The 123,913-nt window shown below is 56.7% G+C and overlaps 1 protein-coding gene and 1 long non-coding RNA gene across 2 annotated transcripts; one reads left to right on the top strand and one right to left on the bottom strand.

Moving 5' to 3' along the window:
• The first annotated feature begins 22,349 nt into the window (after nt 1–22,349).
• Nucleotides 22,350–116,277, top strand: ITPKB (inositol-trisphosphate 3-kinase B). Its single transcript, XM_080651272.1, has 7 exons — nt 22,350–24,365; nt 102,780–102,879; nt 103,997–104,210; nt 108,176–108,380; nt 109,727–109,828; nt 111,683–111,754; nt 113,423–116,277. Exons 1-7 carry the CDS (start codon nt 22,488–22,490, stop codon nt 113,642–113,644), a joined length of 2,793 nt encoding a protein of 930 aa, XP_080507398.1. The 5' UTR covers nt 22,350–22,487; the 3' UTR covers nt 113,645–116,277.
• LOC308238801 lies at nt 63,903–65,490 on the bottom strand. Its single transcript, XR_013959621.1, has 3 exons — nt 65,122–65,490; nt 64,583–64,737; nt 63,903–64,097 (listed from the first exon to the last, which is right to left on the bottom strand). It is a non-coding gene; the product is annotated as an uncharacterized lncRNA (long non-coding RNA).
• Nucleotides 116,278–123,913: the final 7,636 nt, after the last annotated feature.

Consider the following 123,913-nt stretch of genomic DNA (forward strand, 5'->3'; position numbering starts at 1 on the left):
TCCTTCTTGCTCTGAGGAACACTCAACAGCATCGCAGCATGGGGAAGGGACACGTGATTACAGTGCGAGCTGAACCAAGAGGGCAGAGTGCCACCTGTTCCCCCGGCTGGGCTATGTGCACGAGGCGACTCTGTGTATGTCCCCAAAGGACCAAAAAATGCTGCGAGTATTGATTTGGGGGTTACAATTAGATCTCACCGAGTAGGTGAGTTCGTAAAAACAGAATTTGTGAACAAAGAGGTCAACTGTATTTAATATCTTACTTCATACAAGTTTCATCTAGATTACTGTATGTAATCTAGATGAAACTTGTATGAAGTAAGATATTAAATTTTTATATTACATTAACTAGTTGGGCACAGAATGCTAAAATAAAGTTTTATTTTTATAAAAAGATGTAGTAAGATTTCATTAAATTTTTCAAAAAGTAAATGAGAAAGTTTATCTTTAAAGAATTTTGATTAAAATATTTATATTCATTAATTATAATTTATAATCTGGCTTTTAATTTTAATAGGTAAATTTAAGTTTTTTTAAAAAAATAACTTTAAAAAACCATTTTATTTTTTACATTTTCTTTGTACTGTTATGAAAATATATTAAAATTTGGCTTTGGATTGAATTGCCTTCTTATTACTTACTTTTTAGATAATTACTGTTATGGAAAACAAATTATGTGGCCATCTTTATTACAATAACATAATTCACAATGTGGCTAAAATGAAGACAAGAAAAATTAATTATATGGCATAAATACCGTGATAATATGTGAATTATACATAGCTTTATTTTGTTACACATCTAGATATTGTCATCCCATCAACCAGACATATCCTGCAATAATAAAATTTATATAACTTTGATATTTTGTTGACTTGTAGTCACATACTAGTAAAAATCATAACTTCACACATATTTTAAAAATTTGTTGTTAGAAAGATAAATTTATCAAGATAGGAGGGTGGATGTGTTTTATTTAACAGTTTATTGGTTTGACTTATTGCTTCTTACCATTTAGACATCTGGCCTGTGCTCTTGGCCTGGGCCCACGCACAATTAGGGTGGGCCTGTTACTATGGAGACTGAGGGTGTTGGGGGGTTTTGGAGTCTGTATCCAAGAGAAGCAGCAGACCAGCCTAGAGATATTCTGACATTCTGATCGGGTCTAGCCCCAAATCTCAGAACAAAAGATGGTGACAGCCTGGAATCAAGCCAGAAACCCCCCTACAATAGGTCTAACGTGGGCCCAAGGTTGGAGAGGGCCGCCCTGCGGGCTGGTAGCTGGGCGTGGAGAGGCCCGAAAGGGCCTGGTGGCCGTGGGGCCATGGCGGGGGGAGGGTCCTCGGGAAGCTGGTAGGGTCAGAGGGCCATTTGTTCTGATCAGAACCTGAGATCAAAGCACGTGGCCATCCCCTTTGGGGACATGCTGTGGACCCTCCAGGGGGACGGCATCCGGTCCCAGGTGAGATGCTCTCCGTGAGCGGGGAAGGTCCAGGTGAGAGAACTGTGCGCCTGGAGCTCCCGCTCTGAGCAGCCTCAGACCAGGCCTCCTCCAGAGCGTGTTTACCAAAACCAAGACAAAGCGTGGAGGCCACCTGGCCGGGTGATATCGCCTCTGAGTATTGAAGTTGGGGCTGTGAATCTGCGGAGACAGTCAGCGTGTGTAAGACCTCAGGGCACACAGAAAGTGACCCCAATTCTATGTCCAGTTCTAGCTGCGCGACCTTGGATCATTTCTTTTACCTCTACAGGCCTGCTTCCTCATCTTGAAAACAAAACCACGGTCTTGCTTGAGATGCCATGATTTATCTTCCAGAAGGATTCCTTCTGTGTGTCTTGGACTCTATCCAGTTCCAGGATTACTTATTCCAAAAAGCAATTATTCTTTTGTTTGCTGGCTTCAGGGGGAACCCAGATACTTTATGATGTAATGATGGAGCCAGGACGGCAGGTGCCCTTTGCCTCTGAGCCAGCATCTTTGGCGTTGGCCCAGTCTCTTTGGCTGAGGTCATCCCACCCTTGTTATGTGCTCAGACACGCTACCTTCAGGGAAGTACCCACAAGACAATGGGTCTCTTTGACAGCACCAAGTCCCTTCAGCTGTGATAGGCAGCCCTTGGGCTCTATAACGGGGTTCAGTTTGTAACTTCCTTAAACCATGACTTAGTAACTTATTCAAGAAATATTTCAACGGGGGGTAATAGTACTTTCCTGATGGTATGGCTGTGAAGAGTAAACAAGTTCCTGTAGAACTTTGGACAGTGTCTAACAATAATAAATTCCAATAAACATTAGCAATGGAGTCTTGCTCCCCTGAGGTGATTGGCTTTTTCTGTCAAGATGCTTGAAGAAATTTTCTTTATCACCCAAGGTCACTAACTTAATTAGAACATATTTTGGTATTTAACATTCTGCATCCTGTTTTCTTGGAATAGACTTTGTTCTGTTTAGTTGTATATTCAGCCCTTCCTTTCATGCAAATTAACTTGGTTATATATTTAAATACATCTTCTGTCCCATATGTTGGGCTCTTTACTTCAGAGCCATCAGTTATACATATATTTAATGTTTTTCTCTCTTCCATATCTATTTCTTTCTCTTTCTCATTTATATTCACTGTGATTATCTTAAGCCTTTCCTGTACATCAGCATTCAAATTCAGCAGCATCTATTCAGTTTCTTCATACTTATAATTTACTAGAGGCCCTGTGCAGGAAATTCATGCAGAGGCTCGGCCCTTGCAGCCCTGGCCCTCACAGCCCCGGCTTCATCTGGAAGGTTGTCTGGACGGTTGTTCTGCTGTTCAGTCTAATTAGCATATTAGCTCTTTATTATATAGGACTAGAGGCCCAGTGCACGAAATTCATGCATGGGGGGGTCCCCTCAGTCCGGCCTGCACCCTCTCCAATCCGGGACCCCTTGGGTGATTTCTGACTGCTGGGACTGCTGGCTCCTAACCGCTCATCTGCCTGCCTGCCTGCCTGATCGCCCCTAACCACCTCTGCCTGCTGGCCTGATGCCCCTAACTGCCCTCCCCTGCCAGCCTCACTGCCCCTAACTGCCCTCCCCTGCCAGCCTGATCACCCCTAACTGCCTCTGCCTCAGCCCCTGACACTGTGGCTTTGTCCAGAAGGACCTCTGGAAGATGTCCGGTCTAATTAGCATATTACCCTTTTATTAGTATAAATAGTTTAATGTTGTTCGTTGTTTGTTTTATTAAATCTGAAATCTCCCTTTTCAGCTCATTTCTCTTGTCTTACCATCTTGTCTGTGAGTCTGTGTTTCACTGGGTGCATGAAAAAAATTGGGAGAAATTTCCTTCTGTTGCGTGAGGTATGACTTCTTCTCACTTGGGTTGCTGGTCATTTGCATGCCCTGGTTCCCCCACCTCTGTGGTATGGTTTTAGTGTTGTCATGCTTTTTCTTTTCGTTTTGCTAATGCTTAGGGAACTTCGCCCATTGGCTTTATTTGTTCTGATAGAGTGTGGGTGACTTCTGGATTCTCTTCCTCATGTCATGAGATCTCTGTTTTTCTCTCTCAGCTTCATTGTTGAGGTTGTGGAAACTGGGTGGGCTGTGGGCAGAGGGCTGGAGATTTGAATCTGGACTCTGCTCTACCTGCTGTGATACCAGAGATGTGTCAGGATCTGGTGCTGAGGGCTGGGTCGTGTACACTGCTCCCTGAGGTAGAACCTTAGGATTGAATTATTGCCCCCATTCAGGTTATTACTCAGACGTCTTCCCTTTGGTCAGACCAGCCCCTTTGCTCACTCCCCCGTGATAGCCATTTCTTCCTCAGCCACTGCTACCACTTTTCAGTCAATGGAGGAAATGGATACAGATACTCACATGCCTGGATTCTCTCAGCTTTGTGGGTATTCGTGAGAATCGCAGGATGTGGCGGATTCTCCACTGTAGCTTCCAGGGAAGTAGGTAACCAGTTAGCAGCCAAGCCCTGAGAGGTTTCTCGGCCCCACCCAGGAATCTTGTTTCTTTTTTTGGTTAACCGTTTTTGAAGTTTATTGTACTAAGTATGCCTCTTTCCTTATTTGATTGCTGTTGGTGAATTTCTTTCAATTATTAATACTTCTTTATTCTCTTGTCAATTTTTTAGGTATTGGTGGAACAAAACTCCATGAGAAAGTTTCAATCTGCCATCCAGAGCCCTTTACTTGTTGTATGTCACCTGACTACCCTACTACAATGGAAATCCCATGGGGCCAGAGTAGCCCTTACTCCAGGGCAGAAGTATCTCTGATTATCTTCCTACTGCCCCGTACACACCAACAGAGACAGCACACACACACACACACACACACACACGAAATTCCATAAGGACAGGGATCTTGTTTGGTTTATCCGTGTGTCCCCAGATCCTAAGACAGTGCTTGGCATAGAGTTGGTGCTCAATAAATATGTAAGATGGATGGATGGATGGATGGATAGATGGATGGATGGATGGATGGATGGATGGATGGATGGGTGGGTGGATGGATGATGGATGGGTGGATGAGTGGATGGATGGATGGATGATGGATGGGTGGATGGGTGGATGGATGTATGGATGGGTGGATGGGCGGGTGTATGTATGTATGTATGTATGGATGGATGGATGGATGGATGGGTGGATGGATGGGTGGATGGATGGATGGATGGATGGGTGTATGGGTGTATGGGTGGATGGGTGGATAGGTGGATGGATGGATGGATGGATGGATGGATGGATGGGTGGGTGGATGGATGATGGATGGGTGGATGAGTGGATGGATGGATGGATGATGGATGGGTGGATGGGTGGATGGATGTGTGGATGGGTGGATGGGCGGGTGTATGTATGTATGGATGGATGGATGGATGGATGGGTGGATGGATGGGTGGATGGATGGATGGATGGATGGGTGTATGGGTGGATGGGTGGATGGGTGGATAGGTGGATGGGTGGATGGATGGGTGGATGATGGATGGATGGATGGGTGGATGGGTGGGTGGATGATGGATGGATGGATGGGTGGAAGAATGGGTGGATGGAATCAGTCAGGAGGCTATCACCATAGTTTCATGCAGGGATGGTGTGAGCCTGAGCACTGGAGGAAGAAATGGAAGGGAAAGGGTAGATCTGAGACACATTGAAAGGTGGAGTAGAACCGAGTTCGATAACTCAAGTGGGCGAGGAGCTGTGAATGAGAAGCAAAGTCTATCCCTTAAGGTAAATGGAAGACGAGGGTTTTTAATTGAATGAACGGGTGTTGGCATTAGGTTCTTAATTGAGAGAGAGAACACAGAAAGAGCAGAAGATACTGTGTTCAATTTGGACTCGCTGGGTTTGATATCACAGAGCTGCCTTAGACACAGAGTGGTATTCAGGAAAGAACAGAACTGGACAGAGTCTAGGGTGTCATCAGCAAAGGTGGAGGTGGAGGCAATGATGTTAGATAAGAGAATGGGGCATAGGAGTGAACCACTTATCTGCATTTAAGATGGGGGAGGGATCAGAAGCAAAAAAACCCTAAAAACCAAAACACCCAAACACAAACCAATTCCATTAAGCTCCAGGTCCCCGAAAATGTCTCTAGAAATAGAAAAGAAATGATTATGCAGATATATTCACATTTGTGCCCAGTCTGACTTCCTCCAAGCTCTGCCCTCTTCCCTATTCTGCCCTACATCCTTCACCCCCTCATCAAGTGTTTCCACAAAACTCAAAGAAAATGCAGATTTACATAATCTCAAAAATGTGAAACCACTGCCTCAGCAGCAGGAATGGTTTGCATTCACTAAAGCGCACGGTATGAGTCATCTGAGGTTCTGAAATTCAGCAGGAACTCGGCATTTTAATGCCCTGATCAGTGGGACGAGGGGGTGGGTGTAGACAAGCACCAGCCGGAAACGCTGAGTGTCAGACAGGGAAGATCCCGGAAGGTTTACCTTCAGCGGCAACTCAGAGTCTGGAAACAATGATGTCAGCACAAGTCATGGCAGGGAGATGGAGGGTTTGCTGGGAGCAGAGACCCAGGGCTGGGGACACGTCCCCTGACCCCCCAGCCTTCCCCGTCCCCTGCCTGCACCCCCTCTATCCTATAGCCTTAGACTTAATGTAGGGCTGGGATGATGATTTCATCCTGAGTTTCCGGGTCCCACCTCTGTGAGCTGCACCCGAGGTCACACTGACCCGTGTGAGCCCTGGGCATCATCACAGGAACTGAACGCTGGGAATTGGGGTGGAAGTGGAGTTGTCTTGGGGCTTTAGTTACTGAATTTCCACGTGCAGAGCTGAGCCGAAAGTCCTGCCCCGTCAGGCAGGTGGGAGCTTCTGTGACGTATTTTCACCCAGTCAACTCCCCAGTCAACTAGCTGAGGGCTTCAGCATAGGCTTTATTGCCCATGGTCACGAACACCACATTATAATCATCTATACTAATAAAAGGGTAATATGCTAATCAGACCAGGAGACCTTCTGGGAGACCTTCCGGACGTCCTTCTGGACAAAGCCATGGTGGCAGGGCCGAGGCAGAGGTGGTTAGAGGCGATCAGGCCAGGAGGGGAGGGCAGTTGGGGGTGAGCAGGCTGGCAGTGGGGGGCAGTGGGGGGCAATTGGGGGTGATCATGTCGATGGGGAGGGGCAGTTAGGGGCGAGCAGGCCAGTAAGGGAGGCAGTTGGGGTCAATCAGGCCAGCAGGAGGGGCAGTTGGGGGTGAGCAGGCCAGCAGGGGGGGCAGTTGGGGGCGAGCAGGCCAGCAGGCAGAGTGGTTAGGCGTGATCAGGCAGGCAGGCAGGTGAGTGGTTAGGAGCCAGCAGTCCCAGATTGTGAGAGGGATGTCTGAAACCGGCAGTCGGACATCCCCAAGGGGTCCCAGATTGGAGAGGGTACAGCTGGGTTGAGGGACACCTCCCCCCCGTGCACAAATTTTATTCACCGGGCCACTATTTAATAACATAAATGGCTAATTATTGCTAAATTCTTCTCCAGGAAATTGCCTTGGCCAAATGGGACCTGGGCTATGGGACCCACAGCCCATAGCCAATGGCTCACTGACGCATGAGGTACGAAAAGGTGACCGCCTCCTTGTCTTAAGGTGGGACAAACTCTGGTGTAATTTTTGTTCTAGAGCTCCCCGTGGGAGTAGGCTGAAGAAACCAGTCTCCGGTTAAGACTACACCCTTCCCCTCACATCCTTCCCCAGGCCTCGCCCTTTCTCTTTCAAACACTTCATACATCAACAGCGGGCACCGAACCCGTCTCAGGCTCTGCTTCTAGTGACAATGGGGCAGTGGGCAGACCTGCATTCAAATGCATCTGTGTGCTGTGTGATCTTGAGCAAGTCAATTAACCCCTCTGTGTCCTATTGTCCTCATCAGTTTCTGAAAGAACGTTACTAATTTAATCTTCATTCCTTTTTTTTTCTTCTCATTAAGCTTTCACATTAGTCTGTGGGTTGGGGATATAGAGACTAAAAGGCATAGTTTGGCCCCCAGAGGTACAGTGTTTCTCTAGGTGAAGGATTGGAATCTCTCATTAGAGGTTAGTGGAATCAGCCTCAGTGGATCTGACCTGCATTTTGAGAAAAATGAAACAGAATAAATGAAGAGAAGTTATCAGGGTGCAACAGACTTAATAAGAGCAAGGTCAAGGAAGCCTTTATTATTCTATCTATATAACATATCTATTTCCCCATAGATAGCTGACAGTAGACCTGAGTGAGGGTATGCTGGATGATGATATAAAATGCATTCCTTGCTAGCCATCAGCTCTTGTCTGCGGGAATAGGAGAGAGCAGTGGTGGAGGGAGCATTTCATTTCAACATTCAACTTGACGTTGTAGTTCTCTAAGATGTGTAATAATAAGGAGCTGATGCAGACTCTCATGTTAGTACACATCTAAGTGACTGTATCCAAAAAGAATCTGCCAGTCCTGAGAGGTGCTTGAGAGCATTTTCCCTTAAAGGGATAACGAATTGATGAGTCATGTGTTCTAGTCATAAAATTACTCTCCTAAACATTTTTAAACCACTTTATTGAGAAATAACTCATACAGAAAGCTGTGCAGATTTAATGTATACACCTTAAGTTTAGAGTTAAGTATTCTTGAACACTTCCTTTCTTTCAGAACATTATTCAGCAAATTAAGACACGGGGTAACATATGGATATGTAGGTTAGACTCTGACTTGTTAAATGTGCATATTTATGCATATATGTGCAGAGAGAAAGTGCTGCCCAGCTGTATGATGACAGTAAGTGTTATCTCTGGGTGGTGGGGTCATTAGTGCTTTTGATGTTCTCCTTGCTTTGCTTTTTAAGCGTTAAGCCATATATTACAGTTTTCTGCAACATTAAGAGAGGATTAAAGGATAATGAATGCTTTCTATATGCTAACCCTTTACATATCACCTCATTTAATCATTGCAACAATTCCATGCCATAGGTACTACTATTCTCCTTATGTTTAGATGTGGGGAAACTGAGGCTTTAAGAGATTAAGCAGACTGTCCAATGCCACAGAGCTGGGATATAAAGTAACCAGCACCCAAAACCATGGAAGCTTGCCTTTACTAACCTGTCCCCAAGTCCACTTACCCTGACTTATTGCCTTTCTCTTGGATGCATGGGTGGATGGATGGATGGATGGATGGATGATGGATGATGGATGGATGGACGGATGAATGGATGATGGATGGATGGATGGATGATGGATGGATGGATGATGGATGATGGATGGATGAATGGATGATGGATGGATGGATGATGGATGGATGGATAATGGATGATGGATGGATGATGGATGGATGACGGATGGATGATGGATGGATGGATGGATGGATGATGGATGATGGATGGATGGATGGATGATGGATGATGGATGGATGGATGGATGGATGGATGATGGATGGATGATGGATGGATGGATGGATGGATGGATAATGAATGGATGGATGCATGCATGATGGATGGATGGATGATGGATGATGGATGGATGGATGGATGGATGGATGGATGGATGGATGATGGATGGATGATGGATGATAGATGGATGGATGATGGATGATGGATGGATGATGGATGGTGGATAGATGATGGATGGATGATAGATGGATGGATGATGGATGATGAATGGATAATGGATGATGGATGGATGAATGGATGATGGATGGATGATGGATGGATGAATGGATGATGGATGGATGATGGATGGATGGATGATGGATGGATGGATGGGTTGATTAATGGTTTGGGTGCCACAAATAGCTCTTGCTTGAACTATAACACTCTTTGGTGACTTGCACTCATGTTGGGGAATATTTGGCTCTGTAAATGAAAGAGTACAGTATTTCTAAATAAAGGAACACAATTATCCATACAATAAGATAAATATTTCATGAAGTCAAGTTATTCTTTAAAATAATCTTCAACTGCTCATTATAGGCATTGAGGAAACATGAATTAATGATTTCATCTTTATAATGCAAGGGAGGCAAACGGACACTGTTTTCTTGGCGAGCACTAGCGGGTTCACAGGTAGTCACAGCTGGAGGACTTGAGCAATCATCCCTTCTACACCTCATTCCGCAACGAGTAATGAAGCGGAAGCGAGGAATGTGTTTAGTGGTTATTTAATTATTACTCCATCTTTCACTACAGACAAACTTCGTTTCTCTCTAAGTGGCTCTTATCTAACTTATTAAGTGCTTCTGTAACTCTGTTTCATTGCCTTTAAAATGGAATGATAATATCACCCACCTGTGGCGCGGCTGTGCTAATGCAATGATTGATGCCTGTAAATGGCGGCCGTAAGGAGCTCGGGACAGGGCCTGCACCCAGTAAGCACTCAAGCATCTTAAATATCATTATGGTTATTACTCCCTAGAGGCAGGAACTGGGAGCTGCGCTAACCAATTCTTAGCCCAATAACTGAACTAACCACTTTTTCCTTTGTTATCTGTATTTACTTTACTATGCAATGTTAACCTTGGAACAGAACGCTGGTTAGAATAAGATTTTCTTGTTTTGCCTAAATACACACGCACATACACATGCACGTACACACACACACATACACAAACACATAAATGTATATATGCATATGTGTGTATATATGTATGTGTGTATATATGTATGTATACACACACACACACACACATGAGATTGAGAAAGAGAGAAAGTATAAAACATCCAATCCATCAAATCCTGAAGACTCTACTTTCAAAATGCATCTAGAATCTGCCTCCTTCATACCACTGCCACCGTCCCACGGGGCCCCACCTCCGCTCTCCTGCCTGGTCGCTCGGGGCCCCTGACATGCGCCCCCGGCCTGCATGCTCCCTTCTGGCCTCTCCACGGCCTGTTCTCCACCAGCAGCCAGCGGCTCCTTCTAAAACAGGAGTCAGAGAATCTCACTTCTCTTCTCCGAGCCTCCCATCAGGCCCTGGCCTGTGCCGAGTAAACCCCTCCTCTCTCCCTGCCCTCAGTTCCTCCAAGTCTCCCTCACTCACTCTGCCCAGCGCAGGCTGTGCTGTTCCCGGCCCGGTGATCCCTGCCTCCGGCCTTTGCTCCAGCTCTCTCCCCCGTCCAGGGAGCCCCACAGCGCCTGCCCACCCTGCCTTCTCCGCTCACAGCCTACCTGAGCGGGAGGTCTTTCCTGATCCCCTCTATAAATTTCACCTCCTCGCTCCCCGTGCCCCCTGACCCTGATTGTTCTGCACAGCACTCATCACCACACACACACACGTGCACACACACACGCAGACACATACACACGCGTGCTTGTTACTCCCTGTCTCCCACGACTGTGTAATCTCTCAAGGCCAGAGACTGTGTTTTGCTCACTGCTCTGTCTAGTAGATGGCCGGACACATAGCTGCTCAGTAACGCTTTGGGAATGAACTTGTCTTCTTCCCTTTTTACTTGTAATTGCTTTTAATTTTTCAAAGAGAGAAGGCCCCGTGCGACCTGGATCTAAGCTCCAAGGCTCCATGGACACTGCCAGCCTCTGAGCCCCCAGTGCCCACTCCCCAGCCCCCCTTGCGGTGGGCACAGGTACATGGCTGGGCTCAGCCTCCGAGACAGCCAGGGAGCAGGGGCGGAGAAGCCACCTCGGGGTGGTGGCGGCCACAGCCAGGCTCCAGGGGCCAGTCCCAGCTGTGCTGACAATGTCCTGCGTGGCACTGAGCTAGTTCAGGCGCATGATTTGGGCTCGGGAACCTCCCTCTTTCCTGACCCCTACCAGGTCTGATTTTCTGTCATTTTGGGTGATTTTATAAGCTCAGCAATATCCTTTGTTACGAATGTATCTTCTGCTCAGAGATGTGAAACTCAGCTTCTGTTGCTTGCCAGTAAGAACATGGCCAACCCAGGACTCTGCTCTGTGACGCCCCATCACAGCAGCACCAGCAGCAGCCGGAGGCAGGGGCGGGGGGACCTCGTATAGGCCTTCCTAACCTCTCACAGTCTGCCTGACATCGATTCTAGCAATTTCCTTTGCATTTCACAATTTGAAGTCATTTATCTTTAAAAAAAGATACACGTATTTTTATTGATTTGAGAGAGGAAGGGAGAGGGAGAGAGAAATAGAAACATCAATGATGAGAGAGAATCATTGATTGGCTGCCTCCTGCACTGCCCCCCCCCCCCTCACTGGAGATGGAGCCCGCAACCCGGGCATGTGAGCCCCCAGTGCCCACTTGACCGGAATCGAACCCAGGACCCTTCAGTCCACAGGCCGAAGCTGGTCCACTGAGCCAAATCGGCCAGGGCTGAGCCATTTATCTTGGAGCTTTGCACAGTGCTGTGCTCTTTGGAGATGGAGAGTTTGGAAGGTATTGTGCACCTGGGCATCAGGAGTCCTCAGATGGACTTCCTCCATGTGACATGAGCGATCAGGTGGCGGCTGGTCGCCACAGGAGACAGCATTTGGAGGGGAAGTCTTCCACCCGAACACCTGTCCTCCAGGGCTCCGCGGGGGATAACCCGGCAGAGCTGCATTTCCAGCTATTTGAGTAGAATCTTGGAATAACAACCACTGGAGTTGTACTCAGGAGACCAGACGGAGGAGGGGGGGCCCAGCCGATCCCCAGCTCCATCTTCTGAGCTCTGCCTCGTGGACAGAAAAGCAAAGCCCCAGCCTGAGAAAGGCTCCTCCCCCAGCCCTCCCCCCCCGCCATGTACCCCAGCCGTTCATCGATGGAGCATAAGTAAAGGAGCCAGGCCGGCATGGCTCAGTGGTTGAGTGTCAACTTATGAACCAGGAGGTCATGGTTCAATTCCCAGTCAGGGCACATGCCCAGGTTGCAGGCTTAATCCCCAGTGGAGGTCGTGCAGGAGGCAGCCGATCCATGATTCTCTCTCATCATGGATGTTTCTCTTGCTCTCTCCCTCTGCCTTCCTCTCTGAAATCAATAAAAAAAGAAAGCAAATAAAGGAAACGTCATTTAATTTGGGGTCTGGCAGTCCTGAGGGAAGCTCTCACGCATGGCCACCCAGACCTGAACGGGAGGACATTCCACAGCAGGGGGAGGAGACGAGACGTCTCCTTGCCCAGCAAAGCGCGTCCACTGTCCACCATGGGCACTTTTCGCCTGAACTTTAGCTGGCTGCCTTCAGGATTGGGGTCCTGGTTACAGCCCAGCCAATGACAAACGGCCACACTCAGCCAATGAGAAGCTGTGACCACACTGAATTCTTCAAAACAGCCCCTCCCAACTTCCTCTTTTCGCCTATAAATGCAAGGCCCTCTCCTCTGTTCTTCAGATTGGCCTGGGTTCACAGTAGCCTGCTTGCAATCCCTCTGCTATTTCAAATAAACGCATTTTGCTGGTAAAAACAACAGCACCTGGCTCTTTTATTTCTTAAGGTCAGCGCATCCTTAATCATGTGTTTTCATTTAGCACAGGGCGAGGCACATAATAAATTTCAAAGTAATCCAAGCAAGGCCTTCTCTTCGGCGGGGCTGTGGACCGCAGGTAAGAGTAGACGGAGTTTGAATAAATAATGGAGTAAGTATGACGGAGAGTACGGAAGTCACGTCTGATGTCAGAGGCTGTGGAGTCCGGGGCCTGGGATGGGGCCGTAGGAGCTCATCTGTCCTTGTGTTACATAAGATCGTCCGGAGAAGGGTGGGATGACCCGGAAGGACTTGGGTCTCTAAGTCCACTGTGTTGGACTTGCCGATGTCATCCACGTTGAACAGGTCTCATAGGTGCCCATTGGGTGTTCCAGGCCATTGGATGGGTGCTGGAGCCACAGGGGCCCGACAGGGAGGAGGGAACCCGCCTGTTTCAGGGCCCTGCAGCGTTCTGCAGAGGAGGACATGGCCCTGGAGCCCGGCCTCGGAGGCGGTCAGTGAGTATTTACCAAATGTAGCAGGTGACCACCAAGTGAATGGAGTGTTCACACCATGGGGGTGCCAGGGTCTCTGACCACACCACTGAGGCGGTCCGGATGCTGGTGTGTCTGTGAGTCTTGGTCGCAGATGCTCAGGAGAAGCCTGGATGCAGGCTCTGTCTCAGCCAGCGCTTGCTGTGAGTGTGACCTTGAACAAGCCCTTCCATCCATCTGGGTCGGCACCACTGGCCTTAGTTAGGAGGTGGCCTTGGTTCCTGGGCAAGCTCGGGGGTGGCAGGGCCCATGCGAGGCATTTTTACATAAGCATCTCACGCAGTTCCCAAGACCCCGTGGGGTAGGCAGCAGTGCTCCCATTCTGCAGATGAGGAAACTGATGCTCAGAGGGGCTCCCTGACTTCCCAAGCCACACGGCTGCAAATGGCAGAGCTGGGATTCAGGCTTGAGTCCACCACAGGCTGTTACACTAAGGACCCTATGGCTAATAAGAACAGAATGATGAATAGAAAAAGTGCAGGCATTTGGCATCTCATGGGACCAGAGCAACCACCTCCTCATCGAACCCCTGAGGAAGCATTGCTTTATTGCTGGGTTGGTCCATTTGACCTCTCTTGGATCTCACAGCCCGTGGAGAATACCCCACCTTATTTCCCCCGATTTATTCAGAGTAGTTTAAGACAGACTCTAAAATGGTCCCAAACTAATCCTGCCCACAGGTGTTTATACCCCTGTGTATTCCCCGCCTCTCAAGTGTGGGTGGGACCTGGGACTTGCTTCTCAGCATAGATGATGGACTGTCACTTCTGTGATATGTTATATAAGATTACAACTTCAACCCTGGCTGGTTTGGCTCAGTGGACAGAGCGTTGGCCTGCAGACTAAGGGGTTCTAGATTTGATTCTGGTCAGGGACACATGCTGGGGTTGTGGGCTCAGCCCTAGTGGGGAGTGTGCGGGAGGCAGCCGATCAATGATTCTCTCTCATCATTGATGTTTCTATCTCTCCCTCTCTCTCCTCTCTGAAATCAATCAATCTATCAATCAAAAATAATTTTTTTAAAAAAGAGCAGGTGTGGTTTAAAAAAATAAGATTGTAACTTGGGTCTTGTGCGCACACCCTCTCCACTGCTTTTGTAGGGGGCATGTTTTCATGAAAGCTCATGGTCATGCCAAGGAGGTCCACAGGGAGAAGAACAGAGGGCAGCCCTTGGCCCAAGCCAGCCACCTGTGAGCTCGGGAGCAGCTACTTCCCCAGTCGACCCTCAGATGAAACCCTAACCCTGGCCGGCACCTTGACTGTGGCCCGAGGCAGAGGACGCAGCCAAGCCACACTGCATCTCAGGTAAACTGAGACAATCAAGATGTGTTGTTTTAAGCCTCTACCGTTTGGGTGTCCTCACAGCAGCAGAGACTTAATACTCTCCATTGGTTGCAGCTCCTGGAAGGCAGGGATGGTGTCTACTCGTCTTTGGAGTCCTAGTGCCAGCACAGGGCTCTAGAAATCTCTGTGGCTTCCCTGAGCAGGTCTCCCCCCCTTCCACCTCCCAACATATCCTCCACATTGCCTCAGAGAGATTGCTCTAAATGCTAAGTTAATTGTGTCACTCTCTGTTTCAAACTCCTTGGTGACTCCTATCATTTTTAATAAAAATCTGAACTATTTAGCACAGCAATCAAGGAACTTCATCACATATCCCCAGACTGCTACCTCAGGCTCTTCTCCCCACTGCTCACCTGCTCCCACCGCTTGCTCCAACCACACCACCTGCCCACTCACTCCTCCCGCTGCTCCCCCAGGGGTCAGAGCACTTGCCCGTGCGGTGTCCCTGCCTGGGAGTCTTTCTTCTTTGCCCAGTGAACTCCTACTTGTACTTTAAGAACCAGCTCAAACATCACCCTCTCCTGAAGTCTTCCCACCTCCTCCCCTAGCCCAAGGCAGCCACCCGTGCCTCCGGGTACTCCATGTGCTATTATACCATGTATGGTGCTGTTGTCATTCTTTTAACCTGGGCTCCCCTCTAGTCTGTGAGTTCTCTGCAGACTTCTGTGTCTCTCTCCTATCCTTTTTTTAATATTCCTCTTCAGGTCCTTCTCTTTTCCCTCTCTTTGCCTAAAAAACCCGGATGGGTTAATGAGTAAGTGAATGGCATTCATAACAACACCCACGGCTGAAGCAAGTGCTCATGGGCCAAACCAGAGCTAAGTAGGCTGTGCTGGTGGACACACAGGACAAGCTCTGCAGACACCTGAAATGCTGCTGAGTGTGGTGTGCAAACACTAGAGATAAAAATCTCATGTTGCTAACACTGTCCCTCATTGTAAGGGACAGGAGCAATGGAGGCCGAGGCACTTCCTCTTTCTGCTGGAGACAGCAGTCTATTTGTGTTAGAGCATCGCAGGCTGACCTTTCCTGAGGCTTTGTCCTTAAAGACCCGGATGGAAACGTTACACTTCCTCTATGTTCTTAAAATATCCAACGACGGGGCAGGTTTGACTCAACGGCCCTCTCGGCTCTCCTCAACTTGCTGATGGAGACTACCCAAACCCAAGGCTGGCTACATCAAAACCTCAAAGAACATGTCCGTAAACTTCATGCAACTTACATGTCCTTGGTGCTCTTCCTCACTACTTCCTTTTGCCCCAGGGGGAGCACAGATATCAGCCAGTCTATGTCCCCAGAGAAGGGGACCCGGGAAGGGTGTGGACCTGAGGCTGCTCCTCACCGCTTCACCCGCTAAGCTTCACCACAAGAGCTCCCCTTTGTCACCAACAGGCCCTGCACACAGGAGGAGACAGCTCCCTGGGGAAGGGATGGCTGTGCTCCCAATCCAAAGAGCCAACACCTCAAACTGATGACTCGGTTGAAATGGAAACCAAGTCTTGACCCCACATTTCAACGTGAGTGTGTAAGTTGGCTAAGTTCATGTTTAACATGAAAAGCAGGATGGCATCCTTTCAGTCCCTCTCTTATCAGCTCATGGCTGTTTCCAGACCATGAAAAATATAGGCTATATAAACAGCTCTGGCTCAGATAATGGCCGAGCCACAGCTTTCAGGCCTTTGCGCGCGAGTCCGGTTTGCAATAGAGCCAATCCAACTGTGCAGGACAGCTGAAAAGCCTGTTTGAAACCAGATCATTGTCTCAGTGTCCACGTGTGACTAGAACCCTACCTTGAGTGTCTTATGCTTTGTTGCAGGAATATTTGCAATCAGATCAGTGTGTTTTCCCTTCCCCCCATCCCTGTGCCCCCCCGCCCCCACTTACCCTCTGGATTTAGTAGAGAGAAAATTCTGCTGGTTGCCCTTGCCTGAGTTGGAGTCATTGATCATTCAACAAACATTTGTCAAGTACCTTCTCCACAGCAGGCCCTGCAGGTGCCAGCAGGAAGAAGGCATGAGCATTCTCTGCCTCAGTGAGAAAGAAGCAAGAGGAAGCAGATTACAGCAGAGAGGAGGAGAGTGTTTGGAAACATTTGCCAAGCGGGTGAATACATTCACGTCTATTATAACAGGAAGCCCCAATCCCATGCGCTGTGTCCGGGAAGACATTAGCTAGGACAGGGGGGTCAAAATGGACGTTTTCTTCTTCATCTCAATCTGGAATCATAACATTTGCTATTTGCATTTTGCTCTGCCAGATTCTGTCCCTTATTTATTAGTAGTGGCAGAGGGAAGCAAGACTCTGTGTGTGTAAAATAAATAAGGCTATCTCTTTTTTAAAATAGTGTTTTTAGCCCTAGCCGGTTTGGCTCAGTGGATAGCATCAGCCTGCAGACAGAAGGGTCCTGGTTTGATTCTGGTCAAACATGCCTGGGTTTCGGGTCCATCCCCAGTAGGAGGCGTGCAGGAGGCAGCCGATCAATGCTTCTCTCTCATCATTGATGTTTCTCTCTCTCTACTTCTCCCTTCCTCTCTGAAATCAATAAAAAATATATTTAAAAAACAGTGTTTTTAGAAGATTAAGGAATTAATTATGAATATTACGTGTGGCTGGGGCGGTGGGGTTGTTCATAGAAATGCCACAGTTGCTCACGTGATCCAAGGGCAGACACAGGACCAGCCGGCCTCCTGGGAATGGGCTCTGGCAGCCACCAGCCAGCCAGGGGAGCCGCTGCCTTCCTCTCTCCATGGCCTGCACCAGGCGCTGTGGCTTTTGTTGTCTAGGCAGGCCCGTTCCTCACCACCCCTCTACTCACTCGGACGTCCTTCGAGCGTTACTGGGTCCTCCTTCCCAGCGCTCACCCTGCTGCATGACCCCAGGTTCACCACGTGGCCTTTCTGCTCAGTTCTTGTGACAAGGGCTCCTCGCGTTTCCATGCAGGTCCTTCCCCAGCCTGTGGGTAGCTCTGGGCCCTTGTCTGCCTGGTCTAGTTAGCTGCGGGTCCCGATTGGTCCTCTGATTCCCAGCATTTCTAAAGGGAACTGGGCAGAGATTCGCTTGCAGGGGCAGGTGGCTGCGAGCAGGCATCCCTATGTAGTTTTATGGATGTGGGCATAGCCATCTCGATGGCATTAGATTTCAGAGTTTCAAAGACAGACTGCTCAGTAGGACCCCAGGCCCCGTCCCCAGGAGACCAGCACAGCAGGGGGAGAAGGGGTCTCTGGGCTCTAAAGCAGCTCACTCTAGAAGCAGCTATTCAGTGAGTCCCTGCTGTGTGTAAGGCAGAGTCTTAGATCCATTAACTCGTGGATCTTTTTTGGTATGAGATGCTAGGGTGTGAGAGCCTACTTTTTAAAAATGTTTATTTTTTTGGAGTGCTTAGGGCATTAATTAACAGGTCTTCATTAAGAACACGATGGAGCCGTAGCTGATTTGGCTCAATGAATAGAGTATCGGCTGTGGACCCAAGGGTCCCAGGTTCGATTCCAGTCAAGGGCATGTACTTCAGGCTCCTGCCTGGCTCCGGCCCTGGTCAGAGCACGTGCAGGAGGCAATGAATCGATGTGCTTCTCTCACATAGATATTTCTCTCTGTCTTTCCCTCTCTCTTCCCCTCTCTCTAAAAATCAATGCAAAAATATCCTTGGGTGAGGATTTAAAAAAAAACAACTATGGAGGCTGTATTATAATGATTGCCATTAAGAGCTCAAAACTGAGGCAGGGAGATTTTCAGTTGCCTGTTATCGCTTTTCCTTGTTGAGTTGCCCTGACTAGGATGCCCAGTGCATTGCTGAACAGAAGTGGCAGCAACAGATATTCTTACCTTGTTCCTGCTCATAGGGGGCCAGTGTTCAGCCCTTCACCATTAAGTCATATGTGAGCTGTTGGTTTCTTCATGGATGTCCTTTATCAAGTTGAGGAAGTTACTGTCTGCGCTTAGTTTCATAGCTCTGGTTTTAAAAATTCCATTTTAAAAGTGGGAAAGTGAAAACCCTGAAGAGTTAGGCAAACTTTCCCTACAGTTGTAGTAACTAGAATAGAATAAGGAGACCCAGTGACAAGCTTAGATTCTGGCCTCATACTTCCCAGGTTCAGATCCCAGCCTTGCCCCTCACCTGCTGGGGGTTCCTCAGCGTTTTGTGCTTTCACTTCCCAGCTGTAAAATGGGGGTAACAATAGTATCTGTCTCAGCAGGCTGTTGTGAGGATTGACATGTATAAATATTTATAATATGCTTAGAACAGTGCCTGGATAATAATAAGTGTTATATAATTTTTTTCTTATGTTCACTTAAAATTCATGAAAGACAACTAGATTCTGCTTCAGGAGGCCAAACCTGCCATTCTTGGTGGCACGGTTAGAGTTTCAGGCTGGCAGAATCACCACCTAGCTCTACCTCCAGCCCAGCCGAGGCAGGAATCCCGTGTGTGTGACGCCTGACAGGCTGCTGGCTGCCTTGTGAGTAGGAGTGCTTCAGGCTGACTGCACATGCAGGAAGCCCGGATTTCTGTTCTGGGGAAGGCGGGTGATGTCTGCTGGGTGACAGGTTTCCCAGGCCTGGAAGCTAAGTCTCTGTGTTCACTATATGCACGGATAGGCCCTCCAGTTGCTTAAACCACGACAGCTGACATGGCGTTTGCATCTTCTAGAATAGTCAGGAATAAACTCCGGCGTTTCCAGAGGACGGCAGCTCCTCTTTCTTGCCACTAGGGAACTGATTTAGGGACAGGCATAGGGTTGGCTTTTCTGCTTGACAGCTACCCAGATCCCGAGTCAACACCTGAATATACACTGGGCTCTTTTTGTCTCAGCCCTGGGGGGTGAGAGAGGACTTAGGCTCAGTCCTTTCAGGGCCTGTTAAAGGTCTGCACTGTGTCCGATTCCCAGGAATTCTTAGCTGGGAGATCTCTTGGTTTTAGATGGAACGTGCGTCTTTTCCTGACTGAGCAGCAGGTTACTCTGCTCAGGTAAACAGTATTGTTACATACACAAGCAAGAGAGGAGATTGCTACCAGCAAAGTTAAATTTTCCATTTAAATTCTAGCTCCTGGGAATATCAAGACTGATTCAGCCTTTAGATTTTTTAATCTCCTGAGCCTGGCAACTCTGTTTTCCCTTTTCACTAAATGCTATACTTTAGGACTTAAGAGAATTATGCAAAACACACTTGCAGTACCAGAGTTTAAATGGGGTAGGATCCCCAGTAGTATGGGCTGATGCACCTTTATTCCCCCCCCCTTTTTTTTTTTGCTGATTGGGGTTGGGGGTGGGGGATCTTGAAAATGAGCTACAGGATCTTGAGCAAAGGGTCTCAGGCTTTCTTTGTCCCAGAACTATCTTTTTCAAAAAAATCATTTTGAGAATTACGTGCAAAAATATGCCAAGATCGCATTTGCTGTGTGCATTTAGTAACAGATAAATGTGCAAGGTAAAAGCCTGTTTATGCCACTAGCAACTGCACTGCAAAACCATCAACAGCTCACAGCCCACCCAGTCTTCCAAAATGTTAGTGTGGTGCATTTAAAATGTGCAACTGTGCAACGAGGTGCCCGCAGTCTCTTCTTTGATTTGCATATTTGTGTACAAGAACACAAACCGTTTACATGGGATTTTAGCCCGTTTCAAATGCTAAAAAAAGGTCCCCATGATTTGCTTTGCTTAAAATGCACACTCAAAACTTTATTAAAAACATGTCAAAAAGAGTTTCATAAAGCTAGACCCCAGCAAGGCTTTACAGAGAGGTGGAAAATGGATCGTATATCTTTAACCCCCAGAAGTTAAAAGGCTTTTTTTTTTTTTTGTTAGCTAACAATGGAAACTTTTTTTTTTAAGTGTTTCCCTCCCTCGGTCTTGCCAAGCAATAGAAAAAAAAAAAAAAAAAAAAAAAGAAAGAAAAACTTGTTCCGCTGAGTTCAACCCCAGACAGGCTCACAACTTCCTTCCTGCTTTCCTCCCCCAACCCCCGCCTTTCACCCTCCTCCCTCCTCCACCGCACCCCCCGCCCCAAGTTTCTTTTTTTTTTTTTAATCTCACATTGAACAAACACTGAAGTAGCCGGGAGCAGACACAGACGGGGCACTCTCTCCTCCGCCGGGAAGGGCGCGCAGGGCCGGCCGCGTCGCCGCCTCCGGGATCGCCGGCCCCGGGCCAGGAGCGTTTCTCCGCCGCCCTGTCCTCTTTTGTCTTCGCAGCTCGGGGAGGAGATTATTTCTGAGCTTTTTAACTTTTCAAGCCATCTTGTGCCTGGGCCATGTAGTCTGCACAGGACCCGGGGATCTGAGAAACTGTAGGTAAGTTTGGCGGCTTTTTATCGTTCCCGCTTCGGAACCCCTTTCCCCTCCCTCCCGGCTCCGGGGCAAACGCGAGCGTCCCGGGTTCTGGAAAAGCGCAGAGAGATGGGCTGGGGAGGCCGGAAGGGGGGTGCATTGCATTTGGGAGGCTGGCGCGGAGTCTGGGTGCGGGGAGAGCGGGGAGAGAGCTGTCGGCGTTTCCCCTGCTCGCCTCCCAGGCCGCGGGCTCCGCGCCGCCTCCCCAGCGGCCAGGCGTCCCCCGCTCGGGCGGCCGGCGGCTCCGTGGGCCACGGCGAGGCTGCCTGGGTTGCGGAGAAGCCTTGCACTTGGCCGCGCTGCCCGGGGGTTTCGACCTCGGGCTCCGGGAGGTTTGCAGAGCCGGGGTCCCGCGCGGCTGCAGCCACGCACGCCCTGGGTTCCTCCGGGTGAGCGCGGGTCCCAGAGCCTCAGAGAGCCGCGTCCTCCCCCACGGGGCGCGCGGAGGCCGACCCGCTGTCGGCGCGCGGGCACAGCGGCCCCTCCGCAGGGGGCGGCGGCGGCGGCGGCGGCGGCGGGGGGTGGGGGGGCGGCGAGCATTGGTTCCGGGACCGGGGACGAGCCGCTCTTCGCCCCCGACGCGCGCAGGCGCGCCCACACCCACAAAACACACTTGTTTGGGGACGGGACAAAGCGGGTGCTGAAAAATGCCTCGGCTGCGGCCCCGCCGCGCGCCCAGACCTTCGTGGGCCGAGGGACACAGCCCGAAGGCCAGGTCAGGAAGGTTAACGGCCGGCAGGCAGGGTCCTCCCGGACCTGAGCGCAGACGGCGGCGAGAGGAGGCAGGTCCGGCTCAGGGGCTCAGGGTCGCTCTGGGTCGGTCCCGGATGACCAGAGAGGGTGGAGCTGGGAGGTCCTGAAGTCCAGGGGCGGAGAGGCCCCGTTTTGCCCGATGTAACCTGTGTTCGCTCAGGCGGAAGCCCGGAGAGGGTGGATGTGCACTCGCTCAGAGGTGCCCACAGCACCCTGCCCATCCGCGGGGCGCCGGGGACGAGTCTTAATTTGGAATTGAAGACCCCTCCAAAGCAATAACAAACCAGGGGGAAGGGTGGGAGCGCCTCGAAAAAGGCACACCCCCACCGTGCTGGCCACCGACACCCCCTGGGCTGTCCTCGCGCAGTCTCAGTGAGAGGTCCAGGGGCACCCTATCCCCGACAGGTTGGGGTTCCGCGGTTCAAGGCGTCCCCTCCCCGTCCCCACACCCTCCCTGTGGGGTCCTGACTTTTCTCCTTGTGTCTCCACAGGGCGCTGCCGTTTATGGAGCTTTGGGCGGGGGCTGAGCCCGCGGTCTTGCCCCTCGCGCGCCGCCCAGGCCATGCCACTCCATCTGCGCGCCGAGCCGCGGCCGCCGGGTCTCCAGGGCTGAGCCGGGAGCCGCGGGAGGCGGCGGCGCGGGCGGCGGAGCCGGAGCGGGAGCCGCGGCGGCGGCGCGGGCGCGGGACCCAGTACTATGGCTGTGTACTGCTATGCACTCAACAGCCTGGTGATCATGAATAGCGCCAACCAGGTGCGGAGCGGCGCCCCCCGGCCCGGCAGCAGCGAGACTCCCCCGCCGCCGGGGAGCGCCACCTTGAGCCCCGGCAGCGTGTTCAGCCCCGGGAGAGACGCCTCTTTCCTCTTCCCCCCGACCGAGTCGTCGTCACCCGAGGAGCCGGGGAGCCCCAGGGGCTGGCGGAGCGGCCGGCGCCGGCTGAACAGCAGCAGCGGCGGCAGCGGCAGCAGCGGCGTGAGCAGCCCGAGTTGGGCGGGTCGCCTGAGAGGGGAGGGGCAGCAGGGAGCGGCCGCTGGCCCCCTCTGCCCCCCAGGGCCGGAGGAGGCCCAGAGGAAGCTGCGCATCCTGCAGCGCGAGTTGCAGAACGTGCAGGTGAACCAGAAAGTGGGCATGTTCGAGGCGCACATCCAGGCGCAGAGCTCCGCCATGCCAGCGCCCCGCAGCCCGCGCCTGGGCAGGGCGCGCTCGCCCTCCCCGAGCCCCTTCCGCAGCAGCAGTCAGCCCCCGGGAAGGGCCCTGGCTCAGAGCGAGGAACGGAGGACCAAGTCCTGGGGGGAGCAATGTCCAGAGACCTCGGAGGCCGACTCCGCGGGAGGCGCAGGGGCGCCCAGCCCCAGCCTCTCCAAGAACAAGGAGGGAGTGGCACCTTTTCCCTGCCCGGCCTCGCCGTCGGGCTCAGGGGCTCAGGGCCCAGCCCCTTCGGTGAGAATTGAGAAGGGGGCCCCTGCCCGACCCCACTGTGGCTCACCCGCAGCTATGGAAATTGACAAGAGGGTCTCTCCTCTGGAAACTCGGAGCTGCCCAGCTCCCGCGTTGGGCTTGGTCGGAGCGAACTCCGTGATAGCTACAGAAGTGGCGGCGAGAGCTGCGCCCACTGGGCCACACCACCCGCAGGACCGTGCCCTCACGGCGCTGCCGGAGAGGCCCCGGGGTGTGCATCCCCCGTCACACCCCGCCGCCCCGGTGGAGGGTAAGGGGCTGGCTCTGGGGAGTGAGATGAGCCCATCCCCCGAGAGGGGCGGGCCCCGCAGCGGAGAGCCCCCTGGAAAGGCGGGGGAAAGAAGTCTGCCCTGTGGCAAGCCGGGCTCCTGGGATCCCGAAGCGGGCGACAGGCCCGAGGAGAGGACTGTGGACGCGCAAAGCGCAGGGGACGTGAGCTTGGCAGGGCCCGGGGTGACCCAGAGTGGGGCCCCAGCGACCCGGGAGCCTCAGCAATGCTCCAACCGAGTGGACGAAGGGTCTCCGACGCTGGGCTTGCGTGGGGGCAGCCGCTCTGCACAGCCAGGCGCGGGGGAGGAGGAGGCGGGAATTCCCACTGCCAGAATGCTGGAACCTTTGCCCTGTTGGGAAGCAGCAAAAGATGTGAAAGAACCTCAGTGCCTCCCTGAGGACGGGGTGGGCGTGCAGCCTGGGAGCTCCAGGGCTTGGCTGGGCCCCATGGAAGAAGCCCGCTTGGCCTGGACGTGCGGCCCGGGGGTACCAGCCCAGGGGACTTGGGGAAGCCCCCCGAAAGACAGAGCCGCCCACTCCAGCCCAGAGCTGCTCTCCCCAGAGCAGAAGGACAAGCCTTTGCCGAGGGAGGCCTGCAGCCCCAGCAATATCCCTGCGGTCATCATTACAGACATGGGTGCCCAGGAGGATGGGGTCTTGGAGGAGGCACAGGGCAGCCCGCTGGGCATCCTGCCCCTGAGGAAACTGTCCTCTTCCTCTGCCTCCTCCGCCGGCTTCTCCTCCTCCTATGAGGACTCGGAGGAGGACATCTCCAGCGACCCTGAGCGCTGCCTGGACCCCAGCGCTGCCTTCCTGCACACCCTGGACCAGCAGAAGCCCAGAGTGGTAAGTCTTGCCCTGAGATTTTTCTAGAACTTGAGTTGCTTGTGTGCCCCCTGCTTTTTCTGACTTTCTACTGAGTCATGGAGACTGGCTCGGGCCTGGGGCAGTCACAAAGTATTATTCTCTCCGGGTGTTTGCTGGGCAGGTGCTGGCGCACTGACCGTGCATTTTGTTGCTATTCCCATGAACATCTTAAAAAACAGTTTTTATGTAGGTCGCCAGTCACTTCTTAGGAAGATGGTACTCATGAATTTTACCAAAATCTTCCGGAATAATGCTCAGAGAGAGTGTGAGCAGAGCTGCCAAGGGTAGCTGCTGTCTGATCAGGTGAACCACTTAATGCTGCGATTCTTTTAGGCAGCGGAAAACTGACAGGGACGCCATGGAATTGACTCGGCCTCTGTGCTAAGAGGCCAGGAAAATGGGTGATGCGATTCTGTGACAGGACCTGAGACACAGAGGTGTGGTGGTGGCGGCCTATTGGGCGAAGAACCCCACTCGGTCTCAGTGAGTTAAGTCAGGACATTGCAATATTCATGGGGCCTGGTAACTAAGATACCGTTTTGACGTATCAATTAAAGTGAAAACTGTGCTTTGCGTCTCTTTAATCACAGAATGTTACGGACGTCAGGTCAGGTTGCCTGCTCGGGCGGGGCCTGGGTGATATCTCTAGGTAGACACCACCTGATGGATATGCTTGTTGACTGGCACAGGCACATGTGCAAGTGCATCTGTCTTGGTCCATCGCCCTGACATCTTGTTTATTTCTGTTGTGGTTAATCTCAGTCCGCGGCTGTTTTCACTCTTAGGATGATCAGAGTGTCTTGTGGAAGACAAGAGTTGAAGGCAGCGCTTCTGAAAGGGTCTGGACTTTCTCTCAGCGTTCCCAGCGTCTGGGGAATTTCCCAGCGCGGCCTGCGAGGGCTGCTGGTGCTACCTGGGGAAAGTCTGCATGTTCGTGTCGTAGGTAGCCTTCCGATTTCACCTTGAATATCCAACACTGCTGGCTGTACCTCTGTGACTTGGCCCACGGCAACCGAGAACTTTCTATTTCTACTCTACATCCTTGTCTGAGGTGTTTGGACCTCAAACCACGTTTGTCCCTCGTTCCCACTTCGAAGTCGCAGTCTGGATTTGGGAAGCCAGGGCATTTCTTTTCAGGAAACTGCGCGTTCTGTTCATGATCGGGAGGCAAAATGTGGCCCCGGTCAGCCTGGCATTCCGTGGCCGGGACGGGGTGTCAGGCCTGGCACACACCTCAGAGGAGGGCTGGCCACCTGGGAGGGGAGGCGGTACAGGACCGGTGAAAAGGGCTTCTCACTGAAGGTGGCTGGCTTTCTCTGCCTCTTGCCCACAGTTACAGGCAAGAAGGACATGGCCCTCTGTCACGCCTCCCATTTGCGTTTTAAACCCCGAGGCAGCAGCCCAGGTGCTTTAACTTGTTCTCCAACTTTCCATTCGCCCTTGCTAGCGGCGGATCCACAGCTCCTATTGGCTGGTTCTCTAAACAGTTAGTGCGTCTCATGTTTGAAAAGGGCTCTCGCCTGGGAGAGAGGGAAGGGGAGAGAAATAATGACAGGTGATCCTTGTGTGTGTGTGTGCTTTTGTCAGGTGCCCGAGGGACGCTGACTGAAACCGGAGGGTGGAGGGGCGTTTTCAAAGCAGCTGCCAGGTGCAGAGGTAGCAGTGAGGCCTGCCTCTGTCCACCGCCTTCCCACCTTAAACAGGGGTCCAGACACCCACAGAGCAGGGCCAGGAAGAGTCTCCTGCCGCCCTGCTCGCTGACTCACACGAGGCTGATGGGGAGTGTGTGTTGGGTGGGGAGGTGGGTAACCAACTGGAAATGATGGGATCCTAGGGACGTCAGAGCTCTTGGCTGAGTGTTTGCATGATGAGCGAAGTTTTCTGTCTCTTGTACAGATGGTTACGGTGGACCGTCCTGTGACACCGTAACAGCTGCCCGTTGGCTCAGAACCCCTTGCTTGCCAGGCTCTGCTGTTCTGTCTGCAGAAGCCAGACATCTTGATGGGCTGGGCTTCTCGGTGTTCTACAGATAAACCCTGGGCCACCCTGTCTGAGGCGCTGCGACACCAGCACCCCTTCCTTCTCTGGCTTTGCTGCTTGTTTTTATACTGCACTCCAGGTGCTCACACCCTCACACGTGCTCACACTCACGCACCCTCACACGTGCTCACACTCACGCACCCTCACACGTGCTCACACTCACGCACCCTCACACGTGCTCACACTCACGCACCCTCACACGTGCTCACACTCACGCACCCTCACACGTGCTCACACTCACGCACCCTCACACGTGCTCACACTCACGCACCCTCACATGTGCTCACACTCACCCTCACGTGCTCACACACACTTGCACACTGTCACACACTCAAACACCCTCACCACCACACTCACCCTCACACATGCTCATACACACTCACACACCCTCACCCTCACACATGCTCACACACACACACTCATACACACAGGTTTGAAATTGCATGTTCAGGCCTCCCCCGCTGGCCCTGGGGTTGAGCTGCTCTGCCCTCCTCTGAGAGACAGGCTGGGGGAATGACTGGGGTTGAGCTGCTCTGCCCTCCTCTGAGAGACAGGCTGGGGGAATGACTGGGGTTGAGCTGCTCTGCCCTCCTCTGAGAGACAGGCTGCGGAGTGACTGAGGCTGTGCAGGCGGAGGGGCGGCCCCCAGAGGCCTGAAGCTGGCTGCTTTGTGGGCTCCCTGCTGCCTGGCCTCCCACTGCTGGGAGTCCCAGGGCCGGTGCACCGGGAACAGGGAATGCAGAGGACCTCCCTGTAGTTAACAACACTATAAGGCCTTGAAAAGCAAGGCCTTTGGAAATGCACCCTGAAAATTACTTCTCCATTTAGATTATGCAAATTAGCAGAGGCCTTTTCACTGGAAGGGAATGCGGTGAGAAGGCCACTCTCCTCATTTGCCCCCATGGGAAGGAGCTAGAGAGGGCCCCGGGGAACACGCACGGCGCTTTAGGCCTTTTTCCCGAGTCTCCTGAGGAACCTGACAGATGCATCTGTCCCTGAAGTAGAACGTTCCGAGTTTTTGCACCTGATGTCTGTTTATAAAAGATCGGACTTGAAATTTGTTCACAAGAAATTGTATTACGTGCCTTGTGTTCAGTGGCTTAAATTTGGGCATTTATTCTTCACTGGGATCTGAATAGAAGCGAATTTCTCTGAGCAAGGAAGATGTTCTCTCTTTTGTTCTTTAAAATAACTCAAAATTAACCAGCAGTTCTTTACTTTCCTCTATTTTTCCATTCAGTAGTATCTGAGCCATTGAAACACCAGGCTTAAAATATGTGTGCATATTACTTAAAAAAAGTAGATTTTATTGATTTGCTCCAATATTGTACTATTAATTATGGGTACAAAAAAACAACACACACACGCGCTAACCGGTTTGGCTTAGTGGATAGAACGTCGGCCTGCGGACTCAAGGGTCCCAGGTTCGGTGCCGGTCAAGGGCATGTACCTTGGTTGCGGGCACATCCCCAGTGGGAGGTGTGCAGGAGGCAGCTGATCAATGTTTCTAACTCTCTATCCCTCCCCCTTCCTCTCTGTAAAAAAATCAATAAAATATATTAAAACACACACACACACATACACACACATAATGTTGGCTTGGCTATCTGTGGGGTGGGGATCAGAGGGATATATAAAGAAGTATAGTACAAAATTTTTTGGATTCATGTGCTTACTACTTGTTAAGGGCTATTGGAGTTTTGTTTCTTTTGCTTTTTTTGGTATTGACTAGTTTTGTTGTGCTGTTTTTTCCCAATTACAGTTGACATACAGTATTACAGTATTTTTAGGGGTGCAGCATGGCGATTAGACATTTATGTAACTTAGGAAGTGATCACCCTGATAATCTAGTGCCCATCGTTGTTGTCTTGTTTGTGAAAAACTAACTCACACATGTACTAAAAAAATCAGTTTATAAGGGTTCTATGTGGTTTTGAAAAGTATAAAGTTTTTATTTGTGGGCAAACGAAATTAAAATTTAAAGGCCTTAGAGGATTACTTAAAAAAAAAAAAAGAATGTAGTGGTAAGTACTTTTAAGTAGAAAATTCTTTTCTGGATGAGAATGTTAAAGGCCCCGATCTGGCGGGGGAGAGGGGGAAATCGGAGTCAGGTTGAATATGCAGTTTTCTTGAGATGGGCCTCCTCCTTCTTTGTCTGGTATGTGGATAGGATCTTTCTGGCGAGGCCTCCGCACCTTTCAGGTCTGGGAGGACCCTGAGTCATTCATGTGAGGTTCTGAGTGTTACTCTGATCTGTTTGGGGACAAAGAAACCCAGACTCGGTGAGACAAAGGGCCCCAAGAACACACTCATGGGCTCCACTCTCTGGCTCAGTTTCCTCCTTTTGAAATGTGTCTGTTGCAGGAGGATGACGTCATGGGGGTCTGTCTAGTTCTCACTGTCTGTGACTACGTAATTCTAGACATTGGACTTAAAACTTGGTGTAGGTGACACTTCAGGGTGTCTGGAAGTGTGACAAGATTCCTTTGGTGTAGACCTTGGCCACAGAGGACAAAAACTGGGCACTTTTAATTTTGTGCTTTTACTTAAGACCCATTAATTGATCTGTCTGTCATCTCTCTCTTCACTGGAAGACTGGTTCTTTGTAATTTCATGTTGAAAAAAGCATCAAAATAAATCACCAGTAGGATCCCAAGATTCTCATTAGTAATTAGACTGGTATTAGAAGCTGTCCTGGTAGGATGCCAACACATGAACTGAAAAGTGAAAAATGCTGATAGTTGAGGGCTTTGGCCTCCTCAGATATTTCTGTTTGGAAGGTGAGGCTTTGCCTGCATACAGCCAAAACATCACCTCAAAAGCCTTTTGTTTTTTAACAAAGATAAAAGTAGTTCAGCCAGCTGAAAATTCTTTCAAGTAAAGGCGGAGAGTATAGAGAAAAAGAGAGACTGATGTGTAGGCATTGCAAAAACACAGCTCAGGATTCACCCAGTCTTTAGGTTCTATAAGAAAAGCATATGAAACCAGTCAGTTGCTGCTTCGAGAAAAACGTATTTCAGGTGTAAAAGAAATCACTTTCAGAACTTTTGTTTTTAAGTGCTGAATTGCTATGGAGTCACGTTTGTGATTTTGTTGGCACACACCTGTTACATGCAGTTACTGATAAGATTAGTTTATTTACATTCCTAGGAGCATGGATAACATTGTTTAGGCTTATTTTTATTTTGTCAGGTTTGATTTTGTTATCTAAAGATAGAATTTAAAAATATTGAATGGAGAGAATTTTATATCTGGATAGAAAAAACTTTGTAGATTTTAGGTAATTGGCAGGAACCTGAATGAATTCAGAAACGCTTCTAGGTCCTGTTGTGGTTATGCATTCGATGTGGAAGGTTCTATGAGTTTTGATAGGAGAGGAGACCTCGATGTAGGTAATACACGTTGTGCCCTGAAATCCGTGACCAGCATGCCTTGCAAAGATTGTTTTCCTGACGAGGTAGAATTGGCACAGATGTAATTTTCACGAATCAGGGAGCTCACTGTTTATGAAATCACACCAAGCCCAACTGTCCTTCCAGACACCGGGTCACTCGTTTTTCCAGGGGTGGAGTGTTACTTGAAAGACAGTTGAAGTCTCCTTGGCTGAAAGATGCCCTAAACGTGTATGACTTTGTTAGGCAGTGAGGCCTCTGTTTTTGCTATTAAAAACAACCAGATATTTTCTCTAGCTTATATAATTAACATAATGTAAATTTGGGTTTAGGAAAGGCTTGAGAGCTCGTTTCTTCCAATAGCCCCATTTTACAGGTGAGGAAAGCAAGTCCAGAAAGTATTCAGTATAGTTAAGGACCCACGTTTGCATTCTCCTTTTCACTTACAAAACTTCACTCGTGGATAAACGCCTTACTCACCTTGGGAGAAATACCTTGGCTTTAAAGGCAGTACATTTTTAAAAAACATTGTTACAGGAATGGGTGAATGAATGAAGCAATAGATGGGAGACAATATCTCATTATCTGTCCATAAAAGAAATGTTAAACCATCTGGAAGATGAAGAACAAAGAAAGGCGGACAAGAACAATTAAGGCAAGCTCATTGCTTATTCCTGTGACCTGGACCCATAGGAGTAAGGGTGACAGACTGGGGTTTAAGAGACTTGGGGTGAAACCTCAGTCTGCAAGCCCTCGGAAACATGGGGAGAGTGGGCGTGACCTCCTGGGGTCAGAGGTCAGTGATGCAGTGTTTATATAAGTACCTGGCAAGCACCTGGCACATAATAGAGGCTCCAGAAATGCTGGTCGAGGTGGAGTTGGGGGACATCTTGAGTGCTGGCGAGGCAGTGTCTGTCTGAGAATGCCTTGGGCCCTTCGGAAGAGGCGCTCTGCAGCATTTCCAGGGGTTTGTTTAGGTCCTGCTCCTCCCGTACAACCCTGGGAAGTGATTCTGCCTCCGCCAAAACGTCTGGGATGAAATTAAGTTTCTCAGAGACTGGTACACACAGGCTGGTGTGGAACCACACAGTCCCGTGAAGTGTCTTTCACGGAGTGCTGGGGACAAGGCTGGCTTACCTTCCAGAAGTCTTGGCTGTTTCCTGGTGTCGTTTCCTTTTGCTCAGTTGCCGGGTTGGGGATATTTTAAGGCTGGAAATGAAGGAGACATATGGGCTGCAGCAGAAGTGCACACTGCACAGGCCTCGAGGAGCAAGGTCAACGAGGACTCCTTTTTGCAGAGTTTTTACAGGGAAGACCACTCCCATGTTTCCTACTCTAAGGCAGGGCCTTCCAAGCGTTCTCTGATGGGAAATGACTTGTAATCACCATCACCATCACCATTATCACCACCATCACCATCGTCACCATCTTCATCATCACCATCATCATCATCATCATCACCATCACCATCATCACCATCACCATCACCACCACCACCACCATCATCATCACCACCATCACCATCATCACCCCCATCATCATCATCATCACCATCATCATCATCATCATCATTTTGCTGGTAAGCAACACGCAGGCTGTAGACCAACTTGTCTGGTGTGTTGTTCAGCAATTTCATTAAGAAGTCACTATTGCCCTAGCCGGTTTGGCTCAGTGGATAGAGCATCGGCTTGCGGACTGAAAGGTCCCAGGTTCGATTCCTGTCAAGGGCATGTACCTTGGTTGCGGGCACATCCCCAGTAGGAGGTGTGCAGAAGGCAGCTGATCGATGTTTCTCTCTCATCGATGTTTCTAACTCTCTATCCCTCTCCCTTCCTCTCTGTAAAAAAGCAATAAAATATATTAAAAAAAAAAAAGAAGTCACTATTGCCCTAGCCGGTTTGGCTCAGTGGATAGAGCCTCAGCCTGTGGACTGAAGGGTCCTGGTTTGATTCCAGTCAAGGGTACATGCCCGGGTTGCGGGCTCGATCCCCTTTAGGGGTTGTGCAGGAGGCAGCTGATCAGTGGTTCTCTCTCATCATTGATGTTTCTATCTCTCTCTTCCTCTCCCTTTCTCTCTGAAATCAATAAAAATATGTATTTTTTAAAAGTCACAATTAGAAAAGCTGATCTTTCCCCTTCACTGAGCTGTATTTTATTGACTGGATATCACTTAATGGAAATACATTCAACAGAAGGCTACTAGTCAATATGTACTACATTTTTTTATTTCCTGAAGTTTTTACTTCTGTTTTGCTCTCACCCAGCTCATAATCTTCACAAGTAACCAAAAAGCAGGAGCCGCAGACAGTAAGCAGAAGAACGAACCCCTACAATTCGTTTTTATGTACTAAGTTCTAGTTCGGGGGGAGGCATGGTTTTATTGCCCCGTCTCAGATCATGTAAAAGAAATTGGCTCTCAGCCAGGGGTGGTGATGGTTAATTTTAGACTGAAGTGAAGCTCACTGTTACCCTGTTAATCGAGCACTTTACTTTTGTGGTAAGATTCTGGGTGGAAAGGGAAAATCAAGTGTTACAGCATCTCAAACGAAGACATTGAGATTATTTCCGTTGACCTGGTGGCTAAGATTAGGGTCTGCCTGACCCAGCAATGATCCTCTGCATTAGCGATGCAGGGTGTGGTCCCATCCTGGCCAAGGAGAACTCTTCCCAAAGGGAGGGCCGTTTGCTCACGTTCATAAAGTTGGTCTTCATGCATCAGAGGGCCAAAGTGAGGTACTTTTGCCTTTGGATTGTGGGGCATTGGCAATGTTTTTTTCTTTGCCCTTCTTATGGGATTCTCTGCATTCTGCACCCCCCCCCCCAATCCATTTAACCAGAGTGAATAAACTGATTGTACTGTTCCCCAAGAAGAGGTTGTAATACATTTTATGTTACCGGCACTTGATATTTCCAGATGCTCTGGGGTATTCAGCCTGCCACAGGGCGGAGGGATTTGGTTCCCTGTGACTGGCCTTCCACCAGCCCCATCGGCAGTCTCTCTTGGATGCCGGGTGGGTAGACCTGGGCAGTGACACGAGAGGTCCCTGTACCCCCAGGCAGTCCCCAGCAAGTGTTTTTCCAGTTTCTCTGACATTCTTTCCAGGCTCAGCTCCATTTGTTTTTTCCTTCTCTATGGCAATTGATGACTGAGTCGTAGAGTTAATCCGCAGGATCTCCTGTTAAGTGCTGCTTCCACGGTGGCTAGGAGCTGGCGTGTGCCCCATCCTCTGCCCTGCATGGCTGTGCGCGGCTTTCTCTGCCAGTTCGCTCTCTGAAGAGTCGATTTAATAACATACGCCTCAGAGCTGTGCAGAAAGGAGCTGGGCTGGGGGTATGGAGAGCAACTCGGGAGTACCACCTCTGTAACCCTCATCTAACCGGAATCTATTAGCGGAAACGAGAAGGGCCTGTGTCTGATAGTGAGATAAACAGTTTAATCTCCCAACAATGTCAAGTGGAAAATCCGACCGCAGCCAATAGCTTAAGAAGTAAATGGCTGGGAGGTCTTGTTGGGACAGCAAATCCTGAGACCCAGATTGCTGAGACCTGGGAGGTTAGGAAGACGGTGTTCAGGTTTGAGAAACTCCCGAAAAATCCTCACCAGTAACAAAATTGGCTGAAGGAGGGGACGTTTTGAACGCGTTATAATTGATGGTTTAGGCTGTGTGAGACCACTGAGATCTTCCCCTCCTCTTTGCCGCCATCATTGTGGCCATCAGAGTGGTAGGCACCCCTGGGTGTTGAGCCTCTGAGTAATCCCGGTAATTTCGGAGACTCGGGGCCTCCGCCGAGAGCTTGGCTGGGCGTACCGAGGAGTGCGGTGAGCTGGGAAGACCAGGATCTCAGACTGGGCCTCGGTGGCCTTTGGCTCCTCCTCTGTAAAACGGGAATAGTGCCCAGGTCTCCTTCTTCATGTGGTCGTTGTGAGCCTCAAAGGAGACAAGTCTTTGTAGAGTCACTTTGAGAGAGTGTGTTCTTTCCTGCCCAAGTTAGTTTTAATGATGAGCCCTCTGACGTTTCCAAAGGAGACAGACAAGAACAAGCACCACCCTCAAGCAGGGTAGTCCCTCCCTCCCCCCCCCGCCGCGTTGTGGAAAGAGAACTTGGGAAGAACTGTGTCCAAACCATCTTGAAGTGCACAGCAGGGCGCGTCCTGACAGGGACGTGGCAGTGGGTGGGAAGCAGGGGTGAGCAGGCAGACATTCTGGATCCCATCCTGGTTCCGCTTCCGCTGCTGGCCTCGCCGCCTCCTGCCTGAGTGACCACCTTAACCGATGGGGACTGTGGCGGAAGCTTCCTGCCCCTGCGGTTTGCTGACCTGTAGGTGGGACTGCAGATGATGGACCAGAGGGAAGAGGGGAGTGAGCGAGGAGGGCGTCGCCAGGCAGGAGTCGGATGTTTCTGGAACGGGGCTCTCAGCTCCTGGGTAAGGGAGAGGACTCTGCACCCCTGAGCTCGAGGCCACCTGATGGGAGCCTGGAGTTTTCCAGCACCAGGTGGTGTTTTTCTCGCCTGTGTCCTGCGAAGTGAAAGATTGGAATCCAGCAAAGTCTTGAGCTTTTAAAGCAAACATGAGCTCTGGCCGGTTTGGGTCAGTGGATAGAGCATCGGCCTATGGACTGAAGGGTCTCGGGTTCGATTCTGGTCAAGGGCATGTACCTCGGGGGCATATGTGGGAGGCAACCAATGTGTCTCTCTCACCTAGATGTTTCTCTCTCTGTCTCTCCCCCCTCCCTTCCACTCTCTAAAAATCAACGGAAAAAAGATAACAAAACCAATAAATAAGTAAAGCAGACAAGACAGTCAGCAAATATATACGGGCACCTTCTAAGTATGACGGGTGCCGGGCTAGATCCGGAAACCTCTGGGCAGAGCTGGGCCTCCATTCTGGTGGCCGCCGTGTGGCAGCATGGACCTGCACCGGGTGGCTGCCCCGACAGCGGGCGTCTCCTACCACCTCTGTCGGCAGGTACCAGCGCCGAAGAGAAGGCTTCTCGATGCTGTCCGTCCCTGGCCTTGGGACCCGCCCTCTAAGCAGAGCTGATGCCAACAGACATGTTTGAGATGGGCACAACCCAGAACAAGATGGATAGCCATTGAGCACGCACTTCCGTTAACTGCGAGCTGTAAACAGTGGGCTGGTGTAGGCCCGTGGCACGCAGGGACCTTGGTGCATGTCGTGGGACAGGGAAGAGGAGTTAAATTTGGGCACCAGCCACTGGGGAAGGAGTCTGGGTAAAGGCTGGAGGGTCTGCTGTCTGTTAGAAGTGGCCAAGCCACGGGATTGTTCTGGATCCAAAGGCTCTGGGAGGTTGCGTCGAACTCCACACAGATGGACGCTGAGCTGACAAAAGGTTCAGTGCGTGGGCAGCTGCACTGTCACATGGAGACCGCCACCCCCACCCCAACTGACCAGAGCGACGCGGTCAGGAGAACCGGACAGGAACTAGTGCTCGGTGCGTGTTCACTGAGCGTGCACCCGTGGAGGGGAGGTGGGGGGTGGGTAGAGAGCCCTGGTGTGGAGTCAGGACAGTCCTGGGTTTGAGTCCAAACTCCACCCCCTCCTGACTGTGAGCCTAGAGAAATGTCTTACCTTCCCGCCCCTCAGTTTCAACATCTGTAAAATGGAACCGATAACACCTGTCCTCAAGGGAGGTAATGTGTGGGGTGCCTAGCACGGTGTCTGGACATCCTAAACGCTCAACGAACAGGAACTAAACGATGTGGACTTCAGAGGCAGCCATGCCATCAGCAGGCTGGAGAGCCCACGATTTCCACCTTTCTCCCTGTTCCCGTGGCAGTGAGGGCGATCGCTGAGGAGTGGGGACGTCGCTGCTTCCCAGCCAGGAACAAGCGGGGCTCCTCGGCGCTGAGGCCTGGAGGGGTTGGTGCCGAAGGAGGATCGTTCTGATGTGCAGAGGGAGACGGTCTGCCTGCGGTGGGAGGGGGGGCGGGGCGGCCAGACCTGAATCCACGGCCTCCCTGGGTCCCGGGCCGGACGGGATTCGCCTCTCTGGGCTGCGTTTCCTTGGCTCTGACTGAAGATGAGGACCCTCTCTCATGGGCCGCTGTGAGCATGAAGTGAGATCAGGCGGCACACAGACCTGGCACAGGCCGGTGGGAAGGAGGGAGCCTCCCGGCGGGAACACGCACTGGCCTGCGCTGAGTCCTCGCCCGCGGCTCCTCCCCGTCCCTCAGACGGTGACAGCAGCGGGTTTACTTCCAGGAAGGGCTCTCAGTCGCAGGAGAGGCCTCACTGGTTACCAGGGCTCAGAACTTGAGGTTAGAAACAATGGGCTGCATTCAGCTGGGGAGGGGTGTCAGGTTACCCCCCCCCCCCCAGCCTCTGTTCTTTTTGGAGGTGGAAACTGGTTGAGGTCATCCAGGCACAGAGTCCCAGCTTTGGGGGCCATGCACGGCCCCACCCCTCCTCTCCCTCCCCTGATTCCTCGGCTTTCTTTCTTTTTGGTTAATCCTCACCCCAGGATATTTGTCAGTTGATTTTTAGAGAGAGTGGAAGGGAAGGGGAGAGACAGAGAGAGAGAGAGAAACATCAATGTGAGAGAGAGACATCGATTAGTTGCCTCCTGCACGCCAGGGTCGGGGATCGAGCCTGGAACTGAGGTACGTGCCCTTGAGCAGAATCGAACCCGGGACCTTCAGTCTATGGGTGGATGTTCTGTCCACGGAGCCACACTGGCGAGGGCTCCCTGCTTCCTTGGCACCTCTCTTAGAGCCCCGTGGCTCATAAGGGAGAGGCGGAACACACATGTACCCCACCGCTTGGCACGCTGTGGCTCTGCCAGCGGGCTCTGAGCATGTGTGACCGAACGGCCTGCGTCGCTTCCAATCTGTGTCGGGTGCCAGCGGGCACGTGTTTATTAAAACGGGCTCTTTCTCAGGTTAAAGCGATGCTTCCCTTCCCTGTGGCCTGGAGGGCCGGGCTGGGGCGGGGCCTCGGGGCCCACTTTGCCCACCCCACCTCCTCTCTCAGGTGAGCAGAGGAGAGCCTGCCCAGCACGCCCGCGTCACAAAGCCGCTCTTCGCCATCGTCCTGGTGAGCTGCAGGGACCCAGGCGACTTGGCCTTCTGGACTGCTCCTCAGGGCGGGTGGTGGGCGGTGGAGTGGAGGGACAAGCCGGCCGGGTGGCTGGGCCCAGCGGGATGGACCCCGATCATAACGGCTCACTTTGGAGTCCCAGCAAGGCCTGGGGGCCCTGCAGTATGACAGGAGGTGGGGCTGGGTGGTGACAGACATCACCCCAGCCTTGGCACCCGCCCCCGACACAGGCTTTGCAGGGCATTCGATGTGTGACGCGGAAATCCTCTTTCCCTGGCCGTAACTCGGGCGGGCGGGCGGGCGGGCGGCAGTGTTAACGCTTGGGGTTTGCATCTTTCCTGCCTGCCTTGCCTTCCAGTGCCCCAGGGTGGCCGGTAGGAGGCCAGGCACTGAGCAAAGGGCTCCTTCGCAGGCCGGTTTGGGGCCCGGCGCCCTCCTGGAGCTCGGGGTCTCGGGCCTGGCCTGCGCCGACGTCTCCCCTGGCGTCGGCCTCCCCCGGCCTTAGCGAGGATGGAGGGGCTGACCTCTGGGAAGAGGAAACCACCGCAGGAACTTGTCAGCATGTGGCGGCCTTGACCTCAGGTGGCGAACGGGGGCTCCGGGGTCAGTAACTCCCTCATTGCCCAGCCGGAGACACACCCGGACCTGACGAGTTGTTTCCGTCACTGGTTTCGATCGGGCTAAAGCCATAGGGAGCTGCGCAGGTTCACCTCGCGGGGTCACACGGTTCCGTAAACCTGCTCGCTCCCCCCGCCCGCCTCGCTGCAGGCCGCTGGGTCGCAGGAGAAGCCGAGCGTCCCGCAGGCCCAGGGCTTCTTCCCGCATCCTGTCCTTGGCCTTCGGACTGGCCTAGGTTTCCTGCCTGTCCCCACGGGCCTCAAACACCACATCCCCAGGGGAAGGCCGGAGAGGCTCCCTGGGAGCGGCGGGCCCTCGGGTGGATGTGGGCCAGCCGGGAGGAAGGGCCTCAGAGTCCCAGGTGGCCCGTGGCTGGGGATTATGGCCTGGCGCTGACGGGTTTGCGGACATGTGAACTGACTGTGGAAAGGCGGCTTCGGGAACTTCAGGAAATAGTTCAGTGTGACCCCGGGACCAGGCTTTGTAGAAGAGAAGGGAGTCCTGAATCGAGGTTTAAAAGTTCCGTTGCCCACAGGACAGGGAGGAGGGCCTGGCTCATCCGTGTTTCTTAGGACGCTGCCGGGGAGCTGCGCCGTCACCAGAAATGCAGGGTGCACAGCGGCGGGGCAGCTGTTACAAAGGCCCAGCGTCTCAGGCTGCACGAGTAATAACACAACAGCAGTGTGGTTTCTGAAGTGTCTGGGATGTGCCAGGCATGTGCCAGGCATGTGCCATAAATGACTTGGTTTCGTGTCTACAAGGTGTATCTTAACTTTTCCTCCTTTTACACCGAGCAGATGAGGGTGCCAGGCCCAGGGCACAGCTGCTCAATGGCCAGGCTGGACTCCTGCCCCTTCCTCTCTGCCACCATCACCTGTCACCTGGGAGCTCAGTGCTCTCTGCCTGCTGAGACCCGGCCCGTGGGCAGCTCTGGGCTCCTGCTGGAGGAGGATGGGGGCTCGTTGTATCAAAGGGAGAGGAAGATGGGGGCTGACCATGGCCGTGGGGTGGTTGAGGGAGTTAGGGGGCCTGCTGCCTTGGACATAGAGTAAAGGGGATTGTCTTTACGTGGTTGCCCTGGAGTAAGTAGCGTTTTGGTCAAGATCAGTTTTCTATTTGCAGAACGAAGAGAGGATTCTTTGCTCCTGAATGAATGGGCCTTTGTACAGAGACGTGAGCCCCTGGGGCTGCCTGGCGGCCCCGGGCCTGCTGGAGAGGAAAACCGAGAGCTCCTAACCCAGAGGGCAGTGACTTAAAGCTCCTCAGGGCTCCCTGACCGTGGAGAGCAGGGATCCAGCCATCTGTCCCGCAGGCCAGGCCCTGGGAACTCTGCCTCGTCCTGCAGGGAGGGAGGGGCGCTCAGAGCTGCCGGCGGGCCGGGCCTCAGCAGGCGGAGAGCGCTGTCTGGACCTGTCCGGTGTCCTCAGGCCGCGCAGAGCAGCTCATGTCTTGGGGCTCGCTGGACAGGTTATTTTGCGCAGCCCTGAGGCATTCTGGACCCCCGTGAATGGCAGGTGAAAGCCTGCGGTGGGTTTCCGTGTCAAACGTAACATCAGCACCCGCGCTGGAGTCAGTGCATCCAATTGCCCCGCCGGCCTCCGACTTGCGTAACTTAGAGACGCTGAATGAGCAAAGGCAGCGCGGTTATTCCAGGGCCGGTGGGCGGGCCGGCTTCCCATAGAGGGTTGTCTCGGGCTCGTTCCCGACAAGCTCAGAGCTTTGCTGGGCAGAGCTGAGCCTGAGTGTGTGAGCGCTGGGAATGCCCTGGTGCCTCTCGCCGGGCGCACAGCAGGTCACCACCGAGGTCCCCCGGGGAGTGCCATGGACGTGCCACAGGACAGTGAGCCGCCCACCGCGGGCCAGACCCGTCGCCGGCGGAGTGACCGCCGCAGTCTCGGGTTCCCTGCCTTGGAGTTGGGTTCCTCAGCCTTGGCCTTGTCATGAGGTTCTGACTAAGCTGTCGCTTGGAGGAGGGGTATCTGTGCTGCTGGCAGAGTTCGGCTGTTCGCGTCCGGCTCTCATTTCCGCTGCTGATTGGCCGGGAGTGCAGTTGCTGGGTCCCGTGGCCGCGGCGTAGTTTGTTTTATTAAGAAGCCGTGTCTACAGTGCGGCCCGTGTGCATCCCTGGGCAGTGCCGGGCGATGGGCTTCTCTGCGCCCGCCCGCGGGTGCCTTACTACTTATCCAGCCACGCTGCGAGTTACGGGGCGTCTCGTTGTGGTTTCAGTGTGTCTCCCCCTAATGGTGTCGGACATCTTATTGTGTGCTCATTCGCCATCTTCAATGAAACACCCACTTCAATGAAATGATTGGCTTCAAGAACAATCCCACAGAGGTGCTGTGGCAACACGGCTGTGGGAACACGGCTGAGAGAACACGGCTGAGGGAACACGGCTGAGAGAACATGGCTGAAGGAACACGGCTGAGAACATGGCTGAGGGAACACGGCTGAGGGAACACGGAGGCAACAAACCCTTGAGCGTGAACCCCACCCTCCCCCCACCTCTCAAGGCTTCAGGTGAGGGCGCTGGTCGTCTCCAGGTCCCTTCCTGCCCCACCCCCCCTGACTCCTTAATAGTCGTGACCCAGAGCAGCCCCCCCCCGCCCCCGGGGTGGGCTCCCCCACACATCACCCACCGCCCCCAGCTCTGTCTCCACAGGATCCCACCAAAGCTGACTGACCCCCAGGGCTGTCCTGAGGAAAGTTGTCTATGGATTGTTGGGCCTGGACATGAACAGAAAAACAAAGGAACAAATGTAGAGTGTCTTCCTCCCCCCCCCCCCCCCCCCCCCCCGGCCTCCCTGGCCTCCCTCTGGACCTCCCTCAAAGGCTGTGGCTGGGACCAGCCCCCTCCCCTCTCTGTGCAGCCCCTTCCCCCCTCCCCCCGCCCCCCCCCCCCCGCCGTGTCTCTAGTTGGGCCTGTGCTTCGGCTTTAGTTGGCAACATGGGCACATTTGAAGGCCCCAGAAATACTTCTCTTCTTCTGCTGACAACCATAAAATAAAGGGAAGGTGTGTGTATAACTTACAGCTGTTAGGAGCAGTGTGGACTGAAGTGGTTTTTCTCTTTAAAACTGAATCGCACCCTTCCACCCTAGACTGCTTGGCAGTGTTGTTGGTTTTTAATTTTTGCCTCTTGCCTGCTGGGGTTGCTCGAGTCTCGGGGTCCCCCGGGAAGCAGGGTCACCTGCTTAAGCGTGTATGCGTTTTTGTTCTTCTGCCTGGTCACGTGCATGGACTTCACCGAGTGTGAAATAAGCATCCTTGGTCTTCAGTTCAGTGAGTCATCAGAAGTGAAGAGGCTTGCTTGTTTCTGCCTTGGTATAATGAAGTATAACATTTGCGAAATCTCCTTGGGTGCATTTGTGCAGACAATCTACACAAAGAAGGAATTGTTTTCTGTGTGGGTTTGGAAAACGGGCAGAGGAGTTTTACATGGGCCCCTGAGCCCGGGTAGCCGAGAGATGGCCACAGGCTTTCCACATAGTCCCTGTGGGCCGTTAGAATGTTCCAGGACATTTAATGGCCCTTTGAGTGGGCCCAAGACCGAAGATGTAGCTGAATCACAGGATGGGTTGGTTCAGAAGAGTTTCCTGCTTTGGTAACTTTCTGAAAACCTAGGTTTGGTTCTGGTTTGAACTTGTCCTTAGAGTTAAAAGAAAGAAAGAAAAAAACACTTCTTGTTACATTCCTGGTTCCCGTTAAAATGTCACTCTGTGCTTGGTCTGAGGTTGAATAAATAAAACGTACTAGGGCTGTTGGTGAGCAGTTCGTTTTGATTCAGGTCACTTCTCCAGGTGGCATCACTGTTATGAACGTATTTCCCAAGAACTGGCGTTCTCCCAGGGTGGTGTGTGTCGTTCTTTCTTACACGTAAACGTTCTGGCTGACGAAGAGTTGCTACACTGGTGTTTGCGATGACTGGGAAGCAACACGTGACGAAAACTAGCAGAGGTTCTGCTCAACGCACAGCCTGGGTCTCTCGGGACCAGGAGGACTTTACCTCCTGTTTGTAAGTGGCCAGCTTTCGGGGGAGGTAGCTCCTTTCTCCTGCTGTCCACAGACTGTCACCGGTGCTGCTGCATCCAAGTCAGGCTGGGAGGTGGGCATCTGAAGATAAGTAAAGCTTTGTCCTCACCTTCTAGGAATTTTCACTTCATAGAGGAGTGAAGTATACATGTTTACTGTGTGATGGGCATTGAATGGGGAGGCAGGTGAGTGAAATATACTCATTTACTGTGTGGTAGGCATTGAATGGGGAGGCAGGTGAGTGAAATAGAGGAGTGAAGTATACATGTTTACTGTGTGGTGGGCATTGAATGGGGAGGCAGGTGAGTGAAATAGAGGAGTGAAGTATACATGTTTACTGTGTGGTGGGCATTGAATGAGGAGGCAGGTGAGTGAAATATACTCATTTACTGTGTGGTGGGCATTGAATGAGGAGGCAGGTGAGTGAAATAGAGGAGTGAAGTATACATGTTTACTGTGTGGTGGGCATTGAATGAGGAGGCAGGTGAGTGAAATATACTCATTTACTGTGTGGTGGGCATTGAATGAGGAGGCAGGTGAGTGAAATAGAGGAGTGAAGTATACATGTTTACTGTGTGGTGGGCATTGAATGGGGAGGCAGGTGAGTGAGGTATACATGTTTACTGTGTGGTGGGCATTGAATGAGGAGGCAGGTGAGTGAGGTATACATGTTTACTGTGTGGTGGGCATTGAATGAGGAGGCAGGTGAGTGAAATATACTCATTTACTGTGTGGTGGGCATTGAATGAGGAGGCAGGTGACAGGCCTGAAATACCAGCAATAGCAGACTCGGGATGTGAACCCAGGCATTCTTGTTTGTCCTCACTGGAGGGTATTTTTTGAAGACTGTAGGGGGGTTGGGGGTGAGGGGGGGTGGGCCAGTGGTCAGGGGAGAGAAGGAGGGAAACATCGATGTGAGAGAGCCACATCAATTGGTTGCCTCTCGCCAGGGCGGGGAACCTGCAACCCAGGGACGTGTCCTTGACCCCAAGACCCCAAGAATTGAACCCAAGACCCTTTGGTTCACAGGCCAACGCTGTAACCACCGAGCCACTGGCCAGGGCAAATCCAGGCATTCTTATTCTAGAACAGCGAGCGTTTCTCAGTGTGGGCACTCTTGGCACTTTGGACTAACTTATTTGGTTGGGGTGGGTGGGGGGGCTGTCCTGTACACTATAGTATAGTTGGCAGCATCCCTGACCATTGCACCTCCCCATGGTTGTAACCAGCAAATGAGAACCAACAGTGTCTGCAGACGTGGCCAAACGTCCCCTGAGGGCAAGGCGCCCTGGTTGAAAACCACCGCGTCTGGAGCAGGTCCCATGACCACTGCGCACCCTGGCTTCCCAGGGGGTCAGTGTGTAGCACACACCTGTGCTAGGATGGCGAGAACTGGAACGGTTTGGGGGACCACACCAATGTCTCCCACAGACGTCACAGGCCCCTGCCTGGGACATGCACGCGTGGGCACTTGCCATCTCTTGGAGGGCCTCCTAGGTTGGCCTTAAAGAATGGCCTTCTGCCAAACTCAGCGAGAACTTTGGCAAAAAGAGAAAAATGAGACTGTCAATGTTTTTAAATTTTTGAATTCTCTGAGTAAGTCCTAGAGGTCCTTGTTTGTGAGGACCAGGTCACAGGCCCTCGTTTTCAGAGTTAGGACGTGGGAATGGGAGGGGGAGACCCCGATTACGCGAGGCCACGTGGCCTGGGTGCGGTGGCCGGTTTCAGCCGCTGAGGGGAGCTGTCCGGGGCAGGGCAGTGCTCTGAACACCAGGTGCTTTCTCTGGCCATTTCTGCAGTAAGCAGCCAGCTTGCGAGCAGAGCCAGGTCTCCTGCAGTAAGACGTGCCCTCTGTGACCCGTGCCGTCATGGGGCCGTGACGTGCCCTCTGTGACCCGTGCCGTCATGGGGCCGTGCTGAGGTAGAAGGAAGTGCGAGGTGCGAGCAGAAGCCCCAGGAACATTCGAGGTGGTTTTAGGACGTCTAAACAGATGCCTTACGGACTCGTTTAGACCGCAGCCCTGTCCCAGGCCCTGGGGCGAGGAGATAGAGACGGAGCCTGGTTGCCGTGGGTCTAAAACGGGATAAAACCGGAAACCTGTGGGGAGGATGCAGTCCTTGTCACCCCTTGACAGAGGGGACACAGAGGTCTTAGGAAAATAGAAATAAAAATAGCAATCACTGGCCACTTCCCTCCCCAACAAAGGGCTCTTTCCAGATCTGGTTTCCACTGTATTTCTGACGGTTTCTCACCACGATGTGTGAGAGCTAGGGCAACGAGGTAGACAGAAATGGCGGGACAGAAATGGGGTGGGGGTGGGGGGAGTTGGTAGGGCACAGGCATCGACTCAAAGGGAGACAGAATTAGTAAGTCTGGGGACTTGGAGGTCGGGCATGAACTGATGAGCAGAACCTGCAGCAGCTGCCAGCTCCACACCTCGCCTCCGGGTCTTGCTGGAACACGTGTGCATAAGCACGTATGTGTGCCCTCGCACGTGTGTACACATGTGGGTGTAGGGGTACGTGTGCATGCCTGTGCCCCCGAAGGGAGGCTTCTGTGGAAGGCTGTGCAGATGGGCGGGCGCGACGGACCATCCTGGGGTTTGCTGATAGCTGCCTGGACGGGGCTGTTTCCGCCCTCTGTCCAGCACTCCAGGGCGCTCCGCGGTGCACCCCACTCCCGCCTGTGCTCCTCCTTTCTGAGGGAAGCTTCAGCAGGCCATGCGGAACCAGCTAATGTGAGGATGGAGTAGGCCTGAGGGCTCATGGGCCTGCACGGACAGAGTTGGTCGGTGAGCTCAAGGTTCCAGGCTGCCGAGTGCAGGGCCAGGGCCAGGGCCAGGCCAGCTCCCCTTGCTCCCAGTCGGGTGCTCCCTCCACCCTGGCCCCTGCTCCTTCCACACCTTGGTTTTCACAGCTGGGAAATGGGCCTGCTGTGTTGAGCTGACAGGAAGTGTCTGCAGCGGCACCGGCGCTGGGAAGCTGTTTCGGACACGGAGGCCTGCCCCTCGCTCCTTTCAGTTACGCACGCCGTGAGGAGAGGCTGTGGTCGCTCGCCTCCCCTGTTCTTCCCCTGGGATTGGGATGGTGCCCACGGTGCCCAGGAGGGCAGGGCACCAGACTGCGTGCCCCTCACAAGGGCCCCAGTCCCCAGCAAGAGGCTCCGTCCACTGGGGACAGGCAGGGAGGTGGCAGGGCTGGAGAAAGGCTCTTTCCCAGCGGCCAGGCCCCCGGGGGGAGGAAGGAGGCTAAACCCGCTCCTGCCCGTGCTTTGAGGTCTCTGGAAGACACAGGTGCTGCATAAACCAGGACTATTATCGCGCTCTTGCTAAGTCTCCACCCCGTGGCTTACTGTACCCCGCCGTGGAGATTTCCGGAAGCCCTTCTCCAGACCAGGCGGCCAGGCCGGGGACACTTTCTGAGAAACGGAACGTGCCCCCCAGGAAGACATGTTGCAGGGCTGCTTGGGAAGAGGGAGGGAACGCGCAGCCAGAGCCGTGGGGCGGTAAACAGCAAAGAAGCCACGCCACACCAGCCCGGAGGCGCTGCAGGCGAAGGAAGCGCTGCCTGTTCACACCTTCCACGGCCCTTTCCTGCTGTTTGAACAGAGGTGTGCGCCTTCGCTTTGCACCGGGCCCTGCTCACCTCATTCTTACCTGCAGTTCCCAGGTTTCCTCCCCGTTTCCAGAAGGAAAGAAAGAACTAATTCCGAGGAATGACTGTCAAGTTAGGAGGTCCCCGTGTCTTCTCCCCTTGAAAGCCACGGTCAGCAGCCGCTCCTCCCCACAGGTCTTCCTGCCGAGCCGCTGGGAGGCAGCACCAGGGGACCGAGAGACGGGAAGGGCATGTCGCTGGGAGCTGACTGCAGTTTTCGGCCACTCAGGGCTGCCTCTTCTTAGTCAGGAGCTGCTTCCTCGCAGGCACCTGCTCGGTGCCTGTCCAGGGGTCCAGGCAGGACCCGGCCCGCGAGGTTCCAGGAAAGGAGGCCCCACTCCCAGGCCGTTGTCACTAAGGGGTTGTGTGTGAGCAGGTCGATAGCGCCACACAGGGCGAATCAGACACCTGTCCTTGGCCCGGGCACTGGAGGACATGCCTGCTGGGGAAAGACCGTCAGCCAGGGTGACCACAGACAGGGAGCCCACAGGCAGTGGACAGGCCAGGGCCCGCCTGCTGCCACTCCGCCGTTGGTGGGCAAAGTCGTGAAAGCCATATTGAAATGAGGCAGGCCAGGACGCATCGTCTCTTCGGCTTCAGCTGAGAAGTTCTTGTGGGGGAACTGGCTGTGCTCCCCCTCCCAGCTCCTCCCACCTGGCTGTGCTCCCCCTCCCAGCTCCTCCCACCTGGCTGTGCTCCCCCTCCCCGCTCCTCCCACCTGGCTGTGCTCCCCCTCCCCGCTCCTCCCACCGTCTGCGCATAGTTTCCAGCCTCGCAGGGCTGCAGGCACGCCCGCCCCGCCCCTGCACTCTAGTGTCCGCCACCTCTTGTCCGTTACTGTAAAAGACACACCAGACCTTCCTAGACTCATCGGAGACACTGGCCACCCTCCTCCTCTGGACCAGACACATCGGGGAGCCTAGCTGACACAGGAAGGGGGAGGGGGGAGCGGGGGACAGGGAGACCGCCTCCGTTCCCAGCGTGGCTGCAGGGAGGCCCATGTTGTCTGGTGCCTGGCAGAGAGGGGAGGCAGCTGGGGTGGGGCTCGGGCCTCACGCAGGGGACGCACTTACACTAAAAAGCACTTGTTGTTCATCTGGAATTCAAGCCCTCTTCCCAGCAGCCCTGCTCCAGAGGGCGGCTCTGCCTCAGCTTGCGAGTGTGTGAGCCCAGAAATGGAGGCCTCTGCTGCCCGTGCTGTCACCTACCTGCTGTGCCACCTGAGTTGTCCTTAGGCCTGAGAGGGCTCTTCTGTACATGGAGATGGAACTGCCGGTCCCTTTCTTAAAAAAAATAATACACACACACACACACACACACACACACACACAGATTTCAGAGAGGAAGGGAGACGGAGAGAGACAGAAACATCAATGATGAGAGAGAATCATGGATCGGCTGCCTCCTGCACGCCCCACACTGGGGATCGAGCTCGCAACCCGGGCCTGTGCCATAACCAGGTTTGGAATCGTGACCTCCTGCTTCATAGGGTGACCCCAACCACTGAGCCACACGGGCTGGCTCAGATCCTGTTCTTCCACTTCCCCTCGCTGTCTCCCAGGGTGGCTGTGAGGAGGAGCCCTGCTGAGTCACAAGCCCCAGGGCTCGCCAGGCTCCATCGGAAGCTGCTCGGGCTCCTTCCTCGTTAGTTAAGATGCCCTCAGCCGCAAGAAACAGAACATTGCCACGGCAGTGGCTTGAACCGGGAAGATGCATTTCGTCGTCATTAGCCCCAGAAGAGGCAGCTTCCGTGTGGGTGGGTCATGAGTGCAGCAGCGTCGCTCCAGGGCCTGTCTTTTGCATCAACCTGCCCCGTCCCCACAGCGTGTGGACTCGTCTCTTCTCAGGGGCACAGGACGGCAGGTCCAGGTGTCCTGTGTGGACACAGTGGTGTCCCGTGGAGGAAAAGGAGGGACGGGTCTTCTCGTGTCTAAGGCATCTTTCTCTGAAGACACCCAGCAGACACCCCCTCATTGATTAGAATGTGTCACATGCTCGTGCCTCGGTCAGCCTCTGGCGTGAGAGAGATAAAACAATAGTACTTTCTCCTGGAATAGCTCTAACGAGGCACGCATTTTGCTGCGTTCCTTCAGAGGCAACGTAGACGCCCACACAAAGTCAGGTCCCCGCTCTGTTCCAGACCTCGTCCTAGTAAGGAGCTGAGGCAGTGCTGATTTTCATTTGTTCTCCTGGCTTTTTCACGTGCCCTTAAACGTTACAGAGAAGGAACCTAAGGAGAACCAGGGCTCCCTCCTAGAGTGCTTCAGTCTTGGATAAGCTGCCTCACGTTGTTTTACACAATGGTAATCTGACGATGCTCATGTTCTCTTTTGATCTGATCGTTTTAATGTCAGCTCACTCATTTTCATGCATTGACAGGTCATCCGCTTGTCATTTTAAGTGAATGTATAATAGTAATAGCACCTAATTTTTATCAAGTACTTATCATGGACCAGGCACTGTTCTCAGAGTTTTGCATGCATTTTTTAAAAAATTCCTTGTTTCAAGTATTACATAGAGTATTACATATGTCTCCTTTTTCCCCCATTGACCTCTCCCCAGCCACCCCCACGCCCTATGCATGGATTACTTTACTTATATTGTCATAGCACTCCATTTTCGGAGGAGGAAACCGAGGCACGGAGGATGTAGGAGCTGACGGCCGTCTGATTGCTGAGCCTGTGCTCCGGACCACAGCCCCGTTTTCATTGGTGCGCTTTCACGGTAGTTGCAGTCGTCACCATATGCAGCAGCGAGCGTTTTCTAAGGATCACCCTGTCCTCTCCCTTCAGCAATGGCCTTGGGAAGTGCTCCTCAGGGGTGCTGTCCTCAGAGCCCAGGAACGCACCGCTGTTGTCTCGCCGCCTACTCACGGGAAGACACCCGACGACAGCGACATCCGTCTAAACGCTCCTGCTTCCCCACCGCCACTGGCTTTCCTTGTCGTTTGGTCTTGCCTTCTCGTCCCGTAAAGTTTAAGTTTGTCACCCTTTAATTTCCAAGAGGCATTCCGCATGTTTCCTGTGTAAACTGCCTGCTTATCCCTGCGGAGCGACCATGGAATTGAATGTAATGACAGTACCTGTTGGTAGCATTTTTACATAGTAAGCGATCCATTGTTACTTACAAGCATTTTTCTTTCTGTGGCTTTCTCTTCAAATGGTACTTTATTTTGCAACGATGTACTCCCTCCAACTTACTAACAGATCCTTTTTATTTCTCTGATGAAATTGTTCTGAACTGCCCTGGCCTGAAATTAGGGACCGTAAGGCACTTCAGGGCAATGGTTCTGACTAGTGTTTCTTAGTGCAGCCGACTCTCAGGCGAGGACGGAACTGTGCCTCCCCTGTGAAGACTGGGCTTTTTCAAACCCCTGAGTGCCCAGGAAGCAGTTTGGCTCCGGGCTGGTGCCTGGGTGCTCACTAGCTGGCCCCTGGCCATAGAGGCCAGTCCCAGCCCCTGGCCATCTGTACACCTTGACAGCAGAGTGCTGACCAACACCCCAGGCCCAGAAAGCCAGACAGAGTGGCGGCTGGGACTTCACGGAACCCTTATAATTAGACGGGAAAAGGCCTGCTGCTCATGTGGTCCTCCTACGGGCCCCAAGCAGCTGTAAAAGGTGACATATAATTTGCTCTGTCACCTGACGTCCTCATTGAGTTTTCTGGGGCTTCTGTGCAAAACCCAGGAGCCGGGCCAGGGCAGTGGTTTTTAACCCCTTTGCGGCCTTGTGCCATCTGCTGGGGAAATGCCCTTTCACACACGGGTTTGAGTGCCCTGTCAGGACAGGTATGGCTAGAAGCCCATCTCGACTCCAGTCTAGAGTCTACAGGGTTTAGAACCCAACAACTTGCTGATCTCCGAGGTCCCTTTCAGCCCCGAAAGCCCCAGTTCTAGAGAGTTTCCGGTCAAGGAACCTAGGGATGCGGTGGGGGAAGCAGCTGTCAGGTATTTTTGGTTTTTATTTTATTTTTCAGGGTTGAGTTCAGCCTTGGGCTACCATGTTCTTTCCCTTCATCTTATTCTTGAAAACCGTTGTGCTGCCTCTGACTGAAACGAGTAAAATCTTTCTGGCTTTGAGGGGATTGGGGGGCCGATGGGTTCTGGTTGTTTTTGACCTTCACGTCACAACTGCCAAGCAGCTACCAGCCTGTGCCTGCTGACCCCTTCGCCTTTAGCAGCTTGGGACGAGAGAACGGGCTGGTGGAGTTGATGTTTTTGTGAGCAAATGGGTGCTGGGGAGCCGGGAGAGAGGAAAACGTCTCCCGGTTGCCCAGAGTGCTTTCCCTGCACCCCAGGCTTACTCGGGGAGAGGCTTTGCTCCAGTTCCCGGGGACTTTCCTAATTCCTCAAATGACCTGCCCGAGAGGGAGGTGGCAGGAGTGACTCTTGGACCTCAAACATCCATTCTCCGGGGTCAAGGAAAAGTCCCCAGTGTCATATGACTTTAGCTGAGGGGAGATGCCCACAGCCTTCTGGTGGTGGGGGCTGGCGCTGACTCCCCAAGGGGGCGGAGGCAGTCACAGATACAAGTCTTCCCGTGGGATGTTGAAGGTATGTGTGCGCATCTATGTTCACAGGCGCTTCTGAGTCTTTGGTTTGACCCAGAAAGTTGACGTGGCTGGAGCAGGAGGGGGAGACCAGAATCATCACCCCCAATGTTACGTTCCTGGGATCTTTCCCCTCCCTCTGGTCACCAGAATGTCGAGAAAGTGATAAAGGAGTTAGCTCCTAACGTTTTGCGGAATTTTAGGGTGATTTTGCTGTGTGGGAGAACGGCCTGGCTCTACCCCAGGTACAGGTGCTGTTCCTGTTTCCTTCCTATTCTGGAACTCATCTCTGAACGTTTAACACTTTTGACCAAGCAAGAGCTGTCCTTTTTAAAAGCACACGACACAATTTTGCCAGTAGTTCTCTCTTCCAGCCCTAATTTTTATGAGGAGTTTGTTTCATAATGCAAAGGGAGCTACCACTTTAAGAAAGTTCATTCTGGTTCAAGATTTCAAATGAAGTGGAGACTGTGTGAAGTCACAGGTTTCCCATCTGAGCTGTGGAGGCGAAAGCCTCTTACTGCTGGACCAGGCCCTGCCGTGTGGACCGCCCATCACTGGTTTAAGTAGCTAGTGATCTCTGAAAAAAGCCTGGCTGTACAGTTGCCAAAACGATGCCGTTTTGTTTCAAGCCACTGTACCAGGTAAAGGGTCCTTCCCCACGTCATTTCCATCTCACGTCTTTCCGCTTGTTCGCAGGGGTCCTCAAACTTTTTAAACGGGGGGCCAGTTCACTGTCCCTCAGACCGTTGGAGGGCCGGACTATAGTTTAAAAAAAAAACTATGAACAAATTCCTGTGCGCACTGCGGGCCCAGGACGAGTTGGCTGCTAAGCAGGACAGGCAGCGGCACCCGGCGGGCCGGATAAACGTCCTCGGCGGGCCGCATGTGGCCCGCGGGCCGTAGTTTGAGGACCCCTGCTCCAGAGTGAGGGAGTGTGGCATTCCCGTCTCCCAGAAAGACAGTGCTCCTTGTTGCCGGAACCCAGGAAAGAAACGGGCTGTGTTTCCCCCAGCCTCATAGGTCTTCATCAGCACACACAAGAAGTTTTGTACAGGAAATGTGACCAGTGATGGTGGGTGTTGTGGCGTGGCTAGTCTAGATCACATAATAATTTTTAAAAGGGTAAGTTGTGGTATTACTTTCTTGGTCATGTATAATTAAATTGGGTGTAATGTCCTAAGAATTAATAATGTGTGATTGATGTTTTACGACGTGCTTGTCCTGTTTTTTTTTTTAAGAAATGCTTGCCCTGTTAATGTGTGTGTGCTCATTGGTGCAAAGCAGGTTGGAGTCAGCCCAAGGCTGAATGATCAGTTCTCTGGGTCTGAGCAGATGGTGTTCGAGCCTGGCCCTCTCGGTCTGAGGTCTAAGTAAATACAAGCTGAATTCTGACGGTCCGGACAGACAGCGCCCTTCCCAGCCTCCACGGCCTTGGGCACAGTGTTGGCTGAGAAAAGAAATGAAGTCTGTTTGGGGGGCTGGGAGGGGGGGGGGCGCATCAGTCCTTGCACAAAGTGAACTCAAGTTGGGACCGGAAGTGTTAGTTCCTCGCGCGGCAGGGATGGGGACACCTCGGGGCTGATCCCTGCGGTCCTTCCATCGGGCTGATGAGCGTGAGAAGGGGCTGCTGGGCCAGTCAGTACGAACACCGATGTGCAAGCACCTTAGGGATCCGCTCGGCACGCCTGGAGTCCCAGCGACCAGCCACTGCTGTCCGAGCAAGCGAGGTCAGCAGGCCCAGGCCGCCCCTTTTCAGGTCCACAACCCCCCAAAGAGCAGTTCCCCCGCTTCACACGTGTCTGTATTCTACCCCGTTTACAAGAGGAAGCCGAGGTCAGATCCGTCCCCCGGGCCGCGGGGCTGGCGAGCAGCCGGAATCCTTTGCAGTGAGAGGCTGCGGGGTCCCCACTGTCGGGCGCGAGCCGGCGCCTCCTCCTGCAGCCTCCGCCCCCGCCCCGCCCCGTCACGTGGCCGCGCGGGGCATGCCGGGAGGCGGCGCCCCACCCCGCCGCGGGCTTTCGCGCGTGGGCGGCGGGCGCGGGAGGCCTCGCTGGGCCCGGCCGGGGAGGAGCCGCTTGGAGGAAGGGCCCCCTCCCGGGGCTGCTCCCCCGACCCCCGGGGCCCCGCCCGGCCGGCCATCTCGCCCCGGAGCCGCGGGCTGAGGGCGGGGCGGAAGGACGCCCTGGTCTTGGCTTGTAAACAACTCCGCGGCCCCCGGGTCCCCGCCTGGCCGAGCAGGGCGAGGCTCAGCCCTTCGCCCTGGGGTGCTTTGGGGTGCTCGCCCCCGTGGTTCTCCTGCTCAGGCGGCGGGGCCAGGGTGCAGTCCTCTCCTCTAGCCCCACCCGCGCCGCTGCCCCTGCCCTGCCGGGCGCGCCCCACGACCGCTGTCCCCCCCTGGCCCTGCGCGGCCGGGGGTCTCGGCCTGTGGGACCTCAATGTGCAGTTGCGAACGCGCCGGGCATGTTTGTTGGAGATGCTTTCTGTTGTGGAAATAAACCTGCAGTCACACCAGCTCACTGTTCCTCGACAGGGTCCCTGTGCATGACCTGCTGGAGGGAAGATGTTTACTTAGAAAGGAGCGAAATGGTTCCAACTCCCGTTCCTTAAGTGGGGAAGCTGGGCCAAGGGTACCTGCCGATGGGGTTCAGGGACCACAGGGGCCCCGAAGCCGCTGTTGGAACGCGGTATCCCTTGGCTCCTGGGGGTCGGCTTTTCTTGTTCTCAGCACACCCAGCTCTTCCCCCTCCAGTCCTGGAGGGTTCTAGACTGGCGAGGTTGGGAGGGCACCCTGTTCCTTGATCTTCATCCCACCTGCCCTGTGAAGGGACAGAGGAGCTGTGCTTAGTGGGTGTCTCGGCGCCCGATGACTGGTGGAAGCTATGCGCTCGCTGTGCATGTGTGGGTAACCCAGCTCCTGTCTCTGGCCACAGGGCCAGTTGCTTCCTGCCTTTTTGACCGAGTGCGGCCCTAAGAACATGGGCAGCCCAGCAGAAGGCAGTTCTTCCTGGAACCTCACCACGAAGAAAGGGGGAGCCGCCAAGTGGATCTGGGGAGACAATTGTCCTCAGCACGTTTCTGATGTCCTTTTCTTGTCTCTTTCTGTTCCCTGGGGTTTTCTCTGGTCTCAGGCAAGCGTTGCCTGCCTTTTCTGGCCCTCACTGTGTGTGCATGGGTGTTCCAGGAGGAAGGAGGACAATTTCTGATAAAGGACCCATTGGGGAGCAGGAAATGGCTTTGGGACTTGTGCTGCAGAGTTAGGGGGTGTTGACCGCGCTCTTGCTGTGAGGTCAGTTGGGAGGAGTCAGTTGGTCGTGACATTGAGCCCTGTCATCACCAGGAGGAGGTTCCTGGGTGCCCGTCAGCAGCGGGCGTGGAGAAGACCCCACTCCTACTCCTGCCTCGCTGGCAGCTTCCTGAGTAGGTCTCTGTGTCCCCGTGCAGCTTAAGACCTGAGGTCCTTGGAGAAGACGGGGAAAGTCAAGTTTTTGACATAGGGCTGTTGTTAGCAGATGGTGAAATCGCTGAGTGTTGTGGGAATACCTTTGGGGCTGTGCTTTCCGTTCCATAGCAGGGACACTGCTTCCGGAAGCAGGAGCGCTGGCTTCTCAGCAGGGAGTCTCGCCTGCGACACACACAGACCCTGCATGGCTGGCTTCTGGTCACAACGCCAAGAGCATTTGAAGTTCGTGCAGGCGTGTTCCCGTGAAGAATTGCAGGTGCTGCGTGCTGCCATGCACTGCGCTGTGTAATCTAAAATCCAGAGACACAGGGAAAGCTGCAGATGATGACAAACCTAGAGCGAGGAAATGAGGCTCTACAAGCCAGTGAACATCGCCTGCGTCCCCAGCATCTCTTCTTGGTTCTGTCCCTCTGTCACCTGGCATCTGTCCAGGCTCCTGTCCCTCTGGCTCTGCACCGGGTCGATGATGTCCAGCGGTCGGGCAGTGTAACCCATGGAAGAAGGTTGGCTCTGGAGTCAGAGGTGGGGGTTCCGTCCCACTTTGGCCAGTTACTGACACCATTTTAGGCAATGACACTCTTTATCTTCGCTGAAAACCCTTCCCGCACTGTGTTAGGAGCGCACGAGGCCAAAAGTGGTAAGGGATTATAAATTAATTAGGTCATCTGGAGACCAGATGGGCTCAGCCCCTAAATGGCGCCAGCACCCAGGGGTGGGGAGGCAGGTTTTCAAGGACTCCAGGCGGGCTTTTCGGTGGAGAGCTCTCTGGGCGGGTCCAGATCCTGGGAAAGTCAGGAGGGGAAAGATAAAGGTCTGAGCGATGGAATGTGGTCTAAGCGAAAGGGAGTGTGGGTGGTGAAGTGGTCTAAGGGTCAGTTCCCAGGGGAGGGGTATGGATTTCATGATTGGGTCAGACCTAACGCACTGGGTTTGCATGGGGATGGGTTGATGGGGGTCCAGTGGTTTGCCTGCGTGGTCAGTGGTACTAATGTTTTTGCTTTTAAGGTAACGAGGCCATGCTGTCCTGGGCGCTATGGAGAGTGTCTGCGGCGGGACGGCTCACTGGGGAGGCTTACTCTGCGCCAGGCAGTGCTCCTCACACTGGTATTTTGGCTTATTGACTCCTCGTCGCTGGCCTGGGAGTGCGTGCCTTAGCATGTCTGCTGTGCGATGAGGGCACTGAGACACAGGTCAATTAGGTTCTCAAGGTCAGAGAAGATTCCAGGATGTGAGCTGGGAACACAGCGGCTGGTCTGGAGTCTCGGCTCTTCGCTGCTCTGGCGACCCTGCCCCTCAGTGCCAGCGCTTAGGTCAGGGAGTCGGCGCTGTCAGCAGCCTGGGGTGGCGGTGTGGGGGAGGCTGCTGAGACCTGGGAGGCAGCCTGGGGTCCTGCCCCCGCCCCGTGGCTCACTCTGTCACAGCGCCACTGCGGCCAGAAGGCTCTGCATTCTGCTTTCCTCTGGAACAAACGGCCCTCTGAGTACTTTCCCTTTGGCTGAGACCTTTCCCGCCCTCTCGGCCTGATAGGCCCTTATTATCAACACGTTAGAAAGCCAAGGCTGTTCTTCGGGGGAGATGGTGGGGGTGCGAGGAGGCCGAAGGGCCATGGAGAGGTCAAGGAGCTGGAGGAAAACTCAAGGCATTGTTCTTGCCCAGCAGCTCGGCCCTGGGTCCTTCCCAGATGACACTGGGGTGACACTGGCTCCAGCTCTTCGCAGGCCTCTTCAACTCTAAGCATATGAGTGCAGCGGGTGGGAGAGGGCCCGGCCGGAGATCTGAGCAGAGCGCGGAGCGGACGCTCGCTGGAGCCCTTCAGCCCATGTGTGAGTACTCAGTCACCGGGCGGGGGAGAGGCCAGCCAGGGACCGCTTGCCCAGGGACTGCTCGCTCAGGGACCGGCCGGGAGGGTTGCCCAGCCCGAAGCAGCTTTCTGTCCCTCCTGCGGATGCCGCCTCTCCTCTTCCTCCTCGCACCTGGACCTTGGTCAGCAGCAACCTGGCTTTGGGATTGGCCACCGGAGGAGGGTCTTTTCTGTCCTCCTCCAGCTTCCGGGGAGTTAGCTGGGACCCACTCACATGTGGGTGCACAGTGCCTGTGCCCTGGGCCCCTGCCTTCTCCGAGCAGTTTAGTTGGGCCCTGCTCCGAGCCTGCGGAGACACAGGATGAAATGGAAACACACATGCTTCCCACCTGTGATCCTGGGAGGTCACTGCTCCTCCTGTAATTGGCTCAGAGCCCCCACACTCATTTTAGAGAGGTTTCTGGTCACCCTGGCACTAGCCCCCCCCCCCCCCCCGGCCCTGCCCCTCGGTCCTGAGGGCAGCTGTGTCCGGTGCAGACCTGAGCGGTAACTGCCCTTTAGGGGCATCCAGGAGTCTGAGGCCTTTCTCACCTTCGGCAGAGATTTCCTGAGCGTTTAGGCTGTGCCAGGCCTCGTGCTAGGTGCCCGCAGGGAACTGCTCGGTGCGGTGAGTCCCTCGGCCCCTTGGCAGTTACAGCCATGACATTTAGAGACAGAAAACAAGATGTGACCGGTCGGGCAGAGAAAGCCAAGCTGCCTTTCCGCGGCCGCGCTGGTCTGCCTGGGGCAGGAGCCGCTGTCTCCCGCGCAGCGCAGGGTGCCCTGCCTCTGGGTCTGGGCTGAGCCCCGGGCTGCCCCGGAGGCTCTGGGCTCCTCTCTGGACCCCTTGGGTCTCGATGGGAAGGCGGCTGTTCTCGCTCAGCCGGCGGGACCCTCCCCAGGGATGACCTCACGGCCGCTTTGGCTCTCGGGGGCCGGAACGGCACTTGGGGAACAGTGTAGCCGGGACGGGCTGCACTGCCAGATCCTGCCTTCCCTTCGGCGTTCGGCTTTGGCAGTTACGTTCCCCTGAGCGCTCGGCTCGGGGAGGCCCGGAGCCTGTGGCCCTCTGTCCTAAGCCTCGGACCTGCACCCACCCTGGGGAGGCCTCCCAGGAGACACCAACCAACCCTAGCTGAATGCCTGGCATGGGGTCCGAGGTGCCAGGCCGGGCCAGCGAACCATGGCAGTCCTGGGGCGCCTGTCCCTAGGACAGCTCTGGGTTCTGTGCCGAGGAACCTGGAGCGCGCGCTCTCTCCGTCTCTCCCTCGCTCTCCCCTCCACCCCCACCCCGACCCCAACACTGCCCTAAGCAGGTCCTCAGCATCTTCAGGCACAGAGCCCTCCGGCCTGCCTCCCAGGCAGGGGGCTGACCGGAAGAGGGAAGATCCCCACGCTGGGGCTGTGCCTGCTTTGCAAGCGCTCACTGGCCAAAGGGGGAAACCCTGTTTCTCATGTTTTCTGCACCGTGTATTTGTGGGTTTTCAGATTTGCTTATCGGTGGAGGAGAGGGAAAGACACTTAACATTTGTTGAGTGTTCGCCAAACATGGCCCATGCCCCCAGCGCATCCCGCCGCGATCACGCCTCATGACGGTTCCTTCCATCACCTTTCCGACGAGGAAGCAGATGAGAAAGGTTAACCAAGTTGCAACAGGCATGAAGCCTGAATCGGTGGGTTTCTTCCTGGACTCGGCAACTGTTAGTCAGTGTTTGCCGTCGTTTTCTGGGTCAGTGAATTGTAGTCCAGTACTCACATCACAGCACCTCCACGTCCAAGGGAGCCCGTTGGTTTGGGTGTGCTTTGCTCCCCGAGGCCTGGGTGAGTGAACTTCAGGTTGTGTCCTCTTCCTCATGAGGGACACTGTATCGTCCTTCCTGTGGGCAGCTGGCATCGTGGAGTGTGACCCATGCTGGGATGCTTTCTGGTTGTGGGGACAGGTTATGGGAACGTCCCCGGCCCCCAGGAGGCTTGGCCAGTCCCCTCTGCAGCGGCTCAGCTCTGAGCTGCTGTGACCTGAGTGCGTGTGATAAACCCGGGAACCGCGCACAGCCCTCGCCGCGCGCTCAGGGACCATAGCGTTGCTGTTCCTCATTGTCCACGCCAGCAGCGACATCTCCAGCGAAAGGCAGGCATCTCAGTGGTCACTTGGTCTCCACAGGGACCTGAGTAATAGGAGCAGCTCGTGCTCCCACGAGGAAATGTGTCCCCGGGAACGGGGACGTCAGGGCCCGGCCTGCGCGTGTCCTCCAGGCCGTGGCCGTGCGGCGGGGAGCTGCCTCTCTGGTGCGCAGAAGGCGGTTACTCTGCATGCCGGCGTCGTCTCACAGCTCATGCTAGCTGCCGACGAGCACACTGCACGTGCCGGTCTGGTTCTCATTAGATCCCACAGCGAAGCTATGAGGTGGATGTTACCCCATTTCATAGATACGGACACCGAGGCTGAGAGAGTTTGAATAATTGGCCCAGATCGCACAGCTCGTAGCTGGCAAAGCCAGGATTTCAGCCAAGTATATTGAATTCCAAGGACTCCATGTGGGCAGCAATGGGTGCGTAATGCGCTAAGCTGGGTGCCTGGAGTGAGAAACAGGATGGGGAAGAAGAATTAAGGGGGGATCTCAGGGGCTGTGGAGGCGGCCTGGGGCCAGTGCCTTTTCCCCGGCTCTGCCCTTTTCTCTCCTCTTCCTGGTGCAGGTCCTAGGTCCCTTTCCTCCCTCCTCCTCTCTTCACCCTCCTCCTGCTGTGCTCCTGGCATTTTGTGGGTAGAGGCCAGGGAGGCTGTTAAACATCCCTCACAGGGAAGCAGAGTGTCAGCGTGGCCGAGGTTGGGAAACCCTGATGGCCGAGCCTGGGTTGCAACTCAGAATGAGTGTAATGATGCCTGGCTCCCTGCTTGGGAGGCTCAAATGAGAGAAGATGTGAAAATACTCGATGCGACTGTGAAGTGTTGTTTGGCACCCAGTTCCTCATTCATCGGGGACGGTTGTGAGCACTCCATGCCAGTAAGCAGTGTGGCTGTTCCCGAGGTAGCGAGGTCCTTGATGACAAGGTAGCCTGGGATGGACTTGGGCAGGAACTCGCGGGGTCCCAATAGGAGCGTTCCCCCAGGTGTTACGGGTCCGTTACCAGCAGCCTCGGTGTTCAGACAACTTGGGAAGTATTCAGCCACACTCTGAGCAGACTTCTGTCCTCTGTCACTTCAGGCCACGTGGAGAGACCTACCCACGCTCTCCATGGCACTCGCCCTGGTTCTGAGCCGCCTCGGAAGAAGGAACGAGAGTGGTTTGTTGAGACTCTCTTGGTGAGCCCATTTCAGTTGTTAGCGATTGGGGCTTTTCCCTGTAAATGTTCCCAGATCACTTGTTCTGTAACCCAGCGCTATGTTTGCCAGTCAGAAGCTTCCAGAATCCAGTTTGGCAAAACACAGAGCAAATATTTGCCCATCTTCAGTCCTCTGACCGTTCGCGTATGCCCTGTGCTGTCTTAAAGGTTACTAGCACTGGTTTTTGAACGCATAGTTGAGTTCTTTTATGGCTGCCTTGAAGGCCAGGGTTGGCAAGGTGTGCTGTGAGAACCCGCTGTGCCTGGGCCATCAGATAATTTGAATTCTCTAAAAAGCACCAGTGTGGGACTTTATGGGTAAACTTGAGTTACCCAGGAAAGAGGAATAAGATACAAATCAACTAATTTATACCTTCTGTCTGACCCATGAAGTCAGCCGTGGACTGACTCATGAACCACTATAGCGCATGACCCTCCAATGGGGTTAGTTCAGGTGGTCACGAGCAGCACGTTAATGAAATAGAATAGAATTCCCCAGAATAGGAATATTAGAGTGCATGGCAGAAGGCGGTAGCAAGTACTGTTTTGTGAAACGGCTGTCTCAGTTCTGTGTGCGTATTTGAGAAAATATTAGGGCATGCTGGCAGTCAGATTGCTTACAGTGAGTCACAGTTAAAAAGGTGGGGAGAGCAACAGGTGGTGGTCTCCGCAGACCGACATGGAAGTGGCTCTGAAGTCTGGGTGTTACAATCTAAAGCAGTGGCTCTTAGGGGTTCCCTGGTGTCTGTGAGAAAGAGGCTCTCGGCCTCCCTTGCCTGTCCAGTGTAGACCATCCAGGAAAAGGCGGGGGTGGGGGGGGGCATGATGGAGAAGCCCCCGGCAGTCTTAGCGACGCGCCTCCCACACTCTGTCTTTTGGCTCCTGGCCTCCCCGTTCCCATCGGTAACTGTAGTCCGGCTTCTGGGAAAGCAGGGCTCTGTGCTGTCTGCCTGCAGTGTTGTCCAGAAGGGGCTGTTGTGACTGCCGCCTTGAGGCTCCCTCGGACCAAAGGTGCTTTGTTCCCGACCAGCCAGCTCTCTGACAGCAGGCCTGAGGCAGCTGGTCAGGGATTTCAGCTCAGGAAAGAGCCCCCTGGGTCCAGAAGACAAGCCGTGGACGTGGGAGCCAGATGTTGAGATTTTGTTGTCTGCTCGATGTTGGTGCTTGTCAGGAAAAGTGGAAGAGGAGAAATGAGAGTGTTTACACAGAGCAGAGTTGTCTCTTTAAAACTTTTTTTAAAAAATATATTTTTATTGATTTCAGAAAAGCAGGGAGGAGAGAAAGAGATAGAGACATCAGTGATGAGAGAGAATCATTGATTGGCTGCCTCCTGCACGCCCCCTACTGGGGATCAAGCCCACAACCCGGGCATGTGCCCTGACCAGGAATCTAACCGTGACCTCTGGTTCATAGGTCGATGTTCAACCACTGAGCCATACTGGCTGGGCTAAAATTTTTCTTTATTGATTTGAGAGAGAGAGGAACTTGGATGTGTTGTTCCACTTATTTATGCATGTGCTGGTTGACCCTTGTACGTGCCCGCAACCTTGAACCTGCAGCCTTGGTGTTTCAGGATGATGCGCCCACCAACTGAACTCCCAGGTCAGGGCAAAGCATGTTGTTTCATGAAGAGTTTTTCTTTCCTTCCCTCTTACCTTTGTCTTCCTTCCTTCCTTTGTCTTCCTTTTCTTTCTTTTTCTCCCCTCCCTCCCTCCCTTCCTCCCTTCCAGGTTGGCATGTTTCTCGAACCTGGATATTGATATATTTTGGGCAATTCTACATTAAAGCTCTTGAACTTGAACGACAGGCTCCCTCCAGCCAGTGGTTGCCTGTGATGGCTGGCTCAGAAATAGCCAGCACGCTTATTGCCCAGACCCCTGCTCTGGAGGAGGAGGTAGGGTTTGGAGGCCAAGTTGAGCTCAGCAGCTCTGTGGCTGGTGGGGGGAGGCCAGGGCTGGTGGATGTTGAGGATCCCAGGGCTGCAGGACGGGAGTGCTTTCTTTAGAAGCTTACCCCTTGAAAAATGATTTCCACTTTCCAATTTATTTAAAGAGGCTTTTGAAGTTATGTTTATGAAATACTTTCCCGCCGTTTCATGTGACGTGGGACATAGCAGCTGGGATGATGTTCTTTTTACCCAAATGGAAAGTTGGGCTGGGTGGGGGCCTTGGGAAAACTTGAAGAAGTTAAAAAGCCAGCAGGCAAGCAGGGTTTTCAGTTTTAAGTCATCCTGAGAGGCAGCCCAGTGGATGGAGCCAGGTGACTTAGGGTTGAGTTCCAGCTCTGCTCCAGGGGCATATTGCTGATTTTCTGAGCCTTTGTAAGCCTGCCCATCTCAGGGTGCAAAGGCTCCATGAAAGCTAGAGACAGTGCCTTGTGCATAGTAGGCCCTTGATAAGGGTCGATTCCCCCCCGCCTGTTGTCCTTGTCTTCCCAGGACTCTTAATTGTGGTCACAGGCCATCAACCAGCAGATCATCCATTTGGGCTTCTGCAGGTACCTGGGGGCCCAGAACAGAGAGTGCTTGGATTCCGGGGCGGGGGGGGGGGGGGGCTCTGCGGCCCCCAGAACTCACTGAGAACTGCCTCAGGATCAGGGCTGATGCAATTAGCGCGGCCCCACAGCTCTTCCGTGTTTGTTTTCGGTTTGGGGTCATTAAACTGAATCCACAAGGACGCAACGGGGAGAAATGGAGGCCACGCACACGGAACACATTTGGAAGCAGAGCTCGCTGCTGTTGAGGTGGCATAACGGACAGCTTGGCGTCCCCGCGTTGTTATCTCCAGGGAAGGGGGAAGCTCGGTAGGGAACAGCTTCCTGGAAGACATCAGTTGTGGGATTCGCAGTCTCCTTTTGTTGGCCCTCCGCTGGAATTACTTGCTCTGCTCTCTATGGGGCCAGAGCACTGGCCAGAATACTATCGCAAGTTGGTGGGAGGTGATACCTGCTCATTCTAGGCCCTCCCCTTCCTGCTGTTGATTCAGGCCGGCTGAGGCGTTCACATTCATTTGGGGGATTTTCGGGGGATTTTCGAATGCCTGCCTGCTTGGCCACCGCCTGCCTCCTGCTGATGCGCCGCAAGCCTTATGCTCTGAGGTTGGGAGGAGAATAGAAGAAGCTGACCTTACAGACATATCTGAAGTTAGTTTGAGGAGGAGAATATGCATCCTTACCCCCAAAGAGAATAACTAGGTTTTTAAGAGGTGTGGTCAAGAAGATGGCGGCATAGGTAAGCACCTAAACTGCTGCCTCGCACAACAATTTCAAAACTACAACTAAAAGACAGAACGTCTATCACCCAGAACCACGGGAAAGCTGGCTGAGTGGAAGTTCTACAACTAGAAGGAAAGAGCAAACAGCATTGAGGGGTGCACAAGCGCTGAAAAGCTGAGGTACGGAGACGCGCGAATTGGGCTGGCGACGGGTGACTGAAAGCGCTGCTGTTTTCAACCCGAAGGGAGATAAGCTCCCGATTACTCCGAACTCGTTTCTGGGGAGACGCGGGGGACCCAAACTCCTACAGGGAGAAGCTGGACTGTCTGCCGTGGGGTCGGAAAGTGAGGGAGGCTTGCTTGCAGGGCTGCGCGCAGGAACAATTGTTTATTGTGCTGGGGCGCAGGACACGGGGACAGGGTCGGAGACACAGAGCCAGCTTACTGGCAGCCATCGCTGTTTGCCACACCCTAGCCTAGTCACGCCCTGAGACCCCGCCCTGCACAATCTACGAACCCACCCAAGCTCCAAGCAGCAGCTTTAGCATATGAATGGCCTGCCCTATCGAAGCTTAACCTAGCAAACTTGCAGCCCGGGTCAGACAGCTCCAAAACCTCCAAACTCCAAGCAAAGAGGAGAAAACAGTAGTTCTCGCTGTAGCTCCTGCTGGGTGGCCTCAGACAGTAGCTGACCTGCACCCCATTGGAGATCCAGAAGCCAGTGTACCTAGTGGTCAGTGTGAGACACCAGATTTCAACTCCTCACATCCATAAGTGATACATTCAAGAGGCAGACTCAGTGAGCACCAAAGCCCCACTGAAACAAGTCCTGCACCATAAGCGTGTCTCCAGCACAGCAGTTCTTCCATTATAGACACAGCAGGTCCTCACAGCCAATTGGCCTAGAGGTCAATTCCTCCCAGTGTACCAAGAGCAATCAAGGCTTAACTACACCAAGACTTTGCACTCAGCCCACAAAGGGGTGTACCAAAGGCGTCCACCTCAGGTGATTGGGGAGGCTGAGCTACTGGCCCCTATAGGTCACCTACCACACAAAGCCACTCCATCAACATAAGGAAGCAGCAAAATGCGGAGACAAAGAAACATGTCACGAATGAGAGAAATGGAGGAAAGCAAACTAATGGACGACATAGTGTTCAGAACCACATTTATAAGGTTACTCAAGAATCTTCTAAAAACCGCCGAGAAACTTGATGAGACCTTCAAGGACCTTAATGAGAATGCCAAAAAAATGGAAAAGGACCAGTCAGAAATTAAGCATACACTGTCTGAAATAAAGAATATACCGAAACTCAACTGTAGATCAACCTACCCCAAGAATCAAACCAAAGATCTGAAATATGAGGAAACAAAAAACACCCAACCAGAAAAACAAAAAGAAAAAATCCAAAAATATGAAGATAGTGTAAGGAGCCTCTGGGACAACTTTAAGTGTACCAACATCCGAATTTTTGGGGTGCCAGAAGAAGAGAGAGAGCAAAATATTGAAAACCTATTAGAAGAAATAATGACAGAAAACTTTCCCTACCTGGTGAAAGAAATAGACTTACAAGTTCAGGAAGCGCACAGAACCCCATACAAGAGGAATCCAAAGAGGACCACACCAAGACACATCATAATTAAAATGCCAAGAGCAAAAGACAAAGAGAGAATCTTGAAAGCAGCAAGAGAAAAACGGTTAGTTACCTACAAGGGAGCACCCATACGACTGTCAGCTGATTTCTCGGCAGAAACTATGCAGGCCAGAAGGGAGTGGCAAGAAATATTCAAAGTGATGAACAGCAAGAACCTACAACCAAGATTACTCTACCCAGCAAAGCTATCATTCAGAGTTGAAGGTCAGGTAAAGAGCTTCACAGACAAGAAAAAGCTAAAGGAGTTCATCACCACCAAACCAGGATTACATGAAATGCTGAAGGGTGTTCTTTAAGAAGAGGAAGAAGAAGAAAAAGGTAAAGATAAAAATTTATGAACAACAAAATGACATCAAATACATACCTACCAACAAGTGAATCTAAAAATCAAGTGAATAAAAAATCTGAAGAACAGAATGGACTGGTGAATATAATAGAATCAGGGACATAGAAAGGGAGTGGACTGACAATTCTCAGGGGGGAGGGGGTGTGAGGGGTGCGGGAAGAGACTGGACAAAAAGCTTACACCTATGGATGAAGACAGTGGCGGGGGGGTAAGGGCATGGGGTGGGGTGGGGAATCAGGTGGAGGGGAGCTAGGGGGAAAAAAAGAGGAACACCTGTAATAATCTGAACAATAAAGATTTATAAAAAAAAAAAAAAAAAAAAAAAAAGGTGTGGTCAAACACGCCATGGTCACCTTTGTAAGTGGGGATGTGGCATTCAGCACATTCACACTGTGGCACCTGATGTTCACCGTCGTCATCTTCCCAACCGGACGGCTGGCCCCAGTAAACATGGGCTCCCCCTCCTGCTGCCCCAGCCCTGGCAGCCGCGTTCCACCTTCCGTCTCCGTATGCTGGACTGCTCTAGAACCGCCTGTAAGTGGAATCACATAGGATCAACCCGTTTGTGACTGACCAATGGTAGCACATGTGTCAGAATTTGCTTTCTAAGGCGGAAGGACACTCCATGGTGTGGATCCAGCACACTGTGTTCCTCGTCGGTGAACACTTGGGCCGCCGCCACCTTTGGGCTATTGCAGGGAACTGCCTCCTCTGGCTCCTGTGAGGTAGGAAGGTGACGGGACTGTGCTGCGTGGGAGTGGGGGCGGGGGTGCGGAGTGTCCGCGCCCCTCTGCCTGTCTCCGGTTTTGTAAACGGTGCAGAAGCCCTGCTTCGTACCTAGAGAAACTCACTGCCCACCGGCTTGTCGCGAACTGACGGGAAGGTGCACAGGAGGCACGTGTGAGGCAGCACTGGCTGAGGGGAGGCAGGCGGCAGCTCCTCCCGGTCCTGACAGCAGGTGCTTCACTGCTCAGCAGCCTCCCTCCCACCCCCGTGCCTCTCCCTGTGCCTCCTCACCTGGCATGGCCTGTTACTGCAGGCCCAGCGGCCGTGGGGGTGGTGGGAGGTCCATCCTGTAGCCTGGCAGTCCTGGGCCAGAACCAGTCCTGCAATTTCCTGGCTGTGCGACGCTGGCGCAGTCACTTAACTTCTCGTAAGCTCGGTCTTTGCATCTAAGGGTGTGTGTGTGTGTGTATGTGAGAGAGAGAGAGAGAGAGAGAGAGAGAGAGAGAAGAGAGAGAATGAAACACAGCATACCAAAAGCTGTTAGCCCAGCACCTGGCTTATGGGATACATTTTAAAAAAGACTTTAGCCCTGGCTGGTGCTCAGTGGTTAGAGCAGGTTCTATTCCTGGTCAAGGGCATGTACTTGGGTTGCAGATTCACCCCCACCCTTGGTCGGGTGCATGTGGGAGGCAAGCAGTTGATGTGTCTCTTGCACATCGATGTTTCCCTCCCTCCCGCCCTCCCTCTCTCTCACTCTTTCTCTGGAAAGCAATGGAGAAAATATCCTCGGATGAGGATTAACAGAAAAATAAATTTAAAAATCTTTATACCTTCATTCTTCCCGCTCCACCGGACGGTGAGCACGTTGCCAGGAGAGCTTTCACCTCTGTGGCTCCCAGGCCTGAGCTGTGGACACGGTAGCGGCTGCTGGTTGAAGGCTTGGCAGGGTTAGCTGAGCACCACACGTGAAACAGGCGAGGCCAGAGCAGGGCTATCCGACAATGGCTGAGCCGGCAGGACGCCCGTGGGGTGAGCGCAGGCCCCCTGAGGGGACCACTAAGGAAGCGTTGTGTGGTTGGGTGGGTAAGTTCTGACTTGTTTGAAACACAAAAACCCAATACCGGCCTCATTGCTTTTTCGGTCATCCATCACCTTGTCTGTACGTGGAGTGCTTTTCAAAGATTATTCGCTGGAACTTTAAAAATAGGCCAGTTGTCAGATGTCTTGGCCAGAAAACCTCTCCCAGTGGCTTCAGGAGTTTTCATAGAGCGAAGTGCCTCTCCTTGGAGAGCTGTTTTGATCAAGAGCCGCTGAGTGCCCCGAGGGGGTGGGAGAACTAACTCAGCCCCATGCTGAGGGCGGGGTCCAGACACCAGTGAAGTGGGGGGACCTGTGTGTTGGGGGAAATTGGATGGTTGGTGATGGGAACAAAGAGCATTGAAATCATTCTTTCTGGAACCCCCTCTCCTCCCCCACCCTCACCCAAGGGCACCTGTCTGATTTGACCAATGAATCATACCAGCCTCCGTGGGTAGTTGGTGGCTCAGGTGGGGAGAAGGGCACAGCGTTGTTGGTGGGGTTCCGAATGCCAGGTGGAAGGCTGGGAGAAGGTTCTAGCATCAGAGCTCTGCGTGGACGGGACAGGCTGCTCCGCAGACGGCCGGTGGTGGCAGCTCCGTGGTCCCGAGCAGCCGCCGAGCGAGATGGGCTCCTGCTGCCGGCAGGGCTGCGTGGGCCCTGAGCCCTCCTCGCCTCTCCTCTCCTCTCCTCTCCTCTCCTCGCCTCGCCTCTCCTCGCCTCTCCTCTCCTCTCCTCTCCTCTCCTCGCCTCTCCTCGCCTCTCCTCTCCTCTCCTCGCCTCTCCTCGCCTCTCCTCGCCTCTCCTCTCCTCTCCTCGCCTCTCCTCGCCTCTCCTCTCCTCTCCTCTCCTCGCCTCTCCTCTCCTCTCCTCTCCTCGCCTCTCTTCTCCTCTCCTCTCCTCGCCTCTCCTCGCCTCTCCTCTCCTCGCCTCTCCTCACCTCTCCTCTCCTCGCCTCGTGGCCTGTGTTACCCAGCACGGGGTGGCTTTCTCTCTGTCTCACCTGGGCCCCACACAGACGGGACCGTCCCGGGAGAGCTGGGGGTGCACCCAGGGCTCCGGGAGCAGCTCTGGAAGCAGCGCTGTCCCCTGCGGGCTGCAGTTAAAAAGGGGGCGCTCTTCTCGGGGACCCCACGCGAACGTCACTCACCTCATCTCACTTCGAGGGACTGGAACGGTTGCCCGGCCTGTCAGGAGGGTCGGGACGTTCAGAAGGGGGTCAGCCGGTGGGTGTTTCCCGGCCTGGGATTCGGCCAGACTTGGCATTGCCTTCACGCGGGGCTGTTCACCCTCAGAAACGGGAGGTTGGGAGCTTCTCCCGTGTCAGTAAAAATATGCAAGAAATGAAAGGGTTGCTGCGGAAACTCCCTTTGCGGGTCCTGGCAGACCCTGGTGCGGGGGCAGCTCTTCCCGCCCCTGAGGCCTGCGGAGTTGGGGGGCTCGGAGGTGCGGGGTGGTGCCTTTGGACCTCGGTCTTCGTTGTCTTGGCCACAGGCCACACATAGTGGACCTTCAAGGTGAGGCGCGACCTGGGTGCCGCCAGGCGGGGGGCCTGCGCACCGGCCTCTGGGGAGCCCTGTCTCTACGCCAAGCAGGGTCTCGGGAGGCAGAGGTGCGGGTCTCCAGGTCAGGGGGGCTGCTGGGCCTGGGCCTCGGGCCTCCTCGGCGGTGCTGGCCTCCGGTAGCGGGGTCAGAGCAGATTGTGTCTCCGAGCTCACTCGCCTTCCTTTTCCGCGGGGCACCCGTGGTCCGTGGAGAAAGCTGCTCCCGGGACGGGAGGCCCAGTGTTGCCAGGCTGGCCCTGCGCCAGAGCGCAGGCGGGCCGGGTGTCACGTGGGCCCGTGGCAGATGGCACAGAGGACCCCAGGCCCGACTGGCCCCTTTCTAGGCCCTGTTGGTGGCCCAGTAGGTAGCGGGCGAGGTTTCTGTTTGCCTCCAAGGACGGGACCAGGGACTCCTGATGCTCAAAGACCTCGCGTCACGAATAATGCGCGGCGCCGTATCTCGTGGTTTCGATGTCCGGCCGCGTCTGCCCTGTGCCTTCCTTCTCGCAGTGAGCAGAGTTGATTCTGCTCCACTCCACTCGGAACGTATCTCAGCCGAGTGTAAGTGATGCTGTAAGAAGACACTGTTTTGCCCTGGATGGGCTCAGTGGTTAGAGCGTTGGCCCACAGACCAAAGGGTTGGGGGTTCGATTCCCAATTAAGAGCACATACCTCAGTTGCACGTTTGATCCCCGTCCCTGGTCGGGGTGTGTTCAGGAGGCAACCGATTCATGTGTCTCTCCCACATCCATGTTTCCATGTCTCTCCCCCGCCCCCTCCTCTCTCCCTTCCACTCTCTAAAAATCAACGGGGAAAAATACCCTCTGTGAGGAAGGAAGGAATGAATGAATAAGAAGGTTCCACTTTTAGGGTTCCTTTTTGCACACAGATTCGACACTGGAAACCCGAGGCAGCAAGTGACTTGCGCCACATCCGTGAGGCGGGAGTGCTCCGAGGTTTGCGCACTGCCTGGAGACCCAGCCGCTGCGCAGTAACTGTCCTTTTCCTCTGGCCCTGCTGCACCGCCCTCTGCTCAGCCCTTCCCTTTGCCATTGAAGCAGCCACATGGGTCCCAGGGCGTGGTGGCAAGGTCACACTTTCCACGCAGGACAACCCTTAGGGAGGTGCACACACACCCAAGCCCTCCGCGATGTCTTCCCAACATCCCGCATAGCTCCCAACGCCATCTCCCTAAGCAGTTGGTTAGGCCGGAGGCACGGTCAGAGTGGAGAGCGGGTGGTCTGGTGGTCTGTGCTGGGGAGAGGGGCGTCACCGGGCAGCCTGAGGGGGTTCTGGCCTCTCAGAGGGTGGGGAGGCGCTACGGAGCTTTGTGGCCCCCTCCCCAGCTTAAGGAAGCTTGAATGGGCTGATCCTTTTGAATCCTTCCCATTTCCCCCAGGCCCGGCCCGAGCCTCGGCTGGCCTGTGAAGTTCTCGGGGCTCAGGCCTGTCATGCTATTCTGTGAGCCCAGGGGAGTTTTTCCACTTCCTTTGGTGGAAACCACGACCTCCTTTTCCATCAACACCAGACATGCCAGAAGTGAGACCCGGGCCCGGGTGTCTGGGGGATGGAGACGTTCTTCAGCAGCCAGAGCCTCGCTTGTTGCCTCAAGGCCAGGTGCTCTGTGCCTGCCCCCTGCCCACCCGCCTCCAGCACCTCATTACAGCAGACAGAACCGGTTGGGAAGCCTGCTGGCCCGCATGGCTTTCTCCTGGGTTCCCCTGACGTTCCCTGAGTGCGTGTGGGCTTATCTGCCACGCTGAAGGGCTACTCTGTGCTGTAGCAGCTTGTCCTGTTCCTCTGGGGCGGGATCATCACCCTCCCCCGCTCCTCACCCCGTGGCACCACCGTCAGCGTCTGGGCTGCTCCCCACTCATCTGCCCAGGGACAGCCTCTTCCTAAAACTCCCACCAGCCCTTGCCGCAGAAGCAAGCTGTTTCATTCCCCAGATCTGGAGCCTCGTGACCGAGAATGGGGATTTTTCTAATGATTTTATGTGTTTGGGCTTTTCATTTGTCCTGAACACTGAACGAAGCGCATGTGACATGCTAACCTTTCCGGCCGAGCAAGGCACAGTGCCTGCCCGGGTGGAGGAGCTGGAGGTGCAGCTGGTCACGGAGATGTGCAATCATCCCGGCACCAGGTGTGCAGGGACAGGGCGGGGCCCGCCAGGCAGCGGTGACTTCTGCCCCGGGGTATGCTGGGAAGCCCCAGGCGAGAGCTAGCTCCCGGACGGTTCCAGAATCAGGAGTCCGCCAGGTCTTCACTGTTGAGTGGACTTCAGTGGCTGGACAGGGAGGAAGTCAGAGTCCAAGCTGAAAGAGCCAACAGCCAAGGGACCTGAGAGGATGTGGCGGGACCGGGAAATGGTGAGTGGCGGTGGCCCAGGACCTGGGCGTGATGGGGACGTGCTGGAGCACGTGAGCCGAGGAGCTGGCCTGAGCTGAGTTTTGAAATGCCACCCTTTGAGGAGATCAGAATGCCCTGCGGCTGACGAGAGGACGGGGCCCGTGAGCCTGGGCCTCGGGCGGAGCCCCGAGTTGGGGTGCCCCTCAGCGTGCTGTTCCGGGGAAGGGACTGTCCTGCCTGGTGTGTGGAAGGCTGCCTCCGTCCTTCCCCACCGTGGCCTCAGCGTTGCTCGGGCTCTAAAGGGACGCAGCAACCGGGAGTTCTTCCTGCCCTCATTCTCCTGTCCCGTGTAGGCCCGCGAAGCAGCCTGCTTCTGAGTTCTGTGGGTCAGGAATGTGGACCCAGGGGCATGAGGTGGGGGAGCTGCTCTGATGGACAGAACAGCACCGCGGCCGTGGTGCCTGGGCCTCTGTGCCCGCCTGTGGCCCTCAGGGACGCCGTCGGGCCCGCTGTGCCGTGTGCCCTATTGCTAGAAGCCGCCTTGTTAGATGTGAGAGGCAGCCTGCCTCCTGGGGTCTCCGTGACAGGCAGTGCTTTGCTGCACGGGAACATCATTTGAAGAGCCTGAGGCCTGAGAACCTCGCAGGCATCGATTCAGATCCCTCTCCCCGGCTGCTTCACCGGGTCCTCACGTGGAGAGGACGCTGCCTGAGCAGGGCCTGCAGAGAGCAGGGACAAGGGTGGACTGCACCTGTGAGTGCCCTTCCACGAGGGGGCATTCCAGGCGGGCTCTTGGGAGAGGGTGGGGGGGTCTACAGGCTGGCTGCCCCTCTCCTTCTGGAAGCCTGGCCAGGCAGCTGGCCGGAGAGGGCCAGGCAACAGGTGAGCCAGCTTCCTCCGGCGTGAGTTCTGTGGGGTCTGCACCTGCTTGCACGGGATGATGCTGTGGGATGCTGTCTGGCTGCGTTTCATTCCTTGGTTTTGTTCCTCATGGCCCCACACCAGTACTTAGTGCCCCACATCAGTGCTTTGTGCCAAGTGGCAAGAGAATCTCGGTTGGTGAGAACTGGGTTCTGTGAAGGGGCTATTTTTCTATTAGTTCAAGTTCACGTACTCTTTGTATTGGAAGTTTCCCCGAGACCCAGAAAGCCAGGTGGTTGGTCAGTATGGGGCACGCCCCTGGTATTGGCAGGGGGTCCGTGCCTTCTTTGGACCAGCAACTTACAAACTCTTCACATAAAGCCTTGTGCTATCCTCAGTTCTTTGTTTTTTTAATATGACATTTTGGGAAGATGAAAGCTTATACTCGGGGGCTTAGACCTTGTAAGGTGCTTGGTGGTTGGGGTTTTAGTTCTTCACCTTGGCCTTGGGCAGCCGCTTTGCCATTTCTCAAATGCGATAGGAGAGGCACAGAAAAGAGGGAGTGGCATGCTCTCCAGACCAGTTTTAGAATTGAGAGTCAAACCAGCCGCCTCCCACTCCATCGCCCCATTTTACCATTGGCTTTAGGGGACCAGGGGACAGAGCAGGTGGAGGGAAATGGGTTCTGGTACACAGACATGGATTCAGTCCTGGTTCTGCCTCTGGTGAGTTCTGTGACCTTGAGCAAGTCACGGGATCTGCTGAGCTGTTTTCTTTCTGGTGAATCGGGGTAATCTTAGTCTCTGCCATCACCTGCCTCAGGGCTGAGCATCATAAAAAATAATGTGTGAAAGCTCCATCAGTTCCACAGACGTTAAAGGACAGAGGAGGAGAGAGAAGCATGTTGAAAGGAGGCTCCTTATGCCGGGCTCTCAGAGCATGAACCCCGTCTCCTGGGCCTGGGTCGCTGCCGCAGATCCCCAAGGTCTGTCTCCTCCGCCCAGGCCTGCACGCGTTTGTACAGAGCAGGTCACAGACCCAGTGCTGGCTGCCCTCCAGGTTCTGGCTCCCCTCGGAGTGTCATGGCTTACAGTAGGAGTAGAGGGTAGGCGTGGGCTCTTGGGCGGACAGACCTGTCTTGGGCAGAGCTGCTTGGGGTGACACAATCCAGGGTGACACAATCCAGTCTGATCGCCACTCACCATGGGAGGCAGAGCTGTGGCCAAATGCATCTGGACTCCCTCTAAACACACACTTCTCCTGAGGCTGAGCTTGGAAGTGGCAAAGGGCCCGGAGGTGGGAACAAAAGCTGGGGTGTCCTGGAGCTGGGGCTGCTGCCCCGCCTGCCTCCCACGCCACTTTAGCTTGTTTCCCCCCCACAGCTCCTCCCCGAGGAGGTATGGATCTCGCTCTGCCAGAGTCCGAAGAAAAGGGGACTTTTCTTCTGAACTCGTACAAGCTGATCCCGTTTGCAGTTGCTGGTTAGCAGTCAGAGGCATCATCTACTGAGGACCTGCATGCCAGGCAGTGCCCTGGTACAGCTGGTCTTAGCACAGCCCTGTGCGGGAAGGGTTGTCACCACCCCCTTTAACAGACGAGGACACTAAGGCTCAGGGCCATTAGGTGGCGGGGCCTGTGTCACACAGTGGGCAGAGGGCTGGAGCGAGGGTTCAAGTTTCTGTTTGCTGAGCTCCAAAACCTGTGCTCCCTCTGCCGCCTCACCTCTCCCTGCCCATCAGCAGACGTCCTTGGGCTTTGCCTGTTCTGCAGAGCCCTGACCAGCTTGCTGAATGTACGTGTGTTTTTCTAGCTCTCGGGCTAATGGACCAAGTACCGGCCCAGTGGTTCTCAGCTAGGCTGCACGTTAGATGATCCAGCCGGTCTCTATACCAGACGGCAGTCCAAACCAAGTAAGTCAGAACCGGGGTCTTGGACCTGGACAACAATGGTAAAGCTCCCAGGTGATGCTGATTGTTAGCCAAAATTACGCCCACTGCACCGACGCCTGGCCTTCGGCACGGGTGCTCCTTTGAGTTATGGAGGGGAGGCGGTGGCAGCTGCCTGCGCTCCTTCCGGAGGCCAAGGAATCCTTCAGCCAGTCCTTTAGGGGGCCCGCTCCAGGCGGCCACAGTTCCAGATCGTTCTGTGAATGCCCTTTGATTTAATGGTGTCCTTCGGCTTGTGGGCTTACAAGCAGCACCGAACTCCCAGTGTGGGCTCCTCGGAGCCGGATGCTGGAACCCAGGCTTTTGTTCTGAAGGGGAGGTGGGTATTGTCTGCAGGGTTACCAAGAAGATGGCCAGCGAGACCTGGGTGCGCGTCCTTTGTTAGTGCTCAGGTTGGGGCATTTAAATGTTGCAGGTGGGGAAGGATAAAGCACAGATCCAACTCTGCATAATGCAAAAACATGAAAATTGGGTTTTAAAATAAAAGACTACTAATTTTTAAATCAAATCTTTTACCCTGAATAGGTGTTCCTTGGTTGCCCCAGGCAACCACAGGCGGGCAGCCTGACCTCTGGCAGGCCTGGTTGGGTCCGGGCGCTGGATTTACCCAAGTTCCAGCACTCACCAATCCGGTGCCCTCGCCAGGGTGCAACCGCTCACACAGTGCCAGGCAGAGTGTATGCCCAGCACACGCTTCCCTTCCCTCCCTGCCCCGTGTTAGTGAGGGGGCCTGTCCTGCCCGCCCGGTAGTAAATGGGTAAAACCCCCCTAAGAACAGAAGGGCTGATCTGGGCAGGAGCATGACCCACAGGCTGGCAATAAAGGAACCGTCTGGCTTCTCCCTGGAAACCCGCCCCAGCCCCGGGCTGAGGAGTGCCAGGTCTTAGATCTCACTGGACATGATGAGGGTGGGTGACGGCATTTCTGACCAAGGAAGGAGGACCACCCGGGTGCAGGAGTGGCTTTGCCGGCTGCGGTGAATGTGGTTCAGAGGGCAGTGCCCCTCAGGTGCGATGACCACCTCACAGGCTGGCCATGTCCTGTTTGGGATTGTTTCTTCGCGATACAGGGGACACACCCCTTCACTCACTGACAAGGGCGTGTGAGTGTGTGGGGGAGGTCATGCATTCACTGTGTTTTTCCTAGGGACGGGCTGGCTCCCTGGCTTCAAGGCGAGAGGGCAACATCAGCCCTTCTGGAGAGAGAAGCGTTTAAAATGCCTCTCGGACAACGTTTCCCTGGCTCGCTTTCCTTGGTCTGACTTTCCTTTGGTTCACGTTGCATCCCAACGAAGCTGCCTGTTCTGGAGAAGTTCCTGTCATGGACGTCATTCTCTTTGCAAATGTCCTTGCTGTCTGTCCCCTTTTTCTTCCCAAACTGTGAGATGTTGATTTCCTCTTAAATAAGAATCGCCAGTAACAATACAATTCATCATGGTAAAGTCGACTCTCCAGTCACTCCTTCAGCACATGTTCCTGGACAAGGACCTGAAAACATTCCGCATTATCTCTTAGGCCCTTAGGGCCGTGGTCGGCAAACTGCGGCTCGCGAGCCACATGTGGCTCTTTGGCCCCTTGAGTGTGGCTCTTTGACAAAATACCACGGCCTAGGCGAGTCCATTTTGAAGAAGTGGCGTTAGAAGTTGTTTAAGTTTAAAAAAATTGGCTCTCAAAAGAAATATCAATCGTTGTACTGTTGATATTTGGCTCTGTTGACTAATGAGTTTGCCGACCACTGCCTTAGGGGAAGAGTTTCTGATCTTCCTGCCGGTACCAGGCTGCCCTCCAGCTTTCCTACATTCCACCTATGCCCAGAGGGGTTTAGAGCCTCGGTGCGCCCTTCAAATATAAAAGAATTCGAGTTAAACTTCAAGAAGCGGGGCGCTCTTTGGGGATCGCGCTGATTTGGGCCATTGGGTGCTCACTATGCCCGGCCCGCGCTCAGCCCCGCCCACCCGCGCTCAGCCCCGCCCCGCCCGCGCTCAGCCCCGCCCCGCCCGCGCTCAGCCCCGCCCACCCGCGCAGCGAGGCTCCAACCTCCGCTTTTCTGGTTGAAAATTCAGCCTGAAGCTCGGCCCGAGGCTGCGCGAGGCGAGCGCGCTCTCCCAGCAGCCGGTGTTGGCCACGAGGTGGTCGGTCTCCCTAAGCGGGTCCGGAGGCGCCGCCGCTGGCGGAGGGAGGGGTCGGTAGCTGTAGGAAAACAGCAGTTTCTCGGGGCTTTTCGCATTTCCCTTTCGGGGCCCCCCTCCGGCTGTCGCTTTAGTTCTCCCCGTTGGAGAGCAGTTAACATTGGACAAAGGGTTAGGAGTCATACTCTTCCTTAACCCTCTCCCCAGCAAAATTCAGTTTAAAACAGTAACTTTCAAGTTCATTCAAAACATGTTATACATCCATTGGGTAAATCTAGAAAACTATACAGAAATGAAATCACCTGTACTCACCCGGTTGGATTTTTTTTCTAAGCATTTAAAAAGATTGCTTTCATACTGTCAAAAGGCTATTTAAGTATACTCCTTTGGGTTACTCTGATAAAGAACATTTCCATTCTCTTCTCTGCCTTCTCCCTTCAAAACCACTTCAAAAGGGAAGTGGAATATTAACGCAGGTCAGTCCCCACAGTTCAGCGTTCTTTGAGATTATCCCAAGACCACGGAATTTCAGAGTCGGGTGTTATTTTTGAGCTTATGTGGTTAATCCTTCCGTTTTGTGGACTGAGACCCAGAGTGACAGGCCTCGCTAGGGGTTGCTCATTAGCCCAAAGCCTGGACTCAGCTCCCCCGGCGCCAGGAGCATTGAATATGACCCTTATTTGCAGGTGGGAAATTTCAAGTCAAGGCAGGGAAGGGAAGAGGGAAACATTGGAAAGGGACAATTTTCTTTAGAATTCTGGTACATTCTTAGGTCTTTTTACAGATGAAAAAGTGACATTTCCTAGAACTCTGGGTAGATGCTGTCCCCATTGGAAGGAAGCACCAGCATGAGATGCATCCGAGGCCTGGCTCTCTCCTGGAGCAGCACCGCTTCTTGGGGACATGTGACCATTCCTGAAGAAGTTGGCCCCAGGAGTCCCCTAGCCCAGTCCTGCCAGCTGTGTGCCCTCCCGGGCCAGCCACCGTTCTCTCTCCTCCATCAGTAGCATTTCTGCTGGGCTTGCCCCCGGCCCTCCACTCAGCCTGCCCTGTTTCACCCGCTCGGAGTATTAATTGACACCTGTGTCACTTCCCGGGACGCGTCACTCGTCACACGGGAAAGTCCTCCCTTTGAGCAGTTTAGAATAAGTTTATCGTGAGGGGGGTTGTCAAGACCAAGTTAAGAACCTGACCAAAGCCTTGGCCCAGGCTGGCTCTCTGACCGGGTTACAATGGTTATAAAAATGAACACCTAGACGGAGTTCCGTGCCGTCTCATAGCGTCCCAGCTCCTTTTATCGAGAGGAGGAGGACGGACACAGACACGCTTGCCCACAGTCACACAGCTGGCAAACGGCCGAGCCAGAATCCCACTTAGCCCGGCTCCGGAGACCCCGTTTCTAACACTAGACTCGGCCAGTTGGTTTCCGACAGGGCTCAGCCCTCTCACGGTGTGGCAGCGCTTGGAGGCTGTCCGCACAGGCGTTTCACATTCCTCCCTCTTGAGTGAGTCTGGGTGGCCTTCCTTTGACATCTTCCCGAGTATTCACGTCATGCCTGCACAAGCTGCATACAGCAGGCGAAATGATACAACCGTGAAATGCCTGCAGGAGGGACTAATGCATGGCACGATGTCTCACGATGAAGCTGGTCACCTGTGCCTCACGCTGTTCCCGTGGTCAGTGTCCCCGCGTTCTCCCCGGCCCTCTCCACCCTGACGGGCTGAGGGGATGCACGGAGAAGGCGCTCTTTAAATCGCAGCTGTTCGGTGGAGAGAACACGTGTGTGTTAGGGCTGCAGGGAGCTGCCCGTGGCCATGGAAGGAGGGGTTCTCCAACTTCCCCCATCACTTTCTCTGGCTCCAACATCTTACGGCCTCTGGCACAGCCTGGAGCCCCGGGGCGTCGGTAGGTGTGACTCCCAGCAGGCCTAGAAGGTTCCGTGGGAGCCCGCCTCCCCTACCTGGAGCCACAGCCAGAATGGGTTTGAGTCCCAGGCCTTCTGATCCTGGGGCTGGGCTTGTCTGAGGTTCAGATGAGGTTAGAGAATTAGGAGGAAGGAGACGACCTTAAAGCCACCCCTCCCCTCCCCTCCCCTCCCCTCCCCTCCCCTCCCCTCCCCTCCCCTCCCCTCCCCTCCCCTCCCCTCCCCTCCCCTCCCCTCTCTCTGAAGGAAACCTCAACAGCTCCTTCTGCTTGTCTCCCCACCTCTCCCCCCCACACACACCTCTTCCTGCTTTCTCTGCCTTGACACAAAGGCCTCTCCCGGGCCTGGTGGCACCTCGCCTGGGCGCTAATAATAGCGAGGGCAGGTCTGCCAAGCAGTGAATCAGGAGCCTGTGTTCTGTGCCGTGATCCTGGCAGCCTCTGGCCTGGCAGCCTCTGGCGGGCTCCTCGGTAAAAACCCTTTGTGAGCAGAACGAGCCTTTGTGTGGGCTGGGAACTCCTGCTGTCCCTCCCTGAGGGCGACACCTCCTGGAAGGAGGAGGGGGTGCCTTTGGCCTGCACGGTCTTAGGAAAACACCGTTTCAGATAGCTCTAGGCCTCCAACCCGCTGGGGGCCAGGAGGGTTGGCTGGGGACCTGCCAAGGTGGATCAGGGAAGAAGTGGGGACAGAGAGGAAGAGAGGGTGAGTGTGAGGCACCTCGGTTTAGTGCTACTTGAAAGGCAACACAGTACACTTACCCGAGTCCTTTTCAAAATAAGAGGAAAGAAAAGTGAAACATCTTGAGGTTTCCTATTTAAAACAAAATCCAAAAGCCTGCCGCCCAATTCAACGGGCTGTTCTGGACCTTGTGTGGATAAACTTGGGAATTGTTGGAGGATTCTCTGGGCAGCTACCTCAAGTTCTTTCCCAGTCCAGATGGGATGTGCATCTATTAAGGCATTAAAATAAAACGCTTCCAAGTGTGGGGTTATTTTCAAGGCCTTTGGCCAGAGAAGAGCTTGCGCTTGGACCGCTTGTGGGTTGACAGAGCACTTCCACACATGTTTTCTCACCGGGTTGTCACAATGACCCTGGGAGCCAGGCAGGGCATGTCTTGTTGTTATCCGTGTTTCTCACACGAGGAAGCCAGGGTTTTGGAATGTGGAGTGGTCTGTTCAAGGCTGCGCAGGAGTGGAGAGCGTCTGACCTCCGTCTTTCCCCAACTGTCCTGGTGCCCACTGAGATGAAGCGGGCCCTTGGAACGGAAATGGACTCGCAAGGTCTTGGTGTTGCCTGTGGACCTGCCGGGTCTTGCGGTTCTGAACTGCTTTCTTTTCTTCTTTAGAATTTGCATGTCTGATGGAAGCCGAGATGGCCCGTTTCCACTGTGCCACCCTCGCCTGCTTCTGCTCGGGCCATAGTGGGGTGGGTTGGCAAGGGTGTCCGTGACTATGTGTTCTGCATTGCTTTAAACACTGGAACCACCTTGCAGGTAATCGGGAGTGAAGAGGCTGTGCACAAAAGGCACCGGCAGCGGCCAGATGTTCATTTTAATAAATGGAAAATATGACTCAGAACGGGAGCCAATCTGACCCTCCAGGCAGGCAAATTAAGCCGTGGAGGGTGACGTCTTTGTCTCTGGATTGTGGAGAATGTGGGAGCCGGGCCGGCTCAGCCACTTTCATTTATTTCTTCTCACTTCTTCTATTCAGTCTTGTTTATACTCCTCTGCCCAGACTGTATGAAATATTCTACCAGAACTCTGCAGAAATGTGGATAGGACTCCAATAAGGCTCAGAAGGCTGCGTTGGGGAAGTTCTCAAATGGAAATGTACCCGAGGGGATGCGTGTGAGAAGCCAAAGTCCCAGAAAGCTTCAGAAAGACGCCAGTCTTGTTAGCAACAACCTGCATCTCTAGAGCCCATGTGAGTTTCCAGAAAACCTGTGTCAATCCCTGTGCCTCATTCCACACGGGTCTCACAGCAGCCAAAGATGTGCACAGGCGGCTCATAATCTCCCATCTCACACAGGAAGTGGGAACCGAGCAGCCGGAGGTTGGGTAATTTGCCCAGAGTTCCACGCTAGTACATGGCGAGCGCAGAGTTCTTTCCAGTCTGCCCTCCAGCCTCCCCACCGCTCCCCTCCCCCTTCTCCCCTCCCCCCGTCTCCCCTCCCCCGCGCTCCAGGGGGCTCCTGGCCCTTCATTCCCTTTGCTTGGAGCCACGCCCACCTAAGCATCTCTAAAATCCTGATGCCCTCCCCCCATGACATGTAATTCTTACTATTCAAAAAGTGAGCTCCTATTCACGTGAAGGAAGCCTAAAAGGCCATGAACTTGGTCTAAACCAGCTTCAAAGAACATGGCACCCATGAAGGAGAAAAATGAAAGAACGAAAGGACAGTTGAAGTGCTGAGGAAGAAATCACTAAGAAATTGTTAAAAATAATAATAATATGAAGTGATATGGAAAAAATAGCATATAAAGTTTCAAAACATAATAGAGAACTGAAATGCACAAATGTCACAATATATATTTATATGTTGCAGATGAGGCCCCTAGAACCATAAGAAATGCAAAAAGTTCACTCTTAGTAACTCATTCTCGAATTGCCCCCCTTAAACATCAAATCACCCCTCTGTGGGGTGTGCGCCCCACGCTGGGAACCACTGCTTAGAGTAAGGGCTGGGGTCATGAGGACATTCCAGTGCTTGAGATGTGGCTGGGCAGAGTGGCCCCGTGTGCCTGCCCTGCTCTGTGCTGTAGGTTTGGGGTGAGGGGGCCGACTCTGAGGTGCTCGTGCAGGCGTTCCCCAGTGTGGCGGCTTCTGGCCGCTGCTAGTGGAAAGTAGTAAGGGTTCCATTTTCCTGTTTCAAGCGAGCATTTCCCCCTTGGGGTTAGAGTAACCACTTCCTCCTCAGCACCCAGTGGAACGTGGTAAACACCCATTGCTGCTGCGTATTCCCTTCTGAGAGCCTCGGTGGGTTCCTTTTTACCCCCTCTTGACTTTGCGTGTGCAGGGACACACGTGCGCACACACACGCGCACACACACATACACTCACACACACGCACACACGGGGTTCTTAAGGACAGACTCCTTCCCCTCTGGGTGGCCGTTTGCAGAACCCCCTGCATGGCCTTGGAGGCAGAAGCCCACACGGCTCAGGTGCGGGTCTGAGGTCCTTTGTCCTCCTGCCTGCCGCATTTTGGAGGGACTCCGGCTGGAGTGACCTGAGGAGGGATGTGGCGTCCTGGCTGAGCTGGAGGGGAGGCGTGGGGGCGAACAGCGTGGCGGCCGCCTCGGGTCATTAGGGTGATCAGGAACAGACAGTGGCCGGGGAGCCGGGCAGGACTTGGTTAGGTGATGGGGGGACCAGGAAGCAAACGGGTTCCGCAGACGCCGAAAAGGGTGGGGGATATAAGTAAGGGGTCAGTAAAGGGTGAGTAAAACATTTAAAGAGAGGCCTTCGTTTTAGATATTTAAAAAACACGCCCACAAAGAAAATGCCCGGCTGGCATGGCTCAGTGCTTGGGCATCAGCCTATGGACCAGAGCCCCCCGTTCCATTCCCGGTCAAGGCACAGGCCTGGGTTGTGGGCTTGACCACCAGTAGGGGGCGTGCAGGAGGCAGCCGATCAGTGACTCTTGTTATCGATGTTTCCATCTCTCCCTCTTCCTTCCTCTCTGAAATCTTTAAAAATCTATTTTTTATATACCTTAATACTTCTTTCGTCATTGCTGGTTTGGTTACAAGAACTTCTTCTGAACTCCCTCCCCCTAGTTTTTCTTAGAGCCTGTGAGACCATGGAATTTGTCACCAGAGAATTACTGTGATGTGGGGCTGATGGCCCCGACCCTCAGGGTGGCCGCTGAGACCGAGGGAGAAGAGGAGGGCTTGGAGGCATCCATGGCTAGAGAACCTCTCGGCTCCCTGCTCGGCCGCGCCTGTGACGGAGCCCCAGGGGCAGAAGTACAGCCGCTGTGTGTGTCTGTGCCTAACCCGTGTGCGTTATGAAGCAGAGCGGTGCCGAGCGGGCCTCAGAGCCAGTCTGGCCGAGCGCTCTGGGCAGCAAAGCAGGAGCTTCCTGCAACTCTGGCAAATTTGCAAGACCATCCAGATGCGGAAACTTCTGTTGCATACAGGCTTGCCGTGTCTCCTACGTTGTGCAGATAGGCGATAATGCTGAAAATCCAAGAAATCTAAATATGTCACGTGTCTAATGCGTGTGATGTGTAGTGCGCATCGATCTATGCCCGCAGGCTCCAGAGAGCCTGTCAGAGCCGTGCGTCTAAGAAGGTAGGAGAATGGGGAGGTGGCTGCACTGGGGGCTGACGCCACCCTGGCTGGCAGAGCTCTCTGGGCAGAAGAGGCAGGCACTCCCTGCAGCTCGGGCAGGTTTGCACGGGCCTTCCTCCAGTCCCCCCTGCTCGCAGGCCAGACGGAACCTCCATGTCCACAACGTGTCCGATGCACCCCTATGTTATTTTATTTTAAAAATTTATTTCAGAGAGAGGACAGGAGAGGGAGAGAGAAACATCCATGATGAGAGAGAATCATTGACTGGCTGCCCCCTGCACGCCCCCCCACTGGGGATTGAGCCTGAAACCTGGGCATGTGCCCTGACCAGGAATTGAACTGTGACCTCAGGGTTGATGCTCAACCACTGAGCCCCACGCCGGGCCACCGCCTCGCATGTTAAATGGGAACAACTGGAAGAACGTCCTTGCTGCACGCTTGGCGCCGTGAAAGCATGATCTCCCTTGTCAGACGGGGTGCTGGTCAGGACGGGCATTGTTCTGAGCGGCAGGTTCTCTCATCCCTAGAACCAGGGAACGGAAACCAGTGCAGGCTCTGTTTCTGGAACCTTCCTCCTGTCCATCTGCCCAAGTCCACACCTCGCCGAGGAGCTCCTGCTCACGCCTGGAATTCCTTCCAGGACCCCACATCCCCCCAAGGCACACCTGAGGCCGCTCCCCGCACCCCACCCCCCAGGCCCACAGGCAGGCTCTTCGTCTCCAGCACCAGATCCCCCCACCTCCCGTTGTCAGGACGTTCGGCAGGCACCTTCTTCCAGGGGTCGCACCTCCAGGTGCCAGTGGAAACTGGGAGGTAACCAAAAGACAGTCATGGTCTGAAGCAAAGAGGTTTTTTAATCCCTCTTCCTCTCACCTGGACCGTTGCAGTGGCCTCAAACGTGATCCTTTTTGGTTTTACCTTTTCTCGTGTGCTTTCTGTTCCCCGATCTACTCTACACACAGACTGAGTGACCTTTTAAAACATAAGCCACCTGGCTGGTGTGGCTCAGTGGTTAGTGTCGACCTATGAACCAGGAGGTCACAGTTTGATTCCTGGTCAGGGCTCATGCCTGGGTTTCAGGCTCGATCCACAGTGGGGGGTGTGCAGGAGGTAGCCCATCAGGGATTCTCTCTCATCATTGATGTTTCTCTCTCTCCCTCTCCCTGCCTGTCTGATATCAATAAAATATATATATATATATATTTTTAAAAGCATAAGCCAAATCATGACACACTCCCTCAAAACCCTCCAGTGCCCTCGCCTGGCGGACATCAAATCCTAAACCCTAAGTTGGCCTGAGGACCTCTGCGCGAGGGGAGGGCTTCATTCCAGCTCCCCTTGCTCACTGGGTTCCAGCCTCCTTGTTGCTCTTGTTGGCCTTTCTCCTGCCCAGATGCTGCCTGGGCCTCTGCTCCTGGCTGTTCCCAGGAGGGTGCTGGGCTCAGCTCCCACTTCCTGCAGAATGGGTCACTCCTTTCTCTGCACCTTGCTGCATTTTTCTTCAAAACACTTGCTGCTGTCTGATGTCGTCCATGTTTATTTATTCACTAGAGGCCCGGTGCATGAAATTCATGCACAGGTAGGGTGCCTAGGCCTGGCTGGCCGGGGCCTTCCTTCGTTCTGCGCTGCCCCCTGGTGGCCAGTGTATGTCATAGCGAGCGATTGAACTCCAAAGGGGACACTTTGCATATTAGCCTTCTATATCTATAGATTGTCTGTCTCCTTCCACTGAGAACCTATGCCCCTTCCAGGGCAGGGACGTGGCTGTGCTCACCCCAACATCCCTGCACCCAGGGCGGGTGGGTACTCTCACATCTGCCCTATGAACGAGCAGACGAATCCATCCCAGCAGCCTGGACTGAGCTGTTGCTGAGCATCGAGTTGGTAGCAAGGCTGCGAAGGTGGTTCTCAAGGCCCCTCTCCTGAGGAGCTGGGGGTTTTTATCTCTTCTCTGGGAGGTTCCCACGCTGTCTTCCCCACTCCTGTCCCTGAATGTGCTTTTTAATATGGGGGTGGCCCCTCCGCTGCACCATCCCGGCTGCTTGTTATTGAAATGGCCCTCCCTGGTTCCCTGGCGTCCGATCGGGACGGGTCGTCTTGGCCGCTGGAACCTGCACGGAGAAGGAAGCTGTGTGTCTCGTCGGACGAAGGGGCTCCCTGGAGGGCGCTGTGTCCTCAGATCAGTGCAGGAGAAGCACTGACGTGTTGGGGGACACAGCGGTGGTTTCTTCATGGAACTGCTGGTGTGGTGGTCACACATTGTAAGCTATAAAAGCAAACTAGCTACATTCAGACATCTCGAAAATACAGAATGATGACCTATATCACCACAGCCCTACCCTTATAGCTGAACATACGGATTCTGTTGATTATCAGTTACTTGGTTAATTTCTATTTTATCTTCAAAAAGGACTTGAGGATGCTTACAAACTTACATGCCGTGCCTTAGAATATAACAAATGGCTAATATATCTGAGCAAAGGGTCAAGCAGTTTTATGGAAATCAGTATAAACTTAAAACACAGAAATGCATGCTGATACCACTGTTCTTATCAATTGGTCTCCTTCCTCCCAGCTTTGAAAGGATGTGCATTTTTATAGCCTATCATTCTCCCCCTCCCCGCCACATGTTGAAAAATGTCCACTCCTTTCTCTTATTGTTCGGGACTGGAATGATCAGTCGTGAGGATGTGCCCCTAATTTACTTAGCCATTCCTCTATTGTTGGATGTGGGTTTTTTTCAATGCTATTGTTAAATAAACAATGGCGTAATTAGCATCTCTGTGCTTGTAAGTTTTTCCATGTTTTAGAGTGTTTCCTTAAGTGGATTTCCAGAGGTAAAATGGCTTTGAAAGGCTAGACATTTGCGTGGCCTTTGCAACATATTCCTGGGCTGCTTTCCCCGAGGGGGTGTCCCAGCAGCACTGGGCGTATCTCAGGGGCACGTCTGTGGGTTGCTTCTCTGTGCTTTGTCACTTAATAAGGAAAGAGTATGTTGCTATCTCCATTACGTGTCTGTTAAAGTATGTGTGTGTTGCTAACGCTCAGCGTCTTATTTCACCTGTTTATTTGAGTTTTTTATGTACCAAATGGATTGACCCTCCACTATAATATATTTTGTAAACCGTTTTCTTTAGCTTACTTGACTTTCACTTTAACTTGGGGTTGTGTGTTTTTTTGGCTTTGATGCTTAAAATTTTTATACATTTTGTATAGTCAGAGCTCTTGGTAATGTCCTCTGTCATTTCTCTCCATTTGCCTCGAGACTCATCAGCCTGCAGTCAAGGCCACGGTGGTGTCAGCTCAGTTCTCCCTCCCCGAAGGCTCACCTGTCCTCTTGAAACTTTGTCAGGAGCTTGAGCCAGTGAAGTGTCCAGCACATTCAGCACTTAGCATGGATGACATTTTTTTAACAGTCTCCTCTTCTGCATGACAAAAATTATTTCCCGTAACAATCAAGAAATAAATCATGAAAATGGCCAGAAAAGAATTGCAGACAGTGAAACTTTTTTAAAAATATGTTTTTATGGATTCTTTTCAGAGAGGGAGGAAGGGTGAGGGATAGAGAGATAGAAACATGGATGAGAGAGAGACATTGATAGGCTGTCTCCTGCACGCCTCCCACTGGGGATCAAGCCCTGGCCAGGAATCGAACAGGGGATCTCTTGGTTTATGGGTCGATGCTCGACCATTGGGCCACACCAGCCGGGCGCAGACAATGAACCTTTTCTATTGGATTTTGTACACATGATCACACCAGTAAAAAAAAAAAAGGGTGGGGGAGTGGTGAGGGGTCTAGCAATACTTACTAAGTGCATTAATGCATGTTTTGGAGAAAGGGGAGATGGGGAGATTCCATGTTGTCTCTAGCTGTAATGAAGAATGACATCGCTCTCTCTTTGATCTTGTATGAGTTCGGAGCTTCGTGAGAACCCATCTCCTTCGCATGTGCACATCCAGTGGACAGGGACAGGTGTGTGTGTCTTCCCTTTAGTTGGCTGCAGAGCTTGCCTTTGGTTTTAACTCTGAAGAGTTTCTTTCGGCTGAAGCAGCAGATAGAGAAGGTCTTAAACATAAAGATAACTTGGTCCCCGGTTTCCCACTGACAGTAAACCGGAGAGTGTCACCTGCCCTTCGCTGTGTTTGTGTGGGATTGACTCCATGTCTCCGCTGCTGGAAACCTTTACACAAACAAAGGCTCCGAGTGATCTCAGAGAATGGCAGGATGGAAGGAGCCAGGCCCGTGTCTTTGTCCTCTCGCCGGGCCCCCATTGTTTACTTCTGCCTGAAGTTTATTTCTGGTCTGCTCTTGAGGTTCGGGAACGTGCAGTGCCACGGGACTTGGGGACAACAAGCCGTGCCCCGCCGCGGGCTCGAATGTGAACTTGCCCTTGAAACGTGTATCTGCGTCTGTGTTAGGGCTGACTTGATAGCGGCGAGTTCTCTGAATTAACTTACATGTTGGATGCGATATTTATCCAAGGTAAACAATAGGCGTGCATTGGGAGCTCACATGTGCTACTGAAATGAAACAGCAGTGCAGCAACTGTTTTGAATTAGACAGGAGGTTTGGGGAGCAGGTGGGAGGCATGCGTTCAATCCGAGTCGCCAGCGCCTGGTGAGGCTGAAAAGCGAGCGGCTTTATCGCTTTTGTGAATTCCCTGCAGACACGCTGCGCTCCATCAGGTGCTCATGCACCACGTTGCTGCCTCGCAAGCAAACTGCGCCCATTGCCCAGCCCTTGGTGCCCAGGTGCGCTTAGCTGTTGGTGCTTTTTCTGTTTCTCTGCTTTTGCTCATGTTTTTTCCAGACCTGAAACCCTACCCCCAGTTTACACACACACACACACACACACACACACACACACACACACAGCCTCTGCCACCTCTTCCATGACGCTTCCTAAATGTATTTCCTCTGTTTCCCAAGCAACAAACTTCCTGTCGCCCAGCGTCTGTGCCTCTGTAAGGCCCCTGACATTCCTACCCTCTGTGGTGGTTATTCAGCCCTGCCATGGCCTGTGCGCTCCCCGGGACTCAGCGCCGAGCCTCGTCCACAGCGTCTGGCACATGTTGTGGGGTTGGAAGGATACAGGTTACTCTAGGTGGTGAAGTGCAAGCCATGGGGGGTGCTGCTGCAGGGCCCCGAGTGTGGGTTTCATAGACAGGAGAGAGGGGGAGCCAGGGGAGAGAGGGGGGGCCAGCGGGCAGAGGGGGGCCCGGAGCCTGGGGAGAGCAGGGGACTGGTTAGCTCTCAGCAAGGAGGAGGCTGGTGAGGGACGGTGAGCTGTTTGTGGAGCCGCTGGCTGCGTGTGTGAAGACCGGGTTCTTCCCTGCTGAGCTGCTCTGGGGCGAGCCCCTCCCCGCCGGGCCTTGTCTACGTGCAGAGCCTGGACAGGCTCCGAACTCACCAGCTGCCTTTGGGGCTCTGCCTCTTGTGCGCCGATCCCTCCCCGTTCTCGGGGACGCAGACCCAGGGTTGTGTGCAGCCAGGACAGCGTGGAAGTCAGAGGTGTGGGGGCCTGACTCTGGGAGGAGGCCAACGAGCCCCCCATGGAGAACCCTGGTTCCGAGCTCCCCTCGCTGCCTCCGGTCCTGAGGGGATGGCTGCTGCGGGGCCTCGCTTTGCAGGCTGCCCTCTGAGTGGTGACCCCTGGGGGCGGGCGAGGCTCCAGGAACCCAGCCGTAAGCCAGACCCCAGTTAGGGCTGAGCAAGTCCCTTCCCAGCCAGGCCTGAATCTTAGGGGCAGGGGCCCCCAGCTGCCTAGTTGAACAGGGATTTCTTGATTCCCGGCCCTGGGAAAGGAATATGCTAGGGATTCGGGACTCAGCCATGAGTTAGCCGTGTGCTGCCCTCCAGGGACGCTCACTCAGGGTGACACGCGAGGTGCCACCAGATCACTTGAACCCGCTCTAGGCAGAGGGGTGAGGGATGTGCAAGGTATGGGAACGCCACTACGCGGAGCAGACAGTCCGCTTGTCTGTGCCGTTGAAGAGGAGGTGCTGATGGCAGCGTGGTTTTAAAGAACGGAGGCAAGTCCTGGGGTGGGGTTAGGGGGTCAGGGGCGGGTAGGCAGCCAGAGGGAAGGGCACTCTCGGCTCGGAGCTCGAAGGAGCGAAGGAGCGTGTGTCTGGCAAACAGGCGCCTTTGCTTCAGCGCTGGGGTGAAGGGTGTGGCCGGCAGGAGCCTGGCGAACCCATGGGAAGGAGTTGGGTCTTTGTCCGAAGGCTTGGGAAAGCTGTGGGAGGTTGAAAGCAGGGAGGGCCTGCTGGCATGATGAGATGTGTTTTAGAAAGATCTCCCAGGCTAGGAGAGGGGTTGCGGGGGGCAGGCCCGGAGACGGGGATGGCGGTCCTAACCCTGGGGGGCAAGAGCGATGGTGATGGCGATGGGGACGAGGGAGTGGTCAGGGTGTGGAATCGCACGACTTTGCCGGGCTGCTGAATGTTCTGGAAACACTGTGCTATCGTCAGTCCCCTTAGCTGCTGAGAGGAGATCTCAGGGTCACCCCCAAAGCTTGTGATCTTCGTTAGTTCAGCACGGTCCGGTCAGACCCGCTGCGCGGGGGTCCCGGGTCTGGGTGCCCTCGAGCCCCTCGCCGCCAGGAGACGCAGCTGCCGTCTGCGGTGCTCGGCTCAGGAGCTGGTGAGCCGAAAGACACCCTCCTGGCCTGAGAGCATGAGCACGGCCACACCACCCCCACCTTGCGAGCGGGCGGGCCCTGAGGGAGCAGCTGATTGGGTGCCTGTCCTCGCTGCCCCCCACCCTGGCCACAGGCACCGGATCCCCGCAGGTCACCTGCTAGCTCTCCAGCCTTCCTGCAGAAAGCCCGAGCCCTCGGACACTGCCTTTGGGGAAACGTGGGGGCAGGTGGGGGACTAAGACATTTATCGCTTCAACCTCCCCTTGTCTGCAGAAGCCCGCTCGTAGCTAGCCCTCTGCCGTCATTTCTGTCCTTTCGCGCCCTTTTTGGTGGGTGTGGGGGGGAGAGGGGATGGCCAAGGGCCTTTGGGGCGGATGCCGGTCAGCCCTCAACGTTCCGCAGGAGGCTGCACTGAAGTACCCATGTGCCCTCTGCCGCTGTGCCCTCTGCTTCTCCCCGGCATGCTCAGGGTGCTGCGCTCTATAGCCGGGACGTGTCGGGCTGCCTCCAGCCCAGCTCAGAAGCCACCTGAGTGTCTCCTGGCCCAGGCTGGGCTAGCAGCCCCAAAGGCAAGGCGCCCCCAGTTCTAAATTCTGCTCTGAGAGCAGAGGCCAGAGCCCGCTCCGTTCAGCCGTGACCGAGGGCCATCCCACTTCTCTGATGAGCAGGGGATGGGTCAGGCAGGCAGGGGGCGGCCGGGTGGGTCTATTTCAGCCCCTCTAGGTAAGTGGCCACTGAGCCATCTCTCCTGCTCGGTCCCCCATTCCCGCCTCCCCAACTACTAAGGTAGTCAGCGGCCAGCTTTCTCTGAGTGTCTTACTTGATCCTGTGGACCCCAACAGTCATGTCTTGCTGTCATGTATGATTCGATCGGGTGTTCAGAGCACTCCCCTGACCCCCTGCGTGGCCCCCCTGTGCCTTGTCTCCTGTTTGCAGATGGAGAAACGGATGCCCTGGGTGGGCGGCTGAAGGCCAGGCCTGCGGCTGCCCTGGCTCTGTCCTCTGCCTCTGATCCCAGGGGCTCAGCTCAGACGCCATGCAGGCCAGGCTCGATGGGTGCTCAGGCTCACTGACCGGAGGGAGGCCCATCTCCGGTGTGCTGTCCGGCTCAGCCACAGGGGGTGCACCCAGGAATGCGAGCCCCGTATTTCAAAGGAAGTTGGCTTTTGTGCGTGAAGTGTCCTGATCTTTAAATGTTGGCAACTAATTCAGAAAAGGAAAAAATAATCGTAGCCAAAGAAAATAAATCGGCTGGCCACTGGCTGGACTCTCTGCCCGCATCATTAGGTCACTTGTCACCACCTGGCTTTCCCCTGGGTCTGATTCGGGGTTGGCGGGGTGTGGCGGGGGCGCTTCCCACTGACTTTTGGGAAGAGGGAACGGTGTGAGAAGCGGCTGGGCCATGGGCGGTCCGCTGGCCAGCGTGACGCAGGGTCCAGCCCCTGCCTTTGCAGCAGACACTTGCCACGTCCCTCCTGGATCAGCCCGCACTGCGGGGCTCCGAGGCAGCGCCCCACCTGCCGCCTCTCCCAAAACGGACATGACGGCGCTTGAAGTACTTCTCCATCTGGTTTCCTTGGCGACCCCCCTCAGACGGATGTGCCCTGAGAAGAGCATTGAAAGCGAGGGGCGAACCCCGCCCCTGGCTCTGTCCCCTGGAAGTCCTGATGGTCCAGCTCCCAGGTGTGGGGCGTCCCTGGAGGCCTCTGAGGGGCAGGGCCCGCAAGAGCTGTGGCCACTGGGCCCCGAGCCCCCTCTCTGGGACTGGCCCTCTGAAGCTCTTCGTTCACCCCAGTGCAGCCAGCAGCCCACTCTCCACTTTGTCTTCATTTTTTTGGAGACAAAAGCCCTCAACACCTGCCGTTTCCCTGTGCCCTCAGCCTGGGCCTTGGTGAGGCCTAACCCCACCCGCCGTGAGCATCCTGCCCCCCTCCCTCCCCCGGCCCTCGAGTTCCTTTGCTTCAGGGCCGTGGGCTGGAAGGACTCTCCGAGGGCCAGGGCGTTGGCCCTTCCTCGGCCTCTCATTCCAGGACACATTTTTCAGATAAGCCACTGGCATCTCGCAGTGACGTTTCATTTCCCCTCACTCATTTCCCTTCACTCGGGGGGAAGGGCCGAGAGGGTCTAAGAGAACCCCTGGGGGGGCGGGGCAGGGTCAGGCCGTGAGGCAGAGGCCGTGGCACGTGCGATAGCCAGCCTGGCTGCTGCGCGCACGTCCATGGCGTGTTTGTGGGTCAGCTCCTCCGACTCTGGGGGAGGACACTGCAGTTTGGTGAAAACCCATCCTGTTTGTAAGCAGCCCAAGAGCTGCTGTGAAGCACCTCAGCATGAAACATTCTTGTCGCCTAAAGCAGTGGTCGGCAAACTGGCGGCTCGCGAGCCACATGCGGCTCTTTGGCCCTTTGAGTGTGGCTCTTCCACAAAATACCACGTGAGGGGCGCTCGTACAGTGCGACTGAAACTTCGTGGCCCGTGCGCAGAAGTCGGTTTTCGGCTCTCAAGAGGAATTTCAACCGTCGTGCTGTTGAGATTTGGCTCTGCTGACTGATGAGTTTGCCGATCACTGGCCTAGAGCAAAAAGTGAAGGAAACAGACATGGGGCAGGGGGGAGTCCCTGCTTCCAGGGGAGGGAGACAGCCCCACACCCACTGCAGCTGGATGGCAGGACCCCCAGGTCTGCCCGGTGAGGACGCTGCCCGGGGGAGCCCCGTGGAGGCGGCCTGCAGCCTGCCCCTCGGGAGGCTGGGAGGCTCCGTGCGTGGGGAAGTGCTCGGTCAGCACGCGGGCCCCAGGTGACAGCGCGGGGCAGGCAGGGCGGTGAGTCAGGCTGTTTATGAAAATCACGCAGATGTCAGGGTGACCCGGGGGACAGCTGCGCGCTGAGAGCTGACGCGTCTTGGGGGTTCATGGGTGTCTCTTTGGCAGCCCGTTTCCTGTGCCTGGGGCGCTCCATGCGTGAACAGAGGCGTGGCTGCTGAGCGGAGAGCTCGGGCGGGAGGCGGGGGACCCCGCTGAGCGCCCGGCAGCCTGCAGAGGCTTCTGGGACGCGGCCCGGTGCTGCTCTCCACGGCCCGCACTCCCGTGTGCTGAGCGCCGCCCGCCACAGGCCAGTCCGTGCCATCTGTCTGGAGTGTGAATCGCACCAACGTATCTTGCTGTGAAATATTTGCTATTGCTTATGAGTTTGCATGTGGTTTCCAGGCTCTTCCAGAAGATTCCTTGGTAGACATTCCTTACGGGGGCGTTCGCAGAAACCTGGCTTTGGAGTTAATCCAGAGTAACCCCTCCCCAAATCTCTTCCCAGCGCTTCCCGGGTTCGCAGAAGCTACTAGAAGGCGGTATCTTGCCTGTTCATGTTCTGGGCCCCGAGAAGTAGAAACTCTAGCAAGCTGCTGAGGAAATCTGTCCCTCCTGCTATGTTCAGGCGTGCCCTTCGCTTCTTCATTTATAACCTGCAGGTTTCCAGTCTGAGTGAGACCTGCAGGAGTATAGGGAGGACCACAGAGCTGCGGGCGCAGGAGAGGTTTGCTTGAAGGCTGAGGCGTGAGAGCTGCAGGGAGCGGAGCCGACGCTGTTTTGTTTGTTTTGACAATATGTTTTCATTTTTTTGAGAGAGAGGAAGGGACAGGGAGAGGGAGATAGCAACATCAATGATGAGAGAACCATTGATCAGCTGCCTCCTGTAACCCCCCACTGGGGATCGAGCCCGCAACCTGGGCATGTGCCCTGACCGGGAATCGAACCGTGACCTCCTGGTTCCTAGGTCGATGCTCCACCACAGAGCCACACCGGCCGGGCAAAGGTGACATTTTAGATTCTCCATCATTTTGCAGAAAACGTCCTTTCAGAGTCTTGGCTTTTCTCATGCCACCCTCCAGCACCGAGATAAAGAAGTGTGTTTCCCGTGGCCGCCGGGCACAGCTGCCTGGCGGAGTCTCCTTTCTGACCACAGGTCCCGGGGACGAGGCGGAGGGGAGGGCGGCGGCGGAGGGGAGGGCGGCGGCGGAGGGGAGGGCGGAGGGAAGGTCTGCAGGAACAGAAGAGCCGCCTGGCACCAGCTGGGGGCTTTGCTCGAGGCCCCCTCACCCGCCGTCTCTCCACTTTTAAACGGCTCCTGGTGTCTGGACTTCCAGAAAGATCTGCTCAGGCAAGTCCACGCTCCTCCAGGGTTCATTTCGCAGCCAGAAGCAGGACGGCTGTTGGAGGCGCACTTCCTGCGGCTGGGCCTCGCCTCTGCCCTGCCCTCCTGGACAGGTGGGGCGTGAAGGCCGGGGCTGGCGGCAGGGAGAGGCGGGAGCCTGCTGCTAACGTCTGCGGAGCCAGCACGGAGCCCCTCCCAGGTGTCGCCCCACAGCCAGGCTCCCGCCTCGGGGCTGAGACAGGACGCGGGAGAGTATGCGGCGCTCACCCTTCCCGAGGCTTCCGTCTGTGTGGCAGGCGCTGCACGTGCGGGATTTAATCCTGAAAACGAGGGGTGGGCAGTAGTCTCCTTTATGGATAAGGAGGGAACCGGAGCTCAGAGAGGTTTGGTAACTTGCCTTTACCACCAGCCAGGACCTAATCAGGATCTGAATCTGGGCTTACCCAGCCATAAGGTTACAGGTTGCAAATAAAAGAAACCAGGCAGCCAGGCCGGCCGTGGCTCAGGGGTCGAGCGTCGACCTATGAACCAGGAGGTCACGGTTCGATTCCCGGTCAGGGCACATGCCCGGGTTGCAGGTGCGACCCCCAGTGTGGGGCGAGCAGGAGGCAGCCGATCCATGATTCTCTCTATTATTGATGTTTCCATCTCTCCCTCTCCCTTCCTCTCTGACATCTATGAAAACATTTTTTAAAAGAAAGAAACCGGGCAGCCTAGAGAGTAATGCAGAGCTTGGACCCGGAGCCAGACTGCCTGGGTTCAAATCTTGGCCTTGCCCCTTCCCACCTTGGAGCCGTGGGCAGGTGCTCAGTCTCTGTGCTTCAGTGTCCCCGGATGGAGAATGGATGAGTGCCTGTGCGATAGGTTGAGATACTCCTATCGGACACACATAATCCTTGTCAAGCACTTAGCCCTGCATCTGCCTCGTAGGCACTCAGTCTGTGTTAGCCGTTCGTTACCGGTTCCAGGAAACCGTGCCCCTGGCTGCCCATCTGTCCTTACCCTGTCATCTCAAGAGAGCTGAGAGGGAGGGCACGAACGCCTGCAGCCCCAAACCAGGGGAGCTGGAGGCGGTGGGGGCGGGGCAGGGTGGGCCCAGCTCAGGAATTGGCCTGCGAGGGGCGCGGCGTGCTCGGGAAGTCCCAGACCTTCGGTGCCAGGGATGCTGACGGGCGCGGGCCTCCAGTAAATTTCCACGCTCGCAAGCTCGGCTTTGTTTTTTGCATTTTACCAAAGTAAAAATAAAACCTCAGGGGAGGGCAGGGGCCTGGTGTGTGGCAGGGTGGCCCCGCCAGCTGGGCAGAGCCCCGGAAGCCCTTTCCCAGAGGAAACGAGCCTCTGTCCTGTGAGCTTGTCCAGTAGGAAGCCGGCTCGGGGGGCGGCCCGCTCCCAGGCTCTTCTCCGCCGCCGCTCCCTGTTTCCTGCTATTGTTGGTCCTGGTTCTGGTCCCAGCAGCCTTTGAGGGCCCGGCGGCTCCGCTCCTGGTGTGAGAGGCTCACGAGCCTCTGTGCACCAAAGCATTTCCTATGCTTTCCACGGCTTCCTCTCTGCCTCTTGCCCCCAGGCCTCCAGTATTTTTAGTTCTGAAGAGGATGGAATCGGGGGTGGGGGTGGGGGTGGGGGAGCTTCCAGGGCAGAGCGGGGCCCACGGAGCTTCCCGGTGGGGAGTGTGTGGCATTCCCATTTTGGGCGAAGGACACCTCTCTTCTGGGGTAACCAACACAGGGCTCATTTGCAAGAGGAGGCCCCTGGGAAGCCAGCTCCTGGGAGGCTGGGAGGGACGGAGGTGGGTCTGGGGCAGTCACAGGGGGGCCCTCCACACCCTCACGTGCATCAGGAGGCTCCTGGGCCACCCAGGCTGCCACTGTCCTGGGGCCTTGGGGCACGGAGAGGGGGAAGCCGAGGCAGATTGAACAGGGAGTTCCCACGAGCTTGCCCTCCTGCTCCCTGGGGGCGTCTCTGGAAAAGTCCAGGCTCGGGCAGGTGAGCGTGAGGGCGTCAGTGGTTCCAGGGGCTGGGTGTGGCGCTCCCGCCCTGGCTGCGCGTTGGCCGTAAAGTTCTCTGATGCTCAGGTGGCTGATGGTGTTGCACACCCACATGTGCCCAGCCTGGGCGTGCAGCTGTGCTGGCCTGAGTCCCAGTTCTCTAGAAGCTTCCCTCTGCTCAGAGACACAAAAGCACCCAAACCCTGTCCCGCCAGGGGGAGGGTTCCAGGAATGGCGTGTGGCTGCAGTAGCCTGAGAAGCTTTATGGGGAAGGTGGGGCGCATCACAGATTCCAGCGGGATCAGCTGGAGGGACAGGTGGGATGCGATCAGGGAGGGAGGAGGGAGAACACTGAGGGCGGCAGGAGGGGGCCGGCCCTGCTGGACCAGAGAGGCACCTGGGAGAGTGAGTGTGGGGAGTGAGGACTGAGAGGGCCTTGGGCTGGTCTGTTCCTGGTGGGCCCCCCCCTGCCTCCTGTGGGTTGGGGAGCACTCGGTGGGCCCTGGGGCAGCCTGTCTGGCAGGCATTGTGTCTGAGGGCGGCGAGGGAGAGTGGCCATGATGGGACCTCTGGGTGCAGCCTGGGTGCTGCCCCTGGTCCAGACACTGGGCCTCTAGCTGCCGCAGAAGAAGGCAGCTCATCAGGAGAGGACGCCGGGCAGTCGCTCAGGGTCTTCCCGGCTTTGGCCAGAAATGCTGCCGGGAGTTGACTGGCCAAGGCGGCTCCCTCAGGACCGGCCCGCCAGGTGCCATTTTACAACAGCAGCGGTGGGTCCACCCAGGTCCTGTGGGTCCACCCACGTCTTTGCACGCCCAGCCTGAGCGGGAGCCGCAGGCCCTTTGATCCCGTCAGGAGCGGAGAGGACACAGCTCTCACCTGAGAAACGAGCAGGCTTCTCTCACGCCCGCGATGGCCAGGGCGCTGAGGAGGGTGGGCCGTCCTTCTGCCCTAGACCTGCTGTGGGTGCTGAGGGCGCGCTCCACCCACCCCTCCACTGGGTTGTCGGGAAGACAGACACCCAGCCGTGAACTCTGCCAAAGGTGCCCTGCACCACCAGCTGGTGGGAGCACCACGTGACGTGGCTGGGCGGGTGGGAACTGAACATCACTCTGGTCCTTTTCAAAAAGCGTTTCTGCGTTTGGTGTTTAGGGGAGTTTTCTTGTTTGTGAAGGGGCAGATGGTTCGCCTTCAAAGCCAGACTTATTTTTAGCCGGAGCTCCCGCCCTGCCAAGTCCTTGGGCTTCGTTTTTCCGATCCTCGGAGTCGTGGTTTTGAAAGGCCTTCCCTCCTCTGCCCCGCAGCTCGCTTTCTGGCAGCGCGGGTTTCGCGTTTGGCCGAGCCGGTGTCTGAGCCGGGCCCACCTGCCAGGGCCTGCACCGCTGCGTCACGGGGCCCTGCAGGGCGCACAATGAACAAAGCTGAAAGCTGGCTGCTGCGGAGGAGGAGGAGGAGGCCGTGCCCCAGCGAGGGAGGAGCCGTCACCAGGGAAACCCTCCCTGTGTTGTAGAAAGACCAAAAGAAGAAGAAGGGAGAAAACAGCGTTCTTCCCAAACATGGGCACCTCGGACTTTGCAAGAGCAGAACAGCCTCTGCTGCGCGGGACCCTCCCCGGGCTGGGCCTCCCGGCCCCTCCAGCGCCTTGTTGAACGCGCCTTCTCCGAGCGTGTCAGCGAGGCCGCTGGAGCCGCTTGAGGGAGGGCAGGCAGGGCTTTCCTCAGGCCTCCCCTCCGAAAGGCCACTCTGGACAAAGCACCGGCTGTTTATCTGAGGCTGTTTTCTAACTCGGGGAGAAGGGTGGGGCCGTTATTTTGTTGGCTGAAACAAAACAAAGTCCTCCAATTAAGTGGTGAGAGCCAGGAAGCTGTGTGACCTCGGGCACTCACTCAACCTCTCGGAGCACGTTTAGCACCGGCAGAATGGAGGTAACAGTTACTTCGCAGTCAAAGGCCCGATAATAAATACGTTAGATGCTTAAAGTGCGGTTTCTTTGCCTCCCTCCCCCACAGCCAGGTTCCCTCCATTCACAGGCACGCGTGTGCGGCGAAGCCGAGAATCCTGGCAATATGGTTAGGAGACTCACAGAGCCCAGAGGCGATTTCCCTTTTCTGACATTTTAGAGATTTCTCCGACTCGCTTTTACTCTTAGAAATAACGGAGGCTTTTTATGATGATTTAAAAGTGAAAGTGAGCCAAGTGATCAAATGACTTCAATAAAAGGGAAGTGCTGGAGGGAAAAGTAGCAAATTGGGGGAACACCTCAGTGGGAAGGAGGTTGAATGGTATGTAAACCCCATTATTAAACGACACACGTTCAGCAATCTCACTCTTTGCCCCCAAAATGCCGCTCATCGCTGCGCCTCATGGAGTCCCACAGAGCAGACTGTCTCTGAGAAACTCTTCTCCATCTGGCAACTTAGCTGACCTCCTGACCCAGAAACGGGTGACGACTCCTGGGCTCCGGCCGACGCGCCCTCTCCCTGAGTCACAGGTGCCGCCTGTGGGCTCCCCCAGCCCTGGCACCCGCGGGGACGCTCTGCGCAGTTACTCACGTGGTGAGCTCATGCTGCCACGTGGCAGTGCCCAGTGGATGCTTGCCTATCTATGGTGGCGTGGAGGAGAAATCATTTCCATTTTTTAAAAAACAGCAGCCCTGGCCAGTGTGGCTCAGTGGGTTGAGCGTCATCCTGGTTCGGTTGCTGGTCAGGGCACATACCTAAAAAATAAAAAAATAAATTAAAAAAAAAACCTTAAAAGCACACACAGAGAAGACCAGTGGTCATAGACTGGAAGGCTGGCCTGCCCGTGACAGTCCCAGAGCCCCTGTGTAGATAGAGGTATTACTGCCTCATCGGTTCGCACTGTGATCCACGGGGTGGGCAGGCGTGGAAGGGCCCTGAGGAGACATGGAGCGAGCCCCCACCTGCCTGGAACTTGCTTCGGGGGCTCTGACCCGGTGCCCGATGGGCAGACCAGCCCCTTGCGCACCTGACATGTGCGGTGTGGCTGACTGTGGCGGCCTCTCGGGGACACCCAGCCAGGGGGGCCAGGTGCGGGATCCTGGCTCTGGGAGCTGACACTCACCCAGATAAGAAGTGGGGTGCAGGTGTAGCCAGGGCACTTTGGGAGGGGCATCTGGGGCAGAGGAAGGCGCTGGGAGAGGGGCCTGAGCTGAGTCCTGTGCCTCTGTGGCCGTTCTCCTGGAGTCCCTGTGGAGATTTCCACCTGGCATCTGAGGGTGGCTGGGGGGGTGGGGGGGGGATGGAGGCATGAGCTGCGCGTGGAATCTCACAGGCCTGCGTGTGTGCGGGATCTCACAGCCTGCGTGTGTGCGGGATCTCACAGGCCTGCGTGTGTGCGGGATCTCACAGGCCTGCGTGTGTGCGGGATCTCACAGCCTGCGTGTGTGCGGGATCTCACAGGCCTGCGTGTGTGCGGGATCTCACAGCCTGCGTGTGTGCGGGATCTCACAGGCCTGCGTGTGTGCGGGATCTCACAGCCTGCGTGTGTGCGGGATCTCACAGGCCTGCGTGTGTGCGGGATCTCACAGGCCTGCGTGTGTGCGGGATCTCACAGGCCTGCGTGTGTGCGAGATCTCACAGCCTGCGTGTGTGCGGGATCTCACAGGCCTACGTGTGTGCGGGATCTCACAGGCCTGAGTGTGTGCGGGATCTCACAGGCCTGCGTGTGTGCGGGATCTCACAGGCCTGCGTGTGTGCGGGATCTCACAGGCCTGCGTGTGTGTGGGAGCTGCAGACACTTTGCGTGGTGACCGTCCTGCGGTGGGTGAAGCAGTCCTCACAGCAGGAGGCTGTGCCCCGTGTCCCTCCCTTCTTTCCGCCTCACCTGGACTACATGGCTTGGAGGGGCAGGCGGTGGCTGGACAGAGGCAGGAAGCAGACCCCCAGGCGCGGTGGCTGAATGAGGAGAAGATCCCGCTGGCCTGGGTGGCTCACCGTCCCGGTCCCGTGGGGGAGGCTGGGCTGGCACCGGCTCAGACACCGCCGCGCGGCTCCCTCACCTCCTCCTAGACGAGAAGGAAGGCCTGAGGGAGGAGGGAGCAAGGCCAGACCCTGAAAGACGTGCGGAGATGACTGAGGGGAGGGCTAAAGGCGGGTGACCTTCCTTGATCCTCCTGCCCGGCCTTTTCGGAGGGCTGCTGGGGGCCCACAGGCCCTCCCCTGCCCCCAGCACTGAGCACAACGGGGAGGCCGTGGCCATCAGCAGAGAGCCAGCGGGCAGATCCCAGCGCCCTGCAGGCCCAGGTCCTCTGTCTCCACCAGACAGCAGGGCCGGGTCCCACCGGGCAGCTGGGCCGGGTCCCACCGGGAGTCCTGGGACCAAGAGCTGGGGGTCACCACGCGCATCCCCCACGGGGCTCCTCTCTGCCATCCCCGCCTGGGCGTTCTCGCTGGGCGCTGGACAAGGGCACGCATTCCCACTTGATGCCACGCAGGATCCTGACCGTGGCCAGAGGCCCTCAGCCCGGCCTGGCCCTTCCTCTCTCGCCCTCCCCCGTCCTCTGGGCCTGTTTGATAGAAGACATAGGCTGCACTGGAGGTTACTGACCCAGGCCCTTTCGCTCGTTTAAGGCGGCCTCCCCGCAGCCTGAGGGTGGGTGTCCCCGGGAGCATCACGCGGAGGAGGCCCGGAAGCTGGTTAAACAAACAGGCGGCACCCGAGACGCTGCCCAGGCGCCAACCTGGTCTGGGCCGCTTCGGCCCGAGCCTCCCACGGAGCCGGTCCTCCTGCAGGACACCTGGCCTGCGGGTGTGGCGACAGGCTGGCCGTCTGAGGCTGGAGGCAGTCCCAGTTTCTGGGCGCACCTTCCCTGTGACTTCCGTCACCTCCGCGTGGGGAGGGCTGGGTTTCCTCGTTGCAGGATTTTCTCCCACGAGAAGCCTCCGTCCACATCCTCTGAATGTGTAGCACCTGTCGAATCAGGTGCGAGGGGGGGAAGTGTCCCGAGCAGCGTCAGAACCCCAGGCATCTCCAGGCCGCCTGGGTCCTCGAGGACACCCCCCCGCCCCCGCCCCCCGCCCCCGCCCCCCGCCCCGGTCTGGCTCTTAGCTGGTTCTTCCCTCCTAAACTGCGGAAAGGAGCTGTGCAGCGAGGACCCACCTCTTACAGCAGGAGGAGGGCTGGAGGGTGGTGACAGCAAAGCCAGAACCGGTGCTTATTCACCCCAAGTGCGGCCACCGAGGCTGTGTAGCGGGGCCCCTCCAAGCCCGTGAACCCGAGGGGCTACCCCGACCCTCGCTCAGGTCCTCAGTGGGTTCGCCCAGCGCAGCATGCAGGCGCGCACCGTGTGTCCCGGCCACCCTGTGGCCCGCCTGCTGGCAGGTGACCCGTCGCTGTCCTTTCCCTCGACGTGCTCTCAGGCGCATCTCGAGAGCGGGATTCCCCCACAGTCCAGGCCCGTGTAGCTGGTCCGACGGAGCCCTGTGTTACCTGTAGCTGAGCTGGGAGGGGCCTGTCCAGCCCCAGAGCGGGCCGACCCGGGTCTTGGCTGGCCATCCCCAAGGGCAAGGAGCCTCCTCACGCGGGAGCCTTGCTGGCTGACAGGCTTGGCCGCTGCTGAGTTGGTTTGAGTTCCCGTGTGAGCTTTGCACCGACGGGCCAGGGCGAGAACGGAATGACTTTGGGGAAGCAACTCAACTTGCTGGCCTTGGATGCTTCGCATTACAGAGACCATGCTTCCGTCAGGTGGCTGTGAAGAGGGAGGTGAGGCCATGAAGTCCGGCCCAGCGCCTGTCCCGCAGTGAGTCCGCAGTGACAAGGGCCCTGAGCACACGCACCAGGCCCCTGTCAGGCCTGTGGAGCTTTGGGGACACCCCAGGAAGGATCAGCAGAGGGTGACCAGATGCCCCTGGTAACTGGGAGGTGAGGAAGGACCAGGCCCGGGAAATCAGCGGGCGGCCAGCACTGCCTGGGTGGGGACAGCGCCCTTTGCCCGCCGGCTCAAGGCACCTGAGGGCTGCGTTAGTGCTTCGTGAGAGGAGCCCAGCGGGGAGGTTGGAGGCCCGGGAGGGTGGCCCGATTTCAGAGGAGAGGCTGAGGCCATCGAGATCCGCCCTGGAGAGGGAAGGGGGAGCCAGAGCTGCAGGGGCCGACTCTTCTGCGGGGGACCCTTGCGGGCTGTGGGGCTGCCCTCCTTTCTTGCCTCGTCACCTGTCACCTCATCACCTGTCATGTGGGGGGCCTGGCCTCTGTTTCTCAGACAGTGGTGTCTCCAGCGCGGGCCGTGGAGGGAGGCTGTGTGCCCCACTGGCCCTCACCCACCGCCCGGAAAGCAGCTCCCCCTGAGAGTGGTTTGGTGCCTGAGTGGGGCCGTGGGCCCTGGGCCCTCAGAGAGGAGCTGACACCCGAACTCTCCTCTGCCCACCACGTGTCTGCGCCTGCGGCTGGACGTGGGGCGAGAGGCCACCCAGCAGGCTCCGCTCCCAGGCCCAGGCCTGGAAGTGCGTCTCTGTTTAACGTTGGCAGCAGCGAGGCACTGCCGGAGCCCCAGGAAAACCCCTGCATCCCCGTGTGCAAGCCGCCCGCGTGGGACGTTCCACCGCCTCCCGCACAGGGCAGCGTGGATGGAGGCTCTGGTGGCCTTGGCCATGGGGGCACCTCTTCGTGGGGCAGAAATGCTTCCTCGTGGAGGAGGTTGGGAGTGGGGAAATGTCCCGTTTGCTCTGAGCTCAGTGATGTTGGAGGGTCGTGGGACTCGTGAACCATCAGAGGGGCCCCCACACCCCTCCTTGCTGCTGGACCCCTGGTCTGCAGCCTCTGAAGAGAGGGCCAGGCCTGGCGGCTTCACAGCTCCCAGTGCCTGTTGTCTCCTGCCTCCCGGTCGCGCACGGGCTGCAGGCTCAGCATGTCCCCAGGTCCCTGGCGAGCTGCGTCCCGACAGGGTGGCCTGCCACAGCTCTTTGCTCCTCAGTAACTTCGGCAGCTCCTCCACTCAGCTCCCTCCGGACAGCGCCCGGGATGGCTTCAGAGAGCCCGCCCTGAACCCAGAGCTGAGACTGTCCCACAGACACCCCATCCTCTGCTGATGGCGTTACCTCCTGCTATCGGGCGGGGAGGCGGGGTCTGTGTTGTGCCCATTTTACAGGTAGGGTAATAGTGCCTCAAGGCGGGTCAGGAACTGTTCAAGGTCAGTCAGTGAGGAGGGGGCGGAGCCAGGACCCAGACCAGGTGGGCCTGCTGCCCGCACACCACATCACCTGCTCGGCCTCACCGGCCAGTGCTTCCGCTCCCATTCTCAGCAGATCCGGTCCCAGCCACGCCAATCCGTGTCCCAGGCCCCCGTTCCCACGAGCCACCCGTCCCCGATGCCTTCTTTCCTTCCCGAGTCCTTCCCCCGTGCCTGTGCCGAGAGCCGCCCCGGGCCTTCCTTCCCACACCAGTCTGCGTGGCCCCTCCCTGGCCTGGGACACAGCTTCCCTGGTCCTCTGTTGCCACCGAGTCTACAAATGACACATGAGTGACACTGCAGCAGGTGACAGTGGTCTCGCTGACCGTCCTCTGAGCAGCTTGGCTGGTGGGATGGGAGGTCATTTCCCAGAGTCCGAGTCTATGGGTCCAAGGAGTCCGGTGGACCAGCAGTGCGTCCTCACTAGACAGGCAAGGAAACCCAGGCATGAAGAAAGCGGGGGGGGGGGGGGGGGGGTGGCTGGGGAGTGATGGGGGGGGTCAGCCGGGGTTGAAAGCACTCTGCCCTCCCCCGACCCTCCCCTGGCCTGTCAGACCCGTCCCCTCGGAGCTGGGCTGCAGGGACGTGACCAGCAGCTGGCGGCCGCTGCGTGCTCTCCCTCTGGGCCAGCCTAATGTCTTCCCCATGCCTCCAGCGGGCTGGGCTCCCTCTGGTAATGAGGTTTCCATTGTTGCCTCCGCATTGTCTGCCCTGATTGTTTGCGCAGCCTTCTGGGCGCTGCGATAAGAAATGCCTCACCTTCCTCGCCTTCTTTGGAGAGCTCCACCAGGAGGACCTGGAAAACCCCGAGGCAGCAAAGGCGCAGTCCTTGGTCACGTGGCCTGGCTTAAGATAGCCGAGGCCTCGCTCCGGGATGGGATAAAAACGGCCAGGTCAGGAGGGAAGACTTCCTCTCCTTAAACACATTTTAACGTGAAAACTTGATGACAGAAGTGGTGTCTCGGCAAAGAGAGAAAAAGGAGACGGATTTAACCTTCATTTAACCTTGGGCTGCAGCCTCCACAGCCGGAGTCCGACCAGTTTCTGGGCACTGCGGGCCGCAGGGGCCGGAGTGAGGGCCTCCTCGCCCTCCGGCAGGACCCAGCTCCCTTCTCCCCAGCGCAGCCTCGTGTTTCTGGCTCTGGGTTTGGCTGGTGAGGGTCCGCTCTCTCAGGAAACCCTTCTCAGTTCAGATTCTCATCGCCCCGTCGGGGGCTCGTGTGTTTGGGGCCACTTAGTCTTTTTCAGCTCGATAGCCTGTTTTTACTAGTTAACCCAGGAGGTTTTCCTAGAGAAACGCTTATTGCTGGGGGAAGGGGATATTTAAAAAGTAGTCATGTTACCCGGCTGGAGTGGCTCAGTGGTAAGTGTCGACCTATGAACCAGGAGGTCACGGTTCGATTCCCGGTCAGGGCACATGCCCGGATTGTGGGCTCCATCCCCAGTGTGGGGTGTGTAGCAGGCAGCTGATCAATGATTCTCTTTCATCATCGATGTTTCTATCTCCCTCTCCCTCTCCCTTCCTCTCTGAAATCAATAAAATTATATGTATTTTTAAGAAGTAGTTGTATAGGTGAGGGTTTAAATGCCTGTTTCACCGCTTGCTTCTCTGCGGCTCGGGTTCTACAAGTGACTATAATACTTGTTAGGAAAGAAGGTGCTTGATGAATGTTAGTTCTCCTTTCTGCTCAAGGAGCCGCTCCCACACATGCACACACACACACACACACACACACACACACGTGCGCACACACACGTGCACACCTGTGCACACACATACACACGTGTGAGCACCCGGCCTGAAAAGGAGCAGCACTGACGGGAGAGACCCACAGGCCTGCTCACCGCATGTGCCAGGGGAGCTCCCTTTAAAATCGCCCGTCAAACCACTCGCAGGCGAGAGGTGCCTCTGTAGTTACTGCGCCTACAAGTGACATGTGAACGGAGAGGCGTGGGTGACAGTGGCCCTCGCGGATCTTCCTCTGAGTGGCCGTGGCTGTTGGGCTGTAGACGTCATTTTCAGAGTCCCAGTGTCCATCAGGCCGAGGAGCCGGGGGACCAGCTGTCCTCCCTCACGAGCGTGATGAAGAGACTGAGGCTGGAGGAGGTGGGAAGGGGGCACTGTGAGTTCAGATGTTCCCTGACGGGCTGGCACGGGATGGGGGTCAGCCCTGGGTGGACCACCCTTCCCCCTCCTCACACCCCGAAACCTCCTCCGTGGAGCTCCCCTTGCTTCTGGGCCTTGGCAAAGCCCCTCTGACTGGTGAGGCCCCCACAGCCACAGGTGAGGCTGTGGGCGCTGTGGGCGTGGCCCTCTCGCCGGCCACGGTGCTCGCCCTGCTTTGAGCGCACCCTAACCAGGAGGCAGTTCTCGTCCTAATGCCCCGCTTCTCGTTGGCTTGTTTCCAGAGCAAATCATGGAGGAAGATAAAGAACATGGTGCACTGGTCTCCCTTCGTCATGTCCTTCAAGAAGAAGTACCCCTGGATCCAGCTGGCGGGACACGCAGGTAGCGGTCTCCGGCTTTCCCTGGGTGTCGCCAGCTCATGCTGGGGGGTGGGGGGTGCTTGGGGATTGGGGGGTGAAGGTGACCAATCAGGTTCTCTGAGACTCGCAGTGGCAGCTGCAGCCATACTCTCGAGACGTGGCCCTAACGCTGCCAGCAGATGCACAGGGCAGCTGCCGTCCCCTCCGCAAACACGCAGCCCGGTCCTGGTTCTTAGTCAGTAAAACAGATGAAGCTGTAGGCCCACCACTTGTCATCCGGGACAGGGAGGCAACGTCTGCACCCCCATTGCCGGGGCCGCAACATCAATGAAAACGCGGTCCCTGCCCAGGAAGAGGCCGTAGGTGGGAGATGGGTGGCATGCTGGGTGCGGTGCCAGGGCACCCGGCAGCCACGAGGCTCTAGTTTGCTTCTCAGTGACCGGGAGGAAGGGCACCTGGACCCAAGTCCAGAGCTGCCCAGGCCACACGGGCCCTTTGGTGGCGTTGTCCTCCGGGGCATTCAGTGGCTGTTCGTGGCCTGGCCTTCGTCATCAGCCAGCACAGGGCCTGACGTTTCTCCTCTGCCCCAAGCACATGGGCTCAGCCCAGGCTCGGGGAGGGACGCACTGCCTAGATGCCCCCTGAGGGCGTGCTCGGCAGGAGCATGGCCAGGGGGGCGAGCGTGGACCCCAGGCTGCTGTCCCGGCACTGAGCCAGTCCTAGCGGGGTTTCTCCTGAGACCAGAGACACCTTCGGTGCCCGAGAAGCCGGGGTGATGATGGAGGTGATGATGGGGGTGGGATGGGGACGGCAATGGAAATAGAGAGTAAGTCTTGGCACTGACTTGCCACTGGCCCTGCCGCCCTCCAGCAGTGAGCACCGGTCCCTCCGTCATCAGATGAAGCCTGGGGTCAGGGTTGCCGTCAGTGTCAGGGGTCTGGGGCTTGCACCCACTCCTCTCCACGTGCTCGGTCCACAGTGGACTGCCCACCCTCAGCCCTGCACTTAGCAAGCCCCGGGGACCCCGAGGGGCAGGGGCCCGGGGGCCAGTGGGGAGGCCCTGCGCTTAGCAAGCCCTGGGGACCCCGAGGGGCAGGGGGCCGGCGGGGAGGCCCTGCGCTGAGGACCTCGCTCCGCAGGGAGTTTCAAGGCGGCTGCCAACGGCCGGATCCTGAAGAAGCACTGTGAGTCGGAGCAGCGCTGCCTGGACCGGCTGATGGTCGACGTGCTGAAGCCCTACGTGCCGGCCTATCACGGGGACGTGGTGAAGGACGGGGAGCGCTACAACCAGATGGACGACCTGCTGGCCGACTTCGACTCGCCGTGCGTGATGGACTGCAAGATGGGCGTCAGGTGAGCCAGGCTCGCACGCGCCTTGCACCGCGCCAGGCCCCGTGGCAGATACCGGGACGGCATCCGGGCCACCCCTGAGGCCTCGTGGGGGCCTGGGCGGGCCTGGGGGTCTGGTTGCACCCCATCCCCACCCATGTCCCATTACGTGCAGAGGGGACCGGGACCCTGGCTGTGACCCCGATGGCTCTCCCACTCGGGTGAGCTAGGGTGGGCAGGAGCACTAGCTGGTGAGGCCAGGCTTGGTGCTGAGTGTCCACAGGGAGGGGCAGAGGCAAGTGCCCGTCTGGTCCGGGGGCTGCTGGGGTAGCAAGGGTGGCTTCCTGTTACATGAGCTTCGAGGGGAGCTCTTCCCATCCCCCCACACCCACCCTGTGCCCATGAGTGGTGTGTGTGTGTTGTGGGGGGAGGGGCTGGTGAGCAGTCGGTTTGGCCAAAGAGACTTGTGCCTGCAGAGAGCGCAGTGGAGGAGGGGGCACCGCTGGCCTCACTGCTGACGGGCTGAGCATGGCCCAGCGGGGCCCAGGGTGCTCCAGGCCCTGGTCCCAGCACGTTGGCCTAAAGGGTTACTCGGGCCCGTGTGCAGCATTGGGACGCCCCCTCCTCCCCGAGACTCAGGCTCCCCTGATGTCTGCCCGGGGACATAGGCAGGAGAGGAGCTGGAGGGAGGAGGGAAAGGAGACTGGGCCAGGGGGCCTGGGTGCGAGGCGAGCGAACCGGAGGCCCCGAGGCCCCGCCCTCAGCCCTGGGCCCGGCTTGGCGGCATGGTTCCCTCGACCCCTCCCGAACTTGGACCGCTCAATCCCGGCATCGCCGTGTGGCTCCCTCCTGCTGGGCCCGGGGGGGGCTCGGCGTGGCCTTCAGCCTCCTGGTGCCCAGTGCGCTGTGACCGGAGAGCCGCCTGCGCAGGGGCCGGGAGGCCAGGCTGCGAGCAGCAGCACTCGGATGGAGCTTGTTTGCTTTGGACGGTTTAAGCGGTTTTATTTCTTATAAAAGGAAACGGAGAAGGATGGGAGAGAGGGAGAGACACGGAGAGAGAAGCCAGGAGGCCACGCACACCAGCCCCTCACTCGTCTGGGTGCCGAGCCCTGAAGTCTGACCCGCAGGCGGACGCTGTGCTGGGCTCCGTGGCGGTGACCCCCGGGCAGGGCAGGTGGGAAGTGCAGGTCCCACTCTTGGCTCTCACACTGTCCCTGCCTCCCTGCTCTCTCGGGCCTTCGCCAGCTGCCGCCCACAGGGAGGAGACAGGTCCCGTCCCTCTGCCACCACTGGGCCACTGCCCTTCCCCAGGGGCATTTCTGTCCCAGGAAGCGCCCCTCCCCCTCCTGGGGCATCAGGACGCGCCTGCTCACGGGGAAACACAAGTAATCTGGCTGGTGTTCATTCAGACCCGGCCAGATCGAGCGCACCCTGGGGAGAAGGTGTAGCCACTCGGTTCTGAAAGGGCTGTACCTCTCTGCCCCCTGGGCGGCTGCTGGGGACTCAGGCCCCTCTGCCCAGGGCTGCCCTGCCCCCATCTCCTGTGCTTCTGCCAGCTGCACCCAAGGGCTCTCAGAAGGGCCCAGAGTGGACCAGCGAGGCTGCCCCACCCAGCGCCACCTTCCTTGCCTTAGGATGGGCCCTCTGTGCCTCCGGGTGCTGTGCTGGGTGCCCCGGGTGCTGTGCTGGGTGTTTCCGGGTACTGTTCTGGGTGTTTCCGGGTACTGTTCTGGGTGCCCCCAGGTGCTGTTCTGGATGCCCCCGGGTACTGTTCTGGGTGACCCCAGGTGCTGTGCTGGGTGTTCCCACTGGGTGCCCCTGGGTACTGTGCTGGGTGCCCCCAGGTGCTGTGCTGGGTGTTCCCAAGTACTGTTCTGGGTGCCCCGGGTGCTGTGCTGGGTGTTCCTGGGTGCTGTGCTGGGTGCTCCCAGGGCCTCCCTGGGTCTGAGCTTTGAAACGGGAGGTGAAGGGACCCTCAGGGCCACACAGCCCTGAAGCGGCTCAGCCCTATTTGCCCGGCCTCCACCTGTGGATCCAGCCCGGCCTCCACCTGTGCTGGCCGAGGGGGCTCTCCTGTGCCCGAGCCGGGACTCTGCCCTTTTCCCTGCGTCGGTGCGGAGCCCTTGGCCTCACGCCTCCCCTGAGGCCAGCAGTCCCAGTCCCAGGCCCCAGAGCGTGGCTGTGCTTGGCAGAGGCGGGAGGCGAGAGCCCAGCGTCTCCCTGGGCACAGGGTGACACTTGTCACCGAGCGGCGGTGGAAGGCAGAGCACGGGGCACAGTGGGCGCCTGCAGTGCCCTAGACTAGAGGCGCCCAGAGGACCCGGTCCCACGTGGACCCACACTCACACTGCTCTGGGACTTCGCTTAGACTCGACCCTGTACATCTGTCATGTGACCTGCCACTCAAAGTCAGAGCGCCTTCCTGGCATCGGGCCAGGGCCTGGGGTGGAGACCAGCACCGTCTCCTGCACCTCTGCCCTGCGTGGAGCTGTAGGTGGCTTTGGGGTGTCACCTGTTGGCTCTCCACCACCCCCACCCCCAATCCCCCACCCGCCATATGAGATGGAGGTATGACCTTCCTGGGGGGGCGGGGCAGGCAGCAGGGCAGCGTGGGTCGCTCCCCGCTGGCCCCACAGCCCCTGTCCAGCGGGTGCCTCCTGTGGGCATCTCTGCCCCGCCCCTTCCCCTCCCGGAGGGTGGCAGCTCTGCCCAGACAGAGCGCAGCCCGTTTCGGGAAAAGCCTGCGTGGAGGGGCTTTCACAGCGCGGCTGCTTCCTGTTTGAGGAGCTCCTGAGGGCTCTTTGCAGAAGTGGGGCCGCCCACCACCCACAGGCCCCTGCAGTGCATCAGGGACATTTGGGGGAGCACCCTGCCTAGCCAGTCTGCACACACAGGCCCGCACGCAGGGCTCCGTGCAAACGCAGCCGCCTTGCCTCGCAGCTCTCGTCACCGGCTGGCTCAGCACGCACCGTAGTGTGAGCACGTGTGGGCGTGGGCGCGGGTGCGAGTCGCAGCCGAGGCCGGCTCCTTACGCCCTCACCGCCTCCTGGAAGGTCACATGACCAGGCCCAAGGTCACACCCAGGGATCTGGGTTTTTCTTAATCAGTTGATACAGTGGTTTCTGGGAAAGTGTCTTTAAAATGCATCATGAAATTGACATTCAGTCTGCTGGGCCCTAACCAGCAGCTTGGGGGTGTGGGGGGCGGGTGTGGAGTGAGGCCCCAGGACAGACGGGGGCGAGTGGGAGCCGCCGATTGCCACAGCAGGCTGCGTGTGGGCAGCTCCCGGGACAAAACTTCCCTCTCCTTCAAGTCCCGCTGCACATTTCTGTCCTGTGAGGGGCCACTGTGTGAGGGGGGAGGGGCGTGTCAGTGGGGCAGGGAAGGGGTTCAGCCTCGGGCTTCTGGTCCTGTACTGTCCCAGCTGCTGTTCCCCCCAGTGTCCAGGGGACCTTACGCCCAGGTCAGCCACGGGCCCCGCCTGCCTGTGCTGAGGGTGGGACACAGCCGGTCATTTGGACACATTTTCTCTGGCTCTTCGGGCTGGGGGCTCAGGCGTGAGGGGGCAGGCTGGGCTGAGGCCTGGTGGCCACGGGGCAGGATGGGCCAGGGCGTCTCTGCAGCAGCACAGAGGCCACGGAGCCGGCTCTCTCCTGTCCTGGCGTCTCCCTCCAGGCCTGTGGCCCCTTGGGAAGCCACCTCCTGGCCTGACCGTTACTCTGGAGGGAGCCAGAGTCATCTAAGGCAGCGGTCACCGACCGGTGGTCCATGAGGTCCGAAAGGTTGGCGACCGCTGGTCTGAGAGGCTGGCCGAGTGCTGGGAGCGGAGCCGGAGCTGGGGGGCGGGGTGTGGGGGCAGGGCACGGAGTGGGCTCTTGGACCCCCAGGCGCGGGCGTCAGAAGCTGCTTTGTGGAAGGGTCCCTGGCGGCTGAGCGGGGCGGCTGGGCCCTGACGGAGGCTGACCGCGGCCCCACCTGGCGCCCCACAGGACCTACCTGGAGGAGGAGCTCACCAAGGCCCGGAAGAAGCCCAGCCTCCGCAAGGACATGTACCAGAAGATGGTCGAGGTGGACCCCGAGGCCCCGACCGCCGAGGAGCACGCTCAGCGGGCCGTGACCAAGCCCAGGTACATGCAGTGGAGGGAGACCATCAGCTCCACGGCCACCCTCGGCTTCAGGATCGAAGGCATCAAGGTGAGGCTGCCAGTGCCGCCGCGGGGGCTCGGGGCAGAGAGGGAGGGGCTGTGCTCCCCCCCCCCCCACCCCGCCCGGGGCCTCAGGACCCTGCCGAGGCCCAGCTCCTCCGCACAGGCCGGGGGTGGGCAGCCCGGGGCGGACCTGTAGAGAAATGGTCTGGTCCTCAGGCCGGGGGGTGGGGGGGGGGCCTTGAAGGGGGCTGGGCTCGGGGGGGGGGTGGCCTTGAAGGGGGCTGGGCTTGGAGCAGCTGTGGCTCTAGTTCTGGCCGGAGTGAGTCCCGCTAAGGACTCTGCTGTGAGCCCTGACCATCCTGGGCCCTGAGAACCACCAGGAGGCAGGTTACAGGATGCGGGGGGCGGCGGGGGGGTGGGGGGAGCTGGCCCCTTCTGCCCAGGCCCCGGAATCGGGGGACTGAAATGAGATGCGGGGCCGGGAGGGAGCACACGGCCGCCTCCGACATCCACGCCGGGAGCTGCTGCACCCAGGCTGCAGGACCAGCACTGCCCCTCCGTGTCCCCAGGGAGCTCTGCGGAGGCTGCACGGAGCCTCCCCACGTCAGGGCCGCCCCTTCCCTCTCCGGTCTCCCCAGAAGGGTCTCAGAGGCTCTCCCTATGCCCCCCCCCCCCCCCCCTTGCTGTGGGGCTGGAAGCGTGAGCTCAGTCCCCCCACGAGCAGGGCTGTGAGGCGCAGCCCCAGGGGTCTCGGGCAGCCAGCCCCCGAGCAGAGGGTGGTCCCTGCAGGGTTCCTGTTCGTTGTCTGTTGACTCACTCTCGGCCCTCCTGGCCCCGCTGAGGAGGCCCTCACGCCTCCCTCTGGCTGGATGTCTGTCATCTCACCTGCTGGGGAGGCCGGGCACGGAGGTGGCGGGCAGGATGACTAGGGCTTCCGGGACCCACAGTAAAGGGTCGGAAATTCAGGAGGAATGGAGTGGGCTTGGGGCGGGAGCGCCACTCTTCTGTCTGGCGAGGGGGCGCCTCTGGACAGCAGGGACCTCCTGGCGCTGGGGCGCCGGGGCCAGGCCGGGAGGGGAGCCAAGGCTGTCCATCTCCCTCAGCCCCTGCTGCTCCCACCGCCTCACCCCGACATTCTTGGCCCAAGTGGCCCTCCTCCTCTGAGCCTCCTGATGTCCTTCACTTTCCCTGGGACGCTGGGCCACCCTCCAGGGCCCAGGACAGGCTGCCCTGCTTTGCCGCCCGGGAACCACCCTGTGCGAGGTTGTGTGGGCACCAGCCTGCATGTGGACTCCTCGCTGCCCGGGGTCAGGCCTGGCAGGAGCGGCTTTCTCAGACCCCTGGGTGCCTGCCCCCCGGGCCCTGCTGACCCTCCTGGGTCCTCCTCCTCAGAAAGAAGACGGCTCGGTGAACCGGGACTTCAAGAAGACCAAGACGCGGGATCAGGTCACCGAGGCCTTCAGAGAGTTCACGAAGGGGAACCCTAACATCCTGGTGAGTTGGGCGCCGGGAGAGCGTGGCAGGGGCTCGGCAGGCTGTGGTGCCCAGTCTGCAGGGACGGAGCCGGCCACAGCAGCAGGGCCACGGCGCCCACACAGCCCTGGCCACTGCTAGGAAGGCGAGAGGAAGGCGAAGCGGTTGCCAGCCCCAGTCTGCGGGCAGATGAGGAAGCTCACTCTTTCCCTCGCTGCCACCTCGCGGCTCCCAGCAGCCTTCTCCATCCTTTAAGAGCGATCCTCTCCGCGCTGGCTCTCCTCAGCAGCCACTGCCGGCCAAGCACTGCCCAGCGCGCGTCCACCTCGTGGCAGCCCCTAGAGCGGGTGGATGTTCTTGTCCCCATTCCACAATTGCGGAAACAGGTCAAGGTCACACAGCTAGGACAGGGCGGAGCCGGGATTCACCCAATGGGCTGGCAGCCTGCTGGCCCTGCACCCGGTCTCCCAGGCTGTGAGGCTGAGCGAGGGAAGTGGGCTGGGAGGGGTGGGGGGGAGTCACAGCCCCTCCCCGGGAAGAGCCTGCCAGCATCTCTGAGCCTGGAGGTGCGGGTGGCAGAAGCTCATGACACAGTGACTTCCCTGACGGATGGTCTGACCACTGGGATCAGGACCCCAACCCTCCCATCAAAAGCAGGGTGTCATGCCTCTGCACCCGGGGCTGGGAGCCCTGTGACAGTCCGACACGCAGGGGCTGGGAGCCCTGTGACAGTCCGGCATACAGGCACACGGGCTGGGAGCCCTGTGACAGTCCGGCATACAGGCACACGGGCTGGGAGCCCTGTGACAGTCCGGCACGCAGGCACACGGGCTGGGAGCCCTGTGACAGTCTGACACGCAGGGGCTGGGAGCCCTGTGACAGTCGGGCACGCAGGCACACGGGCTGGGAGCCCTGTGACAGTCCGGCACGCAGGCACACGGGCTGGGAGCCCTGTGACAGTCCGGCACGCAGGCACACGGGCTGGGAGCCCTGTGACAGTCCGGCACGCAGGCACACGGGCTGGGAGCCCTGTGACAGTCCGGCATACAGGCACACGGGCTGGGAGCCCTGTGACAGTCTGACACGCAGGCACACGGGCTGGGCATTGAGAGGCGCCTGCTGGCAGGGCTGCAGAGCAGGGAGGCTGGGGCAGACACCTTTTCTCCAAGGAGACTCGGCGCTGGCTGGAACTGGGGACGCTCCCTCCCTCCCCTTCCACCGGGGAGACATCCCTTGACCCCTGTGAGTGCCCAGGCTTCAGCCGTGGGGCACGCACCCCGCCCTTCCGGGGCCTGAGGCGCTGGGTGCTGGGTCGCCAGCTCCTCAGCAGAGCAGCTCAGGAGGAGGGGCTGTGCTGGGGCTGAGCCCGGGCCGGGCCGCCCCGGGCACTGAGGGCCGTGTGCGCCTGTGTGGCGGGCTTCCCCCGCGTCCCCAGGGGAGGCGGCACCCCCAGGGCCACACGCTGGGCCCTGTTTGTCGGGCTCCATGGAGAGGCCCCTGGAGAGAGAGGCGTGGCTCTCCCGCTCGCTCTGCCCTTTCAGAGGCCAGGGCCCTGACGTTTGTGTCAGGGAGACGCCATGGCAGCGGGCTCCCAGGGTGCTGCCCGCCTCTGCACTGCCTTCCAGAGTCACCTTCACCCTGTGTGGGCTGCCCCGGCCTCGGGGCTGTGCTCCCGCCGCGGCCCCCAGAGCCGGAACCGTGCGGCCTGGAGAGCGGCCAGGAGCCCAGGCCCCCCACCCCCCGCCCCCGTCTGCTCTGGCCTCAGTTGCTTACATTACCTGCGTGTCCCTCCCCCTGACACGCAGGGACCCTAATGGGGCTTAAAACCCAGCCCCAGCCCCAAGTGTTCAAACACCCGTCGTCTTCCTCTTCCAGATCGCCTACCGGGACCGGCTGAAGGACATCCGGGCCACCCTGGAGGTGTCCCCCTTCTTCAAGGGCCACGAGGTGGGTATGGGCCGTTGCCGTCCTGGGCAGGGCTGCGCTCCTGTGGCTGCCCGTGGCCCGGGCCTGGGTGTGAGCCTGCCTCTCTCACAAACGGATCTGCCTGCTCCACAAGCCAAGGGCGACAGAGGCCCCCCGGCGGCCCGGCTCACGCAGGGACCGCGCCACCCGCTCTGCCAGGAGCCGGGGTGACCCCTCGGGACTGCCCTGCCTGAGGTCGGGCCGTGCCCTTCCTTCTCCCTCCAGCCACTCCGGGGGCTGTGGCAGGACTTCGTCCCACACGCCCGAGGGTCTCGGCAGAAGCCCTCTGAGCTGCTAAACAGCCGAGTAACCCGTCACCCCAAGACCCGCAGGACCCCTGCTCCCACCTCCGTCCGCAGGGCAGCAGGCAGGAAATGAGACACCTGAGAGAGGGTTGGAAACTGTCAGCAGGTTCCCTCTGCTGGAGGGTTTATGAGACCTGACGTCAGGGCGTCCAGGGCCCCAGCCCCACGTGTGTGCGCACATGGGCAAACACGTGCACACACAGCTGCAGCCTCTCGGCGTGCCCGCCACTCCCCAGAAATGCTTAGGTTCTCGGGTGCCGTCCCTCCCCTCGGCCTCGCTGAAGCCCAGCTGTCCCGGGTCCTCGGCCGCTCCTGGGCCTCTGTCTTCCCAGCTGGATGCACGGTCTTTGCTCAGCCTGCTGAGCCTCCCGCGCTCCATCCGGCCTGCTTCTCCGGGGACAGGGCTCCCGGAGGCCTCGGAGCCGCCTGTGACGCCCTCGGCAGCCCAGGCTTTGTCTCACCGCTTTGCTCTTTGCTCTCGGCACCTTTGCGTTATTCCTTGGAGTTGATTTCTCTGTGCTCTTCGCGAGTCTCCCTGGGAAACAACCTGAGGTTCTGTTATTTCTCACCGGGAAGAAGCCCTTCCTCTGGGCTCGGCAGTTCCGGGGTCTTCCCTGCCCTGCCCTAAGCCCCCAGCCCGCCCTGCGCCCCGAGCTCCTGGCCCCACGTGGGTGACGCAGATGAGGGTTTGCGGCTGTTTCTAGCTGGGAACGCGCTGACCCGTGCCGTTGCCCTGACCTGCCCAGAGCAGGGGGCCCTTTGGTGCTGCTGCCCCTGGCGAAACCACCGTCGGGGCCCAGCTTCAGACACCCCGCGGCCTCTGCCCAGGACTTGCAGGGGTTCCTGCTGGGATGGGGGGCAATCGGCCTCGCTGCCTGCCCGCCTGGGGCTGTGTGTGCATTTGGACAGGGTCCTTCGCCCGAGGGTCTCAGGGCAGAAGCTCTCTGAGCTGCTAAACAGCCGAGTAACCCGTCACCCCGAGACCCCCAGTGCAGAGTGTGGCATCTCCTCTGTTGGGGAGTCAAGGTCTAGGAGGGGAAGGGTGAGCCCCAAGCCTTAGCTGTGGTCTGAAATAGTGGAAAGTGTGCAGGCTGGAGCTGGGGGGCGGGGCGGGGAGAGAATCCTCCATCGGGACTTCCTCCTGCCGCTGCCCACACGGGGTGGCTGCTGTTCTGGAATCGGATGTCCTCTGCCCCTCATGGCCTCTCCGCGGGCACAGTTGCCGGCTCTGGGCCTCACCTGAGCGACCTCTCCAGTTCCATCTGGTTTCCGGGTGCCAGGAGCCAGGCTGCAGCGGGCGGGGGGCAGGCGGGCTCTGCGCCCCTCACCGCCCTGCTCCCTGCAGGTCATTGGCAGCTCGCTCCTCTTCATCCACGACAAGAAGGAACAGGCCAAGGTGTGGATGATCGACTTCGGGAAGACCACGCCCCTGCCCGAGGGCCAGACCCTGAAGCACGACGTCCCCTGGCAGGAGGGGAACCGCGAGGACGGCTACCTCTCAGGCCTCAACAACCTCATCGACATCCTGACGGAGATGTGCCCGGGCCCCAGCGCCCCGGTGGCCTGAGGCCGCCCGGCCGCCTCCCGCGCTCCTGGCCGCCTTCCTCTCCCTTCCTTCCTTCTTCCCCTGAATTTTCTTTTACGTCCACCTGGGTGCCAGGCAGAACTGACCCTCCCAACTGCACTACAAGACACTTTGTAGAAGAGGAGACGAAGCTTTCTCGTTCTTTTCCTAACTGAAGGGCTTTGCCCTGGGCCTCCCATTCCTCTCCGTAAGTAGGATCTCCTTCTAGAAGAGCAGTGTCCACGCCAGGCTCCGTTGCCCGCTGCCCACAGGGAGGTCAGGGAGGTCAGTTGGGCTTCCATCTGGCTGGAGGCTCAGGTGGCCTTGGGGTGCCGGGCCTCTGGGCGGGCGACCTGTGGGCGCTTGCTGCCCCCTGGTGGCCAGTGCCATTAGTGCCGCTGCCCGGCATAGCCTGTCTCTGCCCCATCCTCCCGAGAAGGATGTAAGAGCCCTGTTGAGTGTGTGCCTGGTCCCGGCTTTCTTGGCGTTGGGGCACAGAATCACTGGGAGTGCATGTCGGCCCTGAGGAGAGCACCCTCCGATGAGCAGCGGTGGGTCCAGGACGTGGGGGCCTTCATGGTCTCTGCAGCCTGTGAGGCCCGGGAGCCGGGAGCCGTGTGCCCTCTGGTGCTGGCTCCCAGTTCTTCCATCTGCGATTCCCGCCCATGAACTCAGAGTTTCCAGGCTGCCCGCCCAGAGCCCCTTGTGCCTCCCACCGCCCCCGTGGCCTGTGTGACAGTGCCAGGCAACCCCGGGGAGAGACAGACCTGCATAGGGCACGCCTCGCCCTCACTGCTCCCGCCTCTTGGGGGCACTCGGTGGCCCTGCCTGCACACTGGGGTTCTTTGGTGAGGCCCCGAGCCCCCTGCAGTTCCGGGCAGGGCTTCAGGCCAGCCCTGGGCAGGGCGGAAGCAGCAGGAAGCCGGCTCCTGGCATCTGTTTTCCCCTGAAATAAGCCCCACGTCCTGAAGGCCTGAGCCCTGTGCTTCCCGTGTGGTGGGCAGCTTCCGGGCACCGTGGGCCGGGTGTGCCCGCCTCTTCCTGGAGTCCAGGGCGCGTGAAGGCTGGTGAGGACCCGTTTGTGAGCCTCATCCTGACTGTAAAGCGAGTGAGTTTATATCACCGAGAAGGATGTAAAACTTGCATGGCTTTTGAAGGCAGACTCCGGCTGTGGCATGTAGAGCGGTGCCCCCGGGCCCCCCCCCTTGTTGGAGGAGAAGTGGGGACCAGGCCAGCAGCCACCGGGGCCAGCTCCTCCACGGAGCGCTGCTTCGGGGACACGTGGAGACCGTGTGCCCGGTGTGTGTCCCTGGAGGGACCAGTCCGGAGGAGGGCTCCCCGTCACCGGGGGACTGTCAGCTCGCCCACACCACACGGTTCCCCTTTCACGCTGGGTCAGTGACAGTTGATGGGGGCGGAGGGTGGGACGCGAGGATGTAGACGTTCAGATTTTTAAAAAGGAAATCACTTTTCAACTTCCTGGCTCTTGTTCAAAACAGTGGTGAGCTCCAGTGTGGGCCGACCTGCTCAAGGTCACCCCCGCCCCACAGCCTGTGACGGCACGTGACCCGGAGGCTGAGCCCCGCCGGCTTCACGCGGGCGGGGGCCTGGCCCGTGGGCTCCGGGGGAAGGGGCCTCACCAAGGTCGCCTCTGGGGCTCTGGCTGTGAGCTGGCCGGCGGCGGCCTCCTGTCCATGACGAGTTTGCTGTAAAGCAGATTCACGCTCTGAACCAAGCCCCCGGGACCAGCTCCCTCCTCCCGACAACAAGCGAGCACTTTAGCGCAGCAGCTGCCGCAGACGCCGGGCTAATGGGCAAGTGGCCGGTTCTGAAGGAGACCGGCTCCTGGGCGGCCCTGGCTTCGTCACACTTACGTGTGAAAGTGGCTGAGGCGGCATCTTCTTAGGGCTCTTCCTTCGGGGCGGGCTTGTACTCACTGTGCCAGCTCCCTTCTCTCCCCTTTTCCCCTTTGACCTCCCACCTCCTCATACGGACCCTGGAGTGCATTTCCCAGCAGCTCTCCCAGGCTGTCTGAAGGGCCTTCCCCACCCAGCCCGTTCAGGCCGGGACTCCGGGGCCTGGCCACGCAGGTGCCGGGGTGAGCATCCTCCCTGCCTGTCCTGCCCCCCTCCCCCACATTCTTGGGGTTCAGTACTGCTTGGCCTTCCGGGAAGGTGTTCTCTACTGCTCGGCCCGGACTTGCCTTGAGAGTCCTGTAAGAAGTTGTAAGTTATATTTATTTTGTTGTTGTTAACTGCACAAAACACTAAGACTGAGAGGCTGGATTCTGTGTCTCCTCCAAGCTCTGTCTTCTTTCTGAACCTCCCTTCCTGCTGGGGGGCCAGATGCAGCCCCCCTCCCCCACTCTCGCCTCATTAGCTGTATTTAGCTTTGTGTCCTCTGCATCCACCCGGTCAGCCCTTGTGTACACATAACCCAGCCCTTCTCCGGAAGGAGCAGTGTCACCCCGAGCCAGTGCCTTTTCTCTGGAGGGGAGGACGCCCGAGGGGTCTCCTGCCCTCCGCACCCCGCTCCCCGCGTCACCGTGGAGAAAACTGACCGGTTACACCCCTGCACGTGCCTGTCAGACAGGCTGCAGCCGCTCTGCACCTTCCCAATAAAGACCTGGAGCCACGATGCCGTCTGCAGTGTGTCCTCCCCAGCCCTGGAGGGGGGGTCGGGGGGCCTGGAAACGGGAGGATTGAATGTGATGACCTGGAAGAGGGGTCTGATTGAACAGCATTTTAATCTGCAAAGGACTTAAACACGCTTCAGAGCTAGTCCTTTCTGCCTCTCCCACAAAGCCTCCCGCGTAGCTCAGCCCCTGACCAGCCACACGCAGTGCTTCCCCCGGCATTGCCCCCAGCCTTGGGGGCTCACATCTATAGTCTCCTTTTTAAAAAATACGTTTTTATTGATTTCAGAGAGGAAAGGAGACGGGGAGAGACAGAAACATCAATGATGTGCGAGAATCATTGACCGGCTGCCTCCTGCACGCCCCCTACTTGAGATGGAGCCCGCAACCTGGGCATGTGCCCTGACCGGGAATCAACCCGTGACCTCCTGGTTCATGGGCTGATGCTCACCCACGGAGCCACGCTGGTCGGGCTGTGGTCCCCTTTTTCCCCGTATCAACTCCATGAACCAGGCTGTGTCGTCTCCATTTCACAGATGGGGAAACTGAGGCTTCAAAAGATCAAATACCTTGACCTGGGGAGGAAGCGGGGATTCGAATCCAGAAACAGCCTGGTTTCTATACCGATTCTGTCTTCCTACCTGGGAGTGTGGGGGGCACAGGGCTTGTGTTCTCTTGGCCCAGGTCCCAGGGGTGGGGCTGAGCTCTGGCCGCCCAGACCCTCAGTCAGCCCAGGATTGGGGGGGCGGGACCCTGAACCGGGAGCCCTCGGACACTCGGGCACTGTGTCCCAGGCTCTGTGTGACCTGCAGGGAAGCGCAGCCCTCTGTCCCCTCAGCCCCAGGACACAGACTCCCAGTCACTACCGCCCCTGCCCCACCCGCCGGGCAGCCGCAGAGCCAGGGTCACCTGCCGCTCACCTGGCTCCTGCCCTTGCACAGAAAGCCGGTGTGCCAGGACTGAGCTGCGGACCCTGAGCGACGGGCGAACGATGGCTGACGTGTTCTGTGGGAGAGGCTGAGGGGCTGCCGGCCATAGCCACCACGCGGCCCTGTTCGCCTGCCTCCTCAGGCCTTCGCTGCCCCAACAGCTTGAACTGGAATTAGCCCTGCATACTGCCAGCAGGGTACGCATCCTGGAGAAAGCACATGCGCCTGCAGTGTCTTTCAAACAAGGACGTTCTGAAGTCTAAACAGAGATTCCAGTAAAACACCCGGGGGCTCGGACTTCTGTGGATAAGTCACGGCCGGGGCTGCCACCTTCGGCAAGGTCCCCCTAAGGGGCCCCCGACCTTTCAGATTCCTCCTTAACAGACCTTCCAACCAAGTCCCGTGCTTCCCCCACACCAGCGCACCCCAGTTCTCGCAGACACCCAGAACAGCAGGCGTGTCTCCTGCGCACTGGCCTGCTCCTGGCACTCGGTGGCCCTGCTCAGCCTGAGGGGCACCTTCTTCAGAGACGTGCGGAGGGAATAGCAGATGGCCCGTGGGGGGCGGGCGGGGGTCACTCTCAGCAGATGTGAGGGGTGGCAGGGTTTTCGTAAAAGCAAAAAAGAGTCTTGATAGCATGCTGACAACAAGAGTAACATAAAAAGGGAGAAGACACCCCTGACCAGGCGGCTGGACACAGACATGTGTCTCCTTCCGGCCGCTGGAGGCCAAGGTCAAGCTCTGCAGGGTCTGGCCTCTGGGGAGCCCTTCTTCCCGGCTGGCAGGTGGCCACCTTCTCAGTGCGTGTGTGTGTGTGCGTGTGCGTGTGTGTATGTGTGTGTGCATGTGTGTGTGCGCGTGTGTGTGTCTGTGTGTATGTGTGTGTGAGGGGGGCAGGGGGGACTCTGGCGTCTCTTCGTCACTAGGGCCCCATCGTGATGGCCTCCCTTGACCTTTCTCAGGTCCTCACAGGCCCCTTCTCCAAACACCAGCGCGTGGGGTTAGGGAGGCTGAGAGAATGGCTCTCCAGCAGCCCTGCGTTATTTCAGTGGGGAAACGCCCAGTCTTAGTCCTGCTTCTGCGAACATGTGTGGGGAGAGAGAGACGGTCCCCGTCGGGGAGGCCGCCCCCTTCTGGACAGTCATGTGCATTACAAGGCACCTGAGGAAGGAGGGTGGGGAGTGGTCCACCTTGCAGGTCTGGAAGTCCCATTGCCCAGGGAGCCTCCCCCCATCCCCGTCCCTGATGCCCGGGGGGAGACAGCCCGTCCTCTCGTCACTCGTCCCAGCCCAGCCACACCTTTGGCCTGACGGCTGCTGAGACGGCGAATTGCACGATCAGTGTTCAGGTCTGAAACTAGTCACACCCCCAGGGCGTGGATGCCGAGGGGCCCCGGGGTGGAGGACCCCTGTGCTGTGGTCCTGGCTCTGCAGCGCGTGTGTCTGACAGATGGCGCACAGGACTGTGTATAGAACCACAAAGGTGGAATTTAACACGGAAACGTTCCTCAGAAAACCTAACCACAAAGGTAATTGCCCTTCGCCATGGAGTTAAGGCCTGGCACGCCAGGAGGAGGACAGGCGGCCTGGGGGACGCTCCGCGTCTGGCAGTGATTCGTCTGCGCTCCTCTCTCCTGCGTCACCACCGTTCATGCTTCGGTCGGCACCAGCTCTCGGAGGCGTGATGCGTGTGCGTCCTTACTCCTTCCACACGGTTATTGTTTGCAGAAACCAGGTGTGTGTGGCTCCGTGAGTCCACCAGTGTCACTGGAAGGTGTTTGTAGGTGGGACCAAAGGCCCCGGCCCAGGCTGGCCCTCGGCCAGGGCAGCAGAAGAGGCCTGTGCTCTACGGTCACCGTTCCTCACCCTGGGCCTTGGCGCACACGGCGTTTCCCACTCTGAGATGGCCTGGGGCCCCACACTCCGGGCTGCCGAGGGCCCCCTCGAACAATGGCCTGGGCCCTGGCCAGCGGCTCCTTGGTTAGAGCGCCATCCCCATGCGCCAAGGTTGCGGGTTTGTGCCCAGTCAGGGCGTGTGCAAGCAGCCGCCAATGACGGCACGGATAAGTGGGACGACGCGGCGTGTCCCTCTCCTTCCTCCTCTAAACCAGTCAATCTTGTTTAAAGCCTGGAGGTGAGATGCTTTCGCTGGAATTGCGAGTCGTTTTGGAAACCCTGGTCAGGCCACCAGGACGGGGCTTGGCTGCTCATCGTCTTCCAAGTGTTTGCCCTCTTCCTCGCTCTGCCCAGCGCTCGCGGGCCCGAGGGGAGGTCTGGGGGCTCCCAGGCCTGCTGGCCTGTGCTTGTTTGCCCGGCCCAGCCCCCAGCCCTTCAGAGAGGCAGGAAGCCGTGGGAGCAGCCTGCCTCTGTCCTGAGGGTTCTGCATCACGTTTCCCATGTCAGGTGGGAGGTGGGGAGGGGCCGGTGCAGGGGCCCTTCCTATCGCTGCGAGACCTGCTTCTAACTGCTCCTCCCGGGCAGGTGCAGCGAGCTCCCGGGCAGCAGGGTGGGGGGGGCGGGGGGGGGCGGGGGGGGCAGGAGAACAGAAACCTCCCAGGAGGCGGCTGGGGGGCTCCGTGTCTGAGAGACCTGGCTCCTGAGGAGGGCTGGCCGAAGGTCTGGCTTGTAGGAACTTCGCAGGCTGGACGGACCGCAGCTGCGGGCTGAGGGCCGAGAACCCGAGAATTCCTGGGGGCTTCGGAACCCCAAGCTCAGGTTCCGTTTTCACGCTGACTCAAAAGGAGCGATGTCAACGTAGGGATTGAGGCTCCAGGCTCCGCGTCCCCGGCCGGCCCCCAGGAGCCAGCTAAGCTCGGCCAGCGGTGCAGCCTCGCCAGGCGTCCCCCGCCCCCCTCCCGGCCCAGCTCTTCCTCACCTCGCGGTCGGGGTGACGGGAAAAGATGGGGCGCGTGTCTGTGAGTCTCCACGGTAACTTTTTCTATTAACACTTTTAATTGAAATCTTTATGCATGTGGCAGCCACAGTTTTTTAAACGCTGCTCCCCAATACTCTGTTCACAGGAGAGGTCAGGTGGAGTGGGAAGGTGCGAGGACGGGGCTGGAAGGAATAAAATCTTGTCACATGTAAGCGCCACATCCATCACTTGTCCCACGTGGAAAACAGTTACATGTGTGCCCCGGCCTGGCGTGTGCGCGTGTGCACACGGGTCACGGACGAGAGCCCCGGGGTGGGTGTCACTGTGGACTCAGTGGGTGGGAAGACGGTGAAGACCGAGGGAGTCAGGAGGCTTTGGGGCAGATATTCAGTTGGGACTTTTGCTGTTGTTGTTAGTGAGAGAAGCTCATCCTGAACGAGTTTATGGGAGGGAGGGAGGGAGGGAGGGAGGGAGGGAGGGAGGGAGGGAGGGAGGGAGGGAGGGAGGGAGGGGGAAGGAGGAAGGGAAGAAGGAGGAAGAAAAGAAAAGAAAGAAGACAGGAAGGAAGACAGGGACGGAGGGAGGCCACTGAAGCCAGGCGGGCGAGGCCGGCATGGCCGTGGGGTCACGGATGACTCGCTCCACCGCTCCTCTCTGCTGTGTCGTGTCTCATGTCTCGCAGCAGCTTCCTGTCGCCGCGAGGTGGACCGTGGTCCCGGGCAGCGCAGGCCTCCCCGCTGCAGCCTCGGGCCAGGGAGCAAGCCGCTGCCCCCTGACGGCAGCTAGAAAGCTCTCAGGGAGACCCCGCCCCTGCAGGTTACTCTGCGAGAGGCCCTGCTACTGGCCTGGCGGGGGGCGGGGGGCTGTGATTGGCAGGCGCCCCCAGAATCAGGGGTGAAGCAGGGGAGGAGCTGGCACTGGGACAGGGTGGGAGCAGAGCAAACAAGGTCACGGTGCTGTCTGACCCTGGACTTGAGCTGGGCCAGGGCTCACATGAGGCAACAGTGAGGGGCGGGGTCTTTCCTGGGGTGTGAGAGTCGCCCCCCCCTGCCCCCGGGCCCGGAGCAGATGCACCCGCTGCTCCCGATGCAGCGAGTCAGGCGCTGTCCATTGCCCACCACGGTGCCCATGAGCTGCGGCCCAGATGACGCCCTGGGTGAGGAGCCGTGGGCGCCCCGCTGCATGTAGCCATCAGATCTAGTTACTAGATTCTGCTGTGAGGTGCCTCTGCCTGGCAAGTGCGTTGTGAACTCTGATTTGCTCTAACGGATTCGTTCCCTTCATCCACAAGTGTGATGAGCCGTCTGCTCTCCACCCAGTTATTAAAGAAGATGTTGGCTGGCCCGGCCGGCGTGGCTCAGTGGTTGAGTGTGGACCTATGAACCAGGAGGTCACAGCTAGGTTCTGGGTCAGGGCACTTGCCGGGGTTGCGGGCTCCATCCCCAGTGTGGGGCGTGCAGGAGGCAGCCGGTCAATGATTCTCTCTCATTGATGTTTCTCTCTCTCCCTCTCCTTTCCCCTCAGAACTCCATAAAAATATTTTATAAAAAGAAGACGGAGATGTTGGCTGGGCCGTGGACGGTGTCCTGCCAATTCCCTCCAAGGTAGCACCAGGCCAGCCAGTCCCTGGTTGTAGCTGGACGTCTAGTTCTGAGTTCTAATCACTCTCACCTTCTTCTTATTGATGTAGGAGACTGACATGCGCACGTCACACACGTTTGCCTCACCAACCCCTCGCACAACCAAGACAAGGCCGTGAGTTTCACCTGTACACGTCTTCTTGGTAAACCCAGGCTGGTCCCAAAGACCAACTCAACGTGTAAATTTCCGGCTGCAAAGGGATCAGCTTATCAAAGATACGGCCCTTGGGGGAGGAATGGTACGAGCCTCCCAGGAGGAGAGGAATGTGGGTGAGAAGGTCTGACGATGGCGGGCCGCCCTGGGGAAGGGCGACCTTCGGGACGGAAAGGGCGACCTTCGGGACGGAAAGGCCACGATTGCCCAGGCCGCGTGAGAGAGAGGAGCCGTGGAGAGCCAGTCCGCGATCCGTTCGGTTATGAACACGAGAGCGCGCAGATGGGAGAAGCCACCAGGAAGGTCACATGGATGTTTATTACATAGAAAAGAGGGAAGGGGAGAAAAGGTCTCCAAAGCCATTTTCCAGGATTTAAGGAAACCACGACCTTGGACTACTAGACGTGTCCCGCTTTACATACTAATAACAGGAATGCGTGTGTATGTATAAATATGTACATGGAGATATGTACAGAGGCTTGGTTGTCACAGATGGTGTTTTTCATTACATGTACAGCAGTGGTGCTCGAGTTATGAATTTCAAAGCTGGCAGGACGCTGAGGGCATTGGAGCCCCGCTGGGGCGCCGCTGAGACGAGGTGGGGGCGGGGGGGGGCAGGCCTGTGGGGCTTGTCCCGAGGCCCCGGGAGAGCGAGGCTGGGGGCAGGCGGCCCTGGCTGCGCGGTTGGGACCAGGGCGCGTCGCAAGCTTCCCTCCATCCCTGACATTAGAGTTCTCTCTCTTGGAACCAAAAAGGCGCCGGTCATTGGGGTGCTGGAACCCGCTGGCTGGCTGGCCCCCGGAAGCTGGTGGGGCCGCCCCCAGTGGTCTGGGTGGAAGTGAGTCGAGGAAGCCTGGGAGACTGGAGAGCACGTGTTGTCAGCAAACGACCGATGTCACAGAGAAAAGGCCCAAAGCCAGTCACGGTATCAACACTGCAGTTACAACACAATACTCACCCGTGTGCACAGCCGGGCCTGTGGTTATGTGTGTGCTTACAATTAGGAGGGAGCGGCGGCACCATGTACAGCAGCACGGACTCAGCCGCCACCCCTCTCGGACCGGGCCGTGGGGTGGCCGTGACCTATCCTCCTCCTGTCCTTACTGCTCCCCATACGGGGCAGATGGGGGGTTGTTGTGGGAGCAGAAAAGGCCTCAGAGGAGAAGCTGTCTGCAGCTCAGAGCGAGCCCAGAAGGCAGCCCCATCCCCTGTCCTCCGGAGCCCGCCTCCCGCAGAGAGCCATGCAGTGCGTGGGGTGAGCCCGAGAGGGGGGGGGGGGCGGGGACACTGACAGGGCAAAAAGTGCCACCGGCCACCGCCCAGGCTGGAAGGAGGGGCTCCTGGACGAGGTGAGGCCCCTTGGAGACGGAAACCCCAACCTGAGCCTCCAGTGGCCCTGTCCTGCCGTCTCCCGGCACACACAGGGGCTGTGAGCATGCACGTGCGCGTGTGTGCAATGCGTGCGTGTGTGTGCACGTGAGTGTGCGTGTGTGTCTGTGCTGCGGCCCACTGAAGGGTGGGCGTGCGGTGGGGTTACTGGGGAGTCGGGGCCCGCCGGGTGGCTGGTATTTTGGCAAATCCAGGCAGAAGAGAGGGGGAGGGGCTGGAGACAGATTCCACAGCTAAATCAAAGCGAGAAACAACTTGGACACATCCAAGTGGGACCACGTGGGACGGATCAGGAAGGGAGAGTGCAATCGGGTCGGTGTTTCTGTTTTACTAGAAAGAGTCCCTGCGGCAGGGTCTAGTCCAGGAGGCCTGGCCTGTGCAAGAAAGGACCCTCCCCTCCCCCTGTCCCTGCTCCTCCCCCTCCCCCTGCTCCTCCCCCTCCCCCTCTCCCGGCTCCTCCCCTTCTCCCTCCCCCTGTTCCTGCTCCTCCCCCTCTCTCCCCCTGTCCCTGCTCCTCCCCCTCCCCCTGTCCCTATCCCTCCCCCTCTCCCTGTCCCTATTCCTCCCCCTGTCCCTATCCCTCCCCCTCTCCCTGTCCCTATTCCTCCCCCTGTCCCTATCCCTCCCCCTCTCCCTGTCCCTATCCCTCTC

Source organism: Plecotus auritus (genome assembly GCF_963455305.1).
Source record: "Plecotus auritus genome assembly, chromosome: 14".
In the NCBI taxonomy this organism is placed as follows: domain Eukaryota; kingdom Metazoa; phylum Chordata; class Mammalia; order Chiroptera; family Vespertilionidae; genus Plecotus; species Plecotus auritus.

Excerpts from the sequence above, each read along its gene's own strand:
- ITPKB (XM_080651272.1), top strand. The coding sequence starts at position 22,488 with ATGGCTGTGTACTGCTATGCACTCAACAGCCTGGTGATCATGAATAGC. Across the intron at positions 24,366-102,779 it reads ACCAGCAGAAGCCCAGAGTG|AGCAAATCATGGAGGAAGAT; the intron begins GTAAGTCTTGCC and ends GCTTGTTTCCAG. Across the intron at positions 104,211-108,175 it reads GACTGCAAGATGGGCGTCAG|GACCTACCTGGAGGAGGAGC; the intron begins GTGAGCCAGGCT and ends GGCGCCCCACAG.